General features: G+C 42.2%; 2 protein-coding genes and 1 non-coding gene across 5 annotated transcripts; 2 read left to right on the top strand and 1 right to left on the bottom strand.

Moving 5' to 3' along the window:
* The first annotated feature begins 8797 nt into the window (after positions 1-8797).
* On the top strand, positions 8798-8869 carry Trnat-cgu (transfer RNA threonine (anticodon CGU)). The gene has a single exon. It is a non-coding gene; the product is annotated as a tRNA-Thr (tRNA).
* A 13210-nt stretch (positions 8870-22079) lies between these two features.
* On the top strand, positions 22080-64436 carry LOC138980396 (protein unc-45 homolog B-like). 3 transcript variants are annotated; one of them, XM_070353262.1, is made up of 22 exons: positions 22080-22188; positions 25159-25368; positions 28594-28769; positions 32444-32533; positions 34098-34265; positions 37137-37344; positions 38624-38791; positions 39606-39774; positions 43841-43910; positions 44471-44563; positions 45827-45961; positions 46529-46623; positions 47209-47350; positions 48093-48233; positions 49899-50081; positions 50483-50596; positions 51655-51770; positions 54639-54756; positions 56447-56593; positions 58616-58750; positions 60155-60539; positions 60603-64436. In XM_070353262.1, the coding sequence occupies exons 2-22, from the start codon at positions 25167-25169 to the stop codon at positions 60752-60754; spliced, it is 3207 nt and encodes a 1068-aa protein (XP_070209363.1). In that variant the 5' UTR covers positions 22080-22188; positions 25159-25166; the 3' UTR covers positions 60755-64436. The 3 variants fall into 3 exon arrangements, with proteins under 3 accessions (XP_070209363.1, XP_070209362.1, XP_070209361.1); XM_070353261.1 differs by having other exon boundaries at positions 60155-60560; XM_070353260.1 differs by having other exon boundaries at positions 60155-64436.
* Positions 64437-78405: 13969 nt separating this feature from the next.
* On the bottom strand, positions 78406-79565 carry LOC138980409 (histone 24-like). Its single transcript, XM_070353279.1, has one exon. The coding sequence runs from the start codon at positions 79521-79523 to the stop codon at positions 78936-78938; it is 588 nt and encodes a 195-aa protein (XP_070209380.1). The 5' UTR covers positions 79524-79565; the 3' UTR covers positions 78406-78935.
* Between the last annotated feature and the right edge of the window lie 30435 nt (positions 79566-110000).

Below are 110000 nucleotides of genomic sequence, written 5' to 3'. Positions count from 1 at the left end.
ACTCCGCTTTCGTTGAGTAGGCATGCTGGGTATTTTCGTGTTTCCATAACTCCGAACTCCGACATGGATTACAGGATCTTTTCCGTGCGCACTTGGGCTTGTGCTTGCGTCTACACACGCAGGGGGTTAAGTCACTTAGCAGGTCTGCACATAAGTTGACCTGGGAGATCGGAAAAATCTCCACCCTTAACCCACCAGGCGGCAGCGACCGGGATTTGAACTCACGACCTCCCGGGCCGATTAGGAGGCCGACGTCTTACCACCACGCCACTGCTCCCGTCTGGGGCCGACCAAAAGTGGTGGGCGGGAAAAACTTGTGGCCGCCATTGAAATGTATAGTATAGGGGAAAAACCAAAGATCGTCGTGGATCCTTTCGGGTAGTCGTTGTGGGAAGGTGGTTGTTACTAAGAGGTGGTCGCCAAGGACAGGTTCAACTGTGTTACATGAGACAGGTTCAACTGTGTTACATGAGACAGGTTCAACTGTGTTACATGAGACAGGTCCGGTTTTTTGTTTGTTTCTCTGTGCATCATCGATCAGCATAGTATGGGTGCATGTCCATATGCATTCAAACTGTGTAAGTCGCACTTACCGGCAATAACCTTTAAAAAATAAAATATAAAAAATATCAAGTGCATGTCGAAGTGTATCTCTCACGCTACTCAACTCAACCCAAAAACGTTATTTAATGAAACTCCTTAGTGTCGTTTAATATTAAACTTTGGGGGGGGGGGGGGGGGGGGGCAACAACTAATTTAATCCATACACCTCACCACCGCATTAAAACAAACCAGCATTCAACTATGCCATATCAGCGCTTTACTCTGAACTTCTGTTCGAGTGCAAACAATAAAACTCGTAGAAGTTAGTACCCCGGTAGAAGCCACCCTCGCGGTCGCAAGATTTGTCTAAAAAGACAAATGTACACACATGGAAGCTAAAAACGGGGTCAAGTGGTGTCACCGTGTGTCTTACTACCCAACTCTCCCCAAAACAATACCTCGGCCTCTCGACTCCGAGCGTGATTGATTAGCAAGCTGAAGAATCGGAACAGATCATAACTACCTGCCTGTTGGAAGAGTCAATACCCGGCTTGACACCCGTAAGAGGGTCGTGCTGAAGACGACACCCTTTTCGGGTGGATTTCTACCCGTCGTGGCAGGTGGCAAACCAGAAATGATCGGGTGGGTGTATGTATGAGGAGGTCGACCGAAGAAACGGAAGGTGTACGATGAAACCCAGTGTTAAGAGCTCAAAAAATCTGAGACAAAAAATCAGGTCTTAAGTTCGAGGGAGCGTTAAAATGGACGTGAATTTAGAGGTTACGCCGAACAGAAAATCTGAAAAAGCCAGTTCTAGAATGGGGAGAAATGTTACATTATTGGGCCTTGAAAGGATGTTCGGCTGTGCTTATGTTTGTCACGTTGTTCTTGTGTCCTTGCTCCACTTTTGTCAACGGGACCTTTGCTCCAAATGTCTGAGCTTTCACGCAAATAATTTAACGTTCATGGGCGTACTTTCTTGTCTTTCGGGCGTATACTTTCTGGCACAAAACGAGGCACTCGTATGCGTGCTTTCTGACCTTTCAGGCAATGAATAAATTGTAATATAGGTGATCAATAAAGCGCTTCTGTGTATACGTTTTTGTCGTTCAGCTGATAAATAAAGCGCTCCCATGCGCACTTTCTGGTCTTTCAAACAATAAATGAGGGGCTCAGATGCGTGCTTTCTGGTCGTTCAAGCAATAATAAAGCGCTCATAAGTGTACTTTAAAGGTTTATGAGGCAGTAAATAAACCGTGCGTAAGCTTACTGATTCTCTTTTCTTTCATGGAAAACCAAAGCGCTCATACTTTCTGGCCTTAAATGAAAATGAAAACAATAATCGCTTTTTCTTTCTGGTCTTTCATGCAAGAACAAATTGCTCACAAACAAATCGGTCTTCCCGGTAAAAATACAGCGCTCATAATTTCAGGTCTTTCAGGCAAAATTAAATCGCTTTTATTTTTGTATGTTTACGCCAAAATTAAATCGCTTCTACAGGGATGGCCAAATCTCAAAATTTAAACTCGCCAGCCGGGCGAGTATCTTAAAGAAAGTCACTAGCAGCCCGCCAGATATTTCGCTGGCCCGGTACATACCACAGTTGCTGCATTGTGTGTAACCCGTTGAAACACTCTTTCTCACTCTCTCTCACACTCTCTCTCCCTCTCTCTCACACTCTCTCACACTCTCTCTCTCACACTCTCACACTCTCTCTCACACTCTCTCTCACACTCTCTCTCACACTTTCTCACACACTCTCACACTCTCTCTCACACTCTCTCTCACACTCTCTCTCCCTCTCTCTCACACTCTCTCTCCCTCTCTCTCACACTCTCTCACACTCTCTCTCACACACTCTCACACTCTCTCTCACACTCTCTCTCACACTCTCTCACACACTCTCACACTCTCTCTCACACTCTCTCTTACACTCTCTCTCCCTCTCTCTCACACTCTCTCTCCCTCTCTCTCACACTCTCTCTCACTCTCTCTCACACTCTCTCTCACTCTCTCTCACACTCTCTCACACTCTCTCTCCCTCTCTCTCACACTCTCCCTCCCTCTCTCTCTCACACTCTCTCTCACTCTCTCTCACACTCTCTCTCACTCTCTCTCACACTCTCTCTCACTCTCCCTCACACTCTCTAACCAGAAGTATTGCATTTGACCAGAAATTTCACTAACCAGCCGGGCGAGTTGCCAGGCGGTTTCTACCAGCCCGGCTGAATTTGTACTCGCCCTTGGTGACCGGGTGGACGATTTGGCCATCCCTGTTCTACTTGTTTTTTCTTTAAGTCAAAATTAAAGCACTTCTATTTGCGCTTCTACTTGCGTGACTTTCAGGCATAAATGAAACACTCATACTGTCTGATCCTCCAGATAAAAACACAGCGCTCCTAACATGATAATGGTCTTTCAGACACTGACAAAAAAAACGCTCCTACTTTCTGGTGTTTCAGGTGAAAACAAGCATTGACCTTAACGGTCAAGAATACCGCCCCGTGGCCTTGGTGACAGTTGACCCGTGTCCAACCCGGGCCGGATTCTAATCCGCGACCTTAAGTCACGCAAAACTGTTTCAAACCATACTGAGAGAGAGAGAGAGAGAGAGAGAGAGAGAGAGAGAGAGAGAGAGAGAGAGAGAGAGAAAGAGAGAGAGAGAGAGAGAGAGAGAGAGATAGAGAGAGAGAGAGAGAGAGAGAGACTCAGACTCAGACTCAGACTCAGAACTTTATTACAAAAGGATAAAGGTTTTAGGCAAAGCCTATTCTTCCAACCTGTCCTTTATACAACACATAAAGACAGACGCACATAAAAAATATATAAATTCAATCATATAAAATACAGAAATACATTGTATGGAATGCAACACAATGTGCATTTAAGGAATTACATAAGGAGAACTCAAAAATTACAAAATTACATTGACATAGTTATACTTTTCATTTGGGAATAAAGTTGCTCCGATCACCTACACATCCGTTAACACTAGTACAAAATGTTTAACAAAATAACAATCGAACAAGACATTTCATTCACGAATGATGTGTGAACGTGACTGTCTTTTAAACATTTTCACTGAAGTTGCATTTCTTATCTGTTGGGGGAAGGAGTTCCAGAGAAACGCTCCCGAGAAGGCTAAGCTCGATTTGTAGAGGTCTATGCGAGGTATAGGAGGGATGATTTTTTGGGACCCATATCTTTTTGTGGCATGTTTGAAATGTGATTGCAAATATTTAGGACAGTCGTCATTTAGAATTTTATACATGAACACAGCCTTGTTTAACGTCAACTGATCTTTCAAGGGGAGGAAATTCAGGAGCTTTAGTTTATCATCCGTGGACCTATTCAAATCATGCAGAATAAGTTTTGCAGCTCGGCGATGCAGGGAATTGAGTCTTTTTAAATGAACATCACTGCAGTTATCCCAAAGTGTCGATGCGAAGTTTATATGAGGCATTATGTGGGCGTAATAGAACATTTTGAGTGCTGCAGAATCTGCGTAATGCCTTAATGTTGATAGCAGGTACAAATTGTTTGATACTAGTTTGCAAATATTACTTAAATGAGTTTGCCATTTCAACTCTTGATCAATGGTAACACCCAATAATCTATGTTCCCTAACTTGCTGCACTTGAGTTGAACCAACTAACAGTTGTAATATTGTAAAGGACTTAATTGGTGTTTTTGTCTCGTGGTTATCACCATACTCTTTGTTTTAATCGGATGAATGATCATTGCATTAGAAACGCACCACTAAGTGATTTCATCCACACTTGTTTGAAGAGAAGAGTTGACGGATTCCAAAGATTTTTGACTGGTGTGAACAGAAGAGTCATCCGCGAAGAACTCACATCTAACTTTTTCATCGAACAAATGAAGGGGTAAATCATTTATATAAATACAGAACAAGATAGGTCTTAATACAGACCCTTGAGGGACACCCCTCCTGACAAGCTCGTTTGACGAAGTTTTACAGTTAATGGATACATACTGTTTCCTTTTTGAAAGATACGATTCAATAAAGGCACAGGCGGAGTCGTTTTTTAAATAGCATTTTAATGTCTTTAGTAGAAGTGAGTGATCTACTTGGCCAAAAAGAGAGAGAGAGAGAGAGAGAGAGAGAGAGAGAGAGAGAGAGAGAGAGAGAGAGAGAGAGAGAGAGAGAGAGAGAGAGAGAGAGAGAGAGAGAGACTCGAGAGAGAGAGAGAGACTCGAGAGAGAGAGAGAGGGAGAGAGAGAGAGAGAGAGAGAGAGAGAGAGAGAGAGAGAGAGAGAGAGAGAGAGAGAGAGAGAGAGAGAGAGAGAGAGAGAGAGAGAGAGAGAGCAAATGAACAATGCTGAGGTCGGATTGACAGGTGCATTTTATCTCGAAAATATGGTAGTTCCCAGCTTCTGCCCTTTCCTGAGACACAGAAATATTTGACCGCCTTATAAAAAACCCTCATTGGCCGTTGACATAAATACATTTCATTCCAAATAATTTGATATTTGTTTGCATTAAAACGAGATCTTTGTTTATAAAGCCATATGAGAGACATCGTTGTATACTATTTGTCAATTTTTTTAAAATTATGAGTTTTGCATGAGTATTTGTACGAGCAAGACATAATTTCTGGCCAATCGGAAATCAGAAATTCCCGTTCTTTCTCTCCTATTAGTTCAGATGTTTCAAAACCCAGACGTTTGTTTGTTTGTTTGCTTAACGCCCAGCCGACCACGAAGGGCCATATCAGGGCGGTGCTGCTTTGACTTATAACGTGCGCCACACACAAGACAGAAGTCGCAGCACAGGCTTCATGTCTCACCCAGTCACATTATTCTGACACCGCACCAACCAGTCCTAGCACTAACCCCATAATGCCAGACGCCAGGCGGAGCAGCCACTAGATTGCCAATTTTAAAGTCTTAGGTATGACCCGGCCGGGGTTCGAACCCACGACCTCCCGATCACGGGGCGGACGCCTTACCACTTGGCCAACCGTGCCGGTAAACCCAGACGTACGCGTTGACATTCACATTAAATTGAAAACGTGTTTGAAAACAACTGAAACGAATTAAAAAAATATATTATCTGACTAGTGTACAACCCCATGCTTTGTAAAAGCACCAATGCTTCGTGAATAAAGGTCCCAGGTCTCACTAGCACATTTCTTCGACGTCAAGTGTTAGGTTGAGACGCGCATCCTCATGTGAAACCTTTACTGAATTTGTATTGTTTTTGCCCTGGCTGGGTGGGTAAAGGCGTGTAAAGCTAATATCTTCCGTTTAACTACCGTGAGGAACGTACTGTGCACACACCCTATGCCGCACAATTCCAAGCTACTCACCATATTTGAGCTCAATTGACCCCAGAGTACCAGAGATATAAGTCTAATCTGTAGACAAACAAACAATTACACAAACAAACCTATAAGCCCCTTTATTACTTAAGGCGGCTTAATAAAGTGCTCATGATACTGTATCTGGTTTATCAGGAACAATTTTTAAAAAAACCAAGAATTTCCTCCGAGGTAGGAAAAACACCCCCGTTGGTCAAAGGGAAATAACCATTCTCACTGCCACCAACTGAGAAGGTTATTTCCCTTTTACCATTAATATGTGCCTCTATAAGTCCTTGTAGAATTTTAATCCACCAATAACTCCCTAACCGTGAGTTTGACTGGTCCCAATTTTTTGTAAGGACCGTCTCAGGAATGTATAGAACCTGTTCACCAAGTTTGGTGACGATCGGTCCCTTTATTCTTGAGATCTATATGCGAACACAAACAAACAAACAAACAAACACATCGAGCGAAACCTATACACACCCCCATACCGGAGGTGTAAAAAAAACGTTTTGGTCTTTCACACAAAAAATAGCGCTCCAAATTTCTGGTCCTTCGGGCAACATTATTAGACTTTTTGTATGTTTGGCAACAAATAAAGCGCTTCTAGTTTCTGGCATTCTCCGCAATATAAAAGTGCTCACACTTTCTGTTCTTTTAGGCAAAACTAAAACGCTTCTACTTTCTGGTCTTTTGTGCAAGAAATACAAATTATCCCCACTTTCTTGTCTTTTGCGAAATAACAAAGCACTGATACTGTCAGGTCTTCCAGCAAAAACTGCTAAGCACGTCTTCTAGCTTTCTGCTCTTTCAGTACAAACAAATTGCTCCTCCTTTCTGCTCGTATGGGCAAAAACAACGCACTACTTCTTTTGGTCTTTCAAATAAAAAAAAAGATAAAAAAAAGGAGAAAAAAGAAAGAACAATAATTAAACAATTGCTTGTACTTTCTGGTCTTTCAGAAAAGCAAAGCACTACTACTCTCTGGTCTTTCAGGCAAAAGTAAATCGCTTCTACTTTCTGGCCTTTCATGCAGAAACAAAGCACTCCTACTTTCTGGTCTTTCATACAAAAATAAAGCACTCTTAATTTCTGGTCTTTTAGGCAAAGATAAAGCGCTCCTTCTTTCTAGTTTTCCATGCAGAAATAAAGTTCTCGTGCTTTATGGTCTTTCAGTAAAAAAAAAAAAAGTGCTCCTGCTTTCTGGTCTTTGAGACAAAATCATAACTTAAACATAAAGCGCTCCTACACTCTCTGGTTTTCCGTGCAAAAAAAAGTGCCCATGCTTCCTGGTCTATCATTATCAGTAAAAAAAAAAACACAAAAAACACCCACCTACTCCCACTTTCTGGTCTTCAAGGCAAAATTATAACCACACTCCTACTTCTTGTGCTGTTCTTTTTTAGGCAAAAATAAAACTCTCCAATTTTCTTGTCTTTCTGGCGATAAGAAAGCACTCCTACTATCCTACTGTGTGGTCTTCCAGGCGACAGAAAATCACTTCTTCTTTCTGGCCTTCCAGTAAAAACAACTACATCTGCGACATCAAAGTTCTGGTCTTTTAGACGAGTGTGCCTAAATGTGTGTATGTGTCTGAGTTCACGTGTGCGACCGCGGTACTGATCAAGCCACATGCGACGAGGGGTGTGTGGGCTGTGAGCGGGTATTCTACTAATCAATCTCTCTTGACACAATAATACGCGATTGTCATGCAAGTAGATCGTCTCAGAGAAGAGAATGGCATTCATGTCAAGCCTTCACTGAGCGGCCTTGCCGGTGTAACGCGAGAAAATTACTACCACGAGATTTTCACTCCGGAGTAAACATTTCGTACGAAAAAGTTACTCCCTTTACGAAAAAAAGCACTCCCCCATTGCACGAGAAAATTACTCCCCAAGACAGGTGAGTTCCGAGTAAATATTTCGTTCAAAAATGTTAGTCCCCTGACGAATAAATAACGAATCTCACCCCAACACGAGCAATTTAACTTCCCATGCCAGGTGTACGACATTTTTACTCCCTTGTCCCCTGTTAGTCTTGGTGGTGGAAGGGGTGGAAGGAGGGTAGCGCGACATTCGTGTGCGCGAGATCACTCAGTCATTGGCATTATCCCTTCACCCGCATCCCATTTTTGCGCACGAGATTTTTACTGGAAGTAAACAAAATGGGGAGTAAAAATTTCGTGGAGGGAGTAATTTTTTCGTGCCTTGGGGAGTTCTTTTCTCGTACGAAAAGTGTACTCGGAGTAAGAATTTCGTACGAAATATTTACTCCGGAGTAAATTTTCCGTGGTGTAAAAATTTCGTGTTACACCGGTAATTTGGAGACGAACTGGGTTAAGTTTCCACGCTTTGAAATGATTTGTGCTGTTTTCAGTGAACATTTCTTTTCGCCGTAGTTAATCTCTCTGCGTAAAAAAAAAAATAAAAAAAAAAGAGCCGGAAAAGTTACTTATGGCCCTGTTTAGATATAAACAAAGCGTGAAAGGACAGACATTATGATTATTTTAATGGGTATGGACAGTTCGACTCCCCTTTCGCCCGAATTGCCCTTCTCTCACACCCCCCTCCTCTCCTCCAATATTATTAAAGAGTTTCCGAGATGTAGTACACCCCCTTCGGCAACCGCGTGACTGATTTACTGAAACCTGTGGTAAAAGGGAGGCAACAAATCCAATAGGCACCGAAAGCAACGCCGTTATGTCCCCTGTTTGTACACGTGTGATCCTGTGTTCAGTTTACACTTCCATTGCTGGCCCCTCCGTCAATCGTAGGCATGACTGATTTCTGATCAATTTTGATCAGACGAAAGACAATTAAGCAAAACTAAGACATTATCAACCATAATTATTGGCATAAACACCTGCGAGTGACAAAACCAAGCCCCTTAGATTATGAACGAATAATTGCGCCTCGCTCTCAGTTGCCTCGGTGGCCAAGTGGTAAGGCGTCGGTCTCGTAAACCGAAGATCCAGGGTTCGATCCCCTGTCGGGGCATGTTTGTTTTTCCCTTCTCGTAATTTTTTTTGGTTTTTTTCTTCGAGTATTTGTAGTTCGTCCTTTCTTCTGCCACCTTTATTTTCTCTTTAATTTATTTTAGTTAAATTTGTTTACGATTAAAGACAGGGTCTTTAATTTTTCTGTCTATGTCTCTTTTTCTCAGTCTGTCAGTGTTTTACTACTGAATGTTGTGCTTAAAAAGGATAGCGGAATGTGTAGCCATTGTCTTGGGGAGGGGGGTATTTTTTTAAATTAGACATGACAGTGTACTCCTTACAGTTTGTGGACTAGACAATTGTAAATCTGGTTTTGCATATTTGATGATTGACTGAATGGACGATAATCACTTTTTTCTTTTCTTTTGTACTTACTTGCCACTTATTCACATTTCACAGACACACAGCCATGCACTTGTCAGAATTTAACTTTTTTTTTGTAAGAAATTTGATGAGCAAACATCTCATTACGTAAGCACTTAGTATTTAACCATAAAGCTTTGCAAAACTCTCTCTCTGTCTCTGTCTCTCTCTGTCTCTCTCTGTCTCTGTCTCTGCCTGTCTGTCTGTCTGTCTGTCTGTCTGTCTCTCTCTGTCTCTGTCTCTGTCTCTCTGTCTCTCTGTCTCTCTCTCTCTCTCTCTCTCTCTCTCTCTCTCTCTCTCTCATTACATTTAATGTCTTATAAGAAAAGTCACAGTGATGGAAGACTTCGTTCTGATTATTTTCATATTGATCATATCTGTCCATATAGCATCAGTGTTTCATTATATTAAAAATCAATTTGATAACACATTCACTTTTTTTTTTATTAAACAATCATGTTCTGTAAATTTCCAATTTTTGATCATAACTAAGAATTGGTGTAAAGGCTGTAACGTGTATAATTATATAATCCTGTGAATAGTTTTTCTGCCTTTTTTTTTTTTACTGTTATGTTTATCTTTTGTAAATGTTTCAAAGGTGAATGTGGTGTTTCGGCACTCGGTTACATTTGGCGTCGTCGACAGCGATGGGACTCGACATGAAATCGAGGGTTCCCTGCCAGAACCCAGTATCTCGCTTTTTGAAAACTTTTCAGGACAGTCTATTCAAGGTTTGCAATGCTGGTAAAAAAATGAAAACGAAAGACAGAGATTTGAAATGATTGTAAGGGCATAAACAGTCTGTAAAGAACCTAATCCACAAGAAAAGAACACACAAATCAAAGCGAGTGTCTGTTTATTGTTGTGTTTTACAAGATTTCTGAGATACTTGGTTTTGACAAGTCACCGTACAGAATAAAATCCATAGAATAGTCCTGCCAGAACCCTGTATCTTCACATACGATGTTTTGGTTCTCTTCCCAACATGACAAATCACACAGAATAGCCCTGCCAGAACCCCCTATCTTCAGATACGATGTTTTGGCACTCTTCCCAACATGACAAATCACACAGAATAGCCCTGCCAGAACCCCCTATCTTCAGATACGATGTTTTGGCACTCTTCCCAACATGTCAAATCACACAGAATAGCCCTGCCAGAACCCCCTATCTTCAGATACGATGTTTTGGCACTCTTCCCAACATGTCAAATCACACAGAATAGCCGCAACAAAACCCCGTATCTTCAGATACGATGTTTTGGCACTCTTCTCAACATGAAAAAAATCGCAAAGTGATAAAGCCAGAACCACCTATATGATGATACAGCATTTTGCCAGAGCTTCGGACCTGCTCTATGTACAGACTTGACCAGCCAGAATCGATTTTACACGTGGTTTTAGTCAGCACGATGTGTAGAACTTCGCAAACGCGTGACGTAAAAGCTAAATTTGATGACGTACGTTACACGCACAGGCGCCTGTACACTTTCCGAAAAAACACCGTTTTTAGACTGCTCTAGTTGCTCTGGGAAAACTTTGTGTTCCAGCTTCTCAGATTTTGAGGTAAGTATCATTTTATGCATAATTCATTTTAAGATCAGTTCATGAACAGCAGTTTTTAGGTTGACATCATAAAACGTTTCTCAATAAACAATAACAATTTTTTTTAAAACATACTGAAGACGAGTATGCTTCTTCTTGTGATTTTTGTTTGACAACGGTAATAATATAGCTATAAACTAGCAGAAGATAAAATTATTTTGAAAACAATCTGGTATTTGAAGAAAAGCCATTGTGGTAATTCGTGGAATATTCTTTCTTTCCTTTTTTTTCTTCTATTCTATGCTGTGTTTGTGTGCAGTTTATTGACCAAACAAGCCTGTTTCGTATTGCTTAATTTGATTCCGTTATGTCCATGGTAAAAGTTTCAGTTCTCTGACAATGATTTGATGTGCGACGTTTTTGAAAATGAACATGTTTTTGCTAGGATGGAAATAGACTGTGATGACGATGAACCCCTGATCACCATCGCAAACGCATTCGTCAGAGAAAAAAAACCACCAGAACAAGAAAGGTTTGTATATTTTTCTGTGTGCTAATCTTGTAAAATGACACCAGCTCATTCCGTGGGTTCGTATTGCTGTCACTACGTGTCATTTGCGCAACATGTGGTATTTCGTCAGGGTCAAATGCTCTAGGTGCCGTTATAACTAAGTTGTTTATTGTAACTTGTCATTAGCCTATCACTAGTAATCGCTAATACGATTTTGTTGCTGTTATCACAACTTGTTGAAAGCAGTACCTTTTTATCAGTACGTGTCGTTATTAATACACAATTACTTGTTTTATGACGGCTCTCTCCCTCTGTCTCTGTTTTATTTCTCTCTCTCTGTCCCACTCACTCTGTCTATCTCCCTCTATCTCTGCCTAAATGTGTCTCAGTCTCTCCCTGTGTGTGTGTGTGTGTGTGTGTGTGTGTGTGTGTGTGACTGTGTGTGTGTGTGTGTGTGTGTGTGTGTGTGTGTGTGTGTGTGCGTGCGTGCGTGCGTGTGTAAAGAGAGAACATGGATTACCTCGTGTGTGATTGTGCGTTTGCGCATGTGTGTACTTGATGTGAAGGGGGAGGGTCCGCAGCAGAGATAAGTTGTTGCAGTGCTGAATACATAGGCCAGTAGTGCTATCGACATTCAGTGATAGTGAATATTGGATTATCAAAAATATGTGCTATCGACACGTTGCACAATTGAGACGTATTGATACTGACACGAGTTACTTGTGCCAATACAGCGCGTGTCGATAGCACTGCTTTTTTGGCCATTCTGTGTCGAAAGTGCAAATGGCACGTGCGTCATTAATACGAAACAACTATTTACTGGTAGAATCGGTGATGGCGCTGCCGGTAAAAAGAGGAACAGTAGAAGAAACAGTTGATGTCGTTGTTGTATACATGACGTTGACATCTGTTTAGTCTAATTAAGTAGAACTTTTACCTTTGCTTTTAGGTTTGTTGCATACTTGTTTCAACAAACCAATTCATTTATTCATGCATGGAGGCAGCTTATTCATCTTTTCTTCACAAGTTATTGTTTGTGACTGGTTGCAGGTTAAATGAGACCTGGGAGGAAACCGACGATGAACCCCTCATCAGTATCATCCGGTCAGCAAAGATCCAAGCCCCCCGCATTGACATTTCTTCATCGTCAGAGGACGGAGTAGAACTACCAAGCACCTTCCCCCCTCGACGCAACAAAAGAAAACGAAACAACCAGTTAGACAGAACCACAGCTTCTAGTACTGCGGCTGCCAGAACACAGGAACGTGTATATAAAGAACATGAGAGCAAACTCAACAATATACTTGCTGCCAACGGATTTTACAAAGTGAACGTGCCATCGGACGGCAACTGTTTTTTTGATTCTGCTTCTCGCCATCTTGACGGAATGGACCCTTTGGCACTAAGAGCGTACCTCTGTGATCACATGGAAAGTAGCTTCGCAGCATACCTTGACTTTCTGTCTTGTGAAGAGGACGACAATGAACGATACCTGAGCTACTTCTACAACGTGGGACAGCTCCGCAATCCAGGAACATGGTGCAATGATGCTGCAGACCTCCTCCCCATGGCCCTCGCTGACTGGTCCGGAAGACAAGTCAAGATCTTCACCAGCGACCCCTACAAGCCCGTTCTTGTGGTGGTGCCCGGAGACAGTGACGGAGACCTTGCCCCAATCACCCTCTCTCTCTTGCAAGTGGAAGCGGCGCATTATGAACCTGTTGTTGAGATACCACGTCCTGTGATCGGCGGCCGAGTAACTCCAGTGCCACGTGAACTGCCTCAGGTAGAATCTCCAAGACAGCAAGGACCCTTCTACACTCCACCAACAAAACAGCTGTACCGTGAGAGGACGGCAGTACCAACAGGATGGAAGAAAAACTGCAGGAAAAGGCTTAGACTTGAAGGCAAAGAATACACCTCAGAGTCCGGAAATATTAAACGTGCGAAGAGTGTGCAACACGTCAACTGCCAAAACTGTCGTTTTGGTTGCAACAAAATCACGTCTGAAGAGAGACAGAACATATTTCAAGCTTTTTATGCTTTGACGTCTTACGAGAGACAAAAAGACTTCATTTGTTCCAATGTCCAAGAACAATCTACCAGAACCTTGTGTGATGAAGGTGAACCTGTACCAAAGAAAAGACAGGTCTGCCGTTCATTCTCCTTCAGTGTTGATGGCCACAAGGAGCGGGTATGCAAGAAAATGTTCCTGGCGACGCTGGACATTGGGGATGCCTATGTGGACCACGCCTTGCGGCACAGCCAGCACGGATCGTTCACGGGCAGAGAAAGAAGAGGGAGGCACCAACCTCACAACAAGTCCCAAGAAAACGAGGTGGAACGAGCCAAAAAACACATCGAATCATTTCCAGTGGTCGAAAGCCACTACACACGAAAAGACTCGAAAAGAAAATACCTTGCTGCAAATTTGAATATTACTAAAATGTACCAACTGCACAAAACAGAAAGCCAAAAGGAAGGTGTTGACTGTGTATCTACAAGGGCATACAGGTCAATCTTCAACAAAAATTACAACCTGTCCTTCCATGTCCCTAAAAAAGACCAGTGCGCCAAATGCAATTTGTATTCCACAAAAGCAAAATCAGGCACTATTACAGAAGAAGAACAGGAGTTGTTCAATGAGCACATGCAGAAAAAGGAAGAAGCCAAAAAGGAGAAAGAAAGAGATAAAGAGAGAGCAAAGAAAGACCCAAGTCTACATGTAATAACAGTGGACATGCAAGCTGTACTACAAACGCCTTGCGGTGCCGTCAGTCAACTCTACTACAAGAGGAAGCTCTCAGTGTTCAACTTCACCACCTATTCCCTGGCCGACGGCAAAGCAACTTGTTACACCTGGGATGAAACAGAGGCAAAGCGGGGGGCATGTGAGATCGCCACCTGTCTTTTAATGTACATCGCGTCTCTCCCATCACATGTGAAAGATGTAATCCTGTACTCTGATTGTTGTGGAGGGCAGAACAGAAACCAGTACCTTGCCACATGTTTCATGCATGCGGTGAACACGATTCCAAACATCAACTCGATCACGCACAAGTACCTGGAGCCGGGTCATACGCAACTTGAATGCGACTCGATGCACTCGGCAATTACATGCGCAAAGAAGAACACACCAATTTTCACACCAAGTGGCTGGAATATAGTTTTCCGACAGGCACGTCGACAAAAGCCATACATGGTGATGCCACTGAAGCACAAGGACGTGCTCGACTTCAAGCAGGTTGCCCATTCGCGGGTGAGAAACACCAAAACGGACATTCAGGGACACAAGGTGAAATGGCTGAACATCAGAACTCTTCAATTTCGGAAGGGAATGGATGACTTGATGTTCTTCAAATACAGCCACACCCATGAAGACTACCGAACCTTGCGTTTGGTTGGGTCTGCAAAGAGAAGGCGCCCCGACCTCACCAAGCCCCTTCCACGACTCTACTCCAACACGCTGCCCATCTCTGGGGCCAAGAAACGTGATCTTCTGTCCCTATGCGCCTCCGAGATCATCCCATCTGAACACCATGCCTTTTATGAGGCCCTGGCTGTTTCTACTTCTGCCAAGGACAAGTTGGCTGAACCGGATGCGAATGAACCTGACCAAGACACGGACTGATCAAACTCAAGAACCAGTGTGTTCGAGAAAGTTGAATGGCAGGGAGGGGGCTGCATCTATCTAGTGAAAGAAGCAGATGGTGACATTATTCCACAAGTTACTGTAAACTGTTTCATTATTTTCTTGAAAATGAAAGTCGACAAGAGTTCGGTCTGAGAGCGAATTATCACACACACACACACACACACATACACACACACACACACACACATACACACACACACACACATACACACACACACACACACACACACACACACACACACACACACACACACACACACACACACACACACACACAAACACACATCCGCGCGCGCACTTGCATTGCTCATAAGGGTAAATTGTGTTCAAGAGTTGTCCGTTTGTTGGTATTGTTACGGTATTACTTGTTTGAATAATGTTTTCATCGCTTTTTTCCGGTTATGTTAACTTTAGAACTGTTGTTGTGCCAACAGCGAGGCAATCAAAAAAAGGCTTTTAATGCCACGTGTTTGCAGCCTCTTACCATGTGAATTGTGTTAGCCAAATCCCAGTACATCGTATAACTTTTATCCGGGTGGCCATTCAACGTACACACACACACACACACACACACACACACACACACACACACACACACACACACACACACACACACACACACACACACACAAACGCGCTCCTGCACAGTATTCTGGCCTCTGCTTGTCAACAGGTTTCTCGTTTCTGTTGACAGTAGTGCCAGACACCAGTTTATACTTTTTTTTAACACAACAACAGCGGGATTTTAGTCGGATTTTTCGAGCAATTTTGTCATGTATAGGTTTTTTTCAAAAACATTGTAATTATTAACAGTATATAAGTATTTGAGGTGGGAACTTTTAGTGCACAAGTCTTGGGGCCTGACAAAACATTGCGTACGTTGTTCTGGCAGGACTACCCTTGGAAGTTTACCGAGTATGGAGACGTTGCCAAATGAAATATCTGATTCATGCTGTGAAACAAAACAATAAATGTGATAAACACACCACGAATTTTGTGTTGTTTAGTTTTGTAATGCACGGCTTGTTTTACATATTTGAGCTACCATTCTTTCTTCTTTTTTTTTTGGATCAGTCTTCCTTTTTCGTGTGCAACCAAAAACAACAAATCCCACAACCGTCATAATAACACGAGAAACAGGGTTCTTTTATGGTCTTCCTCCCATCGTCCTCTGATGATACTGTGCGGGTGCATAATTATCTTGATCATCATTCAACTGTGCCATTATCGATGTGGTGACCCGTCAATGCTTTTTGGTTAAAGCAGGCTGGCAAGTCAAGTTGACCCAAAATAATTATGTTCTTGTTTTGAAATCTCGTTTCTCCCGTATTTTAGACACTCGTGTTAACCCGTGATTTGTAAATATGTAGAAACATTTTACAAATTACGTCGAACCTAAAACCGCGATTTGTAAAAAAGTTAAAATATCGCTTTCCACAAAGTCTACATGCCTTTTATTATTATTAATATGTGTTGTTTCTAGCCTCTATGCTTGGTGGTGGGGGGTGGTTTGGGCCGGATAGGTAAAACATTACGATTTTCAGCATAACAAAGAAAACAAATCCAGCCTGCCAGTTGTGTGTGTGTGTGTGTGGGGGGGGGGGGGGTGCGGGGGTGCAATCGCCCATACGGCAAAAGTGTACCCGGGGGCCCGGTAGCTCAGTTGGTAGAGCACTGGACTTGTGATCGTAGGGTCGCAGGTTCGAATCCATGTTCCACCACCGTGTTACCACTGTAGCACGAAAAAGACGTCGGTCATTCTAAAGAAATGAAAAGAAAAACAAATATAATAGATCCCTTGACTTTGGGGTAGCGCGACTCTGTTGCTGATAGCTTTCCACTGGGAGGAATTGAAGCGACCCGAATTTCTAAGCGATGGGACAATAAAGTAATGAAAAAAAAATCAAATCTAATAGATCCCTTGACTTTGGGGTAGCGTGACTCTGTTGCTGCTAGCTTTCCACTGGGAGGAAGCGACCCGAATTTCCAAGCGATGGGACAATAAAGAAATGAGAAAGAAAATTTAATAGATCCCTTGACTTTGGGGTAGCGTGACTCTGTTGCTGCTAGCTTTTCACTGGGAGGAAGCGACCCGAATTTCCCAGCGATGGGACAATAAAGAAATGAAAAAAAAATCCAAAAAATCTAATAGATCCCTTGACTTTGGGGTAGCGTGACTCTGTTGCTGCTAGCTTTTCACTGGGAGGAAGCGACCCAAATTTCCCAGCGATGGGACTATAAAGAAATGAAGAAGAAAATCCAAAAAATCTAATAGATCCCTTGACTTTGGGGTAGCGTGACTCTGTTGCTGCTAGCTTTCCACTGGGAGGAAGCGACCCGAATTTCCAAGCGATGGGACAATAAAGAAATGAAAAAAAATCTAATAGATCCCTTGACTTTGGGGTAGCGTGACTCTGTTGCTGCTAGCTTTCCACTGGGAGGAAGCGACCCGAATTTCACAGCGATGGAACAATAATGAAATTTTTAAAAAATCTAATAGATCCCTTGACTTTGGGGTAGCGTGACTCTGTTGTTGCTAGCTTTCCACTGGGAGGAAGCGACCCGAATTTCACAGCGATGGAACAATAATGAAATTTAAAAAAAATCTAATAGATCCCTTGACTTTGGGGTAGCGTGACTCTGTTGTTGCTAGCTTTCCACTGGGAGGAAGCGACCCGAATTTCACAGCGATGGAACAATAAAGAAATTTTTTAAAAATCTAATAGATCCCTTGACTTTGGGGTAGCGTGACTCTGTTGTTGCTAGCTTTCCACTGGGAGGAAGCGACCCGAATTTCAAAGCGATGGGACAATAAAGAAATGAAACAAAAATCAAAAAAATCTAATAGATCCCTTCAATTTGGGGTAGCGTGACTCTGTTGCTGCTAGCTTTCCACTGAGAGGAAGCGATCCGAATTTCCAAGCGATGGGACAACAAAGAAATTTTTAAAAAATCTAATAGATCCCTTGACTTTGGGGTAGCGTGACTCTGTTGCTGCTAGCTTTCCACTGGGAGGAAGCGACCCGAATTTCCCAGCGATGGGACAATAAATAAATGGAAAAAATCTAATAGATCCCTTGACTTTGGGGTAGCGTGACTCTGTTGCTGCTAGCTTTTCACTGGGAGGAAGCGACCCAAATTTCCCAGCGATGGGACTTTAAAGAAACGAAGAAGAAAATCCAAAAAATCTAATAGATCCCTTGACTTTGGGGTAGCGTGACTCTGTTGCTGCTAGCTTTTCACTGGGAGGAAGCGACCCAAATTTCCCAGCGATGAGACAATAAAAAAATGAAAAAAATCTAATAGATCCCTTCACTTTGGGGTAGCGTGACTCTGTTGCTGCTAGCTTTTCATTGGGAGGAAGCGACTCAAATTTCGCAGCGATGGGACTTTAAAGAAATGAAGAAGAAAATCCAAAAAATCTAATAGATCCCTTGACTTTGGGGTAGCGTGACTCTGTTGCTGCTAGCTGTCCACTGAGAGGAAGCGATCCAAATTTCCAAGCGATGGGACACTAAAGAAATTTGTAAAAAATCTAATAGATCCCTTGACTTTGGGGTAGCGTGACTCTGTTGCTGCTAGCTTTCCACTGGGAGGAAGCGACCCGAATTTCCCAGCGATGGGACAATAAATAAATGAAAAAAAATCTAATAGATCCCTTCAATTTGGGGTAGCGTGACTCTGTTGCTGCTAGCTTTCCACTGAGAGGAAGCGATCCGAATTTCCAAGCGATGGGACAATAAATAAATGAAAAAAATCTAATAGATCCCTTCAATTTGGGGTAGCGTGACTCTGTTGCTGCTAGCTTTTCACTGGGAGGAAGCGACCCAAATTTCCCAGCGATTGGACTTTAAAGAAACGAAGAAGAAAATCCAAAAAATCTAATAGATCCCTTGACTTTGGGGTAGCGTGACTCTGTTGCTGCTAGCTGTCCACTGAGAGGAAGCGATCCGAATTTCCAAGCGATGGGACAATAAAGAAATTTAAAAAAAATCTAATAGATCCCTTGACTTTGGGGTAGCGTGACTCTGTTGCTGCTAGCTTTCCACTGGGAGGAAGCGACCCGAATTTCCCAGCGATGGGACAATAAATAAATGAAAAAAAATCTAATAGATCCCTTGAATTTGGGGTAGCGTGAATCTGTTGCTGCTAGCTTTCCACTGGGAGGAAGCGACCCGAATTTCCCAGCGATGGGACAATAAATAAATGAAAAAAAAATCTAATAGATCCCTTCAATTTGGGGTAGCGTGACCCTGTTGCTGCTAGCTTTTTACTGGGAGGAAGCGACCCAAATTTCCCAGCGATGGGACTTTAAAGAAATGAAGAAGAAAATCCAAAAAATCTAATAGATCCCTTCAGTTTGGGGTAGCGTGACTCTGTTGTTGCCAGCTTTTCACTGGGAGGAAGCGACCCAAATTTCCCAGCGATGGGACTATAAAGAAATGAAGAAGAAAAAAAATCTAATAGATCCCTTGACTTTGGAGATGACAAGAAAAAATATCGGGGGCATTTACGTGATTTGTAAAGCGCCCCGTGATCTGTAAAATGTTCTACATTTTTACAAATCACGGGTAAACAACTAGTCTTTGACACTGACTGGCCGTAAACGTTGGTTCTGCAGCTGATTACATTGTAGTTAATATCGCAAGTAATATTAAAAAAAAAACGTGTCACAAACACTTCGCCGCTTTGTCACGTTCCACATGTTTATGCAAGTTTAGATACGCCCTTACGGGACAGTTTTGACTATTGACAAACCATAACAATACATTTAGCTTAAAAAAAATCCACTAATTTGTTCTGGTTATAAACCCGCCTGCTTCTGCATAAAAAAACATGCGCCGAAAAGATCCATCTCCGAACATTTCTTTTTGATTCACGAGTTCTGTTGAATCTGTGTCTGATTTTGTCCCACAAAAGCCACGTATGTCGAAATAAGTGTTTTTTGCTGACCATTGCGAGTTAGTTGCAGTCAGAAAGGCTCCAGCCAGAATCCCGTATCTCAAGATACAGGGTTCTGGCAGGGAATGTTGTATGATTCTTAATGCAGTAATGCCAGCCAGAATCCCGTATCTCAAGATACAGGGTTCTGGCAGGGAACGTTCTATGATTCTAAATGCAGTAATGCCAGCCAGAATCTCGTATCTCAAGATACAGGGTTCTGGCAGGGAACGTTCTATGATTCTTACCGCAGTAATGCCAGCCAGAATCCCGTATCTCAAGATACAGGGTTCTGGCAGGGAACGTTCTATGATCCTCACCGAAGTAATGCCAGCCAGAACCCCGTATCTCACTATACAGGGTTTTGGCACGGATGGTTTGTGTACAACAAACGATACTTGGTTTCGGCACTGATCAATAAATCGATCCCTTTTTAGTTTTTGGTTCAAACTCAATATTTACATTGAAGAGGAAGTCAATAACTATATTTTGGTGTAAAAAAATTAAAATCAGCAAAAAGTCGAGATACTGGGTTCTGGCAGGGAACCCTCGAAATGTTCAGGCCACTGAATCATTTTCGTGCTGTTCCCATTCCACCTGGGAGGGACCTAAGCTTGGCGGGTCCATGCTTCGGAACTTTGGGGACAAAGTTCATTCACTCAGAGATCTGTAGCAAGGGGGAGGGGGGGGGGGAGGGGGGGAGGGGGGGGGGAGGGGGGGGGAGGGGGGAGGGGGGGGGGGGGGGGGGGGGGGGGGTCGAGTGTGACAGGGAGACTACCGTCGCCCTTCACAGCAGACTCTGCAGAGTTGTTCGCCTTAGAAGTTGTGGGCTTTCTTTGCATGTAGCCGTAAGTTGTCCTCACTGTAAAAGTGCAAAGGTCGAATCTATTTATCGAAAAATCCACTGTCATCTATCTCTATATATTTATAGATATATATATAGATAGATATATACGGCTTCTGTGTGTGTGTGTGTGTGTGTGTGTGTGTGTGTGTGTGTGTCGTGTGTGTGTGTGTGTACGTGTGTGTGTGTGTGTGTGTGTAGAGCGATTCAGACTAAACTACTGGACCGATCATGAAATTTTTCATGAGAGTTCATGGGTATGATATCCCCAGACTTTTTTTCATTTTTTCGATAAATGTCTTTGATGACGTCATATCCGGCATTTTGTAAAAGTTGAGGCGGCACTGTCACACCCTCATTTTGTAATCAAATTGATTGAAATTGGCCAAGCAATCTTCGACGAAGGCCGGACTTTGGTATTGCAATTTCAGCTTGGACGCTTAAAATTGTAATTAAAAGTATTTTTTTATAAAACGATCTAAAATTATGTTTATCGTATTCTTCATCATTTTTTGATTCCAAAAACATATAAATATGAGATGCTATATTCGGATTAAAAACAAGCTCTGAAAATTAAAAATATAAAAATTATGATTAAAATTAAATTTCCAAAATCGATTTCAAAACAATTTCATCTTATTCCTCGTCCATTCCTGATTCCAAAATCATATAGATATGATATGTTTCGATTAAAAACACGTTCAGAGAGTTAAAAAGAATAGAGATATAGAAAAGCGTGCTATTCTGGATTGTTGATTTCACTGCCTTTGCCACGAGCGGTGGACAGACGATGCTACGAGTGTACAGTCTTGCGGAAAAAAATGCAATGCGTTCCGTTTCATTCTGTGAGTTCGACTGAGCTTGACTAAATGTTGCATTTTCGCATTACGCGACTTGTAATGTTTGTTTCATTCTAAATACACTTTGGGGCTCACTGAGACAATTCTAGACAAGTGTGACACGTCGACACGAGAATAACGACGAACGTGTGCCGGTAGAGGCAGACGCCTGTAGAAGCTGCTCAGCTGATAATAATTATAATGATAGCCCACCTGGCAAGGTACGGCCCATCGCAGAAGATGTAACCGCTTCCAGAAGACTCCTTATTCCAGAGTCAGATTCCATTACCAAATAAGGAAGTGGCCCTTGTAAGTTGTCTCCCCTGCCTTCTTGACTCTAAAGGTTTGATATCAAGCTATAACGGATGTTTTAGAGTGTAATGCATAACATAACAATTTTTATCTGCTTACCATACAACTTTTCTTAAGTTTAAATATAAGCTGAACTTGCAGCAAACTTTTGTTAAGAAGCATTTCGTCGATTCGTAAAGTACGCATTTGTCGTCTGCTAGAATCTCCTCTCGAAGATTCGAAGGAAGAAAGAGTGTATTATATCTGTTCCGGTTTCGATCCGACTCTAGAAAGTGTGTGTCTGCAAGAACGGAAACACGTACTTTTCACAGGTAAAGTTTTGTTGTTTTTAACTCGAACGGATCAGCTGTTTTGATTTCTTTAGAAGTGTATGACAAAATATTGTAAGAGTAGTATAGAACTGTTTTTTCTTGGATCGTTTTTCTCAGATTTTGTCGCCGGCAATATCTTATGCAGTGCCAGACCACGCTTCCCTGATAATTCACATGTAGGTATAAGTTGAGGTGGGAATCAGGTACTGGTCGTTGATTACCAGTTTACAATGATGAACTGAGATATCAACATTCACCTTTCATTTAAGTTAGCTAGTTCATATAATAGATAAGGCTGAGTTATGTCTTTTGAACTTTTCACATTGAAATTAGCGAAGATGATTACTGGATGGTTTTGTTGCGATTTGCTCATTTCTGCACGTCCATGATATTGATACTGGGTAACAGTTATGGGACATGAGCACTTTGACAAAAAGTGTCAATAATCAAACTTAAACAGGCTTGGCCACATACAAAAGACCTGTTTTCAATCAGATACTCCAAAGACAAAAACTGGAAGGTTCTCGAGCATCTTTTTCATCAAAGCACATTGACAATTGGGTGGGGTCGACTGGCATTCTGATAATTATCGCTCCACGGATATCGCCAGTTTCTCTCTGACAGCATGCTAAATTATTGCGCGAATCTATCAAAAAAAGAATACAGAGTTATCTCCCATATATATGTTTTTCGTGAGCACTGATCTAAATTTGAGATCAGTGTTCGCGAGACGAAAATGATTGCAGATTGGCCGACTTTATAGTGATCTCCGTTCTGTTCTTCACAGTTATGATAAAGACATCGTTCTAAGGTCAAAACAAGTCGAAATTTTGGGACTGCTGCCGGAAGGAGACCGTGATATATGGTTCCATCCCTCTCAACTGGTTACAGAAAAAATCGTCTGCACCGGCGCACACCGGAGCCAAAGTTGATTATCACATGACACTTTAGAGTTGTTTGCACAGTATATACATCCGCGAAAAATAGCTCGCTTGAAACTGTCTTACATATCAATTCCTTTGTAATTTAAAAATTACACAACACCATGAAAAGTCATTATCGACTATCGCGAATCTGCTTATCCATAACACATTATGAAAATATCTAAATATGTAAAAAATCGATTTCCTCTCCAGACAAGGAAAGCCAAGGCATCCTGTCAGGGATAGAATGAGACCCGAAGGGAAGTAACTCATTTTTGACCTGAGCTAGTTCAGGATGGTCGACTGGGTGAAGTCAGTTAGTGTGCTTTGCGTACATTATAGAAGGAAACGAAACCAATTGAGATCGGAAAATCGTCTGCGTTTATTGCCGATCATTTATATTTTTGAAAGATCTATTGCTCAATTAATTAAGTAAGTTATAAAACTTATAATCCAGCATGCAAAATAATGTTGTTGCTGTAAAGTGTGCGCGTTAGTACAATTCATTCTCCCTGAAGCGTTTATGGAAACAAAAGTAACTTACGACAAGGCTTTTTTCAATTCATTCTAAATCTGAAATAACTAAGTGTTATATTATTTTCTGTGTTTTTATTGGAAAAATGTGTCCTAACCTAAAATCATGTGCCCTAACAAATGATCTTTGGTGTTTGTAACAAAAACACAGGGCGGGGATGTAGCTCAGTCGGTAGCGCGCTGGATTTGTATCCAGTTGGCCGCTGTCAGCGTGAGTTCGTCCCCACGTTCGGCGAGAGATTTATTTCTCAGAGTCAACTTTGTGTGCAGACTCTCCTCGGTGTCCGAACACCCCCGTGTGTACACGCAAGCACAAGACCAAGTGCGCACGAAAAAGATCCTGTAATCCATGTCAGAGTTCGGTGGGTTATAGAAACACGAAAATACCCAGCATGCTTCCCCCGAAAACGGCGTATGGCTGCCTAAATGGCGGGGTAAAAAACGGTCATACACGTAAAATTCCACTCGTGCAAAAAACACGAGTGTACGTGGGAGTTTCAGCCCACGAACGAAGAAGAAGAAGAAGTATCAAAAACACCAGTGCATAGAAGTGAGAAGCTTTGTCATGTCCCACTTTCAAGCGCCATTTTGAGGCCATGCTTCGATAAACAAAAATATCAAAAAATTCACAAACTTAACTTTTTTTGCAAACTCGTTTTATTTCATCAGATAAAGTTGTCATACATCACATGAAACCATCAACGGAGTCCAAGGCTTTGTGAGAGCAAGTTTATAGACCAGCGAAGTTAGTCACTCACTGATTTTGTAAAGTCCCTGTTACCCAGCATCACTATCACGGACGTGCACATTTGTATTTCTTTCACAGTTTCAGTTATATATATATATAACAACAAACAAGCAAGAAGAAAAATAACAAGAACAGAGATTCTTTTGAGTACATCCTCCACTAAAGTATGACTATTATAATTGTGTGGCACCTGTGCTACAATAATTGTAAGGCCTAAAAAAAAAATAGGTGTGGTTACGGTAACCCGACCTACCCTATTTTTAGGGGCCGACCCTATAACTTTTTATTACATTTGTCCAAAAAACACACAAAAAACAAGAAAACGAGTGCAGAAAACGCAATGAAAGCGAAAGCGCTCGAGTCGCACACTTATTTCCCTGTCAAGTAGGTTTAATTTGTACACATTAGAAAAAAAAGTTTTAAAAAAAAAAGTGATTGCCTACCTTCCTACCCTATTTTATTTGGCTGTGTTACCGTAACCACACCTATTTTTTTTGGGGGGGCCTAATGACTGTTTTGTGTTGTCCGTATAAATAGTAATGTTGGTTTTGTGTAAGTTTTCTTGCTCTCGATGCATCATACAGTAATAGTTCTGTCTTGATGACGAACAACTAAGCTTTTGTCCTTATTTAATCAATTGGCCAATTCGCCAATACAGGACTGATCACAGACAGGTAAACTGAATTGTTGTGTGTGTTCTACTTGTGTAGTACATGTAGTACTAGTATATTTTATTGAATTATTTCTTGTTTTACTCTGATACAGAACCAATCATGGGAGAATCACATACGTTGAAAGAGGAGGGCAACAACCATTTCAAAACTGGTCAATACAAAGAAGCTCTGAAGTGCTACAAGCAAGCTCTGGGAGATGCTTCCATCACGGACAACGAGAAAGCAGTCATCTACAAGAACCGCGCAGCCTGCTACTTAAAGCTGAATGATAATCAGGCTGCTGTTGACGACTGTACTGCTTGTAAGTTGAGCGTCAGTGTATTTTTATTTTTATTTTTTGGGGTGTGCATACATGTGTGGGTGAATGTGAGGAAGAGAGAGGAAGTGTGGGCGTCAATGTCGGTGTTATAGCTTGGATTTTGGGGGAGTGTTTATGTGTATGTACTATGTGTGAATGTGACTGTGATGGAGATCGAGAGATAAAGTGTATACATGTGTCAATGTGGGATGTGTGCGTGTGTGCACACTTCTGGTACTCAGGGGCATGTGTGAGAATTTTTATGGAGAATGTAAGAGTGTGACAGTCACTGTCAGACCTGCTGGACGGTAACTCTTCCGCTAAATCCGTCCCCTAAAAATAACTCATGCAGGAAGTGTAATGAAAGCATGAAAGCATACACGAAATTCCCCTGTCAAATGAAGACAGCTCCCTTTTGCTCTATGAAAGCAAAAGTAACGTTCAAATGAAGAACGGATTCCAGTCTGGAACGCAGACTACTAGCCCTGTAAACGGCTACAGCAAGAAGGAATAAAACTGACACACAACTGAATTTACAGCTCACTACAGAGCACCTGAGATACACCCGATACAATAGGACATTTGACCGCTTTCAGAGAGATGTTTTTTTTTCATTTTTTTTCAGAATACTCACAAAACAAGATACAAGCTTTAGACAATAGTGTCGGTAATAAAGTGTTAATGTTTCGTTTGAAGGTACATGTACTGCTTTGTAATTTTTAACTTGCTAAGGCCAAAAAGAAAAATATGTCTGTTTCCGGTAACCCGACCGACCCTATTTTTAAGCGCCGACCCTAAAGGTTTTTTTTCGCTTTTCGTAAAATAAAACAAAAATTAAAAAAAATGAAGTCAAGTATACTTTAATCGTCTTTATTTAGTTTCAATATATCTAGGTTAAAAATATGTGCTAAATAATTGTAAGTAAACTAAGGAAGCGTAAGAAAAAGGTTTTAAAAAAAAACCAAAGAAAAAACACCGACCCTATTTTTTTCCGCGATGTTACCGGAAACAGACATATTTTTCTTTTTGGCCTAATGCAAGGGAGAAAATGGAAATACATTAACTTAGATCAACTGCTTTTGAGCTCAGTCTTCTTCTTGTCGTTCGCTGTAGATCGTCAGTCCGGACTGCAGGGCGAAACGTGCTGTCCTGTACAGGGCGAGCACCATCGCGTGCATTTCGGACTGTCGACATTTCATTTTGCGTTTTTGCGTGGATTTGTGGTTGGTTAAGGTGCGCCTGTTGGCCCAGATCCTCCGACTTCAGCCCTTAGGTTTCTTTCGGGGTTACCCCGCCCTTAGTTCCTGGCTCAAAAACCTAACCCTGTGAACACAAGGGGGATTTCTTACCGGGGGTCCCACCCCGGGGCTAGAGCTTTTAATGCGGCTCTTACCCGCATGGTGTAACCGTCATTGGACACGTAGGGCATTTATAGGGTAGTCAGTGCCATCTGCCAACCCACCCCGTCCTGGTAGAGACACCGCTAGTTGGTCCGGGACTGCTTATTCTATATTCGCAGCTGGACCCCATATCTGGGGGCCGTTCCCCTATCCGCCACCTGGGGACCCGCCGGGTTGAGGATAGTCGCCCCCCTACTGAATTGGAAGTAGTCTGTTCCCGGGACCTCAGTCCATACCAGCCTATTCCTAATCCTAAGTTATCGTACCTGTACAAATAGAACCGGTGCAGGCGGGGGATGTAGCTCAGTCGGTAGCGCGCTGGATTTGTATCCAGTTGGCCGCTGTCAGCGTGAGTTCGTCCCCACGTTCGGCGAGAGATTTATTTCTCAGAGTCAACTTTGTGTGCAGACTCTCCTCGGTGTCCGAACACCCCTGTGTGTACACGCAAGCACAAGACCAAGTGCGCACGAAAAAGATCCTGTAATCCATGTCAGAGTTCGGTGGGTTATAGAAACACGAAAATACCCAGCATGCTTCCTCCGAAAACGGAGTATGGCTGCCTTAATGGCAGGGTAAAAAACGGTCATACACGTACAATTCCACTCGTGCAAAAAACACGAGTGTATGTGGGAGTTTCAGCCCACGAACGCAGAAGAAGAAGAAGAAGAACCGGTGCAAGCTTGCCCAAATACACCTCAACACAACAGAGTACTGTAGAACTCGTTGTATTTGTTGAACAGTACAGTGCATTACAACATAAAAACAGATAACTCAACCGTAGCATAACAGCAACACTCTACAATCTCTAAAGTTATTATTTTAATTATTGCTCTAATCTATACATATATAAATAAAAGAGAGTGTCTGTCTGTCTGTCTGTGTGTGTGTGTGTGTGTGTGTGTCTGTCTGTCTGTCTGTGGTCGCCATACCTCAGAGATGGCAAAAGATAAGCACAAGATATTTTGCATGCACACTGCCCTGGACCCACAAATGTGCACCTGGGTTTTAATTTCTCCAGACATTGTTTCCTTTCTCGGATAATTACCCTCCCCATCTATCAATAGATCAGTGCAAGGGAGGTAAGTCATGGTTTGTCACCCACGGAAGGGAGGTAACTCTCATCAAACCAGTATACCGTGTCATTCTCAAGGGTTACCCCCCGCCCGCTATCATCCCGCCGCCCCCCCCCCCCCCCCACACACACACACACACACACTAACCCTGCCCCCTGCTCCCCCTCCCTGCCTTCCAGATCATCGCGAATAATGTTTACGAAACGATCGCCTCAGTGAAAGATCACGAGAATTTACAGATTTCTCTCCCCTGTTCAAAAAGGTATGACGCGCTCACTCATGAGGTATGCGTGCTTTGATCAGACGGTAACTACAGTGGGTGTGAGAAGGGGTAAACAAATCACGAAGAACACGTTGAACCAAATAGAAACTTGCCTTGCCTATACATCCAAATGTATGAGCTCACACTGTCATTTTTCTTATCCACATTGGAATAAGATTCGAGAGGTTTCTGAGAGAGGGGAGAGCAGAAACACCCGGGCGAAGCCGGGCCTGACTGCTAGTACAGTAATAGTCCTGTCTTCAAGAAGGACAACTAATTCAGCTTTTGTCCTTATCTAATCAATTAGCCAATAACTGAATAAGCCAATACGTGACTGATCACAAAGTGACAAACTGATCAAGTAAACAATGAATTTTGTTTTGTTATACTTGTGTAATGTTTTATTGATTTATTTTTTGTTTTACTGTGGTACAGAATAAATAACTAAAATATATATATGAAAACTAAGTCTAAATGTAGGTTTTTGTTTCAGCTTTGCTGCTGGTGGAAAATGATCCAAAGGCTTTATTCCGTCGCTGCCAGGCCTACGATGCCTTAGGCAAGGTAGAGGAAGCGTACAAAGACGTTATGACCTTGATGAAGGTCGACCCGAAAAACACTGCTATCGTCCCTTATTATCAGAAGCTGCATCCAATCATACAAGAAAAGGTAAGTTAATTTGCTTCTGGAGTTTGCTCAAATTTGTTGAATGTCAAAGTTTATGATGTGTGAATTCTCTTCTTCTTTTCCATTCTAGAATTCTCTATTACGTGCGAGAAGTGACTGTAAATGAGACAATGACAAAAGGTGACGTTTTCATGTCAGTATATGTCCCAAATGACATCACCAATACATTTTTTAATTCTATCTAATCTGTTTTCGTTCTATTTTTTTTAATAACATGCGTTAACAATTGATTGTCAACTGGAATGGAAGAGCACAAAAAGTGTAACTTGATACAGTCGACTCCGGATATTACGTCACCCCTCGGGGGATGTTTTTGAGCGACGTTATACGCGGTGACGCTGTATCCGGTTCATCGGTTATAACGTCACTTTTACGCGCGGGTGATGTTATATCCGGAGTCCAAGAGTTATGTCCCTTTCTAAAGTACTGACTGTTTTTAATAAAACTGTGCAGAAATGGAACGTGCAACATTAGTGTTGTTTAAAAATCACAACAACATATTGTTGTAAGTTTTAAACTAACTTATTACAATAATCTTTAATTCACTTCCTCATATATAGAATTGTGGACTATTCTCTTCTTTGAGTATTTCCAAAACCTGGCTAGATCATGAATACAAAATTGTATACACAAAATTTCCCCCAAATTTCGTCCATCGTATCAACGTACAGTATAATGAGAATTGTAGGCTACATGCTGATTCTGAGACAGGTTGCTAGTGTTGGAATGTAAAGCTCCGTCTGGTTCCATCGACAATCTCAGTCTTTAATTATAGTGTCCGACGTTATTAGCTTTAAGGACACACACACACACACACACACACACACACACACACACACACACACATGGCTGTCGTTCATTCATATTCTGCTAGATCTTGACCTGTCCTTGATGTCCGAAGAAATAACAAGTCGCGTAAGGCGAAAATACAATATTTAGTCAAGTAGCTGTCGAACTCACAGAATGAAACTGAACGCAACGCAACGCAGCAAGACCGTATACTCGTAGCATCGTCACTCCACCGCCCGTGGCAAAGGCAGTGCCCGTGGAATTGACAAGAAGAGCGGGGTATTCGTTGCACTGAGAAGGATAGCACGCTTTTCTGTACCTCTCTTCGTTTTAACTTTCTGAGCGTGTTTTTAATCCAAACATATCATATCTATATATTTTTGGAATCAGGAACCGACAAGGAATAAGATGAAAGTGTTTTTAAATTGATTTCGAAAAAAAAAATTTGATAATAATTTTTATATATTTAATTTTCAGAGCTTGTTTTTAATCCGAATATAACATATTCATATGTTTTTGGAATCAGCAAATGATGGAGAATAAGATAAACGTAAATTTGGATCGTTTATAAATTTTTATTTTTTTTTTACAATTTTCAGATTTTTAATGACCAAAGTCATTAATTAATTTTTAAGCCACCAAGCTGAAATGCAATACCGAAGTCCGGGCTTCGTCGAAGATTACTTGACCAAAATTTCAACCAATTTGGTTGAAAAATGAGGGCGTGACAGTGCCGCCTCAACTTTCACGAAAAGCCGGATATGACGTCATCAAAGACATTTATCAAAAAAATGAAAAAAACGTTCGGGGATTTCATACCCAGGAACTCTCATGTCAAATTTCATAAAGATCGGTCCAGTAGTTTAGTCTGAATCGCTCTACACACACACACACACACACACACACACACACACACACACACACACACACACACACGCACGCACACACGCACATACACCACGACCCTCGTTTCGATTCCCCCTCGATGTTAAAATATTTAGTCAAAACTTGACTAAATATAAAAATGACGAGAACTTTATGGGTCCTTATACGTAATTACTGTCTATTTGACTTATATTATTATTATTAACGAAGAAGTTTCTCGTCAACAGCAAAGTGGCTGCCCACCTTTACGCACAATCGTTCTGGTACCAGGTAGTAACAACTTTGGGTTCATAGTTACCCCCTTTCCCCCATCCACCGTCTCCACCACATCTAGTGAGCGGGACGTTATGCTCGTTAGACTACTACTGTACTAATTATTATCATTATAAGGTCACTTGATATAACGTCCATGGCTTTCCAAGAAGAGTCATAATAGTGCTTTAAGAGTGCAGTATCACTTTTCTCAAATTGTCGGTTCACTGCACTTAGTGTTTACCTTTACAATTTAGCCTCAGGGCCGGACTACCGGGGGGGGTTATGGGGGTTGCGCAACCCCCCCCCCCCCCCCCCCTAGCCTAAACATGTACCTCACTTATTAAATTTTTTTTATTATTGTTTATTTTATGCCGTTTCATGCAAGGAGCGACCATTTTCCTATCTCAAAATATGACCTACCCATCAGCTTCAGGGGGCGAAGCCCCCTGACCCCCACAAGGGGCTCTGCCCCTTGACCCCGCCAGGGGGAACATCCCCCTGGACCACCACTGGCAACCCCCCCCCCCCCCCCCCCCCCCCCCTCCTCTTCGCCTAGTCCGGCCCTGAGCCTGAGCGACCTACTCAGCCTGTCGACAACGCCCAGTTGAAAATGAAGCTCAGCCTCCTCGTCGTGGGCAGTTGTAGTCAGTATTCTACGGACCAAAAAACAAACAAACGTCGTAGTCTGTTCTCATCCTCTCGACCTTCTCATACCGTCATTTCAATAATCGAGTTTTTTTTTTTATATGCGTGATTGAAGGACAGAAGTAGACAGATCCATTCGCACGCGCTCGCGCAGGAGTAACCATGTATGCTCGATATGAAACTTTAAAAAAAACAAAATTTCAATTAAAAACCAAGACAGGAACTCACAAAACGAATTATATGCAACCTGGAACACTGAGGAACCTAAGTAAGGAACTCACAAAGCGAAATGAAATAAAACATTTTTCATTACTGACTAAAAACATAGAACAGGAACTCACAAAACGAAATGAAATGAAATAAAACATTTTTCTTTTGATTAAAAACCTCGAACAGGAACTCACAAAACGCATGCAGCAAAAATAATTATGCCTTGAACCTAGTTTCCTTGGGCCTCTAACAACGGGAAAACGGAACAACTTGAATACCGTTAATACACAAAACTTGTGACACGTGTAGGGGAAATGAACATGCCTTGACAGTCGTTCACTATGCAAACTGCTGCATATGGGTATTGATATGACGTTATAACCGACATGGATGAGTGACGTTATAACTGGGTGACGTTATATCCGGTGACGTTATATCCGAGGTTAAAATAGTCTTGGAAAGAAGGAATTGAGCCGGGACCGGTGTTTGGGTGACGATATAACGGGGTGACGTTATATCCGGCGACGTTATAAACGAAGTAGACTGTATGTAGTTTATTTAGAGGGAAAAAAATCTTCCACTTTCATGTCACTTTGTCAGTGTGTACCATGCAACATACATTTGCCAAACAGCTATGTGTAAGTAGATTATTTGTTAGTGGTATAGAAAATACTGATCAACAATTAAAGTCAGTTTTCACATTCATGTTCTACCTGTTTCTTATTTGTTTATTCTTTTGGTAATGGTGAAATGTCAGCAATCGTGTGTCGTTCGGGACAGTAGACATGACACCTGACCTTTTGTCACTGTCTCAAATATAAAGAAGTGACAAATTCTTTGTAGAGTTTGAATCCATTTTTTTTTCTCAACAGGCAAAGCAGCAGAACAGTCTTCCGAGCAAAGTATCGCAGATGTTCAACCTGGCCTTTGATCCCTCTGTTGAGCTGGATAAAAGAACACAGGTAAGTTGATGTCAGGGTTTGTTCTGACTCTGTGTCGGCGTGTGTCTGCTTTTGCGCATCTGCGTGCACAGGACAACTACACGCCGCTAACAGTTAAAGGGAAAGTTGAAGCGAAAGTCATTTTCTTATGCGTAAATTAAGAAAGTCCAAGGTGTTTTTGTTTTTTTACAGATTTTCTTCCATGTATGCAGTTTTCTATTCTGTCATGTTCTTATACATATGTGTTTAGATTCATTCCTTTATCTTAGAAAGTTATGGATACCTTTGCGTTAAAATTGTATTTTAAAAGTGTGTGAAGTAAATGTTAGGAATAAATGAGGCAACAGGGAAATAGCTCAGCTGCCAATGTAATCATCACTTTCTGAGCAAAGTGAGGACTGACAACAATGTTATGGAGAGAAGATTCATTCTACTTCTTTCACATTCCCCTAGCTCTCATGAGATGATGACACCAGGGTCGAGGGGCACGAGAAAGTTACCAACCGGGTGGGAGTCAGCCTGGGTGTTGGATTGGTTGAAATTGAGATTTGTTATGATTTCAACCAATCAGACCCGTGACTTGTTCCCACCCACCCAGTTTCGCTTCATGCACCTCAGCCCCTGCGGTCTCCTGCCTGATTGAATGCTGCTATACACTGCTCATCAGCCAGGATGTAGCATACACATTATACAAATGCTGATACATTTACTAGTGCGCCCTGCACCATTGGCGCATTAAATCTGAAAATGTCCCATCACAATTTGCGTCAGTGCGTCAAAGGGCGCATTGAGATTACGTTCCACTGCGCTAGCAAATGTACACTTTACATCGGATTACACACACACACACACACACATACACATACAGAGATAACACGATATAGCTGCTAATGCTCAGATGGCACCATATTGCACTATTTTGCATCTTTGGTCAAAACGCGTACAGGCCTCTTAGGCGCTACTTGCCTTTGACTATGTCCCATCGGAATTTGGTTGAGGGGGACAAATGTCCCATTGCCTTTTTCTCCCAGGTTAAACCCTGCAGGTCTTTAAAAGGAGGAAGTTACAAATGAGGGTAATGAGCAACAAATGCAAAAAGACAAGTTCTTAAAAGGGAGGAATTCTTAAATTGGGGGTCTCAAAAGGAGTGTGGGCGGGAATGTATCTCAGTCGGTAGCGCGCTGGATTTGTATCCAGTTGGGCGCTGTCAGCGTGAGTTCGTCCCCACGTTCGGCGAGAGATTTATTTCTCAGAGTCAACTGACAACTTTGTGTGCAGACTTTCCTCGGTGTCCGAACACCCCCCGTGTGTACACGCGCAAGCACAAGACGAAGTGCGCACGAAAAAGATCCTGTAATCCATGTCAGAGTTCGGTGGGTTATAGAAACACGAAAATACCCAGCATGCTTCGTCCGAAAACGGCGTATGGCTGCCTAAATGGCGGGGTAAAAAACGGTCATACACGTAAAATTCCACTCGTGCAAAAAACACGAGTGTACCTGGGAGTTTCAGCCCACGAACGCAGAAGAAGAAGAAGAAAAGGAGTGTTCCACTGTATACATTTCTCTTCTATTTTTCTGAACAGGCTTTCAACAACCTGATTGTGCTGTCGAGGGATGACGCAGGAGCCAATCTGATTTGCCAGCAAGGAGGAATGGAACATCTGCTGGAGGCCATGAAAGAAAAACAGGAGGATGTGATCATCGGAGCTTTGAGAGTTCTTGCTTCTCTTGCTAGGAATAGCAAAAAGAGGGTGAGGAAAAGTTTGTTGTTGTTGTTTGTGGTGGTAGTTGTGTCTGTGTGTGTGTTATGGGGGAAGAGGTGTGATGTTGTTGTTGTTGATATGTGTGTGTGTGGGATGGGTGATAGAGGCAGATTTTTATTTTGTTAAAATTGAAACGTCCTTATACCTTACCATTCTTGTTTTTTTGATTCTATGCAGAAGTCTGCATTTACACAATGTTTTTCCTACACCAGAGGCAGAGGCGGTTGATTAGCTTAGAAATAAAATTAAAAAACAGTGTCCTTTTTGGGGGCAAGATTTCTAGCTACCATTGGAGATTTTGCTGTGCATAGATATAGCCCTATTTTAAAATTCATGACTTGTAGACTTTACCTGAACTGGTTTTTATCTCAAATAAAAAGACCAAAAACCACTGTACTCACAAGTGAACGAAGAAGACGGAAAAAATAACGGCGACGTTTCGACCCTAGGGTCTTCTTCAGGCACATAAACAAGGCAGGAAAAAAGAAGAAGACAGAAATCAGAACAGAACGGGCGGGCGCAGTGGCGTGGTGGTAAGACGTCGGCCTCCTAATCAGGAGGTCGTGAGTTCGAATCCCGGTCGCTGCCGAGATTTTTCTGATCTCCCAGGTCAACTTATGTGCAGACCTGCTACAGCAGTCCCTCTCATGAACGGACACCCTTGGGCCATAGCAAAACTGTCCGTACATTGCAGGTGTCCGGTCACGGGAGGGGTGACCACACCACCCCCTCCCCCATACACACACAGAGACACACAAACAACAGCATTGAGTCTATGCTAATCACTTCTTGTGGCTGCTAAACAATAAACTCCTAATACTTCTTTAAACGTTCTGTAAAAATGATTTGTATGAAAAGTGTTGAAAAGAAGAGATAAAATAAATCCTCAAGGCAGTGAACACACTGACATACGAAAGCAGCCACACAAACACAGCACAGAGGAGCGTGTGCAGATGCCTTGCAAGAATAAGCTTGAAGACCAGTTTGAATAAATAGCAGCAGATAGAGCTGCATGTCATAATCATGTAATTTATTTTCATCTTGTCTGGCTTTATTGACTGCATGCCGATCATGTGGCATGGCAGTGACTTTTCACTCTTCAGTCGGAAATACACTGTACATAACACAGCTCTCACTCTCCCTCACTAAATGCCTACCCCAAGCCGTGACAACTGATGCTTGGAAATTGTGTGGAAGAGTACACCTCTCTATTTCTCTCCAATGCTCTTCCTGCTGACAAGCAGTGACACCGGACACCCCACCGAGTTTAGCCAGCTACCCCTCCACCCCCCCTCCCTCCCTCTCTCTCTCACTCCCTCCAGCCATGTACTGTTTGGGGCTGTGGCCAGAGAGGTCAGCTCCAACTGTTCACTCAGAGCAAAACCAGTTGACTGTGTCGTAACTTTTGACAAAGCAAGACAACTGAAGGGTTCACAGATTAGGCAACCGACTCACTGGTCAAGGCTGAGGGGAAACAAGAGTATCTTGTCAATGAAAGAGGTTACACACAGACACACGATGCTGAGAACTGTGGCCGGTTTTTCACTCTCTTTCGCTCAGGACCTTTATCGACTGTGGTTTCTGTTGTTTACGTCCAACAGACAAGAATAATGAGCACAGTGCAGTTTCATGTTGGCATCTTCGCATGAACTCCACTCCTGACCAAAACTACCCCCCCCCCCCCCCCTCCTGATGGGTACAGGTGCACTCAAGTTACCAGTGACTGTCGTCACGCCATTGCGGCTGTGATCTTTGTACCAAGAGCCGGACTGCTCTGTTATCGATTTTGTTGTGGTGAAAATTTGACGATGGTCTGTCCGTACATTGGAGGTATGACCTGCTGTTGGGACCGAAAATGAGTGTCCGCGTCCACGTTTTGCAGGTGTCCGTTTAAGGGGGGGCAAATATAGAAGGAAAACACTCCGTGCCGAGCAAATGTGTCCGTACATGTCAGGTGTCCGCTCACGCCGGGGGCCGTACATTGCAGGGACTGCTGTAGTGACTTAACCCCCTTCGTGTGTACACGCAAGCACAAGACCAAGTGCGCACGGAAAAGATCTTGTAATCCATGTCAGAGTTCGGTGGGTTATAGAAACACAAAAATACCCAGCATGCCTCCCCCGAAATCGGCATATGCTGTCTGAATGGCGGGGTAAAAACGGTCATACACGTAAAAATCCACTCGTGCTAAAAACATGAGTGAACGTGGGAGTCTAAGCCCATGAACAAAAAAGAACAGAACGATGATCTACAGATTTAAGGATTCACAACCTAAAACAAACCGATAGAGGAGCAAAGGAGGCTATTAACAACCCCCCCCCCCCCACCCCTCTCCTAAAGAAAAATAAATTGCTTTGTTAATGTGCCTGAGGAAGACCCTAGGGTCAAAACGTCGCTGTTATTTGTTTCGTCTTCTTTGTTCACATGTGAGCACAGCACTTTTTGTTATTCTTTTCAATTATCACTCTCGCGCTCAGTCACCATAATCATGATAATGACCGGCACGGTTGGCCTAGTGGTAAGGCGTCCGCCCCGTGATCGGGAGGTCGTGGGTTCGAACCCCGGCCGGGTCATACCTAAGACTTTAAAATTGGCAATCTAGTGGCTGCTCCGCCTGGCGTCCGGCATTATGAGGTTAGTGCTAGGACTGGTTGGTCCGGTGTCAGAATAATGTGACTGGGTGAGACATGAAGCCTGTGCTGCGACTTCTGTCTTGTGTGTGGCACACGTTAAATGTCAAAGCAGCACCGCCCTGATATGGCCCTTCGTGGTCGGCTGGGCGTTAAGCAAACAAACAAACAAACAAGCAAGCAAACAAAGTCACCATAATTCTTCTGCTTTTTGTCTATCAACACACAGGCAACAGCAGTGGCCAGCGCCTTAGATTTGAACATCCTGATAAGCGTGCACGGTCAAGGAACGAAGGAGGTGACCTCGGCCGCTGGGCACCTGCTACAGATGTTGCTGGACTGGTACGCCGGGCTGCAGGATTACCGAGCAGGTGTCAAGCATGTGGAGGAGGAGAAGAAGAAAGGGGAGCGTGTCCGCTGGCCAAAGCTGCAAATAGGTGAGTAACATTTTCAAGGTTTCATTTAGGCAAAAAAAAAAATAGGTGTGGTTACGGTAACATAGCCAAAAAAATAGGGTAGGAAGGTAGGCGATCACTTTTTTTTAAAAAACTTTTTTTGTAATGTGTACAAATTAAACCTACTTGACAGGGAAATAAGTGTGCGACTCGGGCGATTTCGCTTTCATTGCGTTTTCTGCACTCGTTTTCTTTGACAAATGTAATAAAAAGTTATAGGGTCGGCCCCTAAAAATAGGGTAGGTTGGGTTACCGTAACCACACCTATTTTTTTTTTAGGCCTTACTAGTGCGTCTTGCGCCAATGGCGCATAACATCTCAAAATGTCCCATTGGAATTCCCTTCGGTGCGTCAAAGGGCGCACACTTTGACGCACTGTGAGTATGTACCACTGCGCTGACCCATGCACACTTTTCATGGGAGTACAGTGTTCAGAATGACCAAAGCAAAAACGTGCGCCAAGCCGAGGAACTTGCGAGTTTGTGAAATGCGCTGTGATTGGCTTTTAATGTGTTATTCTTTAGTATTCAAGCAATCCTGCAAACTATCTGCACTTGCGCGTTTACCTCTGTGGAAACTGTCAACAGAAGCGATATCGATCGAAACACAAACACACACTAACATGATACACTGGCAAATTCTCATATCATCATATGGAACCAAATAGCACTATGTTGCATCTTTTGACAAAAGTATTTTGGCACCGCCTAACCTGCTTTGTGCGTTTTGCCTTGGACTATGTAATGTCCCATCAGAATTTGATTGAGGGGCGCAAATGTCCCATTGTCTTTTTCTTCCAGGCTAAACCCTGCATTTATATGAAACCTAGCTGTATGCTTGTGGTGATGTACAGTAGGAACATTTATGCATTGACATTGAGCCAGTGTTGGTGTTTAACCAGAACTTTTTTGTATTTAACCTGCGCTTGTTCTTTCAAAATCGTCTGGAGAAGAACTCGTTAAGGGTCGGTCTTATGTTTTGATTCTGTTCGACAGATTTTTCTTTTTCAAAATAAATGTGCTACATTGTTACACTTTAGTTTGGCTGGTTTTTCACACGCAAGTAACTCTGTTTTCTGTAACTCGGTTTTCTGAATCTATGTTCTTATCTTTTATGTAATATTGGTTAACACATAGTGCTATATCTGCACTGAACAGAAGAGGAATTGTGTTATTTTGTTGAAGTTCTTTTTAAAGATTTATTTTTAAATATATTTGTCTGCTTTGGATTTATATCTTTTGAACAAAATCATATGTTCCAGACGAAGATGAGCAGAAGTTTGTGGACCAAGTGTTCTCGGTGCTGATCAAGGTGTTTGACAGTTCAAAGGTCACTCCCGAGGCTCGCGACTCGGCCATGCAGCTTGTGATGAAGAACGTCACATACAAGACTGGACTCAGCTGGTCTGGAAAATTTCTTGACACAGACGGTAAGTGCTAAAAATCAGCTACCGGCGAGAATAGCCAAACACCATCGTGGCAATGAGTGTGCAGTCTCATCTCAGAACAGCACTTAATTAAGGTAGAACATTTTCATTTTCATTACTTTATTGTCCCATCGCTGGGAAATTCGGGTCGCTTCCTCCCAGTGGAAAGCTAGCAGCAACAGAGTCGCGCTACCCAGGTGTCTGCGTGTTTAGGTGTATTCAGCTACCTGCACTTATGGCAGAATGACCAAGGTCTTTTACGTGCCATTGTGATAACACGGGGGTGGGACATGGCTTCCGTCTCTGGGTCTGCACATAAAGTTGACCCGTGTCCGTCCCGGCCCGAATTCGATCCTGCGACCTTCCGATCACAAGTCCAGTGCTCTACCAACTGAGCTACATATAGACCACTTAATTTTTCTCATAAAATAAACAGTATCTTTATTGTATTGATAAAAAAAAAACTACCTAGTCAGACTCTCATGCTCAAATTGTGTTTGTACCGTAACATACCAACAACAGAAGAAAAACTAAATTAAACCGGTATAGGAATCCATTCGGAATTTGTACATTTGTACTTTTTTTGTTGTCGACAGAGCATGTGGGGCATTTCATTTGTATACTTTTGAGAGCTTTGATTCAAACTGCACCCACATGGTCAGTACCGTTAACACTTTTCCTCTTGATCTTTTCATTCTACAGGGATCGAGAGACTGCTAGGGCATTTCATTAGTATACTTTTGAGAGCTTTAATGCAATCTGCAACCACATATTCAGCTCCATTAACAGTTTTCTTCTTGATCATTTCATTCCACAGGGATCGAGAGACTGCTGACCGTGGCCGGGACCCAGAAGCTGTACAAGACTCTGACCATCACCGACATGTCGCGCATGCATGCTTCTGCCGCCCTGTCTACCATCTACGAGGACCTGGTCAGCGACAAACAGCGTGACAAGTTCAAGGACAAGTGCTGCAACTTCCTCAAGTAAGTTGGATGCTGGTCAAATTTGTTTGCCCAATTTAAGATCTGAAAAAGGGAGGTTCCGCTCTATTACAAACTAAATAAAATCTGACTAGCTCATATTTGACAGATTAGAGTAGCAGACCTGTGCACATCTACGGTTTCTCCGTAATTTCTCCGATTTTTATATGCAGAATACGGTGCTACGGATTTTTAATTAAAATTCCGAAATTCCGATGTTTTATTCCAAAAAAAAAAGTTTTGTACTTTTTTTCTGTTTTAAGATGTTTTGACCAATTAGTTGGCCGTTGCGCTGAAAAGACGTTTTCCGATTTACTGGAAGCGCGCGTGTTCTCAGCATTGAGTCTTTGTTCTTAGATTTAGTTCGTCCAGCGTCTACGTGGCAACTTGTGATTGAAGTGAAACATGGAAAAGAAAAAAAGAGTGCGAGATTCAGATAGCCGTGAAGAGGAGACACCAGCTCTGTCACCATTCCCATTCTACTGCGTCATAGTGTTTCAGTTTGTGTGCTTTGTGAGCAGAATTATGTCTTGAACTGTCGTTACAGCTTACTACTGAAACATTTTAAAAACTACTGAAATTTGGTTTGTTTACTACTGATGAGCGTTTTGAGTGTGCACAGGTCTGGAGTGGGGACTATATACCATACTAGAATGAATACCCGCTTCGCCGGGTAGCCGGCTTCGCCGGGAAGAAGTACTTAGAGCCGTACGCCGGCTTCGCCGGGTCCGAACTATGGACCCGCCAAGCTTAGGTCCCTCCCAGATTCGTGGAATGGGAACAGCACGAAAATGATTCAGTGGCCATAATGCCATTCCTGACCATATCGAGTCCCATCCTTGTCGACGAATGTAACCGTGTTAATCACCTTTGGAGGCGAACTCCACTCAAACAGGACTGAGCAAGTTATGGCTTCTCAAAGGAAGGCCAGTACATAAAATTACACAAAAGCCGCCAGACCACATCACAAACAGAACTGAAGAATGCACAGGTGTTGCTTACATAGAGACACACACACTTACACACACACACACACAAACACAGAGAAGCCGTATCTATAGAGAGATAGATGACAGTGTATTTTTCGCGTGGCTATAAATTGATTCGACCTTTGCACTTTTACAGTGAGGATAATTTACGGGTCCAATTTACGTTCTGTACACTGCGTTGACCTTCTAAAAATAGTAACGCCGGGAATATCCGAAGACGCTCAGCGCAGTGGACAGCGCAGTGTAGTAACTTACAACTGAACGGGAAAGCCACACGAAGGAAGGGAGATAAACGCCAAACACTGGAGAAGATAAGGAAGAGTTACTTATAATGGTGAAATGAACACAAAAACGAAAATGAGTTCAGCGCTGCGCGCTGAGAGCACGTGTTGAAATATCTCATCGATGATATTGTGTCCGGGGTGTAGCTGAATACGGTGTCCAAATTTGAAAAAGATCCACCGAGAACTTTGGCGTTGTGATGTGGTGTAGCGGCTATGGTGTGTCGGTATGGGGGCCCGGGTCGCTGAGGTGGAACCAAAATAGCTGAGGTGGAACCAAAATCGGTTCAGCGCTGCGCGCTGAGAGCACGTGTTGAAATATCGACCAGGTTGTGTCCTGTACCGGGTCAACCTGAATATGCCCACCAAATTTGAAGCAGATCCATCGAGAACTTTGGCCGTGCATCGCGCACAGACAGATACACACACACACACAGACACACAGACACACAGACACTAGTCGTATATATATATAGAAGGATACCCCATAAAATCAACTTCACAGCAAAAGTTGCCATTTTTTTTAGAAATCCTCTTTTCCTGAAAAAATGTGTAAGTTGAACAGTCAGTGACTTGTGTAAACTATTTCCTCTGTAGATGGCTTTACGGTGGACACCCAGCCCCTTTTAAGACCCCCCCTCCCCCCCCCCCCCCCTAATTTAAAGATTCCTTCTGTTTTCGGGCCCTGTTTCAAGGTACTGAACAGGGGCGGGGATGTGGCTCAGTCAGGGCGGGGATGTAGCTCAGTCAGGGCGGGGATGTAGCTCAGTCAGGGCGGGGGTGTAGCTCAGTCAGGGCGGGGATGTAGCTCAGTCAGGGGCGGGGACGTAGCTCAGTTAGGGTGGGGACGTAGCTCAGTCAGGGGCGGGGACGTAGCTAAGTCAGGGCGGGGATGTAGCTCAGTCAGGGGCGGGGATGTAGCTCAGTCAGGGGCGGGGATGTAGCTCAGTCAGGGGCGGGGACGTAGCTCAGTCAGGGGCGGGGATGTAGCTCAGTCAAGGGCGGGGACGTAGCTCAGTCAGGGGCGGGGATGTAGCTCAGTCAGGGCGGGGATGTAGCTCAGTCAGGGCGGGGATGTAGCTCAGTCAGGGTGGGGACGTAGCTCAGTCAGGGCGGGGACGTAGCACACGAGTGTACGTGGGAGTTTCAGCCCACGAACGCAGGAAAAAAAAAAAAAGGTACTGAACTTGTCAAATCCAGGTGCACGGAGCCCCTGGGGCTTTTAGTCATACCTCAGGCAGCTATCCGTTAGAAGAACTACCAAGTTTCATTGACTTGCACCCAAAGAGTCAAGAACTGCGATTTTTTTTACAAATTAATATCGTACTCGGACCCGGCTGGTCTTGACCTATTTTTGGATCTAAATTTAGATCAGGTAGATCACCACATCATGCACAAAAAGACACGTCACTAAAGCAAACTATGTCAGACGTCATCATGAGTTTGTGTAAAACAAAATGGAGGCTGGAATCACTCAAGTTGAATCGAACTCCGACCAAACACCACGTAATAACTAGGTTAATTTATGCACTCGCGTGAACAAGAAACTGTCGAGCTTCACAGATGTCGTCGTTGGGTAGTTTCGGGTTTGTTTTACTACCATAGGAGGATTTTTGAACTGTAAATGCACTCAGCTGCAACAAAAACGCAAAACGAAGGCTGTGAGCTGCACTGTGCTTTTCAGATTTGTTGTTCATAACCTCTGAAACTTGAACCCCATTTTAAGACTCCCTACCCCCCGCGGGTTAGGGGGAAGAATTTACCCGATGCTCCCCAGCAAGTCGTAAGAGTTTCTCCTTTTACCCTTGTTAAATGTTTCTTGTATAGAATATAGTCAATGTTTGTAAAGATTTTAGTCAAGCAGTATGTAAGAAATGTTAAGTCCTTTGTACTGGAAACTTGCATTCTCCCAGTAAGGTCATATATTGTACTACGTTGCAAGCCCCTGGAGCAATTTTTTGATTAGTGCTTTTGTGAACAAGAAACAATTAACAAGTGGCTCTATCACATCTTCCCCTTTTCCCCTATCCCATCTCCCCCCTTTCCCCGTCGCGATATAACCTTGAATGGTGGAAAATGACGTTAAACACCAAATAAAGAAAGAAAGAAAGTAAGACTCCCTCCTTTTCAAGGCCTGATTTGCTCACATTTCCAGGGGTGTTGCAGGTAGCTCTGCTTCCTCCTTGGGGATGAAGCTACCAGGGGAAGGGATTGTGCCTTTCCGGTGCTCCCCCTTGGACCTCCCTAGTCTAGGACCCTGGGTCTTCGCGAGGTGGCCATTGTGGCGTAATCCCTCCGGCCTAGCATAACGTTTCCCTATCCCAAGACCGACCGTGCGTGGTCTATGACCACATCCTCTACGAGGTGACCCTATCAACTAGGCAGCGCAAGCCCCTAGGCGAAACACGGCGGATCTAGAGGAGAGAACCTCGATAAAAAATTTGAGCTGCCATGAAGACGGAGCATGTTGGCTGAGGACAGCGGGCAGACCTTCTGTGCCGACACCCATCTACAGGAGAAAACCAGGCATGCACGCATCAAACCCAACATGGCCATACATAACCGGGAACGTAGAAGAAGAAGAAGAAGAAGCTCACATTTCTAGAGGTCTGAAAAAGGGGGGGTTCCAGTGTGTTATGATTTTTTTGTCACCATCTTTTCCCCTGTGATAGTTTTTGCCCCGGGGGCTGTTGTGCAACGATTTTCTGTTTTCTGTTCACTATTCACATGCCTGGATTCTGTATTCTTTCCCTTGAATTATCTCCCTTGCTGAAAGTTCTGAATTTTGTTTTGCCGCAGGGACCTGTTTGGCGATAAAAACGTGGACTCCAAGATTGAAGCCATTGAAATCATCTCAAGTCTGCTGCAGGTATGACTGCCATGTTTGGACTATCTTTTGCCAATGTTTTTCTGCTGTTTTCTGTTGTCAGTTTTACTCATTTGTGTTTGATATTCTGTTATATTTAATGTACCTTCAGTAGATCTATGTGTTTCTAATTGTAAAACTAGCAGTGATGTCTGCAGAAGCTAAAAGTTTTGTCCAACCTAATGGATGTGAGTGACTGATCTCTGTGAAAATGAAACAAGGTGTGGTTTGTGTGTCTGTGCCTACTTGCATTCGTGGGTGTGTGTGTGGGTGTGTGTGTGCTTGTATGCTGGTCATCAAAATATAGTACTTCATAATGCGGCTTAGTAGTTGGTTGTGTGCTATGGTATTGATTTATCTTCCAAATAAGATTTGCAGTTGTGAAAAGTATATTTGTCTTTCTTACTTGCTGTTTTAAAATACCTGGACATAGTATAAACAGTTATAAATGCATTAAATAAGATGAGGATGAAGACGATGATAATGATGATGATTGATTATTGATTAATGACAATGATGATGATGATGAAGACAATGGTGACGATAATGATGATAATTTTCAGGGGCCATACGATGTGGGCACCATGTTGCTTGGAATGGAGGGAGTGGTTCAAATCATGCTGACCATGGCAGCCAGCGACAACACACACTACCAGGTAAATATTGTCCTTTCAACACCTCTTTTTGATGAGGGATATTTGACAGTCCGTCAAATTTAAAATAAAAGAAAACAGAACTCTGAAACACATAGACCAAAATCAAGACAGTTATTGCACCTTCTCAAACTTAGAGACCTTAGTGGACTATCCACAGTGTAAATATATTCTTTTTGGCAACAGACATTTTAGTGTTGCACAATTATGGTTCCAAAGTCGTAAACAGATAGAACTAAAAGCCAGTAACACAGAGCTTTTTTCGGCAACAGACATTTTGAAGACTGTCTCACCAAGGGAAAAAAGTTTCTCTTTTAGCAATTTGTTGTTGTTGTCATTGTTGTTGTAAAATTCTCCTCGTGTGAAACAGAATTTCTTCAGCAGTTTATTGTGGTCATTATTGTCCATTGAGACATTACTTTTGAAATGTTTTATTAACCACTACTCGTTCATCAGTTTGTTGTTGCTATATCATTGTCCATTTCGGAATGTCTTTGTGAAATGTCTTGAAAATACTGCATAATTTCTTCACTTAGAAAACAATATATGCAATGAATTGAACGTTTCACTTGAGAACATTCTGTATGGTATTTATTGAACGTTCCCTTCATTAGCCTGTTTGGGTTTTAAGAGTCCTGATTTTGGAATGTTTGCGTTCTATTTGTTTGTTTGCTTAACGCCCAGCCGACCACGAAGGGCCATATCAGGGCGGTGCTGCTTTGACATATAACGTGCGCTACACACAAGACAGAAGTCGCAGCACAGGCTTCATGTCTCACCCAGTCACATTATTCTGACACCGGACCAACCAGTCCTAGCACTAACCCCATAATGCCGGACGCCAGGCGGAGCAGCCACTAGATTGCCAATTTTAAAGTCTTAGGTATGACCCGGCCGGGGTTCGAACCCACGACCTCCCGATCATGGGGCGGACGCCTTACCAGTAGGCCACCGTGCGGGTGTTTGCGTTCTATGTGTTTTCCACCTGTTAGTAACTTCTTAAGGCCAAAAAAAAATAGGTCTGTTTACGGTAACATAGGCCAAAAAAATAGGGTCGGTAGGTCGGGATTTTTATTTTTATTTTTTTCCTCCAAAAAACCATATATTTACGTTATTTTGCCAAAAACCCAGATTTTTTTTTTTTTTTTTTTTTCCCCCCAAATGCCAAAAAAAAAGTCTAGGGTCGCGCGAATAAAATAGGGTCGGTCGGGTTACCGTAAACAGACTATTTTTTTTGTTTTGCCTAACGCATTATTTTCATCTCAGCGTGTAGCAGTGGAGGCGATTGTTCACTCGGCGTCCAAGAAAGATCGCTGTACAGGAATCCTGAAGGACGCAGTCCCAATCCTGAAGAAACTGTACCAGTCGGCCGATGACAGTCTCAAAGTCCGCGCGTTAGTGGTGAGAATTTTTTTCCACCTCCTTGAACAGTTCTATTATCAGGATTTGATTTCCATGAAGTAAAATCTGAAGAGCGGCAGGAGTTTTACTTTGTATTTAAACAATTTTGCAGCAGTTTGTTTGAGTTCTTGGGTAAGTAGGTTTGGGGAATGGCAAGAGGTCCAGAAGGTCTTTGTGTTTGCATGAGTACGGTACCAACTTTCAAAAACGGTTATATCAGTGACAAGGTATTAAATTCCTCTAATTTTTGTGTGTCACATGTGTCTGAGGGCAGGTGTGTGTGTGTGTGTGTGTGGGTGTGTGTGGGTGTGTGTGTGTGGGCGTGTGTGGGTGTGCGTGTGTGTGTGCGTGCGTGCGTGTACGTTTGTGTGTGTGTGCATGTGCGTGCCTGTGTGTGTGTGTTTACATTAGTGCATTTATGTTCATGTGTATGTGTTTTTTCTGGGCATGTATACAACACAGTCATATATCTAAGTGCCTATTTTACTTTTCTTCAGTGTTGTTACGATTTCTTCAAGGTTTGTATTTGCAATACACAGTAAATGCTCATGCCTTTTTTTCCACTAGGGCCTTTGCAAGCTGGGCAGCTTCTCGGGAGGGGACGTAAGCGAGCAACCTATGGCCGATGGCTCCACGCTCTATCTCTCCAAGATCTGTCGCAAGTAAAAGTCCATGTACAATGAAATAAATGTAGTGCAATCAAATCCACCTTTCAAGACTTCCACAAATCTGAGAAAATCAGGTCTTCAATAATAATAAGGGTATTTATAGGGCGCAAATCCTAAAAAAGTTCTAAGCGCCTTACAATCTTAAATATAATCATCTTAATAACAGCAACAATACACAATGTAAGCGCCTTAAAAAGGTAGAAATCTGAAAATGGAGGTAAATTTACAGACTTTATGAACAGAATATAGAAAGAGCATGGTATTAAAAGTGGAGAAGTTTTAAATCAGGTGTCCTTAAATCGTTGGAAGTCAGAGGATTCTTCTTAAAAAAAGAAAAGAAAAAAAAATGAAATAGGAGATTTTGCTATTGGCCTCTTTCTGTCTGATTTTCTCTGTATTTTTTTTTTTAGCTCACGTTTTTTTGCCTCTTCTCTCTTTCTCTCACGCGCTCATCCTGTCTAAAACACTCTCTCGAGATCTCTGTCTCCCTCTCCTGCCCGTATCCCACCCTCCAACTCCTGCTCTCCCTTGCCCGCCACCCAACCACAATATTCAGTATATGTCGATGTGGCGTTGCAGGTTTTTGGCCAACACAACCAAAGACTGTGACCTGCGCAAATGGGCGACAGAAGGCCTTGCCTACTTGACGCTTGATGCCGAGGTGAAAGAAGAATTGGTGGAGGATACCACTGCCTTACAGTCCATCTTTGAATTGGCTAAGGTACAGTGTGTGTGTGTGGGTGTGTGTAGGTGTGGGGTGGGTGGGTGTGGGTGTGGGTGTCGGTGTCTGTGGGTGTGTGGGTGTGGGGTGTGAGTGGGTGTGTGTGGGGGTGGGTGTGGGTGTGTGTGTTTGTTTGTGTGTGTGTGTGTGTGTGTGTGTGTTTATTTGTGTGATGCTAGAAGAAAAATTAATAGGTGAATAATACCCCTGCCTTTGGGTCAGTCTTTGAATTGGCTATGGTACAGTGTGTGTGTGTGTGTGTGTGTGATGGGGGGGGGAGTAGATGTGTGTGTCTGTGTGTGAAAGCTTGTACATGCATCTATCTGTCTTGTTCTTCGTGTCCTTGTGTTAAATGAAGAAAGAATTGGTGGATTTTGAATTGGCTTATGTACACTGTGTGTGTAGGGGGAATGGGGTGGGAAAGGGTAGGTGACTGAGTGTGTGTGTTTGTGTATCTGAGTGTGTGTGTATCTGCATGTCTGAGTGTGTGTGTATCTGCGTGTCTGAGTGTGTGTGTATCTGCGTGTCTGAGTGTGTGTGTATCCGCGTGTCTGAGTGTGTGTGTATCTGCTTGTCTGAGTGTGTGTGTATCTGCGTGTCTGAGTGTGTGTGTATCTGCATGTCTGAGTGTGTGTGTATCTGCGTGTGCATGCATGTATCTGTCCCAGTGTCTGCCAGCTCGTGTACAGCTACAGGCAATGGGTCTTTCAGTTAATCTTATCATTATCTTTTTCACGGACAGATGCCAGAGCGCAACATGACGTACGCCTGTGTGACGGTGCTCGTTAACCTGACCAACAGCTATGACACAGCCGACATCACCCCAGAAATGGCCGAGCTGGCTAGGTTTGCCAAGCAGCACGTGCCGGAGGAACACGAGAAGGTGAGAAATCACTGAGAAAAGTGTATTAAAAAACAACAACAAAAATGTCTAAAAAAAAATAGACTGCCAAAGTTCTAAAATTCAGATTAAAAGAACAAGCAAGGTATGTTTTTTCTACGTTGCCTTTCTATGTCATTAAGGTTTCATCAGTAATCATTGTCTCAGTCTGGCATGTGTCTTTGAACGAGCTTCTGGACAATTTGTCAGATAAGTTTTTTTTCTGTTATATATATATCCCATGAGCTGCTTGTTTGTCCACTTAAAGATCACTGAGTCGTAGATCAGTGACTGTATCTATTATTTTGTCACCATTCAATGTTCCTATTACATACCTTGCTTGATTACATTTAGTCAAGTTTTGACTAAATGCTTTAACGTAGAGGGGGGAATCGAGACGAGGGTCGTGGTGTATGTATGAGTGTGTGTGTGTGTGTCTGTCTGTCTGTCTGTCTGTGTGTCTGTCTGTGTGTGTGTGTAGAGCGATTCAGACTAAACTACTGGACCGATCTTTATGAAATTTGACATGAGAGTTCCTGGAAATGATATCCCCGGACGGTTTTTTAATTTTTTCGATAAATGTCTTTGATGACGTCATATCCGGCTTTTTGTAAAAGTTGAGGCGGCACTGTCACACCCTCATTTTTCAATCAAATTGATTGAAATTTTGGCAAAGCAATCTTCGACGAAGGCCGGACTTTGGTATTGCATTTCAGCTTGGTGGCTTAAAAAATAATTAATGAATTTGGTCATTAAAAATCGGAAACTTGTCATTAAATGGTGTTTTTTTAAACGATCCAAAAACAACTTCATCTGATTCTTCGTCATTGTTTTTATTCCAAAAACATATACATTTGTTATATTTGGATTACAAACAAGCTCTAAAAAAAATATGAAAATTATGATTAAAATTAATTGTCCAAAATCGATTTAGAAACAATTTCATCTTATTCCTTGTCGGTCCCTGATTCCAAAAACATATAGATATGATATGTTTGGATTAAAAACAAACTCAGTACGCTAAAAAGAATAGAGATACAGAAAAGCGTGTTATCCTACTCAGCGCGACCATTACCGCACTATTCTGGCTTGTCGATTTCACTGCCTTTGCCACGAGCGGTGGACTGACGAAACTACGAGTATGCGGTCTTGGTGAAAAAATGCAGTGCGTTCAGTTTCATTCTGTGAGTTCGACAGCTTGACTAAATGTTGTTATTTCGCCTTACGCGACTTGTTTATTCTCTGAACAACAAACAAGTTAAAACCAGATGACAAGTACACCTAGACTAGCACCAATTCATTCATGATTTATTGCATATTCTATGTTCTCATTTTTTCCCTGGTCAAGGATGAGAATGTGATGTATTTTACAAAGGAAAAGATATCAAGCGAACAATGCATAGCATACACATCAGAGTTAGTAATTTGCCAGGATCACGAGACTTAGCCAGTAAGCCGCGTTCAGTCACTTGAGTCACGTACACGGGAGCAACTTTGCTTCAGCCCTAAAATGTTGACACTGTTAATTCTGAATATAGTCTGTTGGTGCTTGTCAGCTAATAGAATTGAAAAGTAACGTGTCGCTAATGGACCCTTTTTTTTTCTTCTCACTTTTTGCCTCCCTTGACATGAATGGCATATTTTATGTTTTGGTCTTGTTTTTGTCAGGACAAGCATGAGTGGGTGATCGAGCGAATCCTCAAGCTGGCCAAGGCAGGGATGGTCAACGCCCTGGTGGCTCTGTCCAGCACCGAGTCCAAGAATAGCCGGGAGTGCCTGTGTCGCATCTTCATGGCCATGGCCACCGTGGACTCTCTGAGAGGTCTGCTCGTACAGCAAGGCGCTGTCAAGGTCAGTTGTGGTTGTTGTTGTTGTAATACTGGCCTCCGTCAAGTCTGAACGAGGGCTTATATGGTACAACACAGAGCTGTCTGGGCTTGTGTCTGTTCATATGATCACAGTCACTGAGTCAGTGACAGTCACCCTGTAAGTGTATTGAATATGAAGTCATTGAGAATTGATCTGCTTTCATCTTTACACATTACAACATTTGACTGAAATCCAACTATTTTGTAAGCTTTAAGACACAATATCAGTTTTTGTGATCCGTCATCAGAATTTATGTTTTTACATTTAGTCAAGTTTGACTAAATGCTCACACGTTCCTTTTTTTTTTTTTCCCCCACAAGTGACTTTCAGACTTCTTCATGTATCTTTGTTTCCATGGCTGATCTTCTCTGTTTCTTCCACAGGCCTTGCTTCAGCTGGTTGAGAACAACACAGACAACGGGTCAGTGCTGGCTGCGCACGCTTTGGCCAAAATCGCTGTCACGCTTGACCCTGCCACAGCCTTCCCTGGACAGAGGGTAAGTTGATCAGTTTGTTGTATCCATGGGATATTCTTAGGATTGGATAACTTTTCGCCGTTAATCATTATCTCACCGGCATTTTGCAAGCGAGCCACACAATCTTGAGATAAGTTCTTTATATCTGTTTCATAAGTGTCTGTCTGTCTGTCTCAGTGTCTGTCTGTCTGTCTGTCTGTCTGTCTGTCTCAGTGTCTGTCTGTCTGTCTGTCTCAGTGTCTGTCTGTCTGTCTGTCTGTCTGTCTGTCTGTCTCAGTGTCTGTCTGTCTGTCTGTCTGTCTGTCTGTCTGTCTCAGTGTCTGTCTGTCTGTCTGTCTGTCTGTCTCAGTGTCTGTCTGTCTGTCTGTCTGTCTGTCTGTCTGTCTGTCTGTCTGTCTCAGTGTCTGTCTCAGTGTCTGTCTGTCTGTCTGTCTGTCTGTCTGTCTGTCTGTCTGTCTGTCTCCTTCAAAGACCTTGGTGTCGACGTACTAGTAAATGTAATACTAAACGTTCCAGTTACCTACCATTCTTGTTTATTTTATTCTACATTTTGGAACGTTAGCCGTCTATCTGTTTTTTGAATTTCGGTCACAAGGGGTTAAGGTCACAATGGGGTTAAGGTCACAATGGGGTTAAGTTTTGGTTAATAAGTAGGGCATCGTCGGTTTTTTTAACATTATTTTATGGAGCTAGGGCAGTAAATATTTGTTTTGGGTAAACAAATTACAAGTGACAAAAGGAAAATACCCTCTGTAGTCTGTGTGTTTGAAAGGAAATTAAACTCTGTATTCTGTGTGTTTGAAAGGAAACTTAACTCTGTATTCTGTGTGTTTGAAAGTATAATAAAGGTTCTTACATAGAGGTGCCCACTGAAACAGAAGTAGCATCAGACAGATTATTGGGGACAGGAAATCTTGAGAATGTTCAAAGTCATAATTGTCACTTCCCCCAAAAGCGGCGTATGGCTGACTAAATGGCGGGGTAAAAACGGTCATACAGGTAAAAACCCACTCATGCAAAAAACATGAGAAGAAGAAGAAGAAGAAGAAGTCACTGATGTGGAATGTTAAATGTGACAGGTGTACGAGGTGGTGAGACCGCTAATCTCCCTGCTGCACAACGACAGATCGGGACTACAGAACTTCGAGGCGTTGCTGTCTCTCACCAACCTTGCCTCTACCCACGAAAGTGTCAGGTCAGAGTTGCTTTGTTGCTGAAAGTGTCAGGTCAGAGTTGCTTTGTTGCTGAAAGTGTCAGGTCAGAGTTGCTTTGTTGCTGAAAGTGTCAGGTCAGAGTTGCTTTGTTGCTGAAAGATTCCACCATGCTTGTGTGCACACACAACTGAATGTGAATGGGCGGGGATGTAGCTCAGTCAGGGCGGGGATGTAGCTCAGTCAGGGCGGGGATGTAGCTCAGTCAGGGCGGGGATGTAGCTCAGTCAGGGCGGGGATGTAGCTCAGTCAGGGCGGGGATGTAGCTCAGTCAGGGCGGGGATGTAGCTCAGTCAGGGCGGGGATGTAGCTCAGTCAGGGCGGGGATGTAGCTCAGTCAGGGCGGGGATGTAGCTCAGTCAGGGCGGGGATGTAGCTCAGTCAGGGCGGGGATGTAGCTCAGTCGGTAGCGCGCTGGGTTTGTATCCAGTTGGCCGCTGTCAGCGTGAGTTCGTCCCCACGTTCGGCGAGAGATTTATTTCTCAGAGTCAACTTTGTGTGCAGACTCTCCTTGGTGTCCGAACACCCCCGTGTGTACACGCAAGCACAAGACCAAGTGCGCAACGAAAAAGATCCTGTAATCCATGTCAGAGTTCGGTGGGTTATAGAAACACGAAAATACCCAGCATGCTTCCTCCGAAAACGGCGAATGGCTGCCTAAATGGCGGGGTAAAAAACGGTCATACACGTAAACTTCCACTCGTTCAAAAAACACGAGTGTACGTGGGAGTTTCAGCCCACGAACGCAGAAGAAGAAGAAGAATGTGAATATTGACGTCATCGTGGAATGTTGCTGTAACTTGTTTTTAACAGTTTTTCAGGAGCAGGACAAAACTGATTATTTTCATTGTGAAAGAGTGTTTATATTATGTTCCTGGTGTGGATAGAAAGATAAAAGAAAGTTAGATCATGTATTGTCAATCGTATTTGAGAGAATATGTTTCATGGAGAATGATTAACTTTGTCTAGAGCTCAAAACTGTCAAAAACGCCAAGAATCAAGTTACGCCAAAATTCCACGATGACATCCCAATGTTCCCATGCTAGCTAGGAACTCAGACGGGCACGCACAAGCACCGACACTGACACAATGTCATGTACAAGTTGTTGGGGAGAAGTGTATACATTATTGTCTTATTATCAATAGCCTTACTAATTGTACATATTTGTATACTTTTGGTTGATATTCATTGCATCAGTCCATCAATAATATCGATGAAAGGGTATATCCTAAAAACAGTTACTTTTAATACTGTGTACAAATTACTATCAATATTACATGTACAGCAGTCCCTGCAATGTACGGCCCCCGGCGTGAGCGGACACCTGACATGTACGGACACATTTGCTCGGCACGGAGTGTTTTCCTTCTATATTTGCCCCCCCTTAAACGGACACCTGCAAAACGTGGACGCGGACACTCATTTTCGGTCCCAGCAGCAGGTCATACCTCCAATGTACGGACAGACCATCGTCAAATTTTCACCACAACAAAATCGATAACAGAGCAGTCCGGCTCTTGGTACAAAGATCACAGCCGCAATGGTGTGATGACAGTCACTGATAACTTGAGTGCACGTGTACCCATCGTGTGTCTGTGTGTAACCTCTTTCATTGACAAGATACTCTTGTTTCCCCTCAGCCTTGACCAGTGAGTCGGTTGCCTAATCTATGAACCCTTCAGTTGTCTTGCTTTGTCAAAAGTTACGACACAGTCAACTGGTTTTGCTCTGAGTGAACAGTGCAGCTGGCCTCTCTGGCCACAGCCCCCAACAGTACATGGCTGGAGGGAGTGAGAGAGAGAAAGGGGGGTGGGGGGGGAGGGTTAGCTGGCTAAACTCTGTGGGGTGTCCGGTGTCACCGCATGTCAGCAGGAAGAGCATTGGAGAGAAATAGAGAGGTGTACTCTTCCACACAATTTCCAAGCATCAGTTGTCACGGCTTGGGGTAGGCATTAGTGAGGGAGAGTGGGAGCTGTGTTATGTACAGTGTATTTCCGACTGAAGAGTGAAAAGTCACTGCCATGCCACATGATCGGCATGCAGTCAATAAAGCCAGACAAGAAACAAATAAATTACTTGATTATGACATGCAGCTCTATCTGCTGCTATTTATTCAAACTGGTTTTCAAGCTTATTCTTGCAAAGCATCTGCACACGCTCCTCTGTGCTGTGTTTGTGTGGCTGCTTTCGTATGTCAGTGCATGGTGAGTGTGTTCACTGCCTTGAGGATTTATTTTATCTCTTCTTTTCAACACTTTTCATACAAATCCTTTTTACAGAACGTTTAAAGAAGTATTAGGAGTTTATTGTTATTGTTTAGTAGCCACACGAAGTGATTAGCATGGACTCAATCCTGTTGTTTGTGTGTCTCTGTGTGAGTGTATGGGGGAGGGGGTGGTGTGGTCACCCCTCCCGTGACCGGACACCTGCAATGTACGGACAGTTTTGCTATGGCCCAAGGGTGTCCGTTCATGAGAGGGACTGCTGTATCACCAATTACGGGAAGCCAGATAGCTCAGTTGGTAGAGCACTGGACTTATGATCTGCATGTCACAGTTTGAGGCCGGGCCGGGACAGACAGAGGTAATTTTTATATGCAGACTCGGGAAATGGTATCCATGTCCCATCCTGTGTCACCACTGTGGCAAATATGTGTAAGAGTCTGTCATTCGATTAAAAGTGCAAGTGGCTGATTACACCTAAACACACACACACCTGGGTAGGACGACTCTGTTGCTGCTAGCTTTCCTCTGGGAGGAGAAGCGACTTGAATTTCCCAGGGATGGGACGATGGAGTAATCGAAATGGAAAAAAGGAAAGTGTGCTAAATAGTGTTTTCTCACTGTTTCAGACAGCGCATATTGTCAGACAGCGGACTGTCGGCCATTGAGCGATGCATGTTTGAGGACCACGAGATGATTCGCAGAGCCGCCACGGAGTGCATGTGTAACATGCTGATGAGCGAGAAGGTAAGATACTCATCTTCTTGGCGGGGATGTAGCTCAGTGAGTCGGTAGCGCGCTGGATTTGTATCCAGTTGGCCGCTGTCAGCGTGAGTTCGTCCCCACGTTCGGTGAGAGATTTATTTCTCAGAGTCAACTTTGTGTGCAGACTCTCCTCGGTGTCCGAACACCCCCGTGTGTACACGCAAGCACAAGACCAAGTGCGCACGAAATAGATCCTGTAATCCATGTCAGAGTTCGGTGGGTTATAGAAACACGAAAGTACCCAGCGTGCTTCCTCCAAAAGCGGCGTATGGCTGCCTAAATGGCGGGGTAAAAACGGTCATACACGTAAAAGCCGTGGGAGTTTCAGCCCATGAACGAACAAACAAACAAACAAACTCATCTTCTTGTCTGTCGTTCCTTACCTATTAGACAGATCTAGATGTGGAACTTTTCAGCACGTGTCCGGGTAACGTCATCAAATCTAGTATTTACAATACGCATTTGCCAAGATCTGCAGTCTTGGTGGGAGCAAAACAACGCATGCATTTGGAACATTGGAGAAAAAAAGTGAGTCACGGTTGACGCAATATCTACACGTGAGCGTACAGGTCTTTGCTACACGTTCGCTCATCTAGAACGCTGTAACGTAATACAGTGGACCCCCCTACCCACCCCACCCTCTCTTTCGTTTAGAAACTTTCAAAAAGTCTGAGAAATTTAGGTCTTGAAAAGGGGGTAGTCTTGAAATTGAGGTAAATTAACCGAGGTTATAAACAGAAAGGCATAGCATAGTGGTCTGGTGGATAAAACAGAAAGGCATAGCATAGTGGCCTGGTGGATAAAACAGAAAGGCATAGCATAGTGGCCTGGTGGATAAAACAGAAAGGCATAGCATAGTGGCCTGGTGGATAAAACAGAAAGGCATAGCATAGTGGCCTGGTGGATAAAACAGAAAGGCATAGCATAGTGGTCTGGTGGATAAAACAGAAAGGCATAGCATAGTGGCCTGGTGGATAAAACAGAAAGGCATAGCATAGTGGTCTGGTGGATAAAACAGAAAGGCATAGCATAGTGGTCTGGTGGATAAAACAGAAAGGCATAGCATAGTGGCCTGGTGGATAAGACAGAGAGGCATAGCATAGTGGCCTGGTGGATAAAACAGAAAGGCATAGCATAGTGGCCTGGTGGATAAGACAGAAAGGCATAGCATAGTGGCCTGGTGGATAAAACAGAAAGGCATAGCATAGTGGCCTGGTGGATAAAACAGAAAGGCATAGCATAGTGGCCTGGTGGATAAGACAGAAAGGCATAGCATAGTGGCCTGGAGGATAAGACGCCGGCCTTCAAAGCGGAAGGTTCGAATCCCGGCCTGGTGGGTTAAGGGTGGAGGGTTTCCGATCTCCCAGGTCAACTTATGTGCAGACCTGCTAGTGACTTATCCCCCTTTGTGTGTACACGCAAGCACAAGACCAAGTGCGCACAGAAAAGATCCTGTAATGCATGTGGAGGGGGGGGGGGGGGGGGGGGGGGGGGGGGGGGGAGGGGGTGTTGTAATTCCGCTTGCTTTGTGAACAGAGGATATACACAGAGAAATGCCTCTACTTTGTATCCATTGATATGCTTTCGTTTAATCATGTGACACTAGTACTTACTGACAGTAATTGTTATCTTGTTACTTGACTGAATCCAAATATTTATGTCCTCTATTCAGGTGCAGGAGATGTTTGCAGGGGATAACGACAGGGTGAAAATGCTGGTGTTGTACGCTGCGGAGGAGGACTTCCACCTCGTGCGTGCCGCTACAGGGGGTCTCGCCTTCATTTCTGCCAACCACAAACTCTGCGATAAGATCACGCAGGTCAGAATTTTATTAATGTGTTTGTTGATTTTGTTCTTCTTGATTGGTTGAGAAGACAAGACCTCAGTCTGTCGATCAGAACAGAATTTGGGGCTTTACGTCCTCACAGGGAATTTCCTATTATGGACATGTATGTGGTGATATGCTAGAGGCTTTCAATCATCCATCCCTCTTCCCTTTTGTATAAGGAAAGACAACCTGAAAAACGCCATTTTAGTCCGATACAAGATTTTATCCGATTACGGACAATCATGAGAATTAAAGCTGTGGTCTATTTATGATTTTCCGGGGCTACGAGGTTGAAAAATAGGGATAAAATCATGTACAGCATTCTGTACAGCAAACACTACCTGAAACCCCACCTATACGGCGTGTATGACCTTGAGAGCTTCAGTCAACGCTTGAATTTTGCAGTGGTAACATCCGGTTTGCTCTCTCAGAGCTGAGCATATTTGTCGAGAAGGATCGAGCAGAAAAAATAAACGACTTGGCAGGGATTCGAACTCAAGGCCTCGGGGCCTCGAAATGTCGGGGCCGATGTCTTAACCGCTAGGCCACTTCACCAGTGTTTTCAAAGATAAAATTTTTTATAATTTTATATCATTCTACGCTTGAATTACCATTCATGCATTGCAAAAACGTAAAAATTGCTATTAAAATTTGCCTTTATTTGCAAACATATTTCACGGAATCGCAGTACATGTTTACACCGTCATGCTACACGACATTCGCGCCATGCAAATAGCTGCGATATCTCTATTTACAACATGCAAGAAAAATGACAAGAACAGTAATTGAATCTCTCCAAAGCTCTGTGCAGTTGAAAACAGACATCTAAGAAATAGTTATACATGCATGTATTTACTTCTGAACAATGGGCGGATAGAGATATAAATCATGCTGCTTCAAGAATAACATAACATGAGTTCATATCAATGGTTTTCCTTCTTTTTTTTCGATTGGCACAGTAGCCTAGTGGTTAGGACATGAGACACGAAGTCTCGAGGTCGAGAGTTCGAATTTTCGCCGGGGCGTTTATTTTTTCCCTTTGATCTCTCTTGAAGATAAAATATGATCAGTCTTGAGAGAGCAAACCGGATGTTATCCCTGCAAAATTCAAGCGTTGACTGAAGCTCTCAAGGTCATACACGCTGTATAGGTGGGGTTTCGGGTAGCGTTTGCTGTACAGAATTCTGTACATAGTAATTTGCTTTTCCACTGCACCGCACCGCACCACACCACACCACACCAACACCACACCAACACCAACACCAACACAATGTGATTTAGAAACACAATTTGTTCTTTCTTATTTCAAGGCACCTGCAAGGGCTTGATTGACACTAAAGTAAAGAAGTAGCTTACTAGAAGTACAATAGAGCAAGGTGTCAGGGGAAAAAAGCATCAGTTTTATAAAGCGCTGACCAACATTGTGTCTTGTGCGCTGACAGGTGAACCAGTGGCTGGAGAACATACAGCAGATCTTAGCGCCAAGTTAGAAGCAGCTTAGTACTATAGGGCAAGGTGTCAGGAAAAAAGTATCAGTTTTCTGTAGCGCTGACCAAATTTTTTTTATCACAGGTGAATCAGTGGCCGGATATGTATAAAGTAAAGAAGCAATTTACTGCAACATAGCAAGGTTTGTTTGTTTGCTTAACGCCCAGTCCACCACGAAGGGTGATATCAGGGCTATGCTGCTTTGACATTTAATGTGCGCCACACACAAGACATAAGTCGCAGCACAGGCTTCATGTCTCACCCAGTCACATTATTCTGACACCGGACCAACCAGTCCTAGCACTAACCCCATAATGCCAGACGCCAGGCGGAGCAGCCACTAGATTGCTAATTTTAAAGTCTTAGGTATGACCCGGCCAAGGTTCGAACCCACGACCTCCCGCTCACTGGGCAGACGCCTTACCACTAGGCCACCGTGTTGCGGTCACATAGCAAGGTACCGGTGGAAAACAAAGCATAATTTTTATATAGCTCTGACCAACATTTTCTCTTGTGTGGTGACAGGTGAACCAGTGGCTGGACATTATCCAGCAGATCCTGGTGACGGAGAACACGGAGATCCAGCACCGGGCCTGCCACCTGGTGATGAACCTCATGGCCGACAGCAAGGACATCGCCACAAAGCTCGTCCAGTCGCAGGTACGGGATGGCAGTGATGCTTACAGTGGAACCCCCCTACCTTTTTTTTTTTTTTAGACCTAAAAGAAATCTGAGAAAATCAGTACCTTCATCAACCTGGCATTGGAGTTGTTGAGATTTCAAACATTAGTTGCTCCTCTGCAACCAATAACTTGTATTGGGCTATGTGGTGATTTCAGAAAGCAAATTGTATCGTATTTAGCGCAAGGTGCATACCATATATACATCGTAGTTAGTTGTTCGTCCCGATCGCAGGTTAAAGCTGATCTGAAGCGTGGAACAAGCTCCGGATGCTGTGAAAAGCTTAACCGTGGTAAAGGGCTTTCACTGTACCAGATCGCTGAAGATCCTGACAGAATTATTTCTGGAAAAACGCTATTCAGTCTTAACCCTTAGGCTGGTTGTCGCGACATATGTCGCGCTACTTTACGTATACTGTCACCTGGTTGTCACGACATATGTTGCGCTACTGGCTCAGTCTGTTTGGTCGGTTCCGATTACCTCCCATGGATGCGAAAACCTATATGACCGTTTTTGACTCACATGCGAAGCAAAAGTGAGTCTATGTACTCACCCGAGTCGTCCGTCCGTCCGTCCGTCCGGACGTCCGGACGTCCGGACGTCCGGAAAACTTTAACGTTGGATATTTCTTGGACACTATTCAGTCTATCAGTACCAAATTTAGCAAGATGGTGTATGATGACAAGGCCCCAAAAAACATACATTGCATCTTGACCTTGCTTCAAGGTCAAGGTCGCAGGGGCCATAAATGTTGCCTAAAAACAGCTATTTTTCACATTTTTCCCATTTTCTCTGAAGTTTTTGAGATTCAATACCTCACCTATATATGATATATAGGGCAAAGTAAGCCCCATCTTTTGATACCAGTTTGGTTTACCTTGCTTCAAGGTCAAGGTCACAGGAGCTCTTCAAAGTTGGATTGTATACATATTTTGAAGTGACCTTGACCCTGAACTATGGAAGATAACTGTTTCAAACTTAAAAATTATGTGGGGCACATGTTATGCTTTCATCATGAGACACATTTGGTCACATATGATCAAGGTCAAGGTCACTTTGACCCTTATGAAATGTGACCAAAATAAGGTAGTGAACCACTAAAAGTGACCATATCTCATGGTAGAAAGAGCCAATAAGCACCATTGTACTTCCTATGTCTTGAATTACCAGCTTTGTGTTGCATGACCTTGGATCACCTTGACCTTGGGTCAAGGTCACATGTATTTTGGTAGGAAAAATGTGTAAAGCATGTGAGTCGTATGGGCTTTGCCCTTCTTGTTCTTTATTTGTCTCTTTGTTAAATCACCAGTGGCTATGTAACATGTGTTACAGAATTGCACCAGTGTAAGGGTTAATAGTCACACCTTGTATATATTTTCACAGGTGCTGGAAATTCTGATGGCCATTACCAAACTGGAAGGACCTCAGTACGTGGAAATCCGTAAATGCGCTCAGGCGGCTCTAGACCTGGCCAAAGACCACGGGCTGATCAAACCCTTCGGCGCACAAGCCTGCAGTCTGGAGCAGCTCCGAGAAGCCCTGCAGGTCAAACCGCTCACCATCACAGAAATCGACGAAAACGAAGAAGAAGGCGATGACGAGGATGCAGATAAGGAAACGAGCGAAGAACAAACCAAAAAAGCTTACTCGGCGGAAGAAGAAGAAGACGAAGAGTTTAGAGAAGAAATGGGACTGACGGACGACAAAGAGGAAACGAGCGATGTTTCGGACAGGTTGAAAGGAGAATCTGAAGACGGTAGAGAAGGAGGTGAAGACGGTAGAGAAGGAGGTGAAGACGGTAGAGAAGGAGGTGAAGACGGTAGAGAAGGAGGTGAAGGCTCTGCTGCAGAAGTGAAAGCAGGGGAAGAGAAGGCAGCTGAGCCGCAGAAAGACAGTTCCTCCAGTTCCTCAGTAGGAAAGGAGTCCGGTTCAGAACCAGCCAAGGAGGATTCAAAGCCTTCAGAAAATGCTGCAGCGACATGAGTTTTGAGTGTTGATGCTTTGGTTTTGAAGGAGGATTCAAAGCCTTCAGAAAATGCTGCAGCGACATGAGTTTTGAGTGTTGATGCTTTGGTTTTGTTTTGTTTAGTATGTGTGTCCCCCCCCCCCCCCCCCCCCCCCCCCCTTTTTCTTCTGTCCCAGTGTTTCTGCCTGTACCCCGCCTGGGTTTTTTCAAAGTAGTCTTTCAGTTGTTGAGAAGGAAAAGTTAGCACTCTATCTGATTTTGGATCACAGCGACATGAGTTTAGAATGTTGATGGTTTTGTTTAGTTTAGTTTAGGTGCCTCCTTCGCTACTGCATCTCACCGTCTCAGCCTGTCTGAGGCAGTAGACAGCATTGTAATTCAATCAAGTTGGCGTTGTAATGAAACAGATCCTGTGATTGATCAGAATGCCCCAACTCATTAAAAATTACCGGTCATTAATTGTCGATAACCACTCGCTAAAAAAGCCATTAACCACCTGCTGGCGAGGCGCATTGATACAACCTCAACTAGTCTCGGTTAGCTTTGAGGGTCATTTTACAAGTAGGAAATATGAAGGCCAACGAAATGCCGAGACCATAAGGTATGCGAAGTGATGACGTCGAATACGTGACTACGTCAGTCAATTCCAAAGATCGCTTTTGTGATGAAAAGAGTTTGCTGTCCAGAAACCCGTCAAAAAAGGAAAGAAAATGTATGTGAAAGAAAACAAAACAGGAGCAGAGTGATAAGATAGGAATACAGAGATATATTTCTTGGGACTTGACCCTTGCAGGTAGGTGGACTGAAAGTAGTGTGTGAACAGAACAGAACCAATTCTGTCTGTTTACCAACGCATGAAAGCAGGAAAGAGATCGTCGTCAGATTGAATTACAATAACATTAACATGCTTCCATTTGAAACTTCTCGGTCTTCATCGTGGATTGACGCCCTCCCAAAGTCTAATTGAAGCCCTCCGTCGCTTCGCTCCGTCGGGCTTCAATTAGCTTTGGTCGGGCGTCAATCCACGATGACGACCTCGAAGTTTCAAATGGAAGCATGTTAATGTGTAATTGTTTTGGTTTGCGAGAAAAGTGCAGCGATGAGAAAAAGATTGAATAGTATGAGAGGAGCTGGTTTTCTCTTGCATGAAGTTTGACGTGTGGTATAGCAGTGAGTGTTCGTGTGTGTGTGATCAAAAATCCTCTGTGTGGATTTTTTTTGTATACTTAATAAACGTTTAATTTATGCCATGACGTCCGAGTTTTTAGGCCGAACAAAAAATAGCCTGTTTACGGTATCCCGACCGACCCTATTTTTTCGCGCGACCCTAGACTTTTTTTTGGCATTTGAAAATAAAAAATAAAAGGATAGAAAGTCATTGGTTTTTGGCAAAGTAAAAATATGTTTTTTGTGAGAAAAAAAATTTTACCAAAAAATATTGACCTACCGACCCTATTTTTTTTGCCTATGTTACATGTACCGTAAACAGACTTTTTTTTTTTTCCTTATCACTTTGCATACATGTATTTTTAAGCAAGAAGAAAATATACTTCATTTGTGATATATATTCTATGCTCGACAATATACACCCCTACCCCTCATCTCTATGTTTTTCTATCTTGTTTTCTAACCAATTACGGTGCATGTTTGTCTTCCTCATATCAAATGCTATGCAATTTTATTGTGAAAGATCAAATGACTTAGAGTTTCATAAAAGCGCAATCTTTTTTTTCACTTTATAAAGTTGACCCATAATTCAACACAGTGTAATGCATATACTGCAAATGCTTGTGGATTCAGCCACCGTGAAATGAAAAGCATATACTGCTAATGCTTGTGGATTGGCTATTCGTTATGCATGCGTATCTCTCACATTCCCGCAGTGACGGGAAACTGCGGGAAATGGAATTGTAGAATTTGCATTTTGACTTTTCACACTTGTACAGTCGAACCCACTTAAAACGAACACGCTAGTTACGAATTTTGACTTATAACGTATTAGTTTTAAGTTCCCAACTGAATACCTCTTTCTTCATGCTTAAAAAAAATGCTTGAAACGAATTCTTTGTAACGAATTTATGCTTATAACGAGCACTTTTTGGATTCCCAAGCATGCATAATGTCTGTAATTTACTCACGCTTATGACGAAATCTTTAAACTCGTCCCGAGATCGACATATCATGGGAATTTGAGAAGTTTGAATACATGTGTCAAAGTCTTCCCTTGCGTCGACGGCTTGAACCATTGCTCAACCGATCACTGAATAAAGTTAAACTGATTACACTGTACTCACAAAACAATTTCAAATTTAGAATCAAAGTGATTGATAGCTCAGACACTGAACATGAATGACTGACTGACGTTTATTTCCTTCGCGAATACCAAAAACGAAACATCAATGTTTTGAACGGAAGCCATTGCCAAAAAATATAGATGCCAACGTTTGCGTTTGCCGGTTCGCGATAGTTTATCAGTCAGTCAGTGCTTTCGATCTGGATTTGAACATCATGTTGCAACCACACAAAAAAATCTAAATTGGCCAAGGTTTGCTACCCGTCGCCAAGGTAAGTGATTCCGGACAAATGATAGGAACACCGCGAATGTGGACAGTGTCAGTGTGTGTGTGTGACCAAAAACGTAACAACTGGATGAAACATCTGTGTGCTCACTCTCACTCAAACTCAACAATCATCACTCAACATGAGACACACATGAACATGTAACTGAATATGTCACTTTATTGTCCAAACGTGAAGCAGCATGAAAGTTGCGAAAGAAACAAATTGAAACACCATAAAATGTACAAGACTTAAAAAAAAAAAATTTTTTTTTTAAAATCAATCAATTTTCTTAATACGAATTTTGGTTAAGACGAACTTTTTTTCCGATCCCCAGTGATTCGTCTTAAGCGAGTTCGACTGTACATGAGTTTGTCTACCTGTACAATAGGAGTAAGAGGCATTTTCCGTACCACATTTCATGGGAAGATAAAATTCATTAATCCATATAGTTTCATAGCTGTAGTTCTTACTTCTTCTGCGTTCCTGGGCTGAAACTCCCACGTACACTCCTGTGGTTTTTTTGCACGAGTGGAATTTTACGTGTATGACCGTTTTTTACCCCGCCATTTAGGCAGCCATTCGCCGTTTTCGGAGGAAGCATGCTGGGTATTTTCGTGTTTCTATAACCCACCGAACTCTGACATGGATTACAGGATCTTTTTCGTGCGCACTTGGTCTTGTGCTTGCGTGTACACACGGGGGTGTTCGGACACCGAGGAGAGTCTGCACACAAAGTTGACTCTGAGAAATAAATCTCTCGCCGAACGTGGGGACGAACTCACGCTGACAGCGGCCAACTGGATACAAATCCAGCGCGCTACCGACTGAGCTACATCCCCGCCCTGTATAGTTCTTACAAAATGTTGTCCAAGTTATTGTCTTTTCTCCCTTCTTACATCTGCATACTGATTAAACCCATGCCTGCCTGCATTATGTTTTCCCTGTTGGTCCTGTTTTTTGCAATTTGTGATCCTTTGTGTACAGGACTACTTGTTAAGTCTCATTGTTTGTAAACAGATTAAGATGAAAATGGTGCTTTTGGTTATCGGAAAAATTAGCTCATCAACTGTCCGTGTGTGTTTGTCGATCTTCCTCATATCCATTATTGAATGCTATGCAATAAACCATAATACTTGATATGTGTGTTTTGGGTTGTGTGGAGGTACAGTGTGTTTGCGTGAGTATGTGTGTTGATGCCTCTCTTGTCTTTCTGTATGTATGAGGAAATGATTTATTGTTTTTAAAGAGAGAGAATGTGTGTGCAGGGCTAACACCTTTCCTCTTCTCGCCAGAAATCCGGTTTTTGAAAACTGTTAAAACCGGAAAATCCAGTTTCTTAACAAAAAACAAAAAAAGTGTATTATTTTGTAATTTATTAACATACATTTTGGTACCAGGAGAGGCTGTTCTTTGCCTAGCTACAAGATTAAAAAGAAAAAGCCTCAGCTTTGGCGGACCCTGGACCCTGGACTTTCAGGTTTTTCACTTTTTGTGTGTGTTAGCCCTGTGTGTGTGTGTGTGTGTGTGTGTGTGTATGTATGTTGCTCAGTATGAGGGCGGATCAAAAAGTGTTCAGCCTAACCTGGAAGCAGGGCAGTAACTTCAAAATTGTAACGTATCTCGCAAAAGTATGCACATAATGTCAAATACGTGTCTGCAGTTGTTTGCAGGTGAGCCTGTTTGAAAGTCGGTAGGGGTGGAGCAAAATTCTAAACAGACAAAAAGTATGCAACATGTTGTGATCAAGTATCTGCACAGAAAAGGCATGACATCCCAGGCAGTTCAGAAAGACATCTTATTCCACTATAAAGAAAATATCAGCCTGGAAGCAAATCGACAGTTGGTTTCATCTGCAAGTAAATAGAGCATTAGACAGCATCGTTTCATTCAGCTTCCATTCAGCATCCAAGTTCACCTTTCTTGACTCAGAATCAGCTGCTGTGTTAATGGGCAGTTGATCTCAGATGGGGCGGGGATAGCACAGAAGATGCCCCACGGTCGGGATACCCAAAATCATCAACCTCGGGCGACCAAGAGCAAGGTGGGTGCCCAGAATGTTGACTTCAGACCAGAAGCTGACCAGAGATAAAGGTGTAAACCAGTGAAAGATTAGTAGTTCTTTCACAGTTTACTAGTTAGCTGCTCTGAGAAACTTCTATATCAACTCAAGGGGAAGAACTGTAGCTGTTCTAAAATATTTGATGATTTGAATTACTTCCCTTGTTTGGTTCCAATTCGTTTTTTACCATTTTGTTTTGTAAGGTCTAAAGTTGTATTATTGTTTAGTTATGCTTTACTTGTACTATTTAGTAATGATTTAATGATGTTTTAGAATATTATTATTAGAAAATTTGTTTTAGTTTAAGAGTATAGACATGTCTTGGATCCCAGTTTTTAATAACCAGGAATGTTATAGTTTATAGTTTTTGGGAACTTTAAAAATATATTTAGTGTTTAGAAATTATTTGAAAGATGCTTAATTGAAGCTTGGTAATTTTAGTGAATATTTGGAAATGTTGTTTTATTTGTTAAGAGGTAAACTGTTCTAAATTAATAATTACCTTTGGGTTTCTACAAGACTTGAATCTTCCTTTCCTTGAGAATCTGACTGAACCAGCTGATCCAGCCCAAATTTGTCCTGAATTATAAAACGTTTTATTCCTAAACCAGGTAAGAAATGGCTTAAATATTAAGTTAGTTTGTTTCTAATATGTATTGTGTACTGTTTTGAAAAGTTATATGAGGTGGCACTTTTTATTCTTGAAGGATTCTTGGGATTGAAATTAATTATGAGATTCTGGGAAAGATGCCAGAAAGACCATGTGGTGTCTGAGCAAAGTGATGGTATGAAGTTGTAGAAGAAATGAATTGTGACATGATAGGTTAGTGTTTTTACTATAATGTTTTGATTATACAAGATGTCTTTTTATGTATCAGTTGTGAGTAATAGTTGATTATTATTTTAGGACTATATTTGATAAAACTTGATTTTCCTTTGTTGCATGATTTACTTACATGGTGCCTGGCCATGTGGTTTTCCTAAAAGTTTCAAGATGTTGTTTGTTCTTGTTTTGAGGCATAGAAATGATAAGTGTTAACAACTTATTCATTTCTGCAATTAATTCAAGTTGATTTGTCATTAATTTGGGTATTGCATAACTGTTGTTGTGCGGAGCACAGGAAGACTGAAGTATTTGTTTTGTGTGGATTGTTCATGGTTGTAAGAAATGGAACATAGGCACTGTATTGAGATAAGAGGAATCACCACGCGAACTGAGATTAAGTCTGCACAGTTGTTTTGTTAACTGTCGGCTTTATGAGAGATGTAATTTCGAGTGTGCACTGCAACTGGTTACATCAAGAATAATTTGAGACATCAAGTGAATGTCTTAGGTTTTCTGTAAGGGTGATTATGCTTATAGCTAATCACTAAATGGATGAAGTATAGTTTTGATTGACTCTGCTTGTAGCTGTGTCTGATATAGTCTTAACATAACTTCTATCTATTATGGAGGAATCATTGTTATCACAGACAAGTGGGGCTGTGGTTTAGACAATATTTCTGATTGGGTTGGATTCCATATATCATGTATTACATGATATGATATTCCTAGTGTATTCCATTCTTCAGTCATGACAATAACATTGTATTGTTTACGTATTGTGTTGTATCATGTGTTATGTTCTTTTTGTTTTGTTCTATGGTGTATAAAAAAGTGTTCTAGTGAAACTGAAATTTTATCTTGATGATTGTTGAATTATACTTATGCTGTGTTGTTTTATTTTCCAGGGGTAACCTTTTTGTTGTTGATCATCGATCAGCAAGCGTTTGATTCACGATGGATATTTTTTGGTCTAGTGGACCCCTGGTTGTGTCTGGTTTTTGATGAGAGAGTTTTAGATTTTTAGAGAGGAGATTTTGTATTTTTGAAACTAAGTAATTTAAACAGAAGAACTTTTATATTTTGTCGGTTGAACATATGATTGTAATCTGAAAACTGATTTAAAGGAAATGCTTTATCCAAAATAAATTTCTTAGAACACTACCTCATTTTTTGTTTGTTTATTGTGAAAGCAAGATTGTACCTCACCCCGAATCCTCCCTTTAACCATGCTAACACTGAAATAAAATATGTATTAGCAGTAGGTTTACATTTTGGCGCCCAATGTGGGGCTGAGGTTTTTTTGTTTCACAGAAAATTTTCAACTTAGTACATAAAAAAATAGAGAAAGGAAAAAGAAGTTATACAGTAGTAAGAAGAAGGAAAATTTTTGGATTTTTTGTAGGACATATTTTTTTTTAATTTGTAACACGCGGTACACAACCAGGGTGATACAGATTTAAAAAGATGGCTCGTGAGACGGCCCCAACCGCTGACGAGATGGCGGAGTTGCGGGACCAGGTCAAGGAGATGGCCAATGAGCTGGGGCGTCAGAAGGAGGAGGCCATCAAGCAGAAGCAAGAGGCGACTGACGCCGCCACAGCCGAGCTGAACGACCTGCGAGAGCGACTGGCTGGCGTCACAGAGGAACTGGGTCGTCAACGCCAGCAACCCATCACGGTCCAAGTGGACAACCCTCCCCAGCCTCAGAGGTTGAAGACTTTCACCGGCCTTGCCCCCGCTGGAGGGAACGAGTGTGATTTTAGGGCTTGGGCTCAGCAGATGGAATCATTTCTGCTGACACCCGACCTCAAGCCTTGCGACTCCCGCATCTTGGCCAGCTTGAGGGGAGTGGCCTTCAACGCCGTGAAGGAACTGACCACCAACGCGGACATTATTTCTAAAATCCGTAGTCTTTTTGGGTGTGTGGAGGACACTGAGGCCCAGCTCCTTGCCTTTGCCAGCAGAAGGCTCAAACCAAAAGAGAAGGCAGCTGATTTTCTGCTTCAGCTTTGGGGGGAGCTGCTGGAGATCAACACGATGGCCAAGCTCGGAAAAGAAGAACTCCAGACGAAACTCTACAGAACCTTCTGTACGGGTTTACAGTCGACCCTGCCTCTGCTGGCCCTGGAGATGCGCAACAAATTTGGTTTTCCAGGGACAGCAGCACCAGCCCTGGACGACTTACTGCTGATGGTCCGCCGGACGGCGGAGATGGCCCCAGCATCGGCAACGAAGGCCACAACACAGGCACACGCCCACCAGGTGGAGGCCCCTGCCATTGACTACGACAAGCTGGCCGACAAAGTGGCAGAGCGCCTTCGGCCTGCCCCAACAGAGGGCGTGAGACCTGCACCGAGGGGGGGCAAGAGACTGTGTTTCAATTGCGGGGTGTTTGGGGCACACATCGCGAGGGATTGCAGGAGTCCTCCAAATCCCAGGAGAGTCGCGGAGGAGCGGTCCAAGATGGGCAGCCCGTTAAACGGTCGTCAGTCAATGGCAACGGGCCGCCGTTGACTGAGCTTCCTGCCACGGAGAGAGCCCGGAGACTCAACAAGGCCGCCGACATCATCGACAGCGGTTTGTTGAGTCTCAATGCAGTTAGGCTGCAAAGTCCTCTCACAGTCAGTATCAATCCTGGGAAGACATTAGAACTACGGGGGAAAATACCTGATGAAACGACCAAGGATATTAACATTTTTCCCCGATATCCTGATCTACTTCCACCAGGGTTGATAGTGCTCAGTGCACAGTGCACTGATCTGACTGTGAGAGTAGTAGTGAAGAACACCTCCAGGACGTCGGTTAATTTAAGCAGCACAGATATTATTGCCGAACTTAATACAGATGATTGTGACAGTAACATTGACTCTTTAGTGGGACCAGCCTGTGAGACACCTATCCAGATAGGTGATGTGCGTAGTACGTGTCTCATCGACACAGGGTCACAGGTGTCTACAGTCGGTGAATCTTTCTATCGAAAACATTTCCAGCATTTGGAACTGCGTGATCTGGAGACTGAACTCACTGTGAGAGGGGCGGGTGGAAGTATTGTACCATATTTGGGCTATGTTGTGATGAGTGTGTGTTTGCCATTGGATGTTGTTGGTGTGAGTGAGAGTGTGTCCACTATGGTTCTTGTTTGCCCCGATACTGAGTATTCTTCTAAAGTACCATTCATTATCGGCACAAACACCCTTAATCTGTTCGCGAAGAAGTGTGAGCAGAGAGTCGGGGGGCATTTCGCAACTGTGTTACCTCTCAGAAGTGAAGTAGCTTTTGCATACAAAGACTTAGCCAGAAATGAGACCGGACGGCTTGGTTCAGTGAGACTACTTGAAAAGGATGTCACTGTCCCGGCCGGTGAGACCGTTGAGGTCAAGGGTTTCAGCGGAGCTCACGTACCAAGTACGCGAAGTTCAGTTCTTGTTCAAGAGCCAGTTTTTCATACCCTACCTGAAGGTCTGAGGGTGATCAGTTGCAAGGTGCCTACCAGTGCTCTACCCCGTCTTAAAGTCTTTTTATGTAACAGTTCTGATTGTAACATTGTTGTTAGAAAACGTCAGATTGTTGCAGATTTGTTTGTTGTACATGCTGAGTATGACCTTCACAAACTATTGAGTACGTTGTCACCCAGTGAGAGTACTGACAGTGACAGTGACAGCAATACTGTACATGCTTGCAGTGCAACTACTACCACATCCTCAGAACCCTCAGGACTAAAGTTTCAGTTTGGTGAGAAAGCTCCGCCTGAGTGGTGTGATCGTTTTGGAAAACGACTGGACAGTTTTAGTGATGTTTTTATTAAAAGTGAGTTTGACATTGGTCGGGCTGAGACAGGACTTTTTGACATTGAGCTGCAGCCTGGACCTGACATCAGAGAAAGAGCAAGACCTCTTTCTCCAAGAGACTTTGAGGAATGCCGACAACATATTCAGGGGTTGTTGGATTCAAAGGTCATACGACCATCAAACTCTTCTTTTGCAAGTCCCATAGTCCTTGTGAGAAAGAAGACTGGTGCGCTCAGAATGTGTGTTGATTACAGAAAAGTTAATGCACGTACAGTGAGAGATAGCTACTCCATCCCAAAGGTTGAGGATCTGTTTTTGACACTAAGCGGAGCTAAGTATTTTTCCAGCATGGATCTGTGTAAAGCTTATTATCAGGTTCCCATGTCTGATCATGCCAGCAAAGTGTCAGCATTTATTACTCCTTTTGGTTTGTTTGAGTGGGATAGGTTATCCCAAGGACTAGTGAATGCTCCCGCTTGTTTTCAGAGACTCATGGAGACTGTTTTTAGTGACATGAATCTTGTTGAGCTGATAATATTTCTGGACGATATTTTGATTCATGCACAGTCGCTTGAAGAACTGGAGGAAAGAACAGTGAAAGTGCTCGAAAGACTGAGAAAATTCAATTTGAAGCTTGATCCGTCCAAATGTATTTTCGGAGCCACCGAGATCCGTCATCTGGGTTACATGATATCAGAAGGGACCATACGCCCTGACCCAGAGAAACTTGCGGCTGTCACTTCATGGCCAAGACCCTCCACCGTGAAAGAGGTCAAGTCTTTCCTTGGTTTTGCAGGGTTTTATCGCCGTTTTATCGAAGACTTCGCCAGTCTGGCAAAACCCCTGAATGACTTGACGATAGGATATGTTCCAGCTAAGTGCAAGAAGAAGACAGGATCAAAGAAGCCCACTCTGAGTCTCTCGTCAGATATTTCCCATCTGTGGGGTGAGAAACAACAAAAAGCATTCCAGTCGATCATTCAAGCGCTCACAAATTCACCTGTTCTGGGGATTGCCGACAAGAGAAAACCTTTTACTCTTCATTGCGACGCCAGTGGCACAGGTCTAGGCGCCGTACTGTACCAGGAACAGGACAAACAGTTGAAGGTGATAGCCTACGCAAGCCGGGGATTGAACAAGTCTGAGCAGAATTATCCGGCACACAAACGGGAATTTCTTGCACTGAAGTGGGCCATGAGCGACAAGTTCAGCGACTATCTTCTGGGCTCGCCAGTGACCGTCGTGACGGACAACAATCCGCTCTGCTACATTCTAAAAAATGCAAAACTTGACGCGACCAGTCACCGTTGGCTTTCATCACTATCAATCTTTGACTTTCAACTGAGGTATAAGAAGGGGACAACTCACGTCGATGCCGATGCTCTATCCCGACGTCCGCAGGAGCCGCCTGAAGAAGACCTAGAGTACCAGAAAATGATGGAGGAGACTGAGTTCCTGCGCGATAAGGCAAAAAGGTTTGAGGAAGAGGCCCAGGCAACCGTAGAATTGAACCGGGAAACTGTGTGTGCCATCCTCACCGCTAAGGGAGTCCGTCGTACTGCTACTTTTTGTCGCCAGTCAGTCCAGCATCGCGAACAGTTTCAAGACGACACAGAATTTCAGGATTCTGAGTCAGAGTGGTACCCAGCAGTTGAACATTTAGTCAAGAACCCGGAACTGATTAGTGATGACATTCTAGGCCCGCCTGAAGAACCAACACCGAGATCTGAGCGCTGCTGGCGAAAACTTCAGCTGGAAGACAAAAACTTAGCGATAGTGATAAAACACTTGGAACAGAGAGTGAAGTTGGATGCCAGCAAAACAGAACACTGTACCCCCGAGTTGAAGATGCTTGCCAAAGAACAGGGAAAATTAGAGGTGAAGGACGGTGTCTTATACAGAAGAGTGCTGGAAGAAGACAACATTAGGTGGCAGCTAGTTGTTCCTTCCTCCCATAGGGCTGAAGCCATGAGGGGAGTCCATGAGGATTTGTTCCATACACATGCTGAAGACGCAATCCGACAAGCCAGACTCCGTTTCTTTTGGCCGTACATGGCTCGAGACATTGAAACTAAGATCAAGAAATGCAGTCGCTGTATTCGAAGGGGGGCGCGTCAACAGAAAGCTCCTATGAACAGCATAGAGACATCATTCCCTCTTGAGCTACTCTCCATCGATTATCTTACTATTGATGTGAAGGGACAGAAGCAGAATATCTTAGTGGTAATGGATCATTTTACCAAGTTTGGTACTGCCATTTGTACTAAAGACCAGACTGCTAAGACTGTGGCTAAGGCTCTGTGGAACAATTTCTTCATGATCTATGGGTTTCCTAAACGCATTCTGTCAGATCAGGGACGTGATTTTGAGTCACAACTTCTGAAGGAAGTATGCGATCTGGCAGGCATAAAGAAGTGTAGGACGACACCTTACCACCCTTCTGGGAATCCGGTGGAGAGGTGGAACAGAACACTAATCCACATGTTGCGAAGTCTGGAAGATGAGCAAAAGGTTGACTGGAGGAAAAGCTTACCCGCAGCAGTCCACGCGTACAACTGCTGTATTCACCAAAGCACTTCTTTTAGTCCGTATTTCTTGTTTTTCGGGAGACAACCACGGCTGCCGATTGATCTAGCGTTTGGTATAGATCTGAGTAAAGACAAAAGAACCCCACGGCAGTACGTCAGAACACTGAAAGAGCAGCTGAAGAAATCGTACGACTTGGCCACAGCAAATATGACCAAGTCAGCAAACAGAAACAAGGCCAGATACGATTCTGCTGCTCATGCAGCTGAGTTGGAATGTGGAGACCGGGTCTTGGTTCGACGACTGGGACCCAGGATTGTCTCCAAGGTGACAGACAGGTGGGAGAAGGGAGTCTACATTGTTGTGTCAAAGTCGTCTAACGTTCCAGTATACACGGTTCAAGAGGAGACGGGCAGTGGTCCCAAGCGAACGCTGCACAGAAATCTTCTCCTTCCGATCGGTATGCTAGGAGGTGACACAATGGCAGTACGACCTACACCTGCACCCAGACGCAACATTCCCAAGAAGAACATCCCAGTCATCGAGTCAGATGATGAACAGGAGGAGACTGATATGGAACCTTTTCAAGTTTTAATCAAACTTGAGAGAGATGGGTTGAATGTTAATGCTCCAGCCTTTGTCCCCTCTACCCGAGATGACAGTGAAAAGGCTAAGTCTGAGTCAGAAGACAGTTCATCAGGAGAGCAAGCAGATGCATCGTCAGAAGAGACCGAGACTGAGGAAGAAACTTCTGGGAATGAGGAAGAAACTTCTGGGAATGAGGAAGAAACTTCTGGGAATGAGAAAGAAACTTCTGAGACTGAGGGAGAAACTTCTGCTAGATCACCCCCAGGCAGGCGATCGACTCGAATAAGACGACCTGTAGAAAGGCTTAACCTGTGTCATCGTGTGGGTCTGGAACGTCTGGTAAATTGTCGACTATCCGAGGTAGTGACTCAGTCCTTGGTAACACTGCAGGACATACCCATGTCAGATGGTATGGCTAGGGACATAGAGGATGCTCTTCGGACAATCATACATTTGTGTTCATGATCATGTTCTGAGTTGTCATTTGATGCTTTGTTATTTTTTTGTCTGATCTTGTTTCTTTTGAAGTTCAGAATTTGGTTCTGAGGATTGTTTGCCTTGTTGAAGTCAAAACAGGATATTTTGGTGCTGATGTGAACAAATATTCATGTGATTATTGTGAATATTTTGGTTTTGAGTTTTTAGAGAACTGTATTAAGTTCTTTGATAGTGTTTGTATTTTTAAAGAGGATAAATCTACATGTTATGCTTGTGCATTTTCGGTTTTTCGGTCATAAGCATATGTGTTGATGATTTTGATGTTGAGATTTTTGCAGTCTTACTTAACTTTACTTGCTATTGTAAGTTTGTTGAACAGTGAGATTTACTGAGATTGGTCATTTTTTATTTCAAAAGAATTGTTCCTTTTGATGATGATATGATTTTGACGGTGCTACAATTAAGTGGAATTGTGGAGAGTAACCTATTGTTGTGACTGCTAGTTGCAACAGTGTTTTGGTGCTATGAAGAGTTGACAAAAGATTTTGTTTTCTCCAGACGTTTTGAATATATACTCAGGAAGGAAAGTATAGCTAATGACTTGCATTTATGTTGTGTTTTGTACTGTGTTCAGTTGTTGGGAACAATTATGGTTTTGTGAACATTTTTGTTAAAATGTTATTTAATTTTTTGGGAAATGTTCCAATTTTTTGAGAAAATAAGGAAACATTTTCTTTGGAGGGGTGTATGTAAACCAGTGAAAGATTAGTAGTTCTTTCACAGTTTACTAGTTAGCTGCTCTGAGAAACTTCTATATCAACTCAAGGGGAAGAACTGTAGCTGTTCTAAAATATTTGATGATTTGAATTACTTCCCTTGTTTGGTTCCAATTCGTTTTTTACCATTTTGTTTTGTAAGGTCTAAAGTTGTATTATTGTTTAGTTATGCTTTACTTGTACTATTTAGTAATGATTTAATGATGTTTTAGAATATTATTATTAGAAAATTTGTTTTAGTTTAAGAGTATAGACATGTCTTGGATCCCAGTTTTTAATAACCAGGAATGTTATAGTTTATAGTTTTTGGGAACTTTAAAAATATATTTAGTGTTTAGAAATTATTTGAAAGATGCTTAATTGAAGCTTGGTAATTTTAGTGAATATTTGGAAATGTTGTTTTATTTGTTAAGAGGTAAACTGTTCTAAATTAATAATTACCTTTGGGTTTCTACAAGACTTGAATCTTCCTTTCCTTGAGAATCTGACTGAACCAGCTGATCCAGCCCAAATTTGTCCTGAATTATAAAACGTTTTATTCCTAAACCAGGTAAGAAATGGCTTAAATATTAAGTTAGTTTGTTTCTAATATGTATTGTGTACTGTTTTGAAAAGTTATATGAGGTGGCACTTTTTATTCTTGAAGGATTCTTGGGATTGAAATTAATTATGAGATTCTGGGAAAGATGCCAGAAAGACCATGTGGTGTCTGAGCAAAGTGATGGTATGAAGTTGTAGAAGAAATGAATTGTGACATGATAGGTTAGTGTTTTTACTATAATGTTTTGATTATACAAGATGTCTTTTTATGTATCAGTTGTGAGTAATAGTTGATTATTATTTTAGGACTATATTTGATAAAACTTGATTTTCCTTTGTTGCATGATTTACTTACATGGTGCCTGGCCATGTGGTTTTCCTAAAAGTTTCAAGATGTTGTTTGTTCTTGTTTTGAGGCATAGAAATGATAAGTGTTAACAACTTATTCATTTCTGCAATTAATTCAAGTTGATTTGTCATTAATTTGGGTATTGCATAACTGTTGTTGTGCGGAGCACAGGAAGACTGAAGTATTTGTTTTGTGTGGATTGTTCATGGTTGTAAGAAATGGAACATAGGCACTGTATTGAGATAAGAGGAATCACCACGCGAACTGAGATTAAGTCTGCACAGTTGTTTTGTTAACTGTCGGCTTTATGAGAGATGTAATTTCGAGTGTGCACTGCAACTGGTTACATCAAGAATAATTTGAGACATCAAGTGAATGTCTTAGGTTTTCTGTAAGGGTGATTATGCTTATAGCTAATCACTAAATGGATGAAGTATAGTTTTGATTGACTCTGCTTGTAGCTGTGTCTGATATAGTCTTAACATAACTTCTATCTATTATGGAGGAATCATTGTTATCACAGACAAGTGGGGCTGTGGTTTAGACAATATTTCTGATTGGGTTGGATTCCATATATCATGTATTACATGATATGATATTCCTAGTGTATTCCATTCTTCAGTCATGACAATAACATTGTATTGTTTACGTATTGTGTTGTATCATGTGTTATGTTCTTTTTGTTTTGTTCTATGGTGTATAAAAAAGTGTTCTAGTGAAACTGAAATTTTATCTTGATGATTGTTGAATTATACTTATGCTGTGTTGTTTTATTTTCCAGGGGTAACCTTTTTGTTGTTGATCATCGATCAGCAAGCGTTTGATTCACGATGGATATTTTTTGGTCTAGTGGACCCCTGGTTGTGTCTGGTTTTTGATGAGAGAGTTTTAGATTTTTAGAGAGGAGATTTTGTATTTTTGAAACTAAGTAATTTAAACAGAAGAACTTTTATATTTTGTCGGTTGAACATATGATTGTAATCTGAAAACTGATTTAAAGGAAATGCTTTATCCAAAATAAATTTCTTAGAACACTACCTCATTTTTTGTTTGTTTATTGTGAAAGCAAGATTGTACCTCACCCCGAATCCTCCCTTTAACCATGCTAACACTGAAATAAAATATGTATTAGCAGTAGGTTTACAAAGGTTCAAAAACATTTCTGGCTCGTTACTGAAAAAAACCATGTCACGTCTTAATTTGTACACTTGTTACTTCAAATGCTGTGTGTGTGTGTGTGTGTGTGTGCGTGCGTGCGAGTGTTTAAACTTTAAACAACACTGCATAAACCTGTACTTATTTATTGAGCGCGTCTTAGTCCATGGTCGTTTCTTGCAAATCAATACGTTGAAAGAAGTTCAAGTACATTTCACAGTTGAAATTGTTGAATAATGTGTCATACTTTTTTTTGCCGTCCACTTTCTCTGAAGTATATGGCACACTGGAGAAGGAGGAGGCGGGGGGGGGGGGGGGGGGTATTTGGAAAAGAGGGATGGAATGTGGGTTGGGGGGAGGTTGGTAAAGCGGACAGTTCTGACCATTCTCTTGTGACAGGTTCGAATCCAAGCCTGGGCGGACCCAGGTCAACTGTCTATCTCTGTGTGTGTGAAGCAAGGTTAGTTAACAGTACGTGTAATTGAAAGTTTGACCGCATGTGAACAGTTATCAACGTTGATTTAGTCTTGTTTACAGAAAAGACGACAGGCGAAATGTGCGCGCGCCTCTGCAATATAATATTTATGAAGTCTGTTGAACTGAGAGGTGAAGATTATAAAATATACTCCAACGATAAATTCGATTATTTCCCATGCGCTGCGAAACACACACACACACACACAGACATACATAAACTCCGAAACAGACACTGACACATACATACACGAACACTGACACACAAACACGAACACAAACACTGAGAAACATACAATACCGAACGATAACAGAAACTGAAAACAGACACATTCAGACACCGAATGAAAACAAACTTGACATACAAATACCAAATACCACAATAAGAGCACAGAAACGTACACATATCAAACGACAACGCAAACAGAAACACAGACCTATACATACAGTACATGTACACAAATACCAAACGATAACGCAAACAGGAACACACACACATCGATTGATAAAGAGGAACACAACGGTTTCCCAACATACAAGTAGGCTATAAGCCTATTGTACGGAATCACAGCACAAGCAGGAACGTGCAAAAAATACGGAATTTGAACAACAGAGGATATTAGTATTTACGTGGACATACAGTACATGTAACGAACGATCTTTCTTCTTCTTGGCGTTCGCAGAGGTTACACAATCAGTCCAGCACTGGTGATAAATGTTGTCGTTTTCTCCAACTCCTGTCGACTGCCGTATAGTTTGGTCTGCAAGGGAGTTGGTGACGGCCACACTTCTTTTCGTTCCTCATCTAGTAAGGGACATCGCTGTAAGATGTGTTCCGCTGTTTGGTCCTCTTGACCGCAGGCACAGGTTGGTGATGGCGCCAGCTTGAACTTTCGGTTCATGTGAGCATTGAGCCTGTTGTGGCCAGTACGCAGCCTGATGAGGTTGACTTGCTGCTCTCTGGACATTGTGTGGTAGTCATCTCTGTTTGTCCTTGGCCTCATCAATGCCTTGATGATTGTCTTCTGCTCACTAAAGCTGACACTGTTTTCAGGTTGGTCTTCCACGGCTCCTTCTTTTGCCAGCTCATCTGCCCTTTCATTTCCTGGTATCCCACAGTGTGCTGGTATCCACTGGAGGACAACTCTTCTGGTTTGTCTGACCATCTGTAATGCTTTGGCCAGCTGTGGGAGTTTGTCGTTCTCTAGGGCCTGAAGGACTGAAAGGGCGTCCGAGAGGAAGACAACTTGGTAGCAAGGGTCTGCGGAGTCCTGAACGAAGGAGGCGGCCTGCATGAGAGCTTCTGCTTCTGCTTTATAGTTTGGTAACGAACGATAAAACGATTTGAACAGGGGAACACAGAATCGACATTACCCAATATTGACGAACTGTGTGATGATATCTTCTTGGGTTTGGTCTGTTTCGACAGTGATATCAACACTGTTGAAACAGACCAATAGCAGAAGATATCAGTCAGTCAATGTTAGATATATTGCTAATTCTCTGGACATTTTGTATTTACTGTAAAGAAATTTCAAAAGTATTTGTCTCAGTTTTGGCTGTTCCATATCCCTCCCTCTGATTATTTCTTTTTGTTCACTCTTTTCTTGTACTTCAGTATTTCAAAATATCTTTTCTTTCAAAAAGTCTTTAGTCACTTGCTCAACTAAATTCTGGGATGATTACATTTTCATATATATTTGTTTGTTTTTAAATTTAGGAGTTTTTGTTTTTGAAGTGGGGAAGCAATAAAGAGGTCGTCGATATCAAAACTGATATCGACGGAAATGTCGTCGATATCACTTTTGCACTGAGCTCAGTTGTGCCCAATTGACCGATGGAAATCCACGTAACATATGAAATAGCAATATAGAGTGTTAGACGGTAACAAAGAAACATCAAGAACAAAAAAGCCCGGAATTCACAAACATGCAAGTACCACACACGAACACAAAGGGAACACAGAACGCTACATTCATAAATCAAAATGGAAGTCACTTTGTGACAACCATTGGCAACGAGATATCCTTCCCTTTTGGGAAAAAGAAGGTGGCCCTCAGAAAAGGGCCGGGGTTAAACAAGATAAAAGAAATGGCAGGCGAAGTCGTGAAGTCCGTTCACTTCTTTGCGGGCTTCTTGGCAGCGACCTTCTTGGGGGTCTTTGTCTTCTTGGGCTTGGCAGCCTTCTTGGCAGGAGACTTGGCAGCCTTCTTGGGCTTGGCAGCGGCCGCCTTCTTGGCAGGAGACTTTGCCTTCTTGGGCTTGGCAGCCTTCTTGGCAGGTGACTTGGCCTTCTTGGGCTTGGCAGTCTTCTTGGCAGCCGGCTTCTTGGCAGCAGCTTTGGGCTTCGTTGCCTTCTTGGGCTTGGCGGCGGCCACCTTCTTGTCTCCGAGACGGAAGGACCCAGATGCTCCGGTTCCCTTGGCCTGCTTGAGTGTGCCAGCCTTGACGCCAGACTTCAGGCCGGTCTTGACACGAGCGTTGATCTTGGTCACCTCATTGCCGACCTTGTAGTTGGCCATGATGTACTTGAGGATGGCCTGGCGAGAAGAACCACCACGCTCCTTCAGGGAGGTGACGGCTGCGGCGATCATAGCGATGTACTTGGGGTGATCTGCAGCTTTGGTCGGCTTCCTTGGCTTGGAGGCCTTCTTGGGGCTCTTGGCCGGAGCAGCAGGGGCGGCGACTTGTGCAGCGTCAGACATAGTTGAGTAAGAGGTGCGAGCAGCGAGAAGAGAGAAGTTGTAGTGGAGCAAGGTAGTCTTTGCTAGCGAGCCGACAAAGCGAATGCCGCTTCAGGGACTTGTCAGGCCTTTTATAGACTACGCGCGGACTACTCTGAAAGCACCACGCCGCTGCACGCGAATCGGCCCTCGCGAGCGCTCGTTTGGCCAAATTTGTGTTAGTTGTCATTTGTTTTTCGATTCGTACTTTTCCTACACGCCGCAAAACATGTAAACATGGCATATTGCTGGAATCAGTGAAAGCTAAGCTTTCATTTGGTATCAAATTGAACCGTATACGCGCTCTGAGCACACATATATAAACAAAAAACCTGCTATCTTTTCACCGTCAGAAACGATTACGCTTCACAAAAACAACCAAAACATAAATACTGCCTTACAGAAGGATCAGAAATCAACATGCACATTTAGACAAACCCTTCATGTACCTGCTAATGCAATTTTCCAAGTATGGTTTGCATTTCTACGGAGTTTGTACTTACTTTTTTAAGCAGCATAAAACACAAACTCCGCATATTTTGGTTTCCTCTTTATGTTTACTATTTATTTGAAATCATAGTTTTTCTTAATTATCACGTGCAGATCATTCTGAAACTTTGCCACACAGCCTACAGAAGCTTTTTCTTTTAAAATTAAACCTTTCTGCGTCCACGAAGCGCATAGCAGAGGCTGATTTTGCTGAATACTTTTTGGCATTTTTCTCTCCACAAGATTGTAGATTTCCACAATGGCGTCTGTTCGGCCGGCGCAGCTTCGGATTGTTTCAGCTTCTACATCAAATTGTAGGCAGAATTATACATTTACCACAGAACAAAACATGTTTATTATGTCAACAGCTATCTTTCTGTTTAAAAATATTTGGCAGATCCTGGATTTTATTTATAAAAAGAAGGGTGGCCTTCGACCGCTTCTGCCAGTGCGACTTTCAATGTCCCTCTCCTCATATGGCAAAAACATTTGCGGTTTCTCGCAAATTCTAGCAATCTTACACACAAAGTACACATGCAGAGAAGTATATTATGTTCGTATCTTTTTGAAGTATGTATTAATTTAAGTTTTAGCAAGTAAAACAGACGATATTCTAGAAAAAGGATGAACGGGAATGCAAGAAATGGCGGTCGATTTGCACAACCGGTTGTGCGGGCGGCACAGTGAAGTGAGTGCGTTTGTGTTTCTTGCTTCATGGAAACGCTAAAGCAGACCGTTTTGTGTTGGGAATGCTTAGAATATCATATACTATTTATCAGTTACAGCTAACTGTACTTTAGTTGGTAGATTGCCTGAGAAGTGCGGGTACAATTTGGTCCAAGAGGGCGTTTGATCAGTTGAAAATGGCGGAAGTCAAAGCGCTCTCTATGTGGCCGTTCTGAGTCCTTCCCGAAAAACATTTTCTGGGGTTTATGTTTTAAGCTTTTCTAAAATATTTCTGTTACAAATATGCTTTACATGTTTGTTGCTATAAGAAAATCTCCCTAACATATCTTCTGACGTTTTTAAACGAAATGGGGGGGGGGGGGGGGGGGGGGAGTTGCTGTTGAAAGCCTAGTGGACGGATTAGCAATGAAAACTTGTAGGTCACTGACAGTTTTGCGGGCCGCTGCGGATGTCATGCGCCTATGTGTCAAAAGAACTGTCGTGAAAAAAAGTGTATCAGAATTGAATTTAAAGGCAGAGTAAGCCTCCCGTAAACCATCACAGATACGGTCAGGCTTTTACACACAGTACAAACACCCTTTCATTTAAACACTCACCAATTGAGAACATCCTAGGCGCCCTCCGTAAAGAGCGAACAATTTTCACTAAGAATTTATTTTTGCGTGGTTTATCTTACCCCTGAGCCATCGTGAACCCGTGTGATCCAGTTTTCTCTTTTCACAATGCAGTCGTCATAGTTAGTCATTTGAATGCGACTCGACGTGAGCTTATCTACAATAGCACGTTTTTTTATGCACGAAACAACGGCTGTGGTTCACAAGAACTCTAGCGATGGCTTTTGACTGTTGAGAGGAACGGCGATCATTTCACTGATAAACCGGCCGTCGTCTGCTACGACCCTTGCGTGACCCTGCTTCCGGGCTTTTCTTTTTTTAAACTTTCACAACTTCGAATTGTTCTGATCTTGTCTTGATGAAAAACGAATTCTTTTATGATTAAAGAATGTTTGTGTAACAAGCTGTCAATTTATTATTTAGATTTTAAAAGTTAGGTCTAGCGCAAAAACGAGGCGCCGTTGTTGTTAACGGAACAAGTCTACGAAAATAAATTCTTGGAAAATGTCTCACGCTCGACAGAAAGCAGCCAGGATGTTCCCGTTCGGTGAGCGTTCAAATGGAAGTATGCTTGTACTGTATTTAGACGCTCGCGGAGCTCTGTGATGGTTTACGGGAGGCTTACTGTGCCTTTAATGTACATATCATTAGTGTATTATGGAAGTAAGTTCTGTTTTTGATGAGTTCTTCTCTGCATGTGTCTGTCAGCTCGGTCACAGTTTTTTTTACACGGTTAAGTTTTAGGCTCATCAACGAAACTGACTGGTGCGCAATAGTGGCGAGGAACAGGCCTGCGATGCACGGCTGAAACTGCTGCAGTAATGCCCTCATGCAAACTCCAGTCTTTAGTGCCGCAGCATTGAACTTGATGATCTGGTTGCAGTGATTTCCAAGCAGTTATTACGATGTATTGTCAGTCAGGGCTGATTTGATTTCGTGTTATTATTGTACTGAATTATTATTTAGGGACTAGAATAAAATTGATCCCTTTTTATTCATTTCATTCTTCAATCGTCCCGTTGCTTGGGATTCAGCTATCGATAATCAATAAACCGCTTATCGATGGTCAATCTCAGTCATTTTTTGTTTTGTGTGTTCATTGAATTGGCCGCGAGGAATAATTCCCGCCGGTTTTGACCCCCGGCACCGGCTTCGAAGTCGCCGTTCCCGGGGGCTACTCAGTTTTCTGACGTCAAAGGTCAGTTTAGCCTTTCTGATTCGCTCGGAATTGTTGATCTAGTATAAACTCCACAAAAAGCCCCCCCCCCCCCCCCCTACTTCCATAGCGGTACTGATGATCGAGCTAAGGTACTTGACATTCATGGTCGGGGTCAAATTTGTTTAACCATTTGTTTGTTTCTAAAAGTCCTTGCCTTCACTGATATTCAAGGGACGTAACCACTCGGTATACGTTTAAGAAATCGAATTTCGGGGTGGAATCTATTGAATTTCACCAGAATTTCCTCCCGTTGCAAGAAATTGACATGATTTTCTTCATTTAATAGGTGTACTTCTTTAATTTGGCCAGGAAACAACATTTCGGTCTATATAGAGTCTAAAATAAAAGTACCCCTAAACTGGCTAAAGACATTGAAACATCGGTAAGCCTACCGAGAAATGCGGAAAAACTAATATGTAAGAGAATACGCTAATACTGATGTACCCCAGACCAAGAAACCTACAACAACTGAAGGCAAACATTCTCAGAAAAATCCAGAGCATCCCACAGGAAACATTCCCCAATGTAATGAACAATATAGCAATGAGGATGCAGTCTGTCATTGGAAAACGGTGTGGCTACATTGATCACGCGGTGGGAAGAAACAGACGATCTCAACTTGACTGAAATCTGTGAACTGGGGACAAAACTGTTATGAACTGACTACAATATCACGCAAAAATGATTTCAATAAAGTTACGGACTTGTCTGTAGTATTGAAAGAAAATCGGGTACTTTTTTTTGAGACACCCTGTATATCGAATCAGCCTGGAAAGCTAAATGCCGTCACGGTCAGTTAGGAAACTGAGCTGAATGCGTTGCAGGTGTTATACACTTATCACTGACTTGTTCTTATCAACATTTTGCTATAACTGTGAAAAACATCAATGAGGTTTCTCCCAGTAAGGTAATACATTGTACTACGTTGCAAGCCCCTGGAGCAAATTTTTGATTAGTGCTTTTGTGAACAAGAAACAATTGACAAGTGGCTCTATCCCATCTCCCCCCTTTCCCCGTCGCGATATAACCTTCGTGGTTGAAAACGACGTTAAACACCAAATAAATAAAGAAAGAATCAATGAGGTAGCCCAAAGAAAAACAATTAAAGGTCAATATAAATGCATCTATAGTAAAGTACAATCATATTCATGATATTGCAGGAATTGACCTTTACTGTAAGGGCGAAGACTCATTTTCTGTATACACCGACAATGAATTCCGCGATTACTTCCCATGCACAGTATAGCGGGGTAACACACACGCGCGCTTCAGTGCGCACACAAAGACCCCCCCCCCCCCTCCCCACACACACACACACACAGACCCAGACCCTGACACACACACACACACACACACACACACACACACACACAGTTCAGTGGTAGAGCAAATGATTGTTTACTGACACGGAAAGCATTTCGTCCTTGTCCGATTGAAACCTCGTAAATCGATTTTGAGCGTTTCGAGAAAAACACAAAAAACGTCTTTAAAAAATAACTTGTCATCAAAATAAGCCAATTTTTTCTGCACATGATCTACGAACACAAACAAATTACTGTGTGTAATTAAATAGTGTTGGTCACAATTAAAACGCACGATATTCAACAAAATTGCAAGATACGAGTTTTTCTTTTTTAAAACCCGACCAAACTTGAAGACTTACAAGGTTTTATAACATAGCCAAAGAACAAAAAAGACAAAAACAATGTATTATACGCAGTAAACACACAATCGTTCTTTTGTCACAATGTTCATTTGTTTTTTGATTGTACAAACCGATGTATAATCATTCTTGTGTAAAATGTCCTTGCAGTCCCCTTGCAACCTTGTCAATTAACACACAAACAAAACCAAGTGTAAACTGAAGCTTATCAGTACATAACATTCTTTGCTTGCAGGAAAGCGTAAACATCCATACAGGAGCCTTTTTGTATGCACAGAAAACAGAGTATTCCTTGAAAACAATGAGATATCTTAGTTTGAGTGCAATTGTCATCTAAATGTCCTTGAACAGCGGCTAGTAGTTATGCAGGATGACCACTCATGAGAATGCAGAGCTTAACGACCATAGGGTAGACCATGTGTATTGGTATGAATCTACTGGAAAAACCTCCTTGACATGCTGAAGATGCTGCCACTTTATGTCTTTGATGGTCAGCCGTACTCAGTAGAGCTGGGGGATGATATTGGGCTCACCATGTGCTCTTCTTCTTCTTTGTGAAAAAGGCCGCCACTCCTCAGAATAGATGAGCTTGTAGCGACAAGTACCGTCAGCCAGAAGTGTCTGAGATCAAGAAAGTCATTGAAGAATGTGTGGGCTACCTGGACAACTTTGTAAGGTTGCCTTTTTCTTGCAGAGGTGATGACTTCCACGTATTCGGCAGGCCAGACTATCTGCCTTCTCCTTAGTTTGTTTTTTATAGTTGGGTGTACAGAGTCTACTTTCATCCAGGTATGACCTTTCTCAGGAAACTTTTGGAAAACGACTTTTCCTTGACTGACTGCAAAGTAAAGATGGGCGTTTCCCAAGACTATTAAACTGCGGTTCTGGTACCCACAGCCGTCATTGTAGATAATGATTGCCTTGGTTGTTTCGCCAACTGTTGCTTTTGACTTATCTTTTTTGACTCATCCTAAAAGTAGCAAGTAACCTCTGTGTCACTCAAGTTGTACAATGTGAAGACAGTAGTGGCAGCACAGCTTGGCCTTGAATTATTTGTCATTTGCTTATATACATAGGGCCAACAAGTCGACCTGCAGATACATGGTGAAAACTTGGACATCACCATTCTCTTTAGCAACCCTCTTGTCAATGTTCTGTTATTTGCAAGCTTCGTCTTTGCGTTGAATGTGCATCTGGTACACATGCTATGGGATGTTTCCGTACTTGGATTCACAGCAAACGTTGCATTCATAGTTTTTGGGGTTGGTGAATCACAATGTTTGGTTTGCTTCACTACTTCCATTACTCCTGGAAGATAGTGATTTTGTTTCCAAGCGAAATCTGCACCATCAATTGACTCCTGCTCGCTCATGCGGAGCTTGCACCAGACAGAGCAAACATGACTCCTAATGCAAACAAGTCGAGCAGATACAGTTTTTGTCATGCTTTACAGTTGTTGGGTCAATGCAGTCCACATGAAACTGACCATGATAATGGACACAGTACACCCACGAAACACAATCAGAGTCCATACGAACAGTGATGTCATCTATGATAAGTTCCGTTTCGAAATTCCATGGTATAGAACTTTTATTCAGGCACACACAGCACATCAACCTAAGATCTTCAAGCGAAGAGAATTGGCTTTCAGGTGTGAAGGACCCACTGCCAGACATGACGGACTGCATTCAGACACTATAACACAACTTCAGTACGTGACATATGCATACCTGTACATCTTCAGCTAACAAATAAGATCAGAAGTTCAGGACTGAACTGTTACATAGTTAAGAGATATTTCAGAATACTTTAACTGCTTAATCTCTCTTTGTAGTTATGCTTTTGTACTTAGCAAAGGAAAATACTAACAAAAAAATCATTTGAACAATAACTGATGTCGTAGAGTGTCATTTTACTACACAATACGTAATGTGGGCACTTCTAGCTTCATTAATGACTCTAATATTTAATTTTACCTAAACTCTGAACGTACGGACATGATACCGTAACCTTGTATCTAACGGAAACAGTTCATTTACCGCCGTGTTTAGATATTAGAAAACTTGCAAGTCGACATACGAGGTTTGCATCGGCCAAAACTGAAAAACACACGAACAAAAAAAAGCTCGTAACTCAAGTTACGTGTAATTTTGGTTCGCGGTTTTGCCAAAATGATATACGAGGTATTTTTATACCCATTTTTAACTGACTTCCAGCGATCTTAGGCTTTCACCACAATAACCAAAAAATAGAGAAAAAATCGTAGATTATATTGATGTAAAAAAGTAGATTTCGCAAAAAATCGAGTTACGAGGTTTTAATCGGACAAGGACGATTTGGAAACTGAACATTTCCTCCCGTGAAAGACAGAAAAAGAAAGTGTGAATAGAGTCGTTTTCAGTTCCCTTTTCACATGCGAGCTTTTCACGGCCTATTATTCCAAGTCACACGGGTATTTGGTGGACTTTTTTTTTAATTTTTTTTTTTTATCTATGCCTATACATTTTTGCCAGGAAAGACCCTTTTGTCAATCGTGGGATCTTTAACGTGCACACCGTACCCCAATGTAGTGTGTACACACGAAGTGTACAATAATCCCAAACCTTTCACCCCGCCAAAGTGAAATGTTCTTTTATTCGAAACCAAACACTGGCAGTCATGGGCTCATTTGGTGTGTCCCAGGTCAGTGATCATTTGTTGCGACCATAATTATATAGCAACAATCTTGTATTCTTAAACCATACATTTTCAAGTTGTGTGTGCCAGTGTCTTCACCAGTTTCAGAGTCTATTGTGCGATAAACTGTAACCACCATTTTTAATACCCCTCGTTTAAGATCGTGCTATTTCAGATCGTTTTCTTCAGAAGAGTTTGTTTTAATATGTTTTTCTAACTTTGACGTTTTTTTTAATGTTTCCTTTCCTAAGACGAAGAAGACCTCCATGTGCTTTTTTACATTTTAGTCAAGTTTTTTTGAAATTTGGTCAAGTAATCTTCGACGAAGCATGGGACTTTGGTATTGGATTTCAGCTTGGAGGCTTCAAAATTAATCAATGAGTTTGCTCATTAAAGTTGTCATTAAAATCGATTTTTCGCAAACAGATTTAAAATTGATTGCATTGTATTCCTCATCTTCTCCTTAATTCAAAAATATATACATTATGTCATGTTTACTCTGAAAATGTGCTCAAAATAAAAGAAAATAGGTCCAGTGATCATGAGTACGACGGACGCGTGCTTCGCCGCGGCGAGCGTGACCCGTCACGGTCTTCGGTATGGTTAGCCGAGACTATCTGAATGTAGTCTCGGTGATCATTGGTTTGTGGTGTTTATCTTGACTAAATGTCTTTATATCGCTTCACGTGACTTGTTTCTGCTCGTGTTTGTCAAAGACAAAGTTCTGCAGAGAGGATACTTTCACCATTTACTCACTGCAGACAGTCTGCAAAAGTATATCCAGACATCCTCTCTTTACAGACATAATTTCATCAGAATACTTGAGGCCTTATAAGGGTTTTATGAAAAATGTGCCCGTACACAAATGTTCGTTGTTCTCTCCTTCTTCTTCTTTTTTCTTGCAAGGCCAAGAGATGTTCTTTTCTCTCTACAATACCGTCTTGAGCTTGAGGCCTCCCAAACAGGCAAACAAAGTTAGGCCAGTAATGAAGTTCCCCATCACACGCGTTTTTCTTGGGCGCTGGGCTAATCTGGTTTCCTTGGTAACGGGACAACGGAATCGCAGGAGCCTGAGGTGCTGCTTGTTGGTGAGGTGGGTGAAACAGAGAGGGAGGTATAGAGAGGTGGAGAAAGAGAGAGAGAGAGAGAGAGAGAGAGAGAGACTGAGAGAGAGAGAGAGAGACAGAGAAAGACAGAGAGAGACAGACAGACTCGGAGACAGAGACATAGACAGAGAGACAGAGGGAGGTAGAGTGTCCAGCGCAGCTTGACCGTACAGAGGTTGGTCTAGTCCATTAATTAAAAGAGCAAGCTTCAATTCTTCTTGTCTTTTCTGGGTCTTTACTGCAACGGGGAGGCGAAAGGAGCATGTGCATTGGTTTTGCAACAACCGCGCCGGCACACAAACACACGGTCGCACTGACGCAAACACAGCCACTCGTTACAAAGTTACAGGAATGTGACGAAGATGATGTGGATGAAGAAAGAGATCTGTTTGGTGATAATAGTTTAAATAATGAAGTTCTGAATGCACCCATTACAAAAGAGGAATTTATAAAATGTGTAAAAAAATTGAAAAACAACAAAGCGTGTGGTCAAGATAAAGTTATTAATGAGTATTTGAAAGCCTTTAACGAGGGGATGACCGATATTGTTGTTAAGTTGTTTAATGTTGTGTTACAGTCTGGTAATGTTCCTACTCAGTGGTCCATTGGCGAAATTATCCCGCTGTATAAAAATAAGGGTTCCCAAACAGACCCAACTAATTATAGAGGAATAACAATACTTAGCTGCTTTGGTAAACTATTCACTGCGATTTTAAATACCAGATTATCGACTTTCTTGGAACTTAATGATAAGTTAGGTCAAGAACAGACAGGATTTCGTGCTGGTTTTTCAACATTAGATCATATCTTTACTTTGCATTGTGTTATAAAATTTTTTCTCCAAAAGAAAAAGCGTTTGTATTGTGCATTTGTCGACTATGAGAAAGCGTTCGATAAAGTTCGGCGAGCACTTTTATGGGAGAAATTAGTTAACTTTGATGTTAATGGAAATTTTTTGAAAACTGTTAAAAATATGTATGATAAAGCAAAATCATGTATTAAAGTTAAAGGTGAATGTTCTGGTTATTTTCCTATCATTTGTGGGGTCAGACAAGGAGAAAATTTGTCTCCTTTGTTTTTTGCTTTGTTTTTAAATGACCTAAAGCCGTATTTAGGGGAAACTAGTGATGGATTGACTTCTCTCTCTAGAGAAGCTGTTTCTCTTGGTATGGATGATGCTGATGTGAATGTAATGTTTCAACTGTTTGTATTATTGTACGCTGATGAAACTGTGATTTGTGCTGAGTCTGAAACGAAATTGCAAGAATGCTTAGATAAAATGCATGCATACTGCTTGAAATGGAAACTGAATATTAATGTTAAAAAAACGAAAGTCATTGTTTTTTCAAGGGGTAAAATAAGAATTATACCTAAATTTACGTATGATGATAAGCCAATTGAGGTAGTCCTTGATGTGATGTACTTAGGGTTACAGATTAATTATAATAATAAATTTTCGGTAGCACAAAAAAATTTGTATGACCGTGCGTCAAGGGCTATGTTTGCTCTTCTTCGCACATGTAGACAACTCTCATTGCCCGTGGATATACAGATTGATCTATTTGACAAAATGATTGTTCCGATTTTACTATATGGCTGTGAAATTTGGGGTTCAGGTTCTTGCGATTTAGCTACGAAGCTTCAGTTGCGTTTTTATAAGATAGTTTTCAAACTAAGAAAATCCACCCCTAATGCAATGGTTTTTGGCGAACTTGGAAAATATCCCTTAGATGTCAATATGAAATGTAGAATGCTCTGTTATTGGTATAAACTAATTGACCCAGTTAACAAAAACAAATTTGCAAGTGTTGCTTACAGATTTACCTATAGACTATATTCGCAAAAGATGTTTACTTCTGATTATCTGTCATGCATAGAAAAAGCGTTAAGTGATATAGGTCTTTCTGGGCTTTGGATACAACAAGAATTTGTTTCTCAATATACATCTACTTGGTTTAAAGAAAAAGTAAAGCGGTGTTTATATGACCAGTATATTCACAATTGGTTCTCAGAAATGGATACAAAAGACATTTTTTGTAATTATAGAATGTTTAAAGATAGTTTTGTGTGTGAAGACTACATTAAATCCTTGACGTTCCAAAAAGTCGTTACACTCATGAAATTTAGAACTACAAATAACAACCTGCCAGTACAGAAAGAAAGATACCTTAATATACCTAGAGCGAATCGCATTTGCAGAAAATGTACATCAGAAGATATAGGAGATGAGTATCATTATTTGTTTGTTTGTGACTTTTTCAATGAAAAAAGAGCAGAACTTATTCCACCATTCTACTGGAAAAAACCAAATTCACTTAAATACAAAAAACTGTTTGTATCAAGAAATACGAAATTGTTGACGAAACTCTTGGAATTTATAAAATTAATTAGTAGCAATTTTTCATAGTGCTGGGATTTGTTAACCGTATTTTCGTTGTGTGTTTGCATTTTCTGTACTATAATATTTTGTGTTCACTGTTTGTGTACTTTTGTTTTCCAAATATTTTTTTCCATTTTTTCTTTTCTTATCTTCTATTTTTCTTTTTGTTTTCTTTTTTTTCTTTTTTGATCACTTGGTACTTTGTGCATTTTTGAATTTGCGAATATTGTTTATAATGCCCCTGGGTAATGAATAATAAAAACTTGACTTGACTTGACTTGTTAAAGCACCGCCCGCACGGCCACCGCACGCGAACACGCTCGCATACATTCACACACAAATGCGTGCGCGCACCGCACACACTCGCACACAGACAGACAGACACAGGGACAGTCAGACAGACAGACAGACTGTGAACCCCCCTCTCACTGTGCACACACACAAGCGCTCACACACTGACACGCCGCAAGCACATATGTCACCATATACATAAGGCCCCCCCCAAAAATAGTCTGTTTACGGTAACCCGACCGACTCTATTTTTTCGCGCGACCCTAGACTTTTTTTTGGGCATTTGGGGAAAAAAAAAAATCTTTTTTTGTTTGTTTGCAAAATAACGTAAAAATATGTTTTTTTGGGAGAAAAAAAAATAAATCCCGACCTACCGACCCTATTTTTTTGGCCTATGTTACCGTAAACAGACCTATTTTTTTTGGGCCTAAACACACACAGTCGCTCTTTACTGCCTATCACTCTTTCTCTCTCTGCCAACCCAATACTCTCTCTCTCTCACAACCTTCTCTCCGTCTCTGTTTCACCCCCCCCCCCCTCAGTGTGAGTGCGTGTGTTTGTGTGTGTGTGTGTGTATGAGATAGTGCGCGCCGCGTGCGTGCGAGCGTTGGTGTGTGTGTGTGTGTGTTTACGAAAAGATAATGGTTTTAGGTTTAGCCTAATCTACCAACCCATCCTTTTTAAATGTACAGAGAATAATAAACAAAAGAATGCACACACTCACACTCACACTGGCACACACGTTCTTCTACTCTTAGTGTCCACGGGGGGAAACTCTGCCTGCCTGTTCCACTTTTCCGGCCCCTTGCCCTCACAGCTAAAAATATACCCCAAATAGACCCGGGTAATGGGTAATGCTCTATCGCCGCGGGGGGAGAAACGGGACAGTGGACTCGCTACAGCACACATAGGCGAGAGGCAGGAGACGAACACTATTATATATGGGAAGAAAAAGGAAGAAGACGTCGAGTTCTAAGCCGAAAGCGAAAGGAGACACAGTCATAGGCGAGAGAATTTGATCTTCATACGGGATTCCGTGACTACATCTGTGACTTCACTTTGTGTTGCTATAACACCGAGACAGTTTGCGATTCTTCGACCGTGACTTTTCGTCTTGCATTGCACTGTTTTATGAATGTTGCTGATAGTGCGTTTCCAGTGTGGATCGAGCTTTGTACAGTGCTGAACGAAACAGTTGTCTGTGCAAGTTGTCTACTTTCCATGGTGGCTGGTATCACCGTTTCCAAGTTTTGTTTCTCGTATTTTGTACAGGATTTTCTGACTTTGTAGTGTACTTCGTGTCGTGCCTTTGTGATCACAGAAAAAGCGTGCCGCAAATTGTCATTTCTTTTTGCTTCGTTGTGCAAAGTCACGGTGTCTGCCTTTGTATCCGCATGCAAGTTTCACCAAAGCTGTTTTTTTACTAGCCAGCACTACTTGTAAGTAGCGACAGTCGAATTCAGCAGAAATGTAAACGCTGAACGAACCATTTTGAGCCAGTGATTCCATTTCCAGCGGCATAGCAGACTGACATCCAAAAAGTTGAGCAGTGTCAGTCTAATTAAGACACGTCGCCTTCACTGACAATTTCTGATAAAGCTCGGAGTGTGCGATAATTTAGCAGAATAATCGTACACGTGCCTTCTTGGATTTACCTGCGCCTGTGGAGTACATCACCCAGCGCAGAGAGGAGGATTCTGTTCGAGGACGTACTGCCAAGCTTCAAAATGGTAAGTTAATGGATGTCTACTTTCGCTTTTGAATGCAGATAGGTGCGAGAGAAGTTTAAAAAAATATTGTTTTGAATTTAAAAATGTTTTGTGTTTAATTAAATACCGTGTTTGTACAAATATGCGGAAAATGTGATGACTTGTTATATATATATATATGCGCAGGCGCTGAAAACAAAAATCTGTCTATATCATTATAAAAACATTGTGAATGGAAAAGCAATGCGTTGACACGAGATGGTCACTATTGCGTGTGTATATTGTATTGTGGGTGTGCGTACCCTCCCATCTCTCTCTCTCTCTCTCTCCCCTCCCCCCCTCGGGCCCCGGCCTAATTCTATTTCTCTATCAGTGTGTCTGTCTTGTCTGTCTCTGTGTCCGTTTATATCTCGTTTCCGACTCTGCCTCTCTCTGCCTGTCTGCTTTCTCTCTCTCTCTCTCTCTCTCTCTCTCTCTCTCTCTCTATATATATATATATATATATATATGAGACAGTGACAAAAGGTCAGGTGTCATGTCTACTGTCCCGAATGACACACGATTGCTGACATTTCACCATTGCCAAAAGAATAAACAAATAAGAAATAGGTAGAACATGAATGTGAAAACTGACTTTGATCGTTGATCAGTATTTTCTATACCACTAACAAATAATCTACTTACACATAGCTGTTTGGCAAATGTATGTTGCATGGGACACACTGACATGAAAGTGGAAGATGTTTTTCCCTCTAGAGAAACTGCATATCAAGTTACACTTTTTGTGCTCTTCCATTCCAGTTGGCAATCAATTGTTAACGCATGTTATTAGAAAAAATAGAACGAAAACAGATTAGATAGAATGAAAAATGTACTGGTGATGTCATTTGGGACATACTGACATGAAAACGGCACCTTTTGTCATTGTCTCATATATATATATATATATATAGAGAGAGAGAGAGAGAGAGAGAGAGACGTATTTATATATATATGTGTGTGTGTGTGTGTGTGTGTGTGTGTGTGTCAGTCTGTCTCAGTGTCTGTCTTTCTGTGCGGGGGGTGCCACTGTTAGTGTCACTGTGTGTGTGTGTGTCTATCTGTCTTTCTCTCTCTCTCTCTCTCTCTCTCTCTCTCTCTCTCTCTCTCTCTCTCTCTCTCTCTCTCGCTCTCTCTCTCTCTCTCTCTCTCTCTCTCTCTCTCTCTCTCTACTCTCTCTGAGTCTATATTAATATGGTTTGAAGTTACTGTCTCTGTTTGGCAACGCGCTTGTTCACCCGCCTGTCTGAGGTGTAGTGATCGTGATGCTATAAGGTGCCTGTATTTGTGTGATTGACATTTAAACTCTACCATTCCTATACTGCTACCCCTGTTTGGTTAAGCAGGGACCTATATTAGGTCTATGGGTTATGTAAAAGTCACAGCTGTGCTAGTCAGAAATAGCCGGTGAACTTTCCCCGTGAACCATCCGATGCATGTCCTTGCCAAAAGGAGAATCGGGTGAAACAGACTGTGGGAGGAAGGCGGGGAAGGGTAAATTGTGGTGTAGTTTTATAGCGTGTTCCCTAAAACTGATCAGGCTACAGTAAAACCTTTGGTTTAAGACTCTCCAGTTTACCCCCCCCCCCTTCTTTTTACATTTAGTCAAGATTTGACTAAATGTTTTAACATAGACGGGGAATCGAGACGAGGGTCGTGGTGTATGTGTGTCTCTGTGTGTGTATACTGTCTGTGTGTGTGTGTGTAGAGCGGTACAGAGAAAATTACTGGACCGATCTTCATGAAACTTTACATGAGAGTTTCTGGGTATCATAAAATTGCTCGCTCTTTACGGAGGGCACCTGAGCTGTTCTCAAGCGGTGTTTTAAATGAAAGGGTGTTTGTTCTGTGTGTAAAAGCCTGACATTATCTGTGATGGTTTACGGGAGGCTTACTGTGCCTTTGATGCATTACCGTGCTGAAAGTTTATGCGTGGCATGGTGTCGTTATGGGATTGCAGACATTACGATCTTTACGAATACAGAATTTCGATCACGGTGATTAGTGTGTCTTGTCTAAGGTTGCTGCATGCATCTTTCGGAGTAATGACTGCAGTTAACAGTCTATGTCTTTCTGTCTGTCTGCATGCCTCTGTCTGTCTCTCTTTCTATGTCACTCTCTCTCTTTTTTTTCTCTCTCTCTCTCTTCCTATCTCTGCCAGTGTCTCTCTGTCTCTCTAGTCTCTGTCTGTCTGTCTGTCTGTCTGTCTGTCTGTCTGTCTCCGTCTCTGTCTGTCTCTCTTTCATGTTTCCTTTCTCTTTGTGCATTTGTTTTTTTCTCTCGCATCTCTCATTGACTTCTTCCATATCCACTTTCTCCTTCTCTCTTTCCTATTGCATTCTCCCCAAATGTGTGTCTTTCGGTATGTCCGTCACTGATTCTGTCTGTCCCTCATATATTTTTTCTCTGTTCATATCTCTGTCTACTACCTTAGCTTTTTATATTTAGTCAAGTTTTGACTAAATATTTTAACATCGAGGGGGAATCGAAACGAGGGTCGTGGTGTATGTGTGTGTGTGTGTGCGTGTGTGCGTGTGTGTGTGTGTGTAGAGCGATTCAGACTAAACTACTGGACCGATCTTTATGAAATTTGACATGAGAGTTCCTGGGTATGAAATCCCCGAACGTTTTTTTCATTTTTTTGATAAATGTCTTTGATGACGTCATATCCGGCTTTTCGTGAAAGTTGAGGCGGCACTGTCACGCCCTCATTTTTCAACCAAATTAGTTGAAATTTTGGTCAAGTAATCTTCGACGAAGCCCGGGGTTCGGTATTGCATTTCAGCTTGGTGGCTTAAAAATTAATTAATGACTTTGGTCATTAAAAATCTGAAAATTGTAACAAAAAATAAAAATTTATAAAACGATCCAAATTTACGTTTATCTTATTCTCCATCATTTGCTGATTCAAAAAACATATAAATATGTTATATTCGGATTAAAAACAAGCTCTGAAAATTAAATATATAAAAATTATTATCAAATTTTTTTTTTCGAAATCGTTTTAAAAACACTTTCATCTTATTCCTTGTCGGTTCCTGATTCCAAAAACATATAGATATGATATGTTTGGATTAAAAACACGCTCAGAAAGTTAAAACGAAGAGAGGTACAGAAAAGCGTGCTATGCAGCATAGCGTAACCACTACCCCGCTCTTCTTGTCAATTTCACTGCCTATGCCGTGAGCGATGGACCACGAGTATACGGTCTTGCTGCGTTGCATTGCGTTCAGTTTCATTCTGTGAGTTCGACAGCTACTTGACTAAATATTGTATTTTCGCCTTACGCGACTTGTTCCTTCCTTTTGTCATCTATAATCAATGATTTTTTTTTTATTTCGTGAAGCATATCGACCAGCAGGGCTGGCTTCCACTGATGCATCAGGAAACTGCAGTTACTGCGTACTCGTTTACGCAAGGGTGAAATTTATGGTTATGCACACGTCATTTAACCGGGTGCGTCATATGCCGCATAGAGCGTACTCAACCGTTTCTTTATTTTCCACACGGAAATCTGCTTTTAACGAGGTCTCCACAACTCGTGGCTGATTGAAGTCGATGAAATAACTCCAGAGGACATGTTGGAAGTTTTGATGCTTCGTTAGTACTGATGAACTGTCTGATTTGCGCGAGACTTTCGGAAAGTGTTGATACTTTGAAGTGCATGGAGCTATAGATAGAGGATCCAGAAGTAAACATTGTATGGCCGAAATAAGAAAGTTTTGAAGTGTTGCCAGCTGACGCTCATGATGTTTGTTGGATCGTTTGCTTCGTCTTGCATGTGAGTTAAGATAAATACTTTGGCTTTTGCCTCTCCATATCCACCAACATGTGCATGTGTAATATTTTTTTTCAATAAATTGAACATCTGAAGGGAAGATTGTCAGTTGCTTCTTAAAAAAACAAAAAACAAAAGAAAACAGCAACAACAACGACACACATAACAACAACAACGACACACATAACAACAACAACGACACACATAGCAACAACAACGACACACATAACAACGACACACATAACAACAACAACGACACACATAACAACAACAACGACACACATAACAACGACACACATAACAACGACACACATAACAACAACAACGACACACATAACAACAACAACGACACACATAGCAACAACAACAACACACATAACAACAATAACAACACACATAACAACAACAACAACGACACACATAACAACAATAACAACACACATAACAACAATAACAACACACATAACAAAAATAACAACACAAATAACAACAATAACAACACACATAACAACAATAACAACAACACACATAACAACAATAACAACACACATAACAACAATAACAACACACATTACAACAATAACAACACACATAACAACAATAACAACACACATAACAACAATAACAACACACATAACAACAATAACAACACACATAACAACAATAACAACACACATAACAACAATAACAACACACATAACAACAATACAACACACATAACAACAATAACAACACATAAAGCTCACAGCTGCAAAATTTAAGAAGAAAGAAGCGAACAGACAAACATATACAGACTAACAAACAGACACAGGCAAGAACACGAACAAACAAGCCGAACCGAACACCTTTTTAATTTTTCAGCATATAAACACATAACACTTTAACTGATTGAGCTAATTATGAATGAAAGCTTCAACCTAGAGGCTATAGACTGTCAAGTACAAGGCACTCATATTCTAAGGCACATCTGAAGATTCTATGGCAGACGGTGATTTGTCTGAGTGATTATGAAGGCAGCATATGTCAGGATCAAAGCAGAGGCCATCCTGAACTCAGGTCAAAATGAGTTCCTTCGGAAGATTATACTTTGTCCGTAACCAGTTAGGAGGGATGCAACAATATCATGGTCTCCTTCCCACAGCAGTCTCAAAATTTCGACTTGTTTTGACCTTAAAACGATGTCTTTATCATAACTGTGAAGAACAGAACGGAGATCACTTTCGAAATCGACCATTCTGCAATCACTTTCGTCTTTTCTCAGAAATATCAGCGAAAAACATATATGGGAGATAACTCTGTATTCTTGCTTGAATAGATTTCGGCTTTTAGCTCCGCGTAGTAATTATGCACACTGTCAGAGAGACATGAGCGATAGCGTGGACCGATGATTATCAGAATGAGCAGAGGCCGGATAAGATGGCACACCAACACTTGTATGTTTTGAGAATTGTGCTTGCATTTGGGCCTGATAAACAAGACAGCAAAGAGTGTATGACAGACATCGATCTTAATTACAACTTGCATTCTACTTAACTGTGTCGTGTATTTTGATGTTACGACACATGCATCCTATCAGTAAGTGGAAAACAGTTAATGCATGTTTTGAAGAACTTTCTTTCTAATGAACGCTGCATGGAGTTTGGTGAGTGTTACTGCAAGCGGCGGAATAATGTGAAGCAATTTAGTTTTCCCTTTCTTAATTAATTTTCTGTATAGTGGTTTGTTGTTGGATGGATAGGCGTGTGGGCGTGTGTGTGTGTGTGTGTGTGTGTGTGTGTGTGTGTGTGTGAGTGTGTGTATGTGTGTGTGTGTGTGATTGAGTTTGTACGTGTGTGTGTGTGTGTGTGTGAATCTGTGTTTGTGTGTGTGTTTATGTGGAGTGTGTGTGTGTGTGTGTGTGTGTGGATGGAAGAGAGAGAGAGAGAGAGAGAGAGAGAGAGGAAGAGAGAGAGAAAAAGAGAGAGAGAGAAAAAGAGAGAGAGAAAGAAAGAGATAGAGAAAGAAAGAGAGAGAGAGAGAGAGAGAGAGAGAGAGAGAGAGAGAGAGAGAGAGAGAGAGAGAGAGAGAGAGAGAGAGAGAGCAAGTGTACAGTGTTGTGTTCATTTCAAGTATATACACCTCCACAGCGTACATAGTTTTGAAAAGGGTCCCATTTTTTTATGCAAATGTATGTAAATGTTACCCGTGCAGGTATTCTCCAATCGTAATACAAACCTGAAGGACACTGCCTGTACACGAATAAAAGAGAATTTTAAGCATCCATTTCGTGTTCACAATAGCAAACAGTTTATTTTGCGTACAATTGGTTGTCAGCGTAAGCTGGCTGGGTCGGACAGCCTATTGTAAGATTTTACAGCTGTGCTTTGCAATTTTTTTTATAAGATTTTACATTGGTATTGTGCAATTTTATTAAAATATTTCACAGCTGTGTTGTACAATTTTATTATAAGATTTGACAGCTGTGTTGTGCACTCTTATTTATAAGATTTGACAGAGCTGTGTTATGCACTTTTATTATAAGATTTTACATCTGTGTTGTGCACAGAGAGAGAGAGAGAGAGAGAGAGAGAGAGAGAGAGAGAGAGAGAGAGACAGAGAGAGAGAGAGACAGAGACAGAGACAGACAGACAGACTGGGAGAGAGGGAGAGAGGGAGAGAGAGACTGGGAGAGAGAGTTTGTCAGAGAGAGAGACTGAGAGAGAGACTGAGAGACTGAGAGACTGAGAGAGAGACTGAGAGACTGGGAGAGAGACTGAGAGACTGGGAGAGAAAGAGAGAGAGAGAGAGTTTGTCTATTTGTCAGTTTGCTTGTGAGTTCGCATTCATAAATGTATGTATGTAGACAACGTCAACGTGGAGTATTTAGTAAGTGACACTCACAGTCCGTGTTAACAGGACACCGGTTTCATCTATCCCACCACAATGATCATAACATTTTATCTGTTGCACAGGTTTTGCCTTCAACATGACCCTCTAAGTGAGACGACACAAAAGCTTGTAATGAAAAGCCATAAATGTGATGACGCACGGCCCTTTGTTCTGCCTGGAGCATTAGTCTACCATTGTGAGAGCCAGTAAGGGCAACCAGAGACTAAGAGAACAAACAATAGATATAATGTGAGATATACAAGGTACCGTAGTAGAGTTTCAAATGACAAGGTGAACTCATTCTGATAATCATCGGTCCACGCTCTCGCTCATGAAGGAACTCATTACACCCCCGCTATAGGGGTGTGTATAGGTTTCGCTCGATGTGTTTGTTTGTTTGTTTGTGTGTTTGTGTTCGCATATAGATCTCAAGAATGAACGGACCGATCGTCACCAAACTTGGTGAACAGGTTCTATACATTCCTGAGACGGTCCTTACAAAAATTGGGACCAGTCAAACACACGGTTAGGGAGTTATTGGTGGATTAAGATTCTACAAGGACTTATAGAGGGACATATTAATGGTCAAAGGGAAATAACCTTCTCAGTTGGTGGCAGTGAGAATGGTAAGGACGGGGGTGTTTTTCCTACCTCGGAGGAATTTCTTGTTTTACCTGAGTTCAGGATGAAGGGGAAGTGTGTGTTGATCCCAACCCCAGCTCTTGTGACAACTCTTTGGTAGGGTTGGCTGCGTGCGCGTCTGTATACTCCCCACTGTACTCTCTGTCTGTCTATCTGTATGTATCCGTCTGTCTGTCTTTCGTCTGTCTGCCTGTCTGTCTCTATCTCTGAAATATATCTCTCTCTGAAATTATATCTCTCTCCGAAATATCTCTCTCTCTCTGAAATATCTCTCTCTGAAATATCTCTCTCAAATATCTCTCCGGATGTATACGAAGGTGCAGCGACTAAATGCATGCCTAAGAACAGCCAGCGTCATGATACGATAATTACATGATAAACAACAGCGATTTGTAGTGTGAGCTGTGAGGAGAAATTGCTTCGCGCACCGAAGTTGTCTGGCATTTCTGAACGGTTGACATTTTAGCACTTCCCTGCTGCCCCAAAAAGCAACAGCACATTCTTGCTGAGGGATGATTAAAGGACCAGACCACGCTGTTTTAAAGGTTATTAGAACCACTAACCGATGACTGAAGGTTAGAGAAATGCACCTAAAGATTCCAAAAATGTAAAGAAATTCACCGATTCGTAGCTTAATCATTGTGATTTAATTAAAAACGTTCCGCCAAATTCGTCTGCTAAACGAGACTTCGAAATGGCCGCCAGTAGACGAGAACCGGCTGTGACGTCACTTAGTGTTTGGAAACCGAAAGTTACAGCTTACGCTCAAGTGGGCGTTTGCCTAAATCGAGCATCAACAGCACGCCGAAGGAATGCGCACGGCTGCTGATAGCTATGAAGTATAGAAAAAAGGTTCAGGCATCAGTTGTCACCTTTTTCCGATGGGCTTACAACTTCTGCAGCAAGACTGATTAACTGGAAACGGCCAACACGATGTGCTGTGTTTCGCGACACTTTCTTCCAATGCGAACGCAGTTAAGCCGGCAAGAAAACCTGGCACACACAAAATAGCTGTTGCCTAACGCAGTTCCAGTTCCGACAATTGTTGACCACTCACAGGAGGTCAGAAACCGGATACCAATGTCATCAGAACGATCTGCTTTCACTAAACGCAGACGAAAGGAAGTGAGTACATGTATACTGAATGTGTTCTGTAAGGGATAGGGGTTCAGTGTCACTGGGCGTTTTTGTCAGACTGACAGTATTTGTAGTGGAATGGCATCTGTTCCTAATTTTAAGCACATGTGTTAAGATTACAGATTAAAACATATATATCTGTTACTACATGTCCGTCCCCATGCACCCACCTTAAAGTTCCCTCTCTCTCTCCCTCTTTTACACTCACCTGGGTAATCGATGAGTCTCAGGTTTAATCAGTGTCCGTCCATATACACATAGACATTCACACAAACACACACACACGTTGTTATAGTTGTTATCTAATTCAGTGTTGTATTAAATAGATAAAGAAATCGTTAATACAGCAAGCTTGCATGAATAATTTGCTGTTGTCCTTTTTTTCAGATCAGGTTCTGTAATACAGTAATTATAATTAATACAAGTACAAATTCATGTTTGCAGTCATACTCATAGTGTGTGTGTGTGTGTGTGTGTGTGTGTGTGTGTGTGTGTGTGTGTGTGTGTGTGTGTGTGTGTGTGTGAAAAGCACTTTGATACTTAAAACATCTGTGTTATTTGATTTTATTACAAAACTGCAGTCAGAATATTAAGCAGACCTATTCCAACAATACATTTTGATCAGCAGTAAATGTAATGTCAAATTATGAACAACAATCATGTGAGCAGATATATCTAACAGAAACAAATAGTCTAGCAAAATAATACAACCAAGTACATGTGTGGACATCATCATCCACATAAAAAAATTGATTGTAGGAAGAGCACTCTGTGTTATTACCACTGCTTCAGTCAAACTGCCAGTTCAACTTTATCTCTGTGGGTTGTTTTTTTCTCTCAGAGTAACATGGGGGAAAAAAACTTTAAAAAACTTGCATGCTACAGAGCTGGATTGTTTCTAGTGATCATGCAGCATGATTTATCCGCATAGAAAACTACTGAAACACCTAAACAGAAATAACAATGTCTACAGAAAAAACCCACTGTTTGATTGCTGTCTGTAGTACTCCTCTTGCTAACAGTGGCATTAAAATAATTAAAACTAAGCTATGCTCTCTTGGGGGGGGGGGGGGGGGGGAAAGTGCTCTAAGTACTTTTTGTGTCTACATAGGCAAAACAAAACTATGCAATGTTTCAGATTTCCTGACCCACCCTATGTTTTTCCTCCTTATCCTGGACTATTTTGGACTCTTACAAAAATGTAGGCTACTTCAAAAATGACAAATTTTAATTTTGCAGGCTTACAAGGAAATTGACTCTTCTCTTACAACCAGAATACACCATGATTTCAAGCAAATAAAAAACTACATGCACCTGAGAAAAAAAAACTTTAATTCAAGAAGTTAGACCTCCTAACCCCAGCTTTTCAATTCAATTCAATACGTTGTTGATGTTGATTATGGAGCTTAACGTCCTCCCAGGTAACTAGGGACCTATATTGGGGCATGATTTTTTATACAATGTTAAAAGTGTAGGGTGTAATGGGGGGGAGGGGGACTGGAGGGTGACGGGGTGTAGTCGCTAATAAATTTAAAGGTGCGTTTATTATCTAATATACCAGACATTTTGTTTTGGCTGGTGTACAGAATAACATCACATAAAATCGCACTCGTAAAACATACAAAACACATAAAATGTACACATCAGTACACACATAACCCAAACCACACATATCCATACCAGCACCATCACACACATATCCACATACATACTCTAGTTTGTACATTATAAAAATAAATACATTATGATTAATATCATTACTAGTCAACTTAAATTAAGGCTCAAAATAGGTCTTAAGATGGATGTTATTTAGTGTAATGAAGAGATTATAAAAACCAAAAAAAAGCTATGAGAAAGAAAGTATGAAAGAATGATGCCCTTTCTCCGGTGAAAGTTCTGCTGATTGTGGTAACTTTTTTTTCTGTCTAAAACAGGCATCAGTTAACTGAACGAGCTGTTTGAGGGGGTGGTGATCCTAACACTGGCCTATGGCAACACTGGCCTATGGCAGCTACAACAAAGCTCTGCATACACAGCAAGACTACAATGCAACAGTGCCCAGACTTTGACTGCTACAGGCTGCTTTCCCATGCAAAGTACAAATATGCAAGTGTCCATAAACCAGGGTTTAATACAAAGTCATGTAGTATGTGAGTGAGTTCTGATGAAAAAGTGATTGTGTTGTAATATTGGTTATTACTGAGTGTTGATGTTACAATGATTACATTATAAAAACAACAACAGAACAATGTGAAGAGCAAACTTCTTCTGTGGGCATGCAAGTGAGTTAATCTTGTGTGTGTGTGTGTGAAACTATATGTGACTGAGTGTTACAAATTTAAATGACAACAGTTTTCTTGATAGCCTTTAAAAACAACAACAAATACATACATTTAACAATCAAACAAATATAGGCACCTCAAAAAAAGTTGTATGTACACCTTCGTGGCTGGTGATGCATTCTTGCTCCCCTGCAAGTTTTCATTCTACAATGTACCTCAGGCTAGCTTCCTCTCTCTCTCAAATCTGCCCCTCCCACACAATACAACAGGTACAGTGGCCACTCTGACACCAGTCTCTGAAATAATCAAGAACAGTTAAAACTGCGATGAGCTGTTGTTCTTTTACTCGTGAATGCAATGCATGAACACTTAAAACAATATCCCACTTATTCGCGAGTGCGTTGACAAGGCGAGAGTGAAAAAATAGCACAGACTCGAAAGCAGACGATAAGTTCAGCACAGAGAGCGGGCGTGTTTACCTTTGATCGCTGAGACAAACAGTGTCGCAATTTTCATCGTCACTGTTTCACTACTGCTGGAAGTGGCCTCCACCCTCATCTTTCATGCTTGATTTGAGGAGAGAAACCGGTAGTTCGAACATGTACGGTTCAATTTCGTCTGCAGTTACGCTTGTTGTCATGTTGGTAAACAACCATCTCCACACGGTGTGACGTCACGGATAATTTATTCATAAGCCAGTCTCGCGAAGATCACGCGGCACAATGGCGGGTCGTTTTGGAGAAGAAATCCGTCGCTTCGGTCACAAAATTCGTCGGATTACGGCCTTAGAAGATTCCGAAGTAAACCAAACATTGTTGAAGACGGTAAGAAAGTGGTTTTCTAACTAACTGCAAACATCGGGAAGTGTTCGGTCGCGCAGGAACACGATTCGAAGCGTTTTTGACGCTAAAACAGCGTGGTCTGGTCCTTTAAGCTAAGGCCAACAACACAAAAATAGTCTGTTTACGGTATCCCGACCGACCCTATTTTTTCGCGCGACCCTAGACTTATTTTTGGCATTTGGAAAAAAAAAATCGTTTTTTGGCAAATTAACTTAAAAATATTTTTTGGGGGGAGGGAAAAAAAAAAGAATAAAATAAAATCCCGACCTACCGACCCTATTTTTTGTGCCTATGTTACCGTAGACATACTATTTGTTTTTGGTGCCTAACAGCCCCCTAAACTGTTATGTGCAATAACAGGCCAGAGGATCAGCGCTGAAATATTACGAGGAGAATAATATAAATGTACGTGAAAGACGATGGTTGGCGTTGGTCTGCAAGTTTTGCCTGCGTCTGTGCTTGCTGTTGGGAAATATGAGAGCATTGTGTTGTTTTTGGATAGTCAGTGTGTGTGTGTGTGTGTGTGTGTGTGTGTGTGTGTGTGTGTGTGTGTGTGTGTGCGTGCGTGTGTGTGTGCGTGCGTGCGTGCGTGCGTCTGTCTGTCTGTCTGTCTGTGTGGTTGTGTGTGGTTGCGCGCGTGTGTGTGTGTGTGTGTGTGTGTGTGTGTGTGTGTTCGTTCGTTCGTGCGTGCGTGCGTGCGATGTCTGTCTGTTTGTCTGTCTGTGTGGTTGTGTGTGTGTGTGTGGTTGCGCGCGTATGTGTGTGTGTGTGTGTGTGTATGTGCGTGCGTGCGTGCGTGCGTCTGTCTGTCTGTCTGTCTGTCTGTGTGGTTGTATATGTGTGTGTGTGGTTGCGCGCGCGTGTGTGTGTGTGTGTGTGTGTGTGTGTGTGTGTGTGTGTGTGTGCTCACAATGCATATATTCACACACAAAGAAAGAAACCCAAAACGTTAACGTGAGTAAAATTATATCTTCAAAGCAAAATGTCAACAACAACAACAACGAAATAAAGCAGTGTTTGTGGGTTGTTGTTATAGGTGCTATTATTGTTTTTTGTTTGCTTATATCACTATTGATTAAAATCCTGGTCTGAGGGAGGTGAATGCGTATTAGACTGATATTGTTGGTTTCAGTCGGACTTGCTTTTATTTATTCAATTATCTTCTTCTTTCCCTCCCCTCTTTTTAAAGTTTTTTTCTTCTACATTCACTACATTTCCACCACCCCCCACCCCCTCCCCGTCCCGGTCCCCGTCTCCCACCTCGTTGAAATGTCAAATTTCATCGTAGCAGAGTCCTCTATGGTGTTACGAAGTTGCTCTATGGATGTAGCGCGACTTTGAAACATAGCAGTGAGGCGTAAGTGAGCTTGGTAAACGTCCCAGAGCGGCTCAGAATGATGACTAGAATGCAGGGCTCTCACCCCTGCACTTTTCACTGAATCCCCTGCACACGTAACAATCTAGAGGTCGCAATAATTATTAGGTAAGTAAAGGTCAACGCAGACGGACATTCTACGGTTCTGTTATTTTCGTGGTATGGGGGAAAAGGTTAATTGTTTATCAGTACAGAAGCATGCATTCCCAAAGGGTTGTTCTTCGCGTAAGTAATGTTGCCACCCATGCAAAAAGACACGCATTTTTTCTTGGTGGACACTTTCATGAATGATGTGGATCTTTTGTAAAGTGTGTTTGTTGCTTTGTGTGTTTCTTTTCCCCCTCTTTCGTTCTCTTTTTATATTTAGTCAAGTTTTGACTAAATATTTTAACATCGAGGGGGAATCGAAACGAGGGTCGTGGTGTATGTGCGTGTGTGTGTGTGTGTGTGTGTGTGTCTGTGTGTGTGTGTGTGTGTGTGTGTGTAGAGCGATTCAGACTAAACTACTGGACCGATCTTTATGAAATTTGACATGAGAGTTCCTGGGTATGAAATCCCCGAACAGTTTTTTCATTTTTTGGATAAATGTCTTTGATGACGTCATATCCGGCTTTTCGTGAAAGTTGAGTCGGCACTGTCACGCCCTCATTTTTCAACCAAATTGGTGGACATTTTGGTCAAGTAATCTTCGACGAAGCCCGGACTTCGGTATTGCATTTCAGCTTGGTGGCTTAAAAATTAATTAATGACTTTGGTCATTACAAATCTGAAAATTGTAAAAAAAAAATAAAAATTTATAAAACGATCCAAATTTACGTTCATCTTATTCTCCATCATTTTCTGATTCCAAAAACATATAAATATGTTATATTTGGATTAAAAACAAGCTCTGAAAATTAAATATATAAAAATCATTATCAAAATTAAATTGTCCAAATCAATTTAAAAACACTTTCATCTTATTCCTTGTCGGTTCCTGATTCCAAAAACATAGATATGATATGTTTGGATTAAAAACACGCTCAGAAAGTTAAAACAAAGAGAGGTACAGAAAAGCGTGCTATCCTTCTTAGCGCAACTACTACCCCGCTCTTCTTGTCAATTTCACTGCCTTTGCCATGAGCGGTGGACTGACGATGCTACGAGTATACGGTCTTGCTGAAAAATGGCATTGCGTTCAGTTTCATTCTGTGAGTTCGACAGCTACTTGACTAAATGCTGTATTTTCGCCTTACGCGACTTGTTTCTCTTCCCGCCCCCCGTCCCTTATATTTTTATTTGATTAATGTGCAGTGTTGTTCCCAGCTTCAGAGGACAAAAGGTCAGTTGGACCTGGATTGAAAATATGAATAGGTCCAAATGTCCTGGCTTTTTCCGCTAGGTCGACAAACTAATGGTCAGAAGACCTGTTCCGCGTCAAAACTATGGGACGGTCGACCGGCCAAAGGTAAGCCTACTGCGTCAGATTAAAACAAGTGTGAGTCAATGTTCGAAAACCGAGGCCTAGGAACAACACTGATCATGACTCTGATCTATAAATAAAAAAAACCCATGACCATTAGGTAAGTAAAGGTCATTCCAGACGGACTTTCTCTGGGTCTGTACTTGTTTGTGTTTTGGGGGAAAAAGAGTACTTGTTTGTGTTTTGGGGGAAAGGGTACTTGTTTGTGTTTTGGGGGGAAAGGGTACTTGTTTGTGTTTTGGGGGGAAAGGGTACTTGTTTGTGTTTTGGGGGGAAAGGGTACTTGTTTGTGTTTTGGGGGAAAGGGTACTTGTTTGTGTTTTGGGGGGAAAGGGTACTTGTTTGTGTTTTGGGGGGAAAGGGTACTTGTTTGTGTTTTGGGGGGAAAGGGTACTTGTTTGTGTTTTGGGGGGAAAGGGTACTTGTTTGTGTTTTGGGGGGAAAGGGTACTTGTTTGTGTTTTGGGGGAAAGGGTACTTGTTTGTGTTTTGGGGGAAAGGGTACTTGTTTGTGTTTTTGGGGGAAAGGGTACTTGTTTGTGTTTTTGGGGGAAAGGGTACTTGTTTGTGTTTTTGGGGGAAAGGGTACTTGTTTGTGTTTTTGGGGGAAAGGGTACTTGTTTATACAGAAGCATGCCAAGTGGTTGTTCTTCGCATACGTAACGTTAACATGGCAAAAAGACACGTATTTTCCTGATTGTCACTTTCGTGATTAATGTAGCCTTTTCTAAAATGTGTTTGTTCGTTTGTTTGTTTGTGCGTTTGTTTGTTTCTTTTTTTACTTTCTCGGTCTCTTTCTTCTCCCCCCCCCCAACCCCCTTATAATTGTATTTGATAAATTATGTGAGATATAAAATGATAACATTTTGAAAGCTTGGAGTCCAGAACAAGGAAGAAAGGGGGCGGGTTTTGACAGTATTCGGGTTACACAATGAGTCCCGCCCACCCAACGGCATGAGTCCCGACCACCCAACGGCATGAGTCCCGACCACCCAACGGCATGAGTCCCGACCACCCAACGGCATGAGTCCCGACCACCCAACGGCATGAGTCCCGACCACCCAACGGCATGAGTCCCGACCACCCAACGGCATGAGTCCCGACCACCCAACGGCATGAGTCCCGACCACCCAACGGCATGAGTCCCGACCACCCAACGGCATGAGTCCCGACCACCCAACGGCATGAGTCCCGACCACCCAACGGCATGAGTCCCGACCACCCAACGGCATGAGTCCCGACCACCCAACGGCATGAGTCCCGACCACCCAACGGCATGAGTCCCGCACACCCAACGGCATGAGTCCCGCACACCGACTTGGTTTTGGTCACGTTACCCTAAACCAACATGTATTTTTGCTTGGCCTAACCATGCAATCTCCGACAATCTTACCACTGTGCCACGTCACACATGTCCACGAGGTAATTAATTACCTATAGAGTCTATCAGTTTGATTGATGACTAGGTGGCGAAGTGGTGTCCTTGGGAACCACTCAATACCCGGCCCACCACTGGAACCGAATTGAAGTAGATCTCAATGCCGATTACTCACGATCAATGTTAAATTGGCATCAGCATGACTTCCCCTTTTTACCGCTGTCACTTACAAAAAATTGAAATCGATATTCTACGAGCAGAGAGTATATTTTGGCTTTGAGTATCTATTTTTAGATTAGATTAAAAGGAGAGGATCTGCATTGATCTAAAGAATCGCAGACTTATATTTCCCCCAGCTCAGGTTGTGTTGGAATGTGAATGGAAAACTAAACTTGACTAAATGTAAAAAGGTAGGTTCATAATGTATAGACTGTGTGTGTGTGTGTGCGTGCGTGCGTGCGTGCGTGCGTGCGTGCGTGCGTGCGTGCGTGCGTGCGTGCGTGCGTGCGTGCGTGCGTGTATGAGTGCGCGCGCGCGCGCGCGTCTGTGTGTGTGTGTGTGTGTGTGCGTGAATGTGTGTGTGTGCGTGAATGTGTGTGTGTGTGCATGCGCGTGCGTGCGTGCGTGTATGTGTGTGTGTGTGTGTGTGTGTGTGTGTGAGTGTGTGTTTATGTCTGCTTCCGAAACGAGAGCCTGCACTGCATCAGAGACGCAAAAAACGCAGGAGTATGCGTGACTTTAAATAACATTTCAATGACAAGAATTAATGTTCCAGAAAGAGGACGTTCCGTTTTCCTGACAGATAATTACACGGTCAATATGAATAAAAAGGCAGGTATCTGCTTCTCAGGAAGTGAACGACGACGCGTCCACAACAGCGGATGGGAAAATGAAAGAAAATGGAGTCCGAAAGCCAGAAATAATTACAGGTGATTATTGGCTTTGACGACGGAACAGCGCCGAGAAAAAATGAAAGCCATGTATACAACTGGGAACGGTTGCAAAATTATGTGCGCTTGTTACGTGACGTTTCTCCCCATGTACCGTAAAGTACCTTGAAAGCGTGCACCCTCCTTATACACCAATGTCGCTGAAAAGTCGGGGTTTGGCGTTTGCTAGGCACTGTACCTTTTGCGGGACCAGTTCCTCGTGAGAAATAGCGGTATTTGATCACTTGGTATTAGAATGTTAGTATGATTGTGTTTCTGTGCAATAATGTCTACCCTCTATGGCTCTTCCTCTGGGACACACATGCGTGCGTGTATGTGCAAATGCCTTGCCAGATTGTAACATGGAAACTCACCTCAAAAGGGGTCCTGATTTGGCCTATATGGTCCGCTGGACCCAAAAAGCAACAACTAACTAACTAACCAACTAACTAACTAACTAACTAACTAACTCACCACAACAACCACTTTGTGTCATCATGGTTTCAGAGCAGATCTACATGCTCATATCTCACATTAAAATGATGACCCAAGATCTGCTTCGTACAACCAGCGTTACCAGCGCGTGTGTCTGAACAAAAATCATAAACTTGCAAACACAAACCTATCTATAGTCAGTTGTTCTCCTCAAAGTCATCTAGCAAAAACCGAAAGGGGTGGGGGTGGGGGGTTAGGGGGGTAAGATTATGTGGAGTAAGATATGTGTTTCTATTCAAATCATAGTCTTTTCACTAGATCTCTTTATATTCCCTAAGGTAGTCTTCTTAAAGGCTGCCATATTCGTAGCGTTCATTAATTAATTCATATTGTTTACATGTGCCAATAATGTTATAAAACTGTACCTAAGGGGATATAATAACGATGGGCTGTAGCTTT

The sequence above is a fragment of the Littorina saxatilis genome, linkage group LG11 (assembly GCF_037325665.1).
Source record: "Littorina saxatilis isolate snail1 linkage group LG11, US_GU_Lsax_2.0, whole genome shotgun sequence".
Taxonomy (NCBI): Eukaryota; Metazoa; Mollusca; class Gastropoda; order Littorinimorpha; family Littorinidae; genus Littorina; species Littorina saxatilis.
Note: the sequence above shows the minus strand (reverse complement) of the source record. Positions and strands in the feature narration are given on the sequence as shown.

What these genes read in the sequence shown, in the direction of transcription:
- LOC138980396 (XM_070353260.1), top strand. Translation starts at nt 25,167, where the DNA reads ATGGGAGAATCACATACGTTGAAAGAGGAGGGCAACAACCATTTCAAA. An exon ending in ATCCAATCATACAAGAAAAG is followed by an intron (nt 28,770 to 32,443) that starts GTAAGTTAATTT and finishes TTTTCTCAACAG; the next exon opens with GCAAAGCAGCAGAACAGTCT. An exon ending in GCGACAACACACACTACCAG is followed by an intron (nt 44,564 to 45,826) that starts GTAAATATTGTC and finishes TTTTCATCTCAG; the next exon opens with CGTGTAGCAGTGGAGGCGAT.
- LOC138980409 (XM_070353279.1), bottom strand. Translation starts at nt 79,523, where the DNA reads ATGTCTGACGCTGCACAAGTCGCCGCCCCTGCTGCTCCGGCCAAGAGC.